This window comes from Aegilops tauschii, chromosome 3 (genome assembly GCF_002575655.3).
Source record: "Aegilops tauschii subsp. strangulata cultivar AL8/78 chromosome 3, Aet v6.0, whole genome shotgun sequence".
Taxonomy (NCBI): Eukaryota; Viridiplantae; Streptophyta; class Magnoliopsida; order Poales; family Poaceae; genus Aegilops; species Aegilops tauschii.
Genome location: NC_053037.3, coordinates 532700558 through 532844736, shown reverse-complemented (window position 1 = coordinate 532844736; position 144179 = coordinate 532700558). Strand labels below are relative to the sequence as shown.

The 144179-nt window shown below is 45.7% G+C and overlaps 6 protein-coding genes, 2 long non-coding RNA genes and 1 pseudogene across 22 annotated transcripts; 3 read left to right on the top strand and 6 right to left on the bottom strand.

The window, feature by feature from the left end:
- Positions 1-27294: 27294 nt before the first annotated feature.
- On the bottom strand, positions 27295-34794 carry LOC109758316 (pentatricopeptide repeat-containing protein At2g36240-like). 4 transcript variants are annotated; one of them, XM_073510992.1, is made up of 3 exons: positions 33236-34794; positions 32555-32820; positions 27295-27686 (listed from the first exon to the last, which is right to left on the bottom strand). In XM_073510992.1, exon 1 carries the CDS (start codon positions 34738-34740, stop codon positions 33835-33837), a length of 906 nt encoding a protein of 301 aa, XP_073367093.1. In that variant the 5' UTR covers positions 34741-34794; the 3' UTR covers positions 27295-27686; positions 32555-32820; positions 33236-33834. The 4 variants fall into 4 exon arrangements, with proteins under 4 accessions (XP_073367093.1, XP_073367094.1, XP_073367095.1 ...); XM_073510993.1 differs by lacking the exon at positions 32555-32820; XM_073510994.1 differs by lacking the exons at positions 27295-27686; positions 32555-32820 and adding an exon at positions 27939-28628.
- LOC141042494 (uncharacterized) lies at positions 27939-28821 on the bottom strand. Its single transcript, XM_073510995.1, has one exon. The coding sequence runs from the start codon at positions 28750-28752 to the stop codon at positions 28147-28149; it is 606 nt and encodes a 201-aa protein (XP_073367096.1). The 5' UTR covers positions 28753-28821; the 3' UTR covers positions 27939-28146.
- On the bottom strand, positions 29153-30234 carry LOC109758305 (uncharacterized). The gene is made up of 2 exons (XM_073512006.1): positions 29314-30234; positions 29153-29218 (listed from the first exon to the last, which is right to left on the bottom strand). Exons 1-2 carry the CDS (start codon positions 30232-30234, stop codon positions 29153-29155), a joined length of 987 nt encoding a protein of 328 aa, XP_073368107.1.
- A 2786-nt stretch (positions 34795-37580) lies between the features above and the next one.
- LOC109758321 (uncharacterized) lies at positions 37581-43003 on the bottom strand. 4 transcript variants are annotated; one of them, XM_020317170.4, is made up of 11 exons: positions 42453-43003; positions 41552-41766; positions 40732-40880; positions 40554-40635; positions 40241-40451; positions 39719-39811; positions 39545-39642; positions 38988-39105; positions 38815-38900; positions 38662-38713; positions 37581-38569 (listed from the first exon to the last, which is right to left on the bottom strand). In XM_020317170.4, the coding sequence occupies exons 1-11, from the start codon at positions 42771-42773 to the stop codon at positions 38057-38059; spliced, it is 1938 nt and encodes a 645-aa protein (XP_020172759.1). In that variant the 5' UTR covers positions 42774-43003; the 3' UTR covers positions 37581-38056. The 4 variants fall into 4 exon arrangements, with proteins under 4 accessions (XP_020172759.1, XP_045091030.1, XP_020172758.1 ...); XM_045235095.2 differs by having other exon boundaries at positions 40554-40880; positions 42453-42741; positions 42858-42958; XM_020317169.4 differs by having other exon boundaries at positions 40554-40880; positions 42453-43002.
- Positions 43004-46024: 3021 nt separating this feature from the next.
- Positions 46025-48344, top strand: LOC109758317 (uncharacterized). Its single transcript, XM_020317166.4, has 2 exons — positions 46025-46634; positions 47891-48344. The coding sequence occupies exons 1-2, from the start codon at positions 46091-46093 to the stop codon at positions 47965-47967; spliced, it is 621 nt and encodes a 206-aa protein (XP_020172755.1). The 5' UTR covers positions 46025-46090; the 3' UTR covers positions 47968-48344.
- A 7230-nt stretch (positions 48345-55574) lies between these two features.
- Positions 55575-98587, top strand: LOC109758306 (uncharacterized; annotated as a pseudogene).
- LOC141042195 (uncharacterized) lies at positions 57742-59328 on the top strand. The gene is made up of 2 exons (XM_073509717.1): positions 57742-57899; positions 58101-59328. The coding sequence occupies exons 1-2, from the start codon at positions 57742-57744 to the stop codon at positions 59326-59328; spliced, it is 1386 nt and encodes a 461-aa protein (XP_073365818.1).
- Positions 98588-99107: 520 nt separating the features above from the next.
- On the bottom strand, positions 99108-103004 carry LOC109758318 (uncharacterized). Of its 8 annotated transcripts, XR_012205541.1 has the most exons (6): positions 102527-103004; positions 102107-102316; positions 101732-101938; positions 100999-101069; positions 99740-100835; positions 99108-99350 (listed from the first exon to the last, which is right to left on the bottom strand). It is a non-coding gene; the product is annotated as an uncharacterized lncRNA (long non-coding RNA). The 8 variants fall into 8 exon arrangements; XR_006672475.2 differs by having other exon boundaries at positions 99740-101069; XR_012205540.1 differs by lacking the exon at positions 100999-101069 and having other exon boundaries at positions 102527-103003.
- Positions 103005-105524: 2520 nt separating this feature from the next.
- Positions 105525-117940, bottom strand: LOC109758320 (uncharacterized). 2 transcript variants are annotated; one of them, XR_012205539.1, is made up of 5 exons: positions 117637-117940; positions 114090-116894; positions 113732-113823; positions 112276-113634; positions 105525-112185 (listed from the first exon to the last, which is right to left on the bottom strand). It is a non-coding gene; the product is annotated as an uncharacterized lncRNA (long non-coding RNA). The 2 variants fall into 2 exon arrangements; XR_012205538.1 differs by having other exon boundaries at positions 105671-112420.
- Between the last annotated feature and the right edge of the window lie 26239 nt (positions 117941-144179).

Here is a 144179-nt window from a genome sequence, read left to right as displayed (position 1 = left end):
ACCCGGAGCGGTCTGATGACTGGATTACACGTGAACAAACGAGGAGTTTCGCCGGCTGGTTGCAGACACGTACCATGCATGACGCCTCTATTGAAGATGACCTGTACTCGCTGTCCCAGTTACCATCTTCGAATATAATTACTTTCAAAGGGTACGAGATAAATGGTAATACATTTTACACGATCACCCAAGATAAGAAGAGCACCAACCAAAATAGTGGTGTCTGCTTTGATGCAACAACCAAGACGGGAAAAGAAACATATTATGGTTACATATAGTACATATGGGAACTTGACTATGGATGTGGTTTGAAGGTCCCTTTGTTTCGGTGCAAATGGGTCAATATGACACGAGGCGGGGTAACGGAAGACCCGCAGTACGGAATGACAACAGTGGATCTCAACAATCTTGCGTATGCACACGAACCTTTCGTCCTAGCCAATGATGTGGCACATGTTTTCTATGTGAAGGACATGTCTACCAAGCCGAGAAAAAGAAAAGATAAGGAAGGGAATACATCATACGATGAGCCAAAGCGCCACATAGTTCTTTCTGGGAAAAGAAACATCATGGGAGTGGATGACAAGACAGACATGTCAGAAGATTATGAAAAGTTTGATGAAATTGCTCCATTCACAGTGAATATTGACCCGAGCATCTAGTTAAATTATGAAGATTTTCCATGGCTACGGCGCAAAGGGACACACGCGAAGAAAAAGTTTCACACCCAAAGATCTGGGATGTGATCGGCTTCACTATCATCACTTTCTTCTGTGTTTCACACCCAGGAGGGAATCTCTGTAGTAGTTAGGGTAGTTATGTGTTTTGGCATTTGAAACGCGAAGAAATTTTATGTGCAAACAAATTCTATCATGCATTACTGATTTTTTCAGCTAAATGACCCTGAAATTGAAAAGCACTTCAAATGAACTCCGAAAAAGTTGAAAGTTGGCATGGTGTCATAATTTCACCCACATAGCATGTGCAAAAAAGTAGAGAGGGTTACGACAAAAACTGGATGCACTTCGTGTACAAAATAAACAATCTCTTTCGAAGTATCAGGGTTTCGGACGAAAACTCATCTGTTACAAAGGCATTTCATTTTTTAAATAACCTAAGCATTACCAAATTGAATATAATGATAAAACACACTAATATTAAACATAAGAAAAAAGAATCACTGAAAAATGTATTTTTAAAGTTAAGTTATTCACAAACTAGTGATTCACACAAATTTCAAATAATTCAAAATTTAAACTATTCAAATTTGAAAAGTTTAAGCACTAACATAAAGTTTGTAATTTTTTGTACCTAAAAAAAATATTCACAAAGAAACTCTAAATACAGCAAAAAACAACTCAGAAATAAATGAAAGAAAATAAATAGAGCAAAAAAATAAAAAATAAAAAGCCCGCCTACTGGGCCACAGCAGCGTGCATACGACTAGAAACCCAAGCTGTTGTTGGACCAGGATGCAGGCCCGCAAGAACCAGTAGGCCCACAGGGTAGCACAGAACAGGTAGGCCCAGAAGGCATGCTTTGGAGAGGAGCTCGAAGTGTTGGGGAACGTAGTAATTTCAAAAATTTCCTACGCACACGCAAGATCATGGTGATGCATAGCAACGAGAGGGGAGAGTGTTGTCCACGTACCCTCGTAGACCGAAAGTGGAAGCGTTAGCACAACGCGGTTGATGTAGTCATACGTCTTCACGATCCGACCGATCAAGTACCGAACGCACGGCACCTCCGAGTTCAGCACACGTTCAGCCCGATGACGTCCCTCAAACTCTGATCCAGCCGAGTGTTGAGGGAGAGTTTCGTCAGAACGACGGCGTGGTGACGATGATGATGTTCTACCGATGCAGGGCTTCACCTAAGCACCGCCACGATATTATCGAGGTGGACTATGGTGGAGGGGGGCACCGCACACGGCTAAAAGATCAATGATCAATTGTTGTGTCTTTGGGGTGCCCCCTGCCCCCGTATATAAAGGAGCAAGGGGGGAGAGGCGGCCGGCCAGGAGGAGACGCGCCAGGAGGAGTCCTACTCCCACCGGGAGTAGGACTCCCTCCCTTCCATGTTGGATTAGGAGAAGGGGGGAAGGAGGAGGAGGAGAAGAAGGAAGGGGGCGCCGCCCCCCCTCCTTGTCCAATTCGGACTAGAGGGGGAGGGGGGGCGCGGCCTGCCCTGGCCGCCCCTCCTCTTCTCCACTAAGGCCCATGTAGGCCCATTAAACCCCCGGGGGGTTCCGGTAACCCCGGGTACTCCGGTATATATCCGATAACCCCCAGAACCATTCCGGTGTCCGAATATAGTCGTCCAATATATCAATCTTCATGTCTCGACCATTTCGAGACTCCTCGTCATGTCCGAGATCACATCCGGGACTCCGAACTACCTTTGGTACATCAAAACATATAAACTCATAACATAACTGTCATCGAAAGTTTAAGCGTGTGGACCCTACGGGTTCGAGAACTATGTAGACATGACTGAGACACGTCTCCGGTCAATAACCAATAGCGGAACCTGGAAGCTCATATTGGCTCCCACATATTCTACGAAGATCTTTATCGGTCAAACCGCATAACAACATACATTGGTCCCTTTGTCATCGGTATGTTACTTGCCCGAGATTCGATCGTCGGTACAATACCTAGTTCAATCTCGTTACTGGCAAGTCTCTTTACTCGTTCCGTAATACATCATCTCGCAACTAACTCATTAGTTGCAATGCTTGCAAGGCTTAAGTGATGTGTATTACCGAGTGGGCCCCGAGATACCTCTCTGACAATCGGAGTGACAAATCCTAATCTCGAAATACGCCAACCCAACAAGTACCTTTGGAGACACCTGTAGAGCACCTTTATAATCACCCAGTTACGTTGTGATGTTTGGTAGCACACAAAGTGTTCCTCCGGTAAACGGGAGTTGCATAATCTCATAGTCATAGGAACATGTATAAGTCATGAAGAAAGCAATAGCAGAATACTAAACGATCGTGTGCTAAGCTAACGGAATGGGTCAAGTCAATCACATCATTCCCCTAATGATGTGATCCCATTAATCCAATGACAACTCATGTCTATGGCTAGGAAACATAACCATCTTTGATCAAAAAGCTAGTCAAGTAGAGGCATACTAGTGACACTTTGTTTGTCTATGTATTCACACATGTATCATGTTTCCGGTTAATACAATTCTAGCATGGATAATAAACATTTATCATGATATAAGGAAATAAATAATAACTTTATTATTGCCTCTAGGGCATATTTCCTTCAGTCTCCCACTTGCACTAGAGTCAATAATCTAGATTACACAGTAATGATTCTAACACCCATGGAGCCTTGGTGCTGATCATGTTTTGCTCGTGGAAGAGGCTTAGTCAACGGGTCTCCAACATTCAGATCCGTATGTATCTTGCAAATTTCTATGTCTCCCACCTGGACTAGATCCCAGATGGAATTGAAGCGTCTCTTGATGTGCTTGGTTCTCTTGTGAAATCTGGATTCCTTCGCCAAGGCAATTGCACCAGTATTGTCACCAAAGATTTTCATTGGACCCGATGCACTAGGTATGACACCTAGATCGGATATGAACTCCTTCATCCAGACTCCTTCATTTGCTGCTTCCGGAGCAGCTATGTACTCTGCTTCACATGTAGATCCCGCCACAACGCTTTGTTTAGAACTGCACCAACTGACAGCTCCACCGTTCAATGTAAACACGTATCCGGTTTGCGATTTAGAATCGTCCGGATGAGTGTCAAAGCTTGCATCGACGTAACCATTTACGACTAGCTCTTTGTCACCTCCATATACGAGAAACATATCCTAAGTCCTTTTCAGGTATTTCAGGATGTTCTTGACCGTTGTCCAGTGATCCACTCGTGGATTACTTTGGTACCTCCCTGCTAAACTTATAGCAAGGCACGCATCAGGTCTGGTACACAGCATTTCATACATGATAGAGCCTATGGCTGAAGCATAGGGAACATCTTTCATCTTCTCTCTATCTTCTGCAGTGGTCGGGCATTGAGTCTTACTCAACTTCACACCTTGTAACACAAGCAAGAACCCTTTCTTTGCTTGATCCATTTTGAACTTCTTCAAAACTTTGTCAAGGTATGTGCTTTGTGAAAGTCCAATTAAGCGTCTTGATCTATCTCTATAGATCTCGATGCCCAATATATAAGTAGCTTCACCGAGGTCCTTCATCGAAAAACTCTTATTCAAGTATCCTTTTATGCTATCCAGAAATTCTATATCATTTCCAATCAGTAATATGTCATCCACATATAATATCAGAAATGCTACAGAGCTCCCACTCACTTTCTTGTAAATACAGGCTTCTCCAAAAGTCTGTATAAAACCAAATGCTTTGATCACACTATCAAAGCGTTTATTCCAACTCCGAGAGGCTTGCACCAGTCCATAAATGGATCGCTGGAGCTTGCATACTTTGTTAGCTCCTTTTGGATCGACAAAACCTTCCGGTTGCATCATATACAACTCTTCTTCCAGAAATCAATTCAGGAATGCAGTTTTGACATCCATTCGCCAAATTTCATAATCATGAAATGCGGCAATTGCTAACATGATTCGGACAGACTTAAGCATCGCTACTGGTGAGAAAGTCTCATCGTAGTCAATCCCTTGAACTTGTCGAAAACCTTTTGCAACAAGTCGAGCTTTATAGACAGTAACATTACCGTCTGCGTCAGTCTTCTTCTTGAAGATCCATTTATTCTCAATGGCTTGCCGATCATCGGGCAAGTCAACCAAAGTCCACACTTTGTTCTCATACATGGATCCCATCTCAGATTTCATGGCCTCAAGCCATTTTGCGGAATCTGGGCTCAACATCGCTTCTTCATAGTTCGTAGGTTCATCATGGTCTAGTAACATGACTTCCAGAACATGATTACCATACCACTCTAGTGCGGATCTTACTCTGGTTGATCTACGAGGTTCAGTAACAACTTGATCTGAAGTTTCATGATCATCATCATTAACTTCCTCACTAATTGGTGTAGGTGTCACAGAAACCGGTTTCTGTGATGAACTACTTTCCAATAAGGGAGCAGGTACAGTTACCTCATCAAGTTCTACTTTCCTCCCACTCACTTCTTTCTAGAGAAACTCCTTCTCTAGAAATATTCCAAATTTAGCAACAAAAGTAATCTGTGATAGAAGGTGTACCCAACAGTCTCTTTTGGGTATCCTATGAAGACACATTTTTCCGATTTGGATTCGAGCTTATCAGGTTGAAGATTTTTCACATAAGCATCGCAGCCCCAAACTTTAAGAAACGACAACTTTGGTTTCTTGCCAAACCATAGTTCATAAGGCGTCGTCTCAACGGATTTCGATGGTGTCCTATTTAACGTGAATGCAGCCGTCTCTAAAGCATAACCCCAAAACGATAGCGGTAAATCAGTAAGAGACATCATAGATCGCACCATATCTAGTAAAGTACGATTACGATGTTCGGACACACCATTTCGCTGTGGTGTTCCGGGTGGCGTGAGTTGCGAAACTATTCCGCATTGTTTCAATTTAGACCAAACTCGTAACTCAAATACTCTCCTCCACGATCAGATCGTAGAAACTTTATTTTCTTGTTACGATGATTTTCAACTTCACTCTGAAATTCTTTGAACTTTCCAAATGTTTCAGACTTATGTTTCATTAAGTAGATATACCCATATCTGCTTAAATCATCTGTGAAGGTGAGAAAATAACGATACCCGCCGCGAGCCTCAACGTTCATCGGACCACATACATCTGTATGTATGATTTCCAACAAATCTGTTGCTCGCTCCATAGTTCCGGAGAACGGCGTTTTAGTCATTTTGCCCATGAGGCACGGTTCGCAAGTACCAAGTGATTCATAATCAAGTGGTTCCAAAAGTCCATCAGTATGGAGTTTCTTCATGCGCTTTACACCGATATGACCTAAACGGCAGTGCCACAAATAAGTTGCACTATCATTATCAACTCTGCATCTTTTGGCTTCAATATTATGAATATGTGTATCACTACTATCGAGATTCAACAAAAATAGACCACTCTTCAAGGGTGCATGACCATAAAAGATATTACTCATATAAATAGAACAAATATTATTCTCTGATTTAAACGAATAACCGTCTCGCATCAAATAAGATCCAGATATAATGTTCATGCTCAACGCTGGCACCAAATAACAATTATTTAGGTCTAAAACTAATCCCGAAGGTAGATGTAGAGGTAGCGTGCCGACCGCGATCACATCGACTTTGGAACCATTTCCCACGCGCATCGTCACCTCGTCCTTAGCCAATCTTCGCTTAATCCGTAGTCCCTGTTTCGAGTTGCAAATATTAGCAACAGAACCAGTATCAAATACCCAGGTGCTACTGCGAGCATTAGTAAGGTACACATCAATAACATGTATATCACATATACCTTTGTTCACTTTGCCATCCTTCTTATTCGCCAAATACTTGGGGCAGTTCCGCTTCCAGTGACCAGTCTGTTTGCAGTAGAAGCACTCAGTCTCATGCTTAGGTCCAGACTTGGGTTTCTTCTCCTAAGCAGCAACTTGTTTGCTGTTCTTCTTGAAGTTCCCCTTCTTATTCCCTTTGCCCTTTTTCTTGAAACTGGTGGTCTTGTTGACCATCAACACTTGATGCTCCTTCTTGATTTCTACCTCCGCAGCCTTTAGCATTGCGAAGAGCTCGGGAATTGTCTTATCCATCCCTTGCATGTTATAGTTCATCACGAAGCTCTTGTAGCTTGGTGGCAGTGATTGAAGAATTCTGTCAATGACGCTATCATCCGGAAGATTAACTCCCAGTTGAATCAAGTGATTGTTATACCCCAGACATTTTGAGTATATGCTCACTGACAGAACTATTCTCCTCCATCTTACAGCTGTAGAACTTATTGGAGACTTCATATCTCTCAATACGGGCATTTGCTTGAAATATTAACTTCAACTCCTGGAACATCTCATATGCTCCATGACGTTCAAAACGTCGTTGAAGTCCCGGTTCTAGGCCGTAAAGCATGGCACACTGAACTATCGAGTAGTCATCAACTTTGCTCTGCCAGACGTTCATAACATCTGGTGTTGCTCCTGCAGCAGGTTTGGCACCTAGCGGTGCTTCTAGGACGTAATTCTTCTGTGCAACAATGAGGATAATCCTCAAGTTACGGACCCAGTCCGTGTAATTGCTACCTTCATCTTTCAACTTTGCTTTCTCAAGGAACGCATTAAAATTCAACGGAACAACAGCACGGGCCATCTATCTACAATCAACATAGACAAGCAAAATACTATCAGGTACTAAGTTCATGATAAATTTAAGTTCAATTAATCATATTACTTAAGAACTCCCACTTAGATAGACATCCCTCTAATCCTCTAAGTGATCACGTGATCCATATCAACTAAACCATGTCCGATCATCACGTGAGATGGAGTAGTTTCAATGGTGAACATCACTATGTTGATCATATCTACTATATGATTCATGCTCGACCTTTCGGTCTCCGTGTTCCGAGGCCATATCTATTATATGCTAGGCTCGTCAAGTTAACCGAAGTATTCTGCGTGTGCAACTGTTTTGCACCCGTTGTATTTGAACGTAGAGCCTATCACACCCAATCATCATGTGGTGTCTCAGCACGAAGAACTTTCGCAACGGTGCATACTCAGGGAGAACACTTATACTTTGATAATTTAGTGAGAGATCATCTTATAATGCTACCGTCAATCAAAGCAAGATAAGATGCATAAAAGATAAACATCACATGCAATCAATATAAGTGATATGATATGGCCATCATCATCTTGTGCTTGTGATCTCCATCTCCGAAGCACCGTCATAATCACCATTGTCACCGGCGCGACACCTTGATCTCCATCGTAGCATCGTTGTCGTCTCGCCAATCTTATGCTTCTACGACTACCGCGGCCGCTTAGTGATAAAGTAAAGCATTACAGGGCGATTGCATTGCATACAATAAAGCGACAACCATATGGCTCCTGCCAGTTGCCGATAACTCGGTTACAAAACATGTTCATCTCATACAATAAAATTTAGCATCATGCCTTGACCATATCACATCACAACATGCCCTGCAAAAACAAGTTAGACGTCCTCTACTTTGTTGTTGCAAATTTTATGTGGCTGCTATGGGCTGAGCAAGAACCGTTCTTACCTACGCATCAAAACCACAACGATAGTTTGTCAAATTGGTGCTGTTTTAACCTTCGCAAGGACCGGCGTAGCCACACTCGGTTCAACTAAAGTTAGAGAAACTGACACCCGCCAGCCACCTGTGTGCTAAGCACGTCGGTAGAACCAGTCTCCTGTAAGCGTACGCGTAATGTCGGTCTGGGCCGCTTCATCCAACAATACCGCCGAACCAAAGTATGACATGCTGGTAAGCAGTATGACTTATATCGCCCACAACTCACTTGTGTTCTACTCGTGCATATGACATCTACGCATAAAACCAGGCTCGGATGCCACTGTTGGGGAACATAGTAATTTCAAAAAAATTCCTACGCACACGCAAGATCATGGTGATGCAAGCAACGAGAGGGGAGAGTGTTTTCCACGTACCCTCGTAGACCGAAAGCGGAAGCGTTAGCACAACGCGGTTGATGTAGTCGTACATCTTCACGATCCGACCGATCAAGTACTAAACGCATGGCACCTCCGAGTTCAGCACACGTTCAGCCCGATGACGTCCCTCGAACTCCGATCCAGCCGAGTGTTGAGGGAGAGTTTCGTCAGCATGACGGCGTGGTGACGATGATGATGTTCTACCGACGCAGGGCTTCACCTAAGCACCGCTACGATATTATCGAGGTGGACTATGGTGGAGGGGGGCACCGCACACGGCTAAAAGATCAATGATCAATTGTTGTGTCTTTGGTGTGCCCCCCTACCCCTGTATATAAAGGAGCAAGGGGGGAGAGGCGGCCGGCCAGGAGGAGACGCGCCGGGAGGAGTCCTACTCCCACCGGGAGTAGGACTCCCTCCCTTCCTTGTTGGATTAGGAGAAGGGGGGAAGGAGGAGGAGGAGAAGAAGGAAAGGGGGGCGCCGCCCCCCCTCCTTGTCCAATTCGGACTAGAGGGGGAGGGGGGCGCGGCCTGCCCTGGCCGCCCCTCCTCTTCTCCACTAAGGCCCTTGTAGGCCCATTAAACCCCCGGGGGGTTCCGGTAATCCCCGGTACTCCGGTAGATATCTGATAACCCCCGGAACCATTCCGGTGTCCGAATATAGTCGTCCAATATATCAATCTTCATGTCTCGACCATTTCGAGACTCCTCGTCATGTACGAGATCACATCCGGGACTCTGAACTACCTTCGGTACATCAAAACATATAAACTCATAACATAACTGTCATCGAAACTTTAAGCGTGTGGACCCTACGGGTTCGAGAACTACGTAGACATGACCGAGATACGTCTCCAGTCAATAACCAATAGCGGAACCTGGATGCTCATATTGGCTCCCACATATTCTACGAAGATCTTTATCGGTCGAACCACATAACAACATACGTTGTTCCCTTTGTCATCGGTATGTTACTTGCCCAAGATTCGATCGTTAGTATCTCAATACCTAGTTCAATCTTGTTACCGGCAAGTCTCTTTACTTGTTCCGTAATACATCATCTCGCAACTAACTCATTAGTTGCAATGCTTGCAAGGCTTAAGTGATGTGTATTACCGAGTGGGCCCCGAGATACCTCTCCGACAATCGGAGTGACAAATCCTAATCTCGAAATACGCCAACCCAACAAGTACCTTTGGAGACACCTGTAGAGCACCTTTATAATCACCCAGTTACGTTGTGACGTTTGGTAGCACACAAAGTGTTCCTCCGGTAAACGGGAGTTGCATAATCTCATAGTCATAGGAACATGTATAAGTCATGAAGAAAGCAATAGCAGAATACTAAACGATCGTGTGCTAAGCTAACGGAATGGGTCAAGTCAATCACATCATACTCCTAATGATGTGATCCTGTTAATCAAATGACAACTCATGTCTATGGCTAGGAAACATAACCATGTTTGATCAACAAGCTAGTCAAGTAGAGGCATACTAGTGACACTCTGTTTGTCTATGTATTCACACATGTATCATGTTTCCGGTTAATACAATTCTAGCATGAATAATAAACATTTATCATGATATAAGGAAATAAATAATAACTTTATTATTGCCTCTAGGGCATATTTCCTTCACGAAGGAGCAGCCGCGCCTGGGTTTATTACCAGTGCGGCTGCCCTTCGCTAGGCGAGGTGGGACTAAACTTTGCGCCCCTCGCCTGGCAACGCACCCCCGTTTAGTACCAGGTGGTGGCTCCAACCGGTACTAAAGGGGGGGGTCTTTAGTACCGGTTGGAGCCACCACCCGGTACTAAAGGGGGTCACTTCCCGCCGCTTGGCCTGGCCAAATTTGACCTTTAGTACCGGTTGGTGGCTCCAACCGGTACTAAAGGCCCATCCTATATAAGCAGCACTTACAAATTTCATCAGCTTTCATCTGCTTCTTCTCCTCTGCCCCACCCGCCGCCCCCCGTCGACGCCCCGTCGCCACCCCTCGTCGACGCCCCCGTCGCCGCCCCGTCCCCGTCGTCGCCGCCCCGGCCATCCGGCCCCGTCCCCGTCGTTGCCGCCCGTCGCCGTCCCCGTCGCCCCCCCCCCCCCCCCGTCGCCTCGCCTCGCCGGTGAGCTCCTGCCCCGGCCGCCAAGTCCACACACACACACACACATTGTTAATTAGTTGTAAAATTGTTAGTATTTTTATGTTTTTTAGTTATAGAAATATTTATAGAAATGTTAGAAAATTTTCTGTTTTTTAGTTATAGAAATATTTATAGAAATGTTAGAAATTTTTCTGGTTTTTAGTTATAGATAGAAATGTTAGAAATTTTTCTGTTTTTTAGTTATATAAATATTAGAAATGTTAGTTATATAGAAATGTTAGAAATTTTAGAAATGTTAGTTTTAGCTAGATGAATTAGATTAATGTCAAATTGTTAGATGATGATCGATGTTTTTTTAGTTTCTTATAATTTTAGTTATAGAAAAATTTAGAATTTTCATATAGAATTTTAGTTATCACAATCCAATAATTTAAAATATGTTACTTTTTGCGGGCATATATCATTTGTTTTCGACGATGCCCGGCCCGCATCCTCGCCGTCGACCCGTTCGCGACGACATCCTGCTTCAGAGGACCCATGTCCGGGACTGGGCTCCGCCGGGCTGGCACTGGGAGGTGCTACCTTCAGGGGCGCGCCGCTTGGTGAGGAACCCGGCCCCGAGTCCCGTCGTCGTCCTTGATCTCCTTTGGTGGCGTTCGCGTGGGCCACATTCGGTGTAGAGGGAGCCGGCCCCGCCGGAGGTGGTGCGTCGCCGTGTCAGGGAGGAGGACGAGCACGTCCGTCGCTACATGGCTGCTATGGACGTCAGGTTCTCCAATACCTGGCAGGTTCTTTGGGCAGATGACCGGAGATATGATCTTGTGATGGTTCCTTCTCTTTGGGTGTCCACCGCCCGCGCCTCAGGAACCGCGAGTGGCCTAGATTCTTCTGTAGTATTCGATCTTTATTAGCTAGCTAGCTAGTGATGTATTTGATATATAATATTCGAGACGATGCATATTATGTACTATGATTCAGTTTTTCTTATTGATTGCATCCATGCATTGTAATTTGAATACTAAATTGTTTTATATTTCTTCTAGATTAGTTAAATAAAAGTTATGGCGGACAATACCGGCAGAGAGGGAGAAGAGACCCTGTTCGAGATCATACGCAGCCCTCGCGGGCCAGATGATCAGAATGAATACTATGACGGCTCCGAATATCTGAACAATACCGGGGAGGGTGATGATATGATATTCGATCGCGACGACCGAACTGATGAAGTCATGAACTATGATTATGATTATGATGACGCTGACAATGTTGATCTTGAAATAACAGAGACCGGCGAGGTATATTTATATAAGCAGGCATCTGGTGATCATCACATTTTTTTTATTTGAAGATATATTAAAGAATCAATCTTTCTTCTTTCAGCCCTCTGGATCGAGCAAATCTGCTTCTACAGACAACAGGACAAAGCGAGGCCCGGGCAAAAAGTTGATGGAGGATGTAAAGTACAACATCGATGCCATCAAAGCTAATGGCGATCCAAGCATGCCTAAGAACATTGCGAACAAGTTCATTCGTCAGTGCGGAGTTCTTGTGAGGGACCAACTCCCGATCTCCATTCAAGAATGGAAAGAGCCAAAAAAATAAACGTCCAGATGTTACTTGGGTCGACGACAGAGCAAAAAAAACGCTTTGGGAATCTCTCATGGAACATTTCACCCTACCAGATCATTTCACTGATGCAGACGTGCAGAAAGTCAAGGACGCTGCTCTTAGGAAGATGACAATTGCATTCAACACCCACAAGAAAACTGTATGGGCCAACTACGTCGAAGGAGGAAAGAAGACTCCAGAATTCAAGGGAACACTGGAGAAGCAAAGAGAACACTGGCCAGCTTTCGTGAAATTCAAGGAATCAGAATTATCTAAGGAACGGTCGAGAAAAAACAAGGCCAATGCCGCAAAAAAGACGTAGTTCCATAGGCTGGGGCTAGGTGGCTACTCGGTGGCAATGCCTAAGTGGGATAAGTCTGAGCAAGAGATGGTGGATGCAAGGGTCACTCCAGTTACTAGGAGCTGGCCCCCAGGTGCAGAACTTGGCTCTATGCGCATGGGGGGGCGTTGGACCCAAAGACAGTCCTAGTTTCGAAGAAGGCAAGTCTAAAAGGAGCCGAAGAAAAGTTACTTGAAGCAATAGAAGATGCTCGAAAGGGGGTGTTCACGCCCAACAGAGAGAACGACGAGCTTACGCGCGCCCTTGGAAATCCTGAACACCCAGGAAGAACACGAGGCAAGGGCGTTGTTCCGTGGTATGAGGGCTTTTCGGACTGGAACGCCGACTACATAAGCCGTGCAAGAAGGAAGATGGAGGAGGAGAAGAAGAGGAAGATGGAGGAGGAGCAGAGGAAGCAGGAAGCAGAACACCTTCTAGGCCTAGAATCAGCGCACGCGGACTTGGCACTCAAATTCCAGCGGCAGCAACGGCAGATCAACTCACTTAGCCAGGAAAGGGGGTCTCAGCAGCGGCAGTAGCTAGCGGATGATCCAGCATTGGATAGCACAGTCCCATCCATGCCGAGAAGTAGCGTTGGTTCCGCCCCGAGCGGCGCACTGCTGGATAGATACCCTGTGGATGACATCATGGAGAGCACTAACTGTGAGCTACACTTCAAAATGAAGAACATATCCATGAAGGTGGTGGACGCCATTGCTTATACAAATCCCCCCGATGCAACCTTCCATTGCAACCCGATTCCAGCGGGCTATGCTCGTGTCGTGGTTGATGAGGTGGTGGACCAATATTTGGGGCTAGAGCTTGACATTCCTGGAGGTGACGAGGAGCACACACTGGGAGAGGCCATACATCGCATCATCCTATGGAGAAAGGATTGCATCATCTTTCGAAGGCCACCGACACCGCGTCATCATCCGACTCCTCCTTGATGTAAGGCCACTCCTCCTCCTCCAAGTCTGGCCCAACAACAGGCCACTCCTCCTGCTTCAAGTCCGGCACAGCGTGAGGCCACTCCTCCCGCTTCAAGTCTGACACCACGTCAGGCCAGTCCTCCTGCTTCAAGTCCGGCACAGCATGAGGCCACTCCTCCTGCTTCAAGTCCGACACCGCGTGAGGCCACTCCTCCTGCTTCAAGTCCGGCATAGCGTCAGACCACTCCTCCTGCTCCAACTAAGCCACGTCAGCCGTCTCCGCCGCCTCAGCAATCGCGGAAGAGAGCCGACGCAGCTATGGTGTGTAGCGGTACGAGTCAAGGTAGTATAGAAGGTACAGGCGGAGGCAAGCGATATAAATATGGTCCAAGCCTCGAGATCGACCCCATGTCTCCCCTCATGAAGGCACATCGAGCACGAGTATAGAAGGAGTCGAGCTCGAGCCAAGCAGCTGGCAAAAAATGTAGGAAAACCGTTCCCCAGTTGGGAGAACAGGCGGCGCAATCGATCCCCCCTTGCTTGTTGTGCCAACAACACATAAGAGTATTGGCGCCCTATATATATGTGGGCAAACCGTTAACGTTCCCCAGCTGGGCAATCTGGTAATAACCGAGGAGCATATAATGCAGGCTGAAATGCTCAAGATCACTATTGGACAACTCCTCGAGATCGAGCACATGTGTCCCCTTAGAGAGGAGGAAATAAAACAGAAATATGTCTGCGGCAAACCTTGTTGGGAATCGTAGCATAATTTTAAAATTTTCCTACGTTCACCAAGATGCATCTATGGAGTATACTAGCAACGAGGGGAAGGGAGTGCATCTACATACCCTTGTAGATCGCGAGCGGAAGCGTTCCAATGAACGTGGATGACGGAGTCGTACTCGCCGTGATCCAAATCACCGATGACCGAGTGCCGAACGGACGGCACCTCCGCGTTCAACACACGTATGGTGCAGCGACGTCTCCTCCTTCTTGATCCAGCAAGGGGGAAGGAGAGGTTGATGGAGATCCAGCAGCACGACGGCGTGGTGGTGGGTGTAGCGGGTCTCCGGCAGGGCTTCGCCGAGCTTCTGCGAGAGAGAGAGAGGTGTTGCAGGGGAGGAGGGAGGCGCCCAAGGCTGAGATGTTGCTGCCCTCCCTCCCCCCCCACTATTTATAGGACCCCTGGGGGGGCGCCAGCCCTTGGGAGATCAGATCTCCAAGGGGGGCGGCGGCCAAGGGGGGGGAAGGGGTGCCTTGCCCCCCAAGGCAAGGGGGAAGCTCCCCCCCTAGGGTTCCCAACCCTAGGCGCATGGGGAAGGCCCAAGGGGGGCGCCCCAGCCCACTATGGGCTGGTTCCCTTCCACTTTCAGCCCACGGGGCCCTCCGGGATAGGTGGCCCCACCCGGTGGATCCCCGGGACCCTTCCGGTGGTCCCGGTACAATACCGGTAACCCCCGAAACTTTCCCGGTAGCCGAAACTTGACTTCCTATATATAATTCTTCACCTCCAGACCATTCCGGAACCTCTCGTGACGTCCGGGATCTCATCCGGGACTCCGAACAACTTTCGGGTTTCCGCATACATATATCTCTACAACCCTAGCGTCACCGAACCTTAAGTGTGTAGACCCTACGGGTTCGGGAGGCATGCAGACATGACCGAGACGCCTCTCCGGTCAATAACCAATAGCGGGATCTGGATACCCATGTTGGCTCCCACATGTTCCACGATGATCTCATCGGATGAACCACGGTGTCGAGGATTCAATCAATCCCGTATACAATTCCCTTTGTCAATCGGTATGTTACTTGCCCGAGATTCGATCGTCGGTATCCCAATACCTTGTTCAATCTCGTTACCGGCAAGTCTCTTTACTCGTACCGCAATGCATGATCCCATGACTAACGCCTTAGTCACATTGAGCTCATTATGATGATGCATTACCGAGTGGGCCCAGAGATACCTCTCCGTCACACGGAGTGACAAATCCCAGTCTCGATTCGTGCCAACCCAACAGACACTTTCGGAGATACCCGTAGTGCACCTTTATAGTCACCCAGTTACGTTGTGACGTTTGGCACACCCAAAGCACTCCTACGGTATCCGGTAGTTGCACGATCTCATGGTCTAAGGAAAAGATACTTGACATTGGAAAAGCTCTAGCAAACGAAACTACACGATCTTTTATGCTATGCTTAGGATTGGGTCTTGTCCATCACATCATTCTCCTAATGATGTGATCCCGTTATCAATGACATCCAATGTCCATAGTCAGGAAACCATGACTATCTGTTGATCAACGAGCTAGTCAACTAGAGGCTTACTAGGGACACGTTGTGGTCTATGTATTCACACATGTATTACGATTTCCGGACAATACAATTATAGCATGAATAATAGACAATTACCATGAACAAAGAAATATAATAATAACAATTTATTATTGCCTCTAGGGCATATTTCCAACAGTCTCCCACTTGCACTAGAGTCAATAATCTAGTTACATTGTGATGAATCGAACACCCATTGCGTCCTGGTGTTGATCATGTTTTGCCCTAGGGAGAGGTTTAGTCAACGGATCTGCTACATTCAGGTCCGTATGTACTTTACAAATATCTATGTCTCCATTTTGAACACTTTCACGAATGGAGTTGAAGCGACGCTTGATATGCCTGGTCTTCCTGTGAAACCTAGGCTCCTTCGCAAGGGCAATAGCTCCAGTGTTGTCACAGAAGAGAGTCATCGGGCCCGACGCATTGGGAATCACCCCTAGGTCGGTAATGAACTCCTTCATCCAGACTGCTTCCTGTGCTGCCTCCGAGGCTGCCATGTACTCCGCTTCACATGTAGATCCCGCCACGACGCTTTGCTTGCAACTGCACCAGCTTACTGCTCCTCCATTCAATATATACACGTATCCGGTTTGTGACTTCGAGTCATCCAGATCTGTGTCGAAGCTAGCGTCGACGTAACCCTTTACGACGAGCTCTTCGTCACCTCCATAAACGAGAAACATATCCTTAGTCCTCTTCAGGTACTTCAAGATATTCTTGACCGCTGTCCAGTGTTCCATGCCGGGATTACTTTGGTATCTTCCTACCAAACTTACGGCAAGGTTTACATCAGGTCTGGTACACAGCATGGCATACATAATAGACCCTATGGCCGAGGCATAGGGGATGACACTCATCTTTTCTATATCTTCTGCCGTGGTCGGGCATTGAGCCGTGCTCAATTGCACACCTTGCAATACAGGCAAGAACCCCTTCTTGGACTGATCCATATTGAACTTCTTCAATATCTTGTCAAGGTATGTACTTTGTGAAAGACCAATGAGGCGTCTTGATATATCTCTATAGATCTTGATGCCTAATATATAAGCAGCTTCTCCAAGGTCCTTCATTGAAAAACACTTATTCAAATAGGCCTTTATACTTTCCAAGAATTCTATATCATTTCCCATCAATAGTATGTCATCCACATATAATATGAGAAATGCTACAGAGCTCCCACTCACTTTCTTGTAAACACAAGCTTCTCCATAAGTCTGTGTAAACCCAAACGCTTTGATCATCTCATCAAAGCGAATGTTCCAACTCCGAGATGCTTGCACCAGCCCATAAATTGAGCGCTGGAGCTTGCATACTTTGTTAGCATTCTTAGGATCGACAAAACCTTCCGGCTGCATCATATACAACTCTTCCTTAAGGAATGCCGTTTTGACGTCCATCTGCCATATCTCATAATCATAGTATGCGGCAATTGCTAACATGATTCGGACGGACTTCAGCTTCGCTACGGGTGAGAAAGTCTCATCGTAGTCAACCCCTTGAACTTGTCGATAACCCTTAGCGACAAGTCGAGCTTTGTAGATGGTCACATTACCATCTGCGTCCGTCTTCTTCTTAAAGATCCATTTGTTTTCTATGGCTCGCCGATCATCGGGCAAGTCAGTCAAAGTCCATACTTTGTTTTCATACATGGATTCTATCTCGGATTTCATGGCTTCTAGCCATTTGTCGAAATCCGTGCCCGCCATCGCTTCTTCATAGTTCGAAGGTTCACCGTTGTCTAACAACATGATTTCCAGGACAGGGTTGTTGTACCACTCTGGTGCGGAACGTGTCCTTGTGGACCTACGAAGTTCAGTAACTTGATCCGAAGCTTCATGATCATCATCATTAACTTCCTCCCAGTCGGTGTAGGCACCACAGGAACATTTTCCCGCGCTGTGCTACTTTCCGGTTCGGAAGGGGTGACTATCACCTCATCAAGTTCCACTTTCCTCCCACTCAATTCTTTCGAGAGAAACTCCTTCTCTAGAAAGGACCCGTTCTTGGCAACGAAGATCTTGCCTTCGGATCTGAGGTAGAAGGTATACCCAATAGTTTCCTTAGGGTATCCTATGAAGACGCATTTTTCCGACTTGGGTTCGAGCTTTTCAGGTTGAAGTTTCTTGACATAAGCATCGCATCCCCAAACTTTTAGAAACGACAGCTTAGGTTTCTTCCCAAACCATAATTCATACGGTGTCGTCTCAACGGATTTCGACGGAGCCCTATTTAAAGTGAATGCGGCAGTCTCTAAAGCATAGCCCCAAAATGAGAGCGGTAAATCGGTAAGAGACGTCATAGATCGCACCATATCCAATAGAGTGCGATTACGACGTTCAGACACACCATTTCTCTGAGGTGTTCCAGGCGGCGTGAGTTGTGAAACTATTCCATATTTCCTTAAGTGTGTACCAAATTCGTGACTTAAATATTCTCCACCACGATCTGATCGTAAGAATTTTATTTTCCTGTCACGTTGATTCTCAACTTCACTCTGAAATTCCTTGAACTTTTCAAAGGTTTCAGACTTGTGTTTCATTAGGTAGACATACCCATATCTACTTAAATCATCAGTGAGAGTGAGAACATAACGATATCCTCCGCGAGCCTCAACACTCATTGGACCGCACACATCGGTATGTATGATTTCCAATAAGTTGGTTGCTCGCTCCATTGTTCCGGAGAACGGAGTCTTGGTCATCTTACCCATGAGGCATGGTTCGCACGTGTCAAATGATTCGTAATCAAGAGACTCCAAAAGTCCATCTGCATGGAGCTTCTTCATGCGCTTGACACCAATGTGACCAAGGCGGCAGTGCCACAAGTATGTGGGACTATCGTTATCAACTTTACATCTTTTGGTATTCACACTATGAACATGTGTAACATCACGTTCGAGATTCATCAAAAATAAACCATTGACCAGCGGGGCATGACCATAAAACATATCTCTCAAATAAACAGAACAACCATTATTCTCGGATTTAAATGAGTAGCCATCTCGAATTAAACGAGATCCAGATACAATGTTCATGCTTAAAGCTGGCACTAAATAACAATTATTGAGGTTTAAAACTAATCCCGTGGGTAGATGCAGAGGTAGCGTGCCGACGGCGATCACATCGACCTTGGAACCATTCCCGACACGCATCGTCACCTCGTCCTTCGCCAGTCTCCGTTTATTCCGTAGTTCCTGCTTTGAGTTACAAATATGAGCAACCGCACCGGTATCAAATACCCAGGAGCTACTACGAGTACTGGTAAGGTACACATCAATTACATGTATATCACATATACCTTTGGTGTTGCCGGCCTTCTTCTTGTCCGCTAAGTATTTGGGGCAGTTCCGCTTCCAGACACGCAGGTCATGCAAAATAATAAAGACAACTCCTATGGCTCCTGCCGGTTGTCATACTCATCGACATGCAAGTCGTGATTCCTATTACAAGAATATGATCAATCTCATACATCACATATATCATTCATCACATCTTCTGGCCATATCACATCACATAGCACTTGTTGCAAAAACAAGTTAGACGTCCTCTAATTGTTGTTGCAAGTTTTTACGTGGTTTGTAGGTTTCTAGCAAGAACGTTTTCTTACCTACGTATGACCACAACGTGATTTGCCAATTTCTATTTACCCTTCATAAGGACCCTTTTCATCGAATCCGTTCCGACTAAAGTAGGAGAGACAGACACCCGCTAGCCACCTTATGCAACTAGTGCATGTCAGTCGGTGGAACCAGTCTCACGTAAGCGTACGTGTAAGGTCGGTCCGGGCCGCTTCATCCTACAATGCCGCCGAAACAAGGAACGACTAGTAGCGGCAAGAAGAATTGGCAAACTCAACGCCCACAACTGCTTTGTGTTCTACTCGTGCATAGTAACTACGCATAGGCCTGGCTCATGATGCCACTGTTGGGAATCATAGCATAATTTTAAAATTTTCCTACGTTCACCAAGATGCATCTATGGAGTATACTAGCAACGAGGGGAAGGGAGTGCATCTACATACCCTTGTAGATCGCGAGCGGAAGCGTTCCAATGAACGTGGATGACGGAGTCGTACTCGCCGTGATCCAAATCACCGATGACCGAGTGCCGAACGGACGGCACCTCCGCGTTCAACACACGTACGATGCAGCGACGTCTCCTCCTTCTTGATCCAGCAAGGGGGAAGGAGAGGTTGATGGAGATCCAGCAGCATGACGGCGTGGTGGTGGATGTAGCGGGTCTCCGGCAGGGCTTCGCCGAGCTTCTGCGAGAGAGAGAGAGGTGTTGCAGGGGAGGAGGGAGGCGCCCAAGGCTGAGATGTTGCTGCCCTCCCTCCCCCCACTATTTATAGGACCCCTGGGGGGGCCAGCCCTTGGGAGATCAGATCTCCAAGGGGGGCGGCGGCCAAGGGGGGGGGGAAGGGGTGCCTTGCCCCCCAAGGCAAGGGGGAAGCTCCCCCCCAGGGTTCCCAACCCTAGGCGCATGGGGAAGGCCCAAGGGGGCCGCCCCAGCCCACTATGGGCTGGTTCCCTTCCACTTTCAGCCCACGGGGCCCTCCGGGATAGGTGGCCCCAACCGGTGGACCCCCGGGACCCTTCCAGTGGTCCCGGTACAATACCGGTAACCCCCGAAACTTTCCCGGTAGCCGAAACTTGACTTCCTATATATAATTCTTCACCTCTGGACCATTCCAGAACCTCTCGTGACGTCCGGGATCTCATCCGGGACTCCGAACAACTTTCGGGTTTCCGCATACATATATCTCTACAACCCTAGCGTCACCGAACCTTAAGTGTGTAGACCCTACGGGTTTGGGAGGCATGCAGACATGACCGAGACACCTCTCTGGTCAATAACCAACAGCGGGATCTGGATACCCATGTTGGCTCCCACATGTTCCACGATGATCTCATCGGATGAACCACGGTGTCGAGGATTCAATCAATCCCGTATACAATTCCCTTTGTCAATCGGTATGTTACTTGCCCGAGATTCGATCGTCGGTATCCCAGTACCTTGTTCAATCTCGTTACCGGCAAGTCTCTTTACTCGTAACGCAATGCATGATCCCGTGACTAACGCCTTAGTCACATTGAGCTCATTATGATGATGCATTACCGAGTGGGCCCAGAGATACCTCTCCGTCACACGGAGTGACGTCCCAGTCTCGATCCGTGCCAACCCAACAGACACTTTCGGAGATACCCGTAGTGCACCTTTATAGTCACCCAGTTATGTTGTGACGTTTGGCACACCCAAAGCACTCCTACGGTATCCAGGAGTTGCACGATCTCATGTTCTAAGGAAAAGATACTTGACATTGGAAAAGCTCTAGCAAACAAAACTACACGATCTTTTATGATATGCTTAGGATTGGGTCTTGTCCATCACATCATTCTCCTAATGATGTGATCCCGTTATCAATGACATCCAATGTCCATAGTTAGGAAACCATGACTATCTGTTGATCAACGAGCTAGTCAACTAGAGGCTTACTAGGGACACGTTGTGGTCTATGTATTCACACATGTATTACGATTTCCGGACAATACAATTATAGCATGAATAATAGACAATTACCATGAACAAAGAAATATAATAATAACCATTTATTATTGCCTCTAGGGCATATTTCCAACAAACCTTTGGTCGAGCCCGAGGAGGTCAAGAACCTCCCAACGAGAATGTATGAATTGCATGATTGGTACATGAAAATTACCAAGAGTTCCAATCGAGAGTCCCTCATGGTGCCAGTCAAGGAAGAGCATTACTTCCATAAGAAAGCTCTGTCCGTTAAGTATTCAGAACTATTTCAGTTATTCAATCAAGATGCACTCGACAAATCTATCGTTAGTTGCTATTGTCTGTAAGTGATTTTTTTCTGTAATTTAAGTCTCAAGCTAGCTGTAGTGCTCATTGATTGATCATTAATTACCTGTAATTATATATCCTCACTATATATTCTTTTCTGTGGTATTATGCAGGATGAAGATGTATGAAATGAAAAAAGCTGGACGCTATGGCATTGGGTTCATTGACCCAAATACCATTAATGAACACACATGTAAATTGGAATGGTGTAAAGCAGATGTAGAGAAAAACATGCTAGAATTCTTAAAGCGCCTCAATACCAATGAAGATATACTACTTCCTTACAACTTCCTGTGAGTCACACTGTCTTGTACTACAAATTCTGTTTTTGCTTATACTAGCTAGCTAGATGTTGATTAGTGTTATGCACATGCCCGCTTAATTAAGACATGCAAACGTGTGCGCATGCAGTTAACACTGGATCTTGTTAGTCATTAAAGTTGAAGAAGGAACAGTTGAAGTACTGGACTCACTACTTAAAAAAGAAAGTGACTTCACCATCTTGAAGGGGATAGTCAACAGGTAATTTCAATCATTATTAACTATATCTCGGCCTATTTAGTTCGTCATTTTCCTGATATCAACTATTTAATAACCCTTATTCATTTTCTTTGCCGGCGGGCAGGGCTTGGGCAAAGTTCATCAAGGTGACTCCAGGCAAATGGCGACAAAAGTTGTTTTGGTATCGACCCAAGGTAAGTAATTAAGTAGTACTAGCTAGCTACCATCTTTTTAATTCTTGTTTCAATGCCATTAATTAACATGCTTGATTAATTATTACCTGATTAAATTCAATTCTCGTAAAGGCCCTGAAGCAGGCGCCGGGGACTGATGTGTGTGCATTCTACGTTTGCGAGAACATTCGCATGATGGCGTCCGAAATGGGCAAATCTGATAGACAGCAATGGGTACGTTTGACAGAACACTATTCATAATTTTTACATGATTATCGATATCTAGTCACACAACTAATATACACATGCATGCATATTGATCTCCTTCTTAACAGTTCAAAGACGTGTGGAGAAGCTCCTACCAACGGAGCGCATACGAGCACTTCAAGAGGAAATAGCGGGATTTTTGCTCGACCAGGTCATAGATCCCAAAGGAGAATACTATTACCCGCTACCGCCCCCATGAACCACTCTCAATTGTCATCGTGCTCCGAAGGCACTAAGGCAACATGTAGGAGAAATTGTATATATACCTAATTTTATATATATATATATATATATATATATATATATATATATATATATATATATGTAGTATCGTAAAATACCAGCAAACGAAAAAGAATTAAACGGAAAACACAAAATTAAAGAAAAAGAATTCATGAATCCAAAACCCTCCCCCAACATTTTAGTACCGGTTGGTGTTACCAACCGGTACTAAAGTGCTCCCCGCCCCCGGCGCTGGCTCGTGCCACGTGGTGGCCCTTTAGTGACGGTTCGTGCAGAATCGGTACTAAAGGGGGGGACCTTTAGTCCCCACTCTTTAGTGCCGGTTACAGAACCGGCACAAAGGCCCTTACGAACCGGTGCTATAGCCCGGTTTTGCACTAGTATTCCCCTCGCGATTCCCCGGCTCGGGCGGTGGTCTCCGGCGATGGTGCGCCTAGGCGGGCGGTGCCCCGGTGTTGATCGGGCGCAGGCGTGGTGGCAGTGGCGGCTGGCGGTGGGGGTTGGCCGGCGGAGCCCTGCAGGCCTAGATCTGGGCCCGATCCGTGTCAGGGCGGGTTGGTCTGGTCTCCGGCGGGTCGCCTCCGGCTGGGCTAGCGACCTACGGACGTTGGGAACGGCGGCTACTGTGCTCCGTCGGCTGCAGCGCGGCAGCGGGAGCTTAGCGGGCCCGATCTGGGCCTGGCTGGGCAGGGGGTCCGGTGTGCTCCTGCTCCTGCGTGGTCAGCTATTGCTTGTGCCAGTGGAGGTTGTCCCCTCCCACGTGGCTGCGGTACTGCCGGTCCCTTTCGTCGGTGGCCTCGGTTGGTTCGGCCGGCCTCGCAGCGTCTGCGGTGGAGAGATGACGGTGGTGTCCTCGTGACTATGGTGGCGCATGTTGGTGGGCGGTTGGCATGGTGGAGCTGTCGGTTGGTCCTGTGATATGGGTATGAGGGGTAGGGCGAAATCCCTCTCGGGTCTGCCCGGCACTGACGCGGTGACGCCTGCGGGCGCCACCAACCTTCTTGAAGGGCGTCGGAAGTACCTCTCCTTCGCTTCCCTCCGTGTACCGGGAGAAATCCTAGGATTCGTCCGGGCAGCAGCGTCGTCGTCGTCGCAGTCCTTCTTGAAGGTGTTGCTTGGTACGCGGCGACTCAGTGGCATTGGAGCGTGGTGGATGTATCCAGTGGGCGCAGCGGTTGCGGGATACTACAACTTTCGTTGATCCAGTGCTGCTGGCATTTCTTTCTCTTGTTTTTCTTTTGGTCGTGATTGTGCTATTTGGCCCAGCGTTGCACTTCTTGTTGTATCGGGTGGTTGCTATATTAATATAGCGGGGCGAAAGCCTATTTTAGCAAAAAAAAAATAGCGTTTGTTTATTTTCATTTTCGGTTTTTGTGGTTTTGTAATGGTCAAACAACAGACATATGGAGGGACAACTGGATTCCAAGGGATTATATATGAGGCCAATCACTCATCTCACCCTACACCGCAATTTCTAAGTGACCTTATCTAGCAAAACACGACAGATTGGAACAGGGAATTAGTCCGCAACACCTTCATCCACATCGACGCCGAGGCCATTCTGTTTGTTTCACTTTGCATCAGGACAGCTCAAGATTTTTGGGCTTGGAACTTTGAAAGGGCATTTTTTTCGATGAGATCTGCTTACTGAATGATTATCTCAATAAAGCACCGCGCGTGAAGCGTGGCTAGAGGACCGAGCTAATTCATCAAGAGCGAGCGTGGTGGAAACTATGGAAAGTGCAGGTGCCGTCAAAGAATAGAGTTTTCCCTCGGCGTCTTGCACAACAGCCTATCCCATCTACAGACTTGCTCCACCACCACTGCATGGCGGTTTCCAGCAACTGCACTCTTCGTGGGGCGGAGGATTCATGGAGACATTTGATCCTAGAATGTACAATGTCACGCTGCGTGTGGGCTCTTGCCGTTCATGACCTAGTGGAAACTATGAAACAAACAAGGGACATGATGCCAAAGCATTGGATAGTTTCTCTGCTAGAATCACTTCCGCATTCAGACTTCATCCTACTGCTCGTTACCCTCTGGGGCTCTGGGCTATATGACATGCTCGCCGGGAAGCAATTCCAAAGCCCCAACAACACACACGAGTTTATGGAGCGTTTCCTTGGAGAGATCAAAGGACCGTCCGCCCCCGCATCAGGCGAACATTCGCCAGGGCGCTGCTCCTCGATGGATACCCCCTCCCGTGGGTAATGAGAAACTAAAGGTGGATGGAGTTGTATCCCAAACGTCAAACGTGGGCTGGATCAGTGCTATGCGTAGAGACATCAATGAAGCATGCCTGGTAGTTTCAGTCCTGGTGTTGGCAAGAGTCGTCAACCCTGCTTCCTTCGAGGCTTTGGCATGTCAAGAAGCCATGACCTTGCTCTCATGCAAACTCATATCTTCATCGCCTCGGATTGCAAAGAAATGATTAAGAACATCAAAGAGGGAACTGGTGGGATGCATGGACACATCATCCCATAAATCAAGTTATATGTCTTTTGACTTTCAAGCTTGCTCTTTTCTTTCTTAAGGAAGAGCTTCAAATATTGTGGCGCACAACATTTCTAAACACACGTTAGGTTTTTCTGAAGGATGCCGAACTAAATTGCACTCCTCTAGACATTATTGAGCAATACAGTGGAGCGTGAGTTTAGCCTAAAAAGGTAATGGTTCTTTAGTATTGTCTTTTCCTTTTTATTTTTCAACCGATTTAAATAAAATATTAAAAAAATGTTCACACAAATAAAAAACTATTTAAGAATTTTTTAAGAAACTAAAAATATTGGGAATTTATAGAATGTTTGCAAATTTTTAAAAAGATTCATGTACTTTAGAAACAAATCTAGAAAATGTTCATGCATTTACAAAATGTTCACGGAGTTTGAAAAATGATATTGAATTTAAAAAATGATCGTACATTTTAAAAGTTTTTTGAATTTTTAGAAAAAAATTGCATTTTAAAAATCGTCCATATTTGTAAAATGTTCATGAATCTTTTTAGGATAATGTTCATGAATTATCAATAGGCATAAAGTAGTAGAAGAAAAAAAGGAATTTCAAAATATAAAAGTAGAGGAAACTATAAAACAAAAACCCAAAGAAGACCGGAGGAAAATAAATATAAGAAAGCAAAAAAGTCAGATGAAACACGTGTGAAAAAAAACAAGAAATCCATTCGTTTTATGGCTGAACTTGGGCTGGCTCATCGCCACGCTTACTCTGTGAGTGTGTGTGCTCGCTAGATCGCCACAGCGAGCGGCGAATAGGATCCACCCTATACACTACAACATCTGCCCAAAGCTACTCGATTTCTATTAAAAAAAACTACTCAATTTTCACCTCAAAAACAAAAACAAAACTATTCATTTTTCATTTTATTTTATTGATAAAAAAACAGTAGGAAAGGGTTCTACCGTGATTTCTTTAATTGGAATAAAATATAATGAAACGATGTACTCCCTCCATTCCACAATGTAGTACGTATAAATATTTTGAGAAGCCAAACTTTTCTAACTTTGACTTATAGAGAAAAACATATACATCTAGAATATCAAATACATTTCATTAGATACATCACAAGACGTACTTTCATATTGTATACATTTTGGTGTTGTAGATATAAATAGTTTTCTATATAAATTTGGTCAAAGTTTGCAAATTTTGACTTTTCAAAAAATCTATATGCACTACATTATGAAACGGAGGGAGTAGGTGTTTCATCTTTATTCTATCAGCAGCTACAGTCAAATCTTCTTTGATATTCCTTAGCCACCTTCCTATGATATGATGGGATCTTCATAATTGAAAATTATTCCATTTCTTCTAGTAGCATCCAAGGATGATGGTATCCATGATAAAAGGCTTTTTGATCACTTGCCTTACCAGCTCCACGTATGTAAAAAAGGAAATCCATTTGAACTTGTTGGGAGCAATGCTACTCGGTTTTTCTCTTCCAAAAAAATATATTTTTTCAAACACCGAACGCAAAAGCATACATGCACTCGCACCACCACCACATGGGCACATACACAAATTGCCTACTGAAGACTAGAGTCATTGAGCTTCAAGCCCCTCGTACTAATGACATAGAACTACTTAATGACATAGAACCACTCACCTTACCATCCACCCAGGTTGATTCTCTTTCTAAAATACATTTTAACTATCGGAATTAGATGTTTATTTATTATTCAACTTTAGGTGGTTTTGCATTTTCAAATACCGCTGTAGAAGTCTATCAACTTGGAACCTTCCGCAGCAATTTTTTTTTAAATAACAGAAAACAAAGGCGGACAATTCAACATACGTGCTCTCTATTTTCTTTTCTTTCAGATTCGTTCACAATTTTCTCTAGCAACATAAATGTGCCTGGTTGCTTTAATGCTTTTGCATCATCACAGCAGATCACTGTAACCACCCTGCTGCCTATGGATGATATTCATTCAGAAACAGAAGAGGAAACAGATTCTGACAGAGTTGTAATCTGAATATGGAGACGCTTCTTGAGACATAGAAAAAATAACTGAAGAAAAGTTCCATCTCACTTTTATTACTCCTGTATTTTCTTCATCTGTGTATCTTCTCTCACGCCATGGAAGCCAACAGGGTTATTACAATCATAGTATTTTCAGATGCCATCTTCACCGGTGCTTCTACCGGACCAGTGCTTCATCTGCAGGAACGCTGACAGCAGATGGTTGATCAGATTGATGAGCAGCCAGCAAATTTGACATATTACTCTTCAGTTTTTTTAACCAAATTCATAATTGATGACCGTCTGCTTGGTATTGATCCGTGCGTTGGGAGCTAAAAACAATAGCATTCATATGTTTCCAGAAACTCAACAAAATGGTTGCACAAGAAGTGCTCAAAACAGCATGCCTAGTGTTACTAACCAAAAAACAAGCTACAGATTCAGAATTATGACTACGTAACTGATTTCAAAGAACTCATTCACTTCACTCCAAATAGCCTTAGGTACCAAACAATCGAATCTGGAACCAGTAGGTTTCAGCGCCACAAAACTCGAATAACATCAAATTACAACAAACCGTCCAACTAACAGAGGAAGGGAAATATTACAGACATGCTCGATATAGGACGCGATACACCATTACTTCAGCACACCACGTGACACTCTTCATCATTCAGCGCCGTTGACCTGAAAGTGCGACATGCAGCTATATATCTTCTTGGTTACCATGGCTTGCATGTTGTCCACATACTGATAGAACGCAAATCTCCATGTCTCGCTGCGAAACATGAACATGCCCCAGTACAGCCAGAACCCAAAGCTGAACCCAGCAGCCACAAAGCAACACAACCACAATGTCTCTCTATCTTCAGCCTGCCTCTCTTCGATTTGCGTAGGTGTCGACGAGTTTACACAGTCTTCCAACGGAAACCCGCACAGCCCAGGATTATTGCTGTATATTGAAGGATCTACGAGTGTCTGCAACTGATTGCCCGTAGGTATCCTCCCTGATAAACTGTTGCTCGAGAGGTTCAGGACGCTTATGGTCTTCAAATCTGCAAAGCTTGGAGGAATTTCCCCTGATAGTTGGTTCCGAGAAAGGTCCAAGGATTCCAGCAGTACCAGATTGCCAATGTCTTTGGGAATACGACCTGACAAATGATTTCCTGATAAGTTCAGGTACCTGATTCCAAGAAGCGTTGTGAGCCCATGTGGGATCTCTTGTGAAAGAAAGTTGCCAGATAAGTCGATACCCGCCATGCCTGCTATCACCATAACGTAAACATGATCTACATTCTTCCAAACTATTTGGATTTGCTGTGCATGCACGCCGTAGCAGTATATACATAGTCAATTTGTTCCTGTTCATGTGCCATGCCAGTAAAATTTGAAAAATCATCTGGAACGGGTCCTGTGAGCTTGTTTTTTGACAAGTCCAACAATTGGAGCTTGTGAAAGTGTAATACCTGAAGAGGTATGACACCTTCGAATGTGTTTGATGACAGACGAAGAAACTTTGAGTCCAGGTAAGCTCTTGCTTATCCAAGATGGTATCGTACCTGAGAAATTATTGCCTCCAAGATCTAGAGTGATCAGGTTTTTACATTTCTTAAGACCCAACGGGAAGGCTCCTATGAAATGGTTATTGGCTAGGTGTAGATAGTTCAGATCATCACTACATGTCCTCGAGAATGGAACCAGGCCACTGAAGGAGTTGCTCGATAGATCCATGAACATCAAGCTTGCCATGTCCCAGAAACACTGGGAGAGACCTCCATGTAAGGAATTATTTGATAGGTCTAGGAAGTCTAAAAGGGTATAATTACAAAGGAATACCTCGCCCCAATCTGTCAGAACCGTGCCATAGAACTGGTTTTCACTGAAATCCATTGCCTGAAGCTGTCCAAGATGCTCATGAAAACAGTCCCTTAACTCTGCAACAATGTTGTTTGCCGTGAAGTCAACATTGTGCAAGGATGTGCAGTTTTTAAAGGTCTGATGGTGAATGCCAGTAAATCCATTATATCCAGCAATGAGAAATTTCAGTGCACCTCCTGCGCAAATGGATGGCGGGAACACCCCAAAGAAGTTATTCTTTGCAATCTCGACCTCATCCAGGAGACTGCTATTCCCAAGCTCTGGGAAGATGTGGCCTCCAAGTTGGTTTTCTGACAGATACAAATACCTGAGTTTTCTCAGATGAGTGATGGTACCTGGCAGCTGCCCTTCCAAATGGTTACCATCCAGCTCTATGGACTGCAGTTCTGTCATGTTTCCAATCTCCAGCGGGATTCTCCCTGTCAGCTTATTGTTTCGCAGGATAAGCTTCCGGAGCTTCACGAGCAACCCAATTGTTGGTGGGATTGACCCGGTCAAAGTAACCAACAGATCGAGCTCGTCCAAGCTCGTCAGGTTACCAATCTCTTCAGGTAGCGTGCTATCAAGTTTCAAATATCTCAATCGCAGTAAACCAAGGTGCATCAGCTGGCCAATGCTGCGAGGAATGGCGCCTCTCAAATATGGGTTTCTGCTGAGGTCCAACACAACCAAACTCGTGAGGTTGCCAATCCCCGCTGGAATTGTGCCATATAGACCAACGTCGTACAGGATGAGTTTCTCCATGTGGGGAAAGGCGGGGAAGTCGAAGTCATCAAGTGTGCCATTCAGACTTGTCTCGATAAGCATGAGCTGTCTGATGTGCCCAGCCAAGTCGCAAGTGACGTGCCACCAGTTGCAAAGGCTTGTGGAGTTGGCCATCGACCATGTACTAAGGGACCCATCGGCATCGACCAAGCTAGCCTTCCACTTCACAAGTGCTTCAGCTTCACCCCGGATGTTGGCACTCGCCGGCGCGGCGACGTATAATAGGAGACAAGTGTAAGAGAGTAAGAGAAAGCATACAGAATGGAGATGCTTCATGATGGCTTGGTAGGAGCTTCACTTGCTGCGGAGGATATGTCTCTGGATGAGCCAGCCGGCCAGCCGGCCGTTCCTAACAGGGTGGTCTGGTGGAGTATTGTAGTTTACATTAAGGGCAAGCGCTACATGCTAGTCTTATTAGTAGTCTATACTACAGAGGGCTGCCCATAATAAGAATAATAAATATGTCGTTATCAGGATGATACTTGGAAGTCATGGCACAATATGCTTAATCAACTCTGATACTGGACCATATCAACCAATATATTGTTGATATCCAACATGCTGGAGACAAAAGGACAATACGCTACCAATGCTGAAGACATAGAACCTTGGTCCTGCCTCCTAGAGCAGCAGTTCAGGCTTCAATGGCAAAGGCTTGCGCCCACAAAAAAAAAGGCACACAAAAAGAAGAGAAACATAGGCAAATAAAACAGAAGCACATTTGACAAACATAATTATCAGGGTGTCCACTCTAATAGTGAAATGTATCACTATCACCCTGGTTGATATCTAATATGCTCTTTGCCACAAAAAACCTAATATGTTGAAGAACATAAGCTACCAACCCGATATTCATGATTTAGATGCTGAAGACTTTGGGTACTGTAGTTACCAAAACCAACTGATATGTTGATTAGCACTGTTAGTACTTTCACTATATATATTTTGTAGATTACAAATGGCAAGATGTATGCATGTGTCGTTATCCAAAAAACATTTCAACTCTGATACAGGAATGTATCACCTGAAATATTTAATCGATATCTAATATGCTGAAGATAATAAGCTACCAAGCCAACATTCATGGTTTAGAAGCATGCTCCCAGAGGAGCAATTCAGGCCTCAATGGCAGGTATCTAAGCCCGGAAGAAAGCATAAAGAGAGAAAATTAGCTAAAAATACATTTTAGAATATATATTTCTAGTTCGTGCTTCATTTAGTGTTCAGACCAAAAATGCATGCATCCGGCACTAAGTCATAAAATTCTCTAAAAAATATAGAGAAAGTTACAAAAACAAAGAAAAAAGTGAATCAATTTAGTAAGAAAGTATCCTATCAGATTCAAACCAGTGATTTACGTCTTAGCACGAGATTACTCTACTATGAATTTAATGTGCGGAAAATAATGGGTGTGGCTAGCTCTCATCTAGATGAGAGTTCATCTAAGTGACATTAGCATGGAAAAATAAAAAGAAAAAAAAAACTGCATGAATCTCCGCATAAAATCAAATGGCATAGGAGTTAGATGAGACTATTCTCATGAGAATTAGCAAATCCGAAAAATAATTTACTATTGCAAAATGATGTCAAAGAAACTAGTAATGATTCTGTATCCCAACTTACTCGCCTCCTTTTACCTACAAAATTCACAAGCTCCCTTCCAATACATTTGGCCACCCTAACGGATGGAGCCTGCAGTATACTTACTAGTACACTTTTGCAATGAGTTCACTTGTTTCAGTTTCGAAATCCTTGATTATCTGGTTTTTTTCGTTTTTATTAGAATGGGAATATATGTTGTGCAGGGTGACATGAATAAGCACTATATCATGGCAGCAAATGAGTAGCAACTGGTAAATGGGTGTTGTATATGGCAGATTTTATTCAGTATTGTTACCAAGAAAACTTTTATCATGGTTCATATATTTTCTAGATAACTCTTATGGGTTTCACTTCTAGCCAACCCAACTTGTTTGGGACTAAAGGCTTGCAGCATGTTGCTGTTGCTATTGCTGTTGTTGTTGTAATGTAGGACGTTTTTTGACACTAAAAAAACGTCTTACATTATGAGACGGAGGGAGTATTTCTCTAGATAGTCTATTTCAGTCAGCCAATCTGGAAGGGTAATTCAATAACAATGTGGGACTGTGGGTATTGTCACTACTGAAATCAACTGATATGTTTGAGAAACACTGCGAGTACTGCCACTTTACATATTCATAAGATGAAGTTTATAAAAAAGGTACTTAGCTCATATTACTACAAATTCTCCTGGTCAGCGTCCATGAAATATAATGAAGTAGATGGCCAATAGTAACTGATTATTGGGGAACAAGATCAGCAGAAGCACAAATTGATGGTGAGTGCAATTTTAGCTTGTTAGGTCCCCGGGGTGTCAGCCATTTCTCATAGTATTTAAACCAGGATGACTAACCTTGTCAACATTCCAAATCCAAACATAAATCTGTTGATGGAAGGGAAATATCCAATCACGTTCTGCAACCAGCTGAGAGGCTTATCTTCTAGCATTCTGGTCAGGCCCGGCAAATTATCTTGGTGTTTCTCGAACATATCACAAATGCCTCAAGCAGAATAGCAGATGCAGGGGTGATATGCTAGATGCACAGTGTTGGCTTCCAGTTCTTGCTTGGGTGCGTGCAGTCAATACCCATGTGTGCTGTTCATTGGATTTCCCAAACGCTGTTTCGTAGAAGCATTTTTAGTCCAAACAAAGAATTGCACAAACTGGTTCTAATAAAAAACTAACTAAAATGCATTTTCCTAAAATCTCTCCTAAAACTTGTTTTCTGATAACCCAGTTTAATTTCTTCCAATCCAAACAACCACTAAGTTGACTTTAAATATAGTTATATATCTATTCCAAAAAATGGTATAGCTATATGCAGGCTTGGCGGGTTGGCTGTTTGCATCGTTGACGAACAAAGTAAATATAGATCCCGTAGGAGGACGAACAAATCAGTGAATCACATAACTATTTACAGATACCATGAGTCCAAGACAATGGCCAATGGTGCTTTAACTAAGAAGCAACAATGTGTGCAGACAACAAAATCAAGACTAATGTTCAAACTAAAGGGCATAATCAAAACAATACCTCATTCGAATCATTGGAATTTCGCAACTTCTGTCAGTGCAATTATGACCACCGCTCGTCTCAACTGCCATCTATCTGACTATCCCTTGTTTTGTTTTATGTTCCTCCAAAAGTCTTTGCACATGAATTCTAAGCTCCAACTCTCTGACATCTTGCAGTTTGATGCTTCCATGTGGCCAACAAATGTTTGGAGCATACACATGCCTAGAGGAGTTCACTTGTTATTGCAAAGATCTCCGCACGTGTAAGCTATCAAGAAGCCTATTGTAAGCCACAATGTTAGGTATAAACCCTAAATCAAGCATTTCATCCAACACAGCCTCGCCTTCCGTCACCCTTCCCTGCCTACCAAACCCCTGCACCAGCATGCTATAAGTCACACCATCAGCCTGAAAACCCTTCTCCTTAGCCAGAATCCTCAGCTTGTTTGCATCAGAAGTCCGCCCAGCTTCACAAAGTGCCTCCAAGATAGAGTTACAAGATATGGTATCTGGTACAATCCCCTCCTCAACCATCCTTCCCATCAACCGGCACACATCATCCAGCTTCCCTGCCTTCATCAAGCAATCCAGAACCGTTATGCCAGCAGGGACACTCAATCAAGCAACCGACAGGCCGACCCCAAGCTGCAACATCTCATGAGCAACCTTAAGCCCTTCCTTGTGCCTTCCTTCTCTGAAGAACCCGCGCATAAGAGTATTGAAGCTCACACCAGTCGGTGCACAGCTCCGGCGTTGCATCTCCTCGAACCACCCCATGGCGGCATCAACGCCTTCCACGCGGCAGGAGCTGTTGATGAGTATGTTGAAGGTGTAGGCATCCGGTGCGACGCGGTGGACACTGGTCATCTCGCCGTAGAAGCGGATGGCGTCGTCGTGGCGGTGGAGACGGGCGAGAGCGTGGAGAATGATGTTGTAGAACTCGGCGGGGAGGGGCGAGTCCGCGGCGCGCCGGAGGGACGCGAGGGCTTCGGACGCCGCGGGGATGTCGCCGGAGGTGGCGAAGGCGAGGATGGCCTTGCGGAAGGTCGGGAGGAGATCGGGGCAGGCGAAGATGGAGTCGTCGGCGCAGGGGCAGGGGCGGGAGAGGACGAGCTGGAGGAGGCGCCGCAGCGAGGGGAGGCGGCGGGAGGCTGCGAGGCGCGCGGCGAGGAGGCTCGTGAGGCGGTGGTCGGGGCGGAAGGCCGAGGAGGCGTCGGCGGCCGCGAGGAGGAGATGGAGGTCGAGCGCCGCGAGGCGCGGGTGGTGCCGCGCGCGGTGCAGGAGGCGGAGGAGCGCCTCCGGGGAGGAGGCGTGCGCGGAGGGGAGAGCCGGGACGGGGCTCGGCGGCGAGAGGTGGGAGACGGCGAGCGGGAGGAGCGGCAGGGAGGGGTCGAGGGGGATGGAGGCGGGGGAGGTGGAGATTTCGGGGGTCTCCTCTAGGGTTTCGATCTCCGGCGAGATGAGGCGCTGGTGCTTGGAGATTATGGAGGGGAGCTTCCGCGCCAGGCGGCGGGAGGCGGCCATCGCCGGCCGCGGGAGGGAAGGGGGGTCGGAGGAGAGGTGTGTGTGGCTGGGGCAGTCGGATGGGCTTGGCCCACACGCAGAAATGTATTCGACGAATCCATGGGACATGGGCTACATGATACTAGATCCACTGGCGAAGCCCAGAATATAGTACGAGCACTATTCAATATTTCCCTCTATTTCTAAAAAAAATATTTCTCTCTTTTTCTCAAAAAAAACAATTTTTCCCTCTGGAAAATATATTTTCACTTAAAAAATTCCATTGTGAGCTGTTCCAAAAAATATTCAAAATATATATTAATTGAGAAAAATATTAAAAATTTCCCTGTGTCCTAAAGAAGTTACATTATTTACATTCATATTTCTACTTTGGATGATCTCTCATTTCACAAAGACCATCCCAAATTTCAAGGTGGATACTAAATGCAGAACTCTAGCAGATTGGAACCTTCCTGGGCAGAAACACTACTACTGTGAACATTAGACTTGTTTATGTGTAAATTTCCAACTCCTAAGAGCATCTTCAACCGGGGGCCTCAAATCCTCCCCATTATGTTGGACGGACAATCTGAATAGGAGAAGACTATCAACCAAACCGCTCATACATCGGGCTGTCGGGGAACCTCCAAATTCAGTCCATATGTGGGGGAGGGCGTCCAGACGTGTCCGGATAGCCCGCCACTTCAGATCCCGGACCACATTGGACCATCTTTTTTCTTCTCTCTCTCTCTCTCTCTCTCTCTCTCTCCACACCAATCATACACATGTGTTCGGATAATTTGAGGGGCGCAACTACGTGCATGGACTGTTCGAATGCATCCGCGCACATATAGGAGGTCAGGTTAGGCATCTGGTTGGAGGTGCTCTCATGCCTTGAGAACCATCACGCAACCAAGAACCTAGAGGCTATGACACCAATTGACAGACCCGACTAATATTCAAACCAAATCGACACTTATTCTATGGAAGAACACTTTAGCAAGGGTTTAACCCTAGATAGTAATTCTTGTCCATATTGATGGGAGTGGATGGCTTTATAGCCATTATACGACAAAGTGGAGATGGAGATGAACAGTAAAAGGGGTGAACCGTTGGCTATCGCTGCGGGGTTAACAAGGTGTATATAAATTTTGTTTCCCCGCAAAAAAAAAATATAAGTTTTGTTGATAAAATTTTCATTTCATCAACCAACAAGCTATCATACAACCACTCCAATGAATTATCTGATATTCATTAGGTGAGCAATAAATGTGATTGCTCCTATTTCACATTGGAGCTTGTGTAAGGGTTGTTGATTAATCTACATACTTTGCTCTCTTTCATTTATTACATGCCAGGTGATCACTATGTCCTACTCCCTCCGTCCGGGTTTATTAGGCCTAAAGACAATTTCTATTAGACCAAGACACATAGTAATTTGCTCACATTAATTCTTCCATTCCACTCCCAATGCACTCTCTCACATGCATGCACCCAATAAAAAAGCACGCATGAAGTGTATTAATTTTCCAGCCATGGCATCAACAACAATGGGCTTTCAATGCAACCAATGAAATGGTTGCATGCATGCACCTTTCCAAAACGAGGCCTTATAAAAAGGGACATGTTTGTGATATTAAGAGGCCTAATAAACCCGGACGGAGGGAGTAGGTGACAAGTTTACTACTCTCTTTGAAATCCAAATTAATTGATGCAACCTCTATAAAATGTCATTTTGGACATCGCATGAGGTTACGTCAATTATCCGGATTGGAGGAGTAACACTTATCTTATAACTGTTGGAGATGCCGATGCCCTAACAATGACATTTTTTAAGCTTGTGGACCATGACCATCCAGTCACCAATCAACGATAACAAGTGTTAGTAATCGACACAAGCCGGCATCAAGCATTGCGGGGCGTTCGATCTGTGATGAGGGTCCATTTTCGGGCGTTCGATCTGTGATGAGCGTCGACACGGCCGTTGGCGAAACGGTAACTAAGAGGGATGAACTGTGAAACTGCCTCGTTTCTGAAGCTTGACACAGAAGCCCCCTCCCGGTCGCCGGCAGAGCGGGAGGACAGGACGCGGTGATGGAGCTCGCTGAGGGAGGCCGCGAGAGAGGAAGGTGGAACATGGAGCACTAGAAAAGGAAGGGAGCTTTCGGTTCGGCTGATGCACGACCCTTTCATTGTACTACACCACAAGTCGTGCACATGCATTTTCTTTGCTCCCTCCAATAACTGATATACTCCCTCCAATCCTAAATATAAGTTGTTGGGAAAGTGTAAACTAAACTTCCCCACCGACTTATACTATTTCGGAACAGAGGTAATACTTGTACTCTTTTGTTGTGCAGTGTCGCATTGTGCCGACAGAAAGGCACATCATATACAGGATATTAACACGTTCAGTGAAGTAATTTTGCAATGGATGGGATAAACTCCAAATAAGAGCTGGCGGGTGACGATTGCTCCTAGTAATCGGTCGCACCTGCACATGGAGACGACAACGAGTGCAGCAATCAACGCAAATAAAGCTGCAAGTGGAAGGTTCTGCTTCTGCATCACAAGGGGTGGCCGCAGGCTGCAGTACAATCTGTACTGCCGTGCCGTGCCGGGGGAGGAACGCTGGCTCTGGCTGCAGTACAACGAGCTGTACTCGCTCCCTCCCTCCCTCCCTCCGGCTATCTCGGACATGGACGCACCGAGAATAGTAGTACTACTAGTACGTACTACTTCACCTGTGCCTGCCAGGAAAATGCAGTGCAGTAGTACAACACCAATCTCCGTCCGTCACAACCCTTTCTCCCCGAGTGGCATCAAAAAGCTATAAGTAGAATTGATCGACACAACTTAACTGAAGAAGAGGAGATACAGCCATAGATTTCCGTCAGCGTAGCAGGAGTGACGTTATGCTGAACAAGGACAGGACACGCGAGGAAATTCCTGTGGGGTCGAGCTGGGAACACATGAGATATGAACCGCTTGATTGACGAGCGTCTCTTATCAACTCATGTGTTCTCAGGTCGCCCCCGCTGGAGCCTCCTCGCCACAGATGGACTGCTTGATGCATGCTCAGTCATCGGCGAGGCGTGTTCAGAGGGTAAACTGTGTTTCACTTCTTCATTTTCGTCCTCTTGGTTTCGTCAGAGATCAAACTGGTAAATGTGCAACTAATTCTCTTCTCTTGATACCAATGTGGCTCCTAAACCCACCTACTCCAACATTCCACGGCGAAAACCAAGTTGTGCAATTCCACATTCATCATCTGACACTCTTTCCTTTCAGATTACGTCCCCATGAACCCTACCATTAACTGTGCAGTAGCATGTAACTAGATCCCATTACAAACACTGCTGAGAGCATCATAGATCTGCTTGGTTGTACTCTCATCGTCGCAGTAGATAACGGTCCTGTCAGGCGCCATCTTCACCAGAGCTTCTCCCGGACTGGTAATCAAAATCGAGCGCTCACAACCCGCCGAGCCATCATCGTTGTCTGCAGGAAAAGCGCATTCGATCCCCTTCTCTTGCAAGGCTGACAACAGGCGGCCTGCATCGACAGCTCCCCAGTGTAGCAACTGCCGGTTCGATTCATCGGACTGATCCTTCGGAGCAACCAGCACGTACTGCCCCTTGCTGAGATGGAGCTTTGCCCTCAGCCTCGCGATGGCGATGGCCTTGTCCAACTGCCTAGGCTGCAACCCAAAGGCGACATCGGTTGGAAGCCCCACCACGAAGTCTTCTCGTATGTTTGGGATCTCGATAGTTTTTCCCTTGGAGTAGTACAGGTATGACCATGGAGCGTCCTCCTTCGATGGACACCACGACTTCAGTTCTTCAGGGAACTGCAGGGTAAAGTAGAGTGTGAGGAGATGATCGCTTGCTTCAAGAAAATCAGCTCCACCGGAAGGATGTGGGAAAATAAGTAATGGCATACCAGAACGAGCTTCGGTTTAAGAACTGCCAGTAATGGATTGACTTTCCGCACCCTGTCAATATTCAAGAAACTCAGAGCCTTTAGTCGACATATTCTGCTTTGTTACTATGAAGTAGTGAAACATAAACATGAGCTTTTGAAGTTTCAACATACTTTATTCCAGAAAGAAAAGAACATTCAAGAACTTGGATTGCCGCAGGCGTGAAAGGCTTAAGAGTCAGCTCAGTATCAACTCCTTGCTGCACGTGAAATAATCATGTATTTAGCATCACCAACAGCAGTTAAGATTATGCCACGTCCAGTGAAAAGATTTGAAACCTGTTTACCTCCAAAACAAGAAGATTCCGTTTATCTGCATGCCACCGACGAAGCAAATGGACTGCTGTGCTGTGCCTAAGGCTCCAGTCTAGACAAAATACAATGCAGGGCTCCTTCCACGCTGCCCTGGCAGGATTCTAGCGTTATTACACAGCAGAAAATGCAGGAAACAACATTAAAGAAGTAACTGAAATCCAACTGTTCAAGTGAGCTCACATGAATAAAAAGCAGGATAAGTCATAGTATAAATTATGCTAAAGGTAGCAACCAGATATTGTTGGACCTCCGTAAATTAACAAACAACCAAAACCAAAATAAGAAACAACCAGTACCGAGCTTTCTACTCCCTCCGTTCGGAATTACTTGTCACCAAAATGGATGTATCTAGAACTAAAATACATCTAGATACATCCATTTCAATGACAAGTATTTCCGAACAGAGGGAGTATAAGGAGAGTAAAAGAGATCGAAGTTAGTGATCCTAAACTAAACAATATTAAGGTTACCTATCATGTATTGTCGTAAAAAGTAATAACTAGCAACAAAATTTTGATAAACTTCTTACAGCAGGCCCTTTGAGTATAGATGAGGAAACAGAAATAGTCTGCCTTCCTTCAGAAGCTCCACATGGCCAAATAATGCCTCCTCCTCCCTCGAGAATAGCTGCAGGATAAATAGTGTTGCAGTAAGACCATGATAAGTTCATATGTCAAAACAACCATAGTGAGAAGGGAATGACCTTTTCTTGGCGTGGCTTGCATAGCCATTCTGGCACGGCATTCGTAAAGGATATTATTTTTTCTGCTGCATCAGAAATCATAAATATGGGTACCTGGCTCAAAACAGGGGGAAAATGTCAGCCCAAAACAACAGATGCAAAACATGTGAGAAGACAAATGAGTAATTCAGAGAAAATATAGTGATTTGGAATGGGCATAATATTTCATATAATAGAACTAAAGGAGCTTGATATTTTAAATGACTACAGTGTAGAACTAAAACACCCTTTGTACCACATGCATCTTTAAACACTCTTTAAAGCTAATCATCTTACAGCCTGTTGACTGCAAGTCAGGCATTGTCAACTTCACATTTCACCATTAGCAAAACCATGCATATCCTAAGTAAAAGTATGCTGGTATTATTAACAACGTTACTACAAAGCCTGACTTACACAAAGCACAATGAAAATATATTTTAACATTAATATTAACAAGAGTCCACTATACAATAACAAGGGGTCAAGAACTACTACAATTACCTTCATGTTGGAAGAAAGTAACGTTTCTGATATGTGTTCCAAAATTAAAAGAATAACCCCAAGTCGTCCTATTGGTATTAAAACAGAACCTCCAGATTTGATTGCATCTGATATACATGAGCATATGAAACTGATTCTCTCTATCTCCTCTGCAATATCATCATTCTTAGACAGGCATTGGACATATTCATCCTCATCAACACCATCAGCCCTTGGAGATTTTAAGTAACATTCCATGCAACAAGAAATGCAGAAGGTTATTTTTAACACATAAGCAAGTCATACAAAACTGAACTGCGACACACTAGCATACCTCAACAGTGAGTCATCACAAACCATTGCATTCTCACCCAGATTCTCATTATTCTCATCCATGACATTCAAGGACGAGAAATCTGAAAACAAAATGATATCATTTTCCTTCAGAGAGTTATAGTCGCAATCTAAGGCATGGGCTGACACAAACAAGGTGCTTGGCAAGTAGGTAATACTTGCTCTTGGACCCTTTATTGACCAGACACAATTGCCAAGCTCCAGGCCAGAGCTAGAGGCTTTCAGCATCAACATGCCATTGAAGCAAACCTCCTCCCCGTATTTCACAGTCTGGGTTTTTCGCATGCATTCTTCTAAGTTTGGGGCACTGCAATAGGTGTAATCCAATTAAGAAAAGAAAGCAGGATGATAGAGCAGCGTTGATATCATTATTAAGTAGTGAATCTCCTATGCAGTCATAAAATTGAATGGCAACCATATGGTCCAATCTCACATATTTCCTTGCAAGACTAAAATCTAGTCAGCTCTATTTGCATGTAACTGAGATACTAAGCATATGGAAACATTTAGATCTTTTACTCAAATGGCCTTTTCAGTTGTCACCAACAACACTGGCCTAACACCAAGCCAGGTTACTAGGGATGTAAACAGGTGCCGTATCAGATGTGTACATGAAATTACAGAGTCAAGTATGTATTTCAAGTAACTCAAGGTTAAAAAAAACTATCATAGATTACAAACTTACCATATATTCATGAATGAAAAGTTGGTATCTATTAAACTTCGTAATTTGCTACTTGACTAGTAAAATATTAGAATTTGGCTGTTGTCAATTTATGGATTTGGTTGGATACTGTTTGCTCCTAGCACACCCCCTAAGATTATCAAATTTAAATGAACCAGCGGAAACCATTTCTAAAGGTCAAGGATAAATATGGGAAACTGGTATATTTGTAAGCTTTCAGATGTAAATTTCTCTATAGTAAATGGGTAACACATGCAATTTAGCAAGTAAATGGGCTATTAAATAATGTGTACCTGTAGAGAGGCATCAAAGGAGCTAAATCCATTCCCTCATCTTCAATCACTATATTCTGCAATGACGACAGGAGTTTATGGAGTTTCTCCCCTTGCATCCACTTGGGTGACCCATCCGTATCTAGCCCATAGTATCTTACAAACTCAGAGTGCATCTCCATGAGCTCCCCCATCATTAGCTTTCCAATCCTTGCAGCTAACTCTGTAACATAAACCTATTCAAAGTTTCATACAGTCAACAATCGCGCTATATATTTCATTGTATGCACTAGCACCTACCTATGGAGGTGAAGTTTTGTTTAACAGAAGATTTTACAGCCAATATAATATAATATATTTCAATCCCTTGGTAATTGTATATGACCTTTAAGAAAAAACATGCCCAGACGTTTCAGCCCCTAAGTTCCACTTTGTAGTAAAGCGACCTAAGGATGTTAATTGTCTGTCATCGAGAACAAAAAGCCAATGAGCTTGCCTTGGGATTCATACAGGAGCGGACCTGTTTTCATCATTTTCTTAAAATAGAACATCAACTCCAATTGTTCTGCCCCTGCTTCCCCCCATTTTTGTACACCTCAGTGCTAACCTACAGAAGTTAATTATCCGCAAACTAAAGAAAAGACAATTAGCTAACTCATCTGTCCTTCAGACTATTGGATCTCACATTCAGCAAGCTTGTTCTTTTAGATAATCTGAATAGTGCAAAATCATGCGCTAACATGTTAACTACATTCCCCTAAAAAAAAAACATGTTAACTACAGTTTCAAACATGTAACCCAACTCTTCACTAGGACAAAAAACAACAAATCGTTCAAATTCCCAACAGAAGTTCCAGCCTAAACAAGCACAGTTCGAAATTTAGGGTGCTATGCACCAAAGAGTGGCAGGGATGGGAGTCACCTTGGTGTTTGCGAAGCTTGGGAGCCGCGTGAGGAAGGGGAGCCCAAGCATCCCCGTTGCGGACGAAACGAGCACGGCATCCACGCCACCTGCTTTCGCGGCTGCGGCCGCCGCCGGCGACCAGTAATAGGGAACCGCGCGGATGAGGTCCCCCGCGTCACCGCAGTCCGCGCCGAGTGGCACCGGGGCGAATGCTGCGAGGGCCGAGAGGTCGACGGGGCAGTCTAGGAGGAGGCGGACGCCCTCCACCTCCAGTAAGTGGCTCGCCGGCGTGTGGTAGTCGCCGCCGCTGCCGGGGGTGGCCACGCAGGTCAGTTTCATGGCGGCAGTGGCGGATCTAGCACTGGGCGAGCTCGGGCGGTCGCCCGAGTCCCCGACGGCGGAGCAAGCGCCCCTCCTCCTTACCTATTCTTCCTCCTCCAGGTTCGAGCAGGCAGCAACGCGAGCGGTTGATACCGGCGGCGGCGGCGCTGCGTTTCTTTCTGGGTCGAAGGGGTGGGCACGAGATTTTCTTTTCTTTTTTCTTTTTTGAGGGAGAAGAAAGAGTTGGTGGATTGGGCCGCTCCGTACCAAATGTATAGGCCCAATTATTTTACTACTCGTCCCGCTACAAATCGAAGTATATTTCGTTCCTCTCGCTTCTCATTTCTCGATCATTCATTTCCAATCCTAGCTTCTCAGGCGCAACAGGAGCAGTTTTGCGTGATGATAGGGGACGCTTCATAGCTGCACAGTGCTAATATATTCAGAATGCATCATTCATTTCCAATCCTAGCTTCTCAAGGCGCAACAGGAGCAGTTTTGCGTGATGATAGGGGATGCTTCATAGCTGCACAGTGCTAATATATTCAGAACGCAGCGGATGTGATGACTGTTGAAGCGATGGCCATGAGGGATGGTTTATCTTTTTGCAAACTCCATGGGTTTCAACAGAATTGAGGCTGAATCGGATTTGATAAATGTGGTGAATTATTGTCAAGGGCAAAACCAATGGTGGGATGCAGCAGCAGCAATTTTTGCGGATTGCATTTTTTTGCCCCTTCTCAGCTGCTGTCCTTACTCCGGATAAATTAATTGAGAAGGTCATCTTCAATCACTGTCTTCGTGATGAGAATTACGTAGCACATGAGCTAGCTTAATTTAGCTTTTGTAATAAACGTAATGATAGTTGGACTAATGAACCTCCTGGATTCTTAATTAGCCAACTGGTGAACGATGTAATTATTCTTTGATTTTCAATAAAGCTAGCCATAATGCCCCCCCCCCCCCCTAAAAAAAATCCTAGCTTCTCTCCAAAAAAAATCCAATCCTAGCACCGGTAGCCCCGCCGGTCCGTATAGTGCCACCCGCCGCCCTCACCCACCCCCCCGGTCTGTGTGGCCGTGCCGCTTCTACCTGCTCCACCGTACACAAGAACGTAGGGATATGTACCACGTCCCATTAAGTTTTCATGAAGAAATACTTTGTGGTTCAAGCTAAAAAATCATATATTTCTAGCACAGGTACTATTCGATGTAAAAGTCTATGATTTTTTTTTATACAGCTCACACCACAACATACTTAATCATGAAACTTTAAGGAAATATAGTTTACATCTCATTGTTCAGATGTATATTTCAGATTCTTTTAAAATTTTAAAATATGATTTTTGATTTTTCAAAAACAAAAGCTGGGGAGCAAGAAATCTACTCTCGGTAGCACCTACCATAGATATGTACTACTTTCTCCGTGCCATAATATAAGACGTTTCTGCAAGTTAACATAGCTTAAAAATCATCTTACATTATAGAACAGAGAGAGTACACTTATTTTTTAAGAAAAAGCCGTCATAGATAACTTTATTGATTTAAACAGGAATTATCATCCACCAGTTTGAAGGCAAGACAGCTGGGAGGCTGGTCCGTCCAACTACAAGTAATCTTATATTACAATACAAGAGTAGTTAGCTAGCACATACGCCGCTTCATTACATGAAAGATAGCAATGTCTAAATTCAACATTCCCAGTTGAAGAAGAAATATCCACACATTTTGCGAAAATTATTGAATTTGCATCCCACCCTGTTGTCTGTCCCATACACTCATCAATGACAGTCAGAGTGCGATTCCGCTTCCACCCGAGGCATACCTAAGGAGTTAGCAAACGCCAGTCCATCACGCATTGCCATTGCCTCCGCGTTAATCACATCAGCTACATAGGGAATGAATTTGCATTGTGCGGCTAGAAACTTTCCTTCAGCATCCCATATCACCGCTGAAAAAAACAAATGTACCCCGCCAACCATTGGTATGTTAGGGCATCTCCAATGCCGGCCCTCAAACCATCCATATACGTTCGGACCGCGCTGTACAGATGTGTTGTGTCATCCAACGTGGCCCTGTATCGGTTCGCTCGGTAGTCCGGACGTGTTTTTCCCCGCAAACCGGAGACAAAGTGAGGGGGAGGGAGGCTTTGCGGGCGTCCGCACCACTGCCACGACCACTCCTGACTACCCTAGCCCACCAAAAACCCTCCTCCCTCGCCCGCATGTGTTCCCGCCCGACGCCAGCTGTCCGCATTCATACCGCTGTAGAGCGGCCTCTCTGCATTGACGCCGGCCCAAAGCAGACACAACCTCTTATTGACACCAGCATTGAAGCGGCGCTTCAACCCAGCTCGAATAGGAGTGGCCAGTTGCTCCACGCCGGCACGCGGGGGAGCATGGTGGCACGGGCATCGTGGCTGCAGTGGACGCTGCTGTGTCGTCACACTTCTCCCACGCCTGCGGCCGTGCTAGCCGTCGCAGATGTTGGCGTAACCGCGCCCTGCCGGCGAGACACGGTCTACACGTCCGCGACCGCCGCTGACACCGAGAAAAAGTGGACCATGGGAGGCAGCCACCGCTTGGGTCCCACGATGGCCACCACCACCACGTCGCCGGCATACACAACCGGTGTCTTGCCCAGTTCAGCGCAGGTCATCGTCGACCCCAGCCTCGGCTTCACGAAAGCGGACGAGCCACTCTTCTCCTCCGGCTGAAGCATGGCCACTCCGATGAGCGGCGCAGCTGGACATGAGGAAGATATGGTGGAAGCGGAGGCCACAGAGGCGAAATTATACCTCCAGAGTTGGACCGGCTTCGGTTTTAGTTGAAGTATGTCCGAAGTGTGATGAATCTTGTCTGGTTTATATGAATACGTCGTTTTTGCATGAATTTTATCCGGTTAGTTCAAACAGTGGTTGAAATGTATGCGGCCATGTTGGATGGCCTACTCACGCATGAGTGTCTGCTGACTAGTCGCGTTGAAGATGCCCTTAAGAGTTCGGTAGTGCAAACCATTGGTAGTGCCACTGGTCAGAAGTCAAAGATTAGCGCCGGGTCATGTGTGCCAACGTATCTTCAGATTCCGTATAAAACTACTTTACGTAGTGATGAATAGTGGGCAACTCAGAACATGTTACTTGAGAGCCAATCTACCAATAATTTTCAGCTGGTAGATGTTGACTCCTCGACAGACGGTAGCTCGAAGTCAACGGTCGACAACCAATCTTAGTTAAGAGTTTAGCTAATCCACAATATATACACTGACTAACCTCACAGATCAGAGCGCCAACCTCCCGTTAATCGAACCCAAATACTTACTTGTCTTTCTCCGGCCATGGCCACCGCCGCGGTCCTCATCCTGCTCGCATCGCTCTTCCCGGCGCTAGCCGCCGGAACCGATTGCTGCTCGCCCGCCGCTGACTACGGCTTGGCCCTCACGCCCAGTCACAAGTGCGGCGTCGTCCTGCCCGTCGCCGTGGGCACGTACGACATGGGCACGTACGCTCCGGGGAGCGCGTACGAGGCCTCCCTGCGCCATCTCGTCGCCACCATTCCCGCCATGGCGAATGCCGAATCCAGCGGCTCCTCTTATTACAGGGAGGCCTGCCGCGACGGTGCCGGCGCGTGCGGGCGCTCATACGTCGACGACGCCGGCGAGAGCCCCAATCGGATTGTGGCCTCCGGCTACTGCTCCTGGCACAGGGACGTCAAGTCGCCGGACTGCGGCGCTTGCATCGCGCTGGCCTTCGAGGAGGCGCAGAGACTGTGCCCGTTCCAGAGGATGGCTGAGGCCGCGGTTGACGGCGGCGCGTGCAAGTGCAGCGCACACTTCCACGACTACGACATCATGGAGCAGTTCCAGCACGGCGACCCCAGTAGTAAGCTCCTCTCTCTCTCTCTCGCACACAGTAGATCTAGAGCAAAGAACAAAACTATTTAAAAAATCGTACATCACTCTGAGAGCCAGATTTGCTACATTACAACTGGCAAAAGAACATTGATTAGGTAGCTATACTATATATATATATATACAGTAATAGAGAGTAGTAGAAAGCATGGACATGTGATGCAAAAAATATTTTCTTCACTATTTGATATACATCACAGTCACTATAGTGCAATCACTATTTTTGTTTTAATATGTATCATTATTAATCTTTAGTTCTCATATAGAACCAGCTATATTACTGAACACCCATCTAAGATCCTTCCTCTGCCACTGCTCTAACCGTCCCTTTTCACCCGGCCGCGCCCCCTCTAGATCAGGGGTGGACACAGACCAAAATTGTAAGGGATCTTAACATTTTCTACGCTAAGAAGTTCAAGTGTCTCATGCATAAAATTGGCAAGTTAAATCTACACAAAAAGGAATTTGTTAGTTGGTTCTATATGAAGAGTTGAACACAAATAGAGAATGGAGCATATCCCGAAATGAAACTCCCTGAGCTTTTCGGGTTGACGTGTGCCCTCATTAGTGTGTGGAGTATACTAAGTATTGCTTATTCTTGAAAAATCTGTCACTATTCTTTTGGACATGTTGCAGATCCAGAGGATTGTGATAAAATTAGAGAGCAGTTTTTCTTTTCTTTTGGTGAGGGAGTAGTTTTAACATGATCCCTTTTACCTCCTCTTTTCACACAAGAGATAAAAATATATAATGGATCTGGGCCGTTGATCTCATTAAGTAGTGGGTCCGAGTAACTCTTACCTTCAATATGAAAAGAGGAGGTAAGAGGACTCATGTTAAAGTTGAAAAAGAGAAGGTGAGAGCGACCATTTTAAAACCGCTCATGCAAAATACCTTTGAGGATTAAGATCTTTTATTAGGTATGGTGGTTATTTTGACAAAATATAATCTAGTAAAGTGTACTAAATGGTAAGGGAGCACTCTTTGTTGTACTTATGACAATAATGAACTAGCCAACATTTATTTGTAGATTGCTAGTTTGGACAACCGTACATGTAGCTTTTGGTCTTGTCCTCCCTTTAATTTACCTCACATATGTAAAGGTAGATTCACTAATGTTAACCCACGAATGAGAACCCAAGTTCTGGTTGGGGCACCTGCCTTATATTGGGCTATTTGGCTAACTAAAATGATATTGTTTCTAAATGGACAAATTCATATATGTAGGTGATCCTCGGTGGAACACACCGGACCAGGTCATGGGCGTTGTTGCAGAAAATGAGGAGAACATGAGAAGGAGATGAGCATACCGCATCTTGGATACAACAATCATGGAGATCTTAGCAAACCTTGGATGGATGTCTAATAGAAGAATTTGTGCCTAGTTTTCTTTCCATGCTCATGAACAATGTGTGTTCTATTTGGGCCATTTATTGGTTCTTTTAAATCAGCCACAGGCTGGACTGTGTAATAACGGAAGGTTGAGCATATGCATTATGGAGAATACATTCCCATTTCTTAAAAAAGCTTGAAGGTGCAAAAATTGGGAATGGGGGAGAACGTCGAACTCTAGGATTCAACGTTTGCTAAGCTGGGCTATATATGGAGGCACGTTGCTTGGGTGGTTCATTGTGTATACGCGTAAATTGGCTAATTAGCCCGCCAAATGGCCTAGTTGTGACCTCCCTCCTTCCAGTTGCGGCCCATCTATTTGTTAGCACATTTCATGGATACTTCGTCTGCTACCTCGATACATGGCAGCAGTGCCATCTTATTTCTTCCCTGGCCTAAAAATGGACGGGCCCGAAGAGGGATCCATGGTGCGTCGCGTAGTTGAGAGCGGGGAGTCCTGGAGCAGCCTGCTGCCCTGTTAAATCCGCCGTTGCTCAAGATAGGTCATTTTTGTTGGAGAATGTCCATCTTGATGTCTTTGTCGTGATCTTGTTTCATAAAACTGGGCTCGATTGTGTCATGTTCCTTTTCATCTAGGAATGGTGCGCCAGGGGTATAGGCCCAGCCATCACTAGGTATCTGTTGGGCAACGTAGCATGCAATTTCAAAAAAAATCATACGCTCACGCAAGATCGAGATGCATAGCAACGAGAGGGGAAGAGTGTGTCCAGCGTTAGGTTAACGCGGTTGATGTAGTCAAATGTCTTCGCGATCCAACCGATCAAGTACCTAACGTACGGCACCTCCGAGTTCTGCACACGTTCAGCTCGATGATGTCCCTCGAACTCTTGATCCAGCAAAGTGTCGAGGGAGAGTTCCGTCAGCACAACGGCGTGGTGACGGTGATGGTGATGTGATCCGCGCAGGGCTTCGCCTAAGCACTACGTGAATATGACCGGAGGAGTAAACCGTGGAGGGAGACGCCGCATACGGCTTGGAACAATTGGTGTGTCTCCAATGGGTGCCCTGCCCACGTATATAAAGGAGGGAGAGGGAGGAGGCCGGCCCTAGAGGGCGCGCCATAAGGGGGGAGTCCTACTAGGACTCCTAGTACAAGTAGGATTCTCCCCCCTTCTTTTCCTTCTCATGGAGGGGGAAAGGAGAGGGAGTAGGAGAAGGAAAGGGGGGTGGCGCCCCCTTCCCTAATCCAATTCGGCCTCCTCCCTTGTGGGTGGCGCACCAGCCCTTGTGGGCTGGTTAGCCTCCCTCCTATGGCCCATTTGGCCCTTATCTTTCCCCGGGGGGTTCCGGTAACCCCTCCGGTACTCTGGTATGTACCCGATACACTCTGGAACCTTTCCGGTGTCCGAATACTACTTTCCAATATATCAATCTTTACCTCTCGACCATTTCGAGACTCCTCGTCATGTCCGTGATCTCATCCGGGACTCCGAACAAACTTCGGTCACCAAAACACATAACTCATAATACAAATCGTCATCGAACGTTAAGCGTGCGGACCCTACGGGTTCGAGAACTAGGTAGACATGACCGAGACATATCTCCGGTCAATAACTAATAGCGGAACTTGGATGCTCATATTGGTTCCTACATACTCTACGAAGATCTTTATCGGTCAAACCGCAATAAAAACATAAGTTATTCCCTTTGTCATCGGTATGTTACTTGCCCGAGATTCGATCGTTGGTATCATCATACCTAGTTCAATCTCGTTATCGGAAAGTCTCTTTACTAGTTCTGTAATGCATCATCCTGCAACTAACTCATTAGTCACATTGCTTGCAAGGCTTATAGTGATGTGCATTACCGAGAGGGCCCAGAGATACCTCTCCGATACTCGGAGTGACAAATCCTAATCTCGATCTATGCTAACCCAACAAACACCTTCGGAGACACCTGTATAGCATCTTTATAATCACCCAGTTACGTTGTGACGTTTGATAGCACACAAGGTGTTACTCCGGTATTCGGGATTTGCATAATCTCATAGTCAGAGGAATATGTATAAGTCATGAAGAAAGCAATAGCAATAAAACTTAACGATCATTATGCTAAGCTAACGGATGGGTCTTGTCCATCACATCATTCTCTAATGATGTGATCCCGTTCATCAAATGACAACACATGTCTATGGTTAGGAAACTTAACCATCTTTGATTAACGAGCTAGTCAAGTAGAGTCATATTAGGGACACTCTGTTTTGTCTATGTATTCACACATGTATTAAGTTTCCGGTTAATACAATTCTAGCATGAATAATAAGCATTTATCGTGATATAAGAAAATATAAATAACAACTTTATTATTGCCTCTAGGGCATATTTCCTTCAGTATCAATGTTAGCTTACTCAAACATGTAATGTTAAAACAAACAGATTGTTGACACAATTTGAGTTTTATCTCAAGCACATCGTGTTATTGCACAGACATAATGTTGTGGAGGCCACATCTTGTGTACTTAATGAGCAATTGTGGTCTTACTTCATTGTGCCACTTGTGAGGGAGGACGCTCATTCCACTGCCGACTATAGACTTACTTATTGTTTTTAATATAATCAGCAACTCTCCTGACTAGTTTGTTAAAATAATCCAAATACCCACGGATCAATGTACGTAATACCAGCTGCGTTTGAGAAACCCGACTGCGTAATTGACTGAATGGTAAATAAGCGGTCTCCTGCCATTTGTGTCCACTATATTTCCATTGACTACAAGTCGTAGATTTTGTAAGTCGAGTCACTTGTTAGATTATTCCACTACGAAGGACTGGGCTACAATTGTTTTCTATAAGAAAAATAAGATAATAAGCAGTTTGCCATTCTTTAATCAAGAATGTAAAATTGTGATTCTTTACTCCCCAACTTATTTAAATTGGGCCGGTTCACCTCTTGTATTTTGTATATCTCCTAGTAATGTCCATAGCCACATCATACCCTATGTGCCATTCTTCAATCAACAATGCAGAATTTGACTCATTTATTCCCCACTATTTGACTTTTGAGGGTTCATAGCTGACATCATACTCTATGTGACAATATTATATCATGTTCATTATTGTTTTCACAAGGTCAACTAGTTTATAACATAGAATACGATGGTCTTGTTCCTAAGGTCCACTTTGCAGTAAAGGGACTTAAGGATGTTAATTCCTGCAATCCAGATAAGGAAGACCAATGAGCACGCTTTTGGGATTCATATAGGAGTGGAATAGTTTTCAATGTTTTCTTAAAATAAAACATAAAGTCCAAAAGTTATGCCCCTGTTTTCCCATTTTATACATCTTAGTGCTATCCCGAGGAGTTTAATTATCCCCAAAGAAAAAGAAAAAGAGAGGACCGCATATTCCCTAGTCTAATTTACAACCCTGAACATCAATGCCATCTACATTACGACCCCAAACTCTTAAAACCGGTGATTCAACCCTCGCCTCCCCGTTGACCGGTTTTGACCCATTCACCATCCAATCAACAAGCCATGTAAAAAAATCAATTTTCCAAAAAAATAAAAATCTGTAAAATGTCCATCCAGAAAAATAAGCAATAATTTTTTTGAAAAAAATTCAAAAACTCTAGAAATTGAAATTTGACGATAATTTTCATTATTTTAAGAAAACATTTTGAAATTTGACAATAATTTAATGCTTGACAAAATTGAAAAAAGGCCGAATATGAAATTTGAAAAAAAATTCCATTATTTTAAGCAAAAAATTTGAAACTTCCCCAAAACATTTAGTATTATTTTCTTGATTTGATAGAAATTTTTCATTTTTCTGGATTTTTTGAAAAAATTTGGCAATAAATTCGGCAGAAAGTGAAATTTGATGCTAATTTTTTTATTATTTTACACAAAAAATTGAAACTTTTCGAGAATGATAAGTATAGTTTTCCCGGTTTTACAATATTTCTATTTTTCTAGAATTTTTCATTTTTTGGAAATTTTAGTTTTTTAAGAAGTACAGTATTTTTCCTGGTTTTTTTATTTTACAATTTTTTAGTTTTTTCCTCACGTGGCCTGCTGACTGGATGGTCAACTGGGTCAGAACGAGTCAACGGGGGAGGTAGGGTTGAATCCTGGCTGATTTTAAGAGTTCACGGTTCTAATGTAGAGGGTATTGGAGTTCAGGGTTGTAAATTAGACTACAACATGAGTTCGGAGTTGAAATGCACACTTCTCTCAAAGAAAAACATTGATCTAGCTCATCTACCTTTCAGACTATCAGATTTTTCATGCAATAGGCTTCTTATTCCAGATGATTTGGATAGCTATCGACTATTGAATAGCCCAAAATCATGCACTAACATGTCAAACATGTAAAAGCCCTCTTCACTAGGAAAAAAACCAAATAATCGTTCAAATTCCTAACACAAGTTGCAGCCTAAACGATACTTTTGCAATCTAGGGTGCTATGCATCAAAGGGTAGCAAGGATGTGAGAGTCGGCTTGGTGTTTGCGAAGCTTGGGAGCCAGATGAGGACGAGGATCCAGGCATCCCCGTGGTGGACGATACGAGCATGACATCCACACCTTCTTTGGCAATGGCGACAATAGTAGAACACCACGCAAATGAGCTCCCCTGCGTCACCGGAATCCGTGTCGAGTGGCACAGGGGCGAATGTTGTGAGGTCCGAGAGTTTGACGGAGCAGTCGAGGAGGAGGCAGACCCCCTCCAACTCCAGTAAGTAGGTCGCCGACGAGTGGTAGGCACTACCGCTGCCGGGGGTGGTCATACTTGTCAGTTTCATGGCTGATCGGGGCGTAGGAAAGAAGGCCGAGAAACAGTAACCCCTCCTCCTAAGGCAACCGCCTATTCCATACCACGGGAGACCGGCTCGGCAGTGGCTGCTCATCGCACAAGACCTTATATGGTGGCTGGATTCATCATCAGATGTAGGATTTGAAAATAGGGTGGTCCTCCTCAAAAAGTTTGCAACTAATATGGCATGTGAATGTTTGTAACTAATTAATATGGTCAATATGGTCTTACTAATATACTGCCTCTATTCACAATTATAAGTTTTGTTCTAACTTTTTCTGAATCGGATGTATATAGACGCGCTTTGGTGTGTTTGTTCACTCCTTTCAGTTTGTACGTAGTCCATATTCATATATCCAAAACATATTATAATTTTGAACAGAGGAGTACTAAAAATCTAAAATACACATATATGATTTTTTTGCCATCTCCATTAACAGTAGCATTCCCATGGCATCATGTAGCAGAGACTAGGGAAGATGCAAAGAGAGCTCACCTCAGCATTTGACATGGGGGATCACAAGATGAGGCGGACTCCGGCGAGGTGAGCACGGATGTCAATGGCGTCGGGGCTGGGGCCATGTCCTGCCGGTGCGGATGGTGCATCGGTCCTGATCTTGGGGATGCATCCTTCGGGCTGCGTCACCGGATCCGGCGGGGATGGGCCTGGAACAACTTAATCTGCCATGGGTTAGAGCTGTGTCCGGGGGCGAAGTGGTGGCGTGCATGGCAGCGAGGGTCGCGATGGTGTGTAGGGTTAGCTACTCGGGAGGAGTAGGGGAGATGTCGAGAGGGAGGCCTGGTCCCAATCCAAGGGCTGGGATCGTGTAGCAATAGGATTTTTTAGGGAGAGGGGAACAAATCGTTATGTTTGGCGTTGGCACCTCTGTTGTAATTCGGGCAAACTCTAGATTTTTGTTCCGGTGGAGCTGGGCTGACCTCGCTCCAAGTTTTTGCACTGCTCTCGAGCTCAGCTTCGAGAATCCAGCTTCTTGGAGCCCAATTGTTCGGGACAATTTGTACGGCGGATTTGGTCGAGTTAGAAGCTAGATAACAGGGCTTGAATCATCAAACAAATAGGATGAGGAATAGAATTGGAGGCGGCTTTGGAATGTTAATGTTCCAACAAATCTGAGGGTGCTTGCATGGAGACTTGCGTGCTCATCCTACTTTTGGTAAGTAGTTTATATCTCAATTGCGGCTCAAAGGAGGAATGTATTCAAAAAAGAATGTGGCCGAAAGTCTAGGTGTGTGGGGGCAGATGAGGGAGGAGACTAGGGCCCAGGGGCAAATGTGGGTAAATTCGCTTGTTTTCTAAAGAATATTTTGGTGTTTTGGGCGACGAAAAATAAAAATAAAGCTAGGCTAAACCACATTCCGGGTTCTTAAAAAACTAGCAATCGTGTACATGCAATGCATTTTATTATTAAGCAAGATATTGTATACAATGTTGTCAGAATCGCGATTATGAATTGGGTCGGAGTTTCGATGGTAGGATCGCATATCGTAGAATGTTAACTATAACAGTTATAGAAATGTGGGTTCTACTAACTAAAACTGTAGAACTAGGGGGTTAGTTTGGATCGTAAAATTGTAGAATCCTACAATAAAATCGCGATTCTGACAACCTTGATTGTATTACACATTAATACATTAGGGATATGTAATTTGCTTGTTATTATGAGGTAGGATATAGTTACTTGGTTAATGCTAATTAACATTGATATTAGACACGATATTAATTAGTGGAGAGTGCTAAACATCTTTAATGGTAAACACTGGAGCGACTTAGACCGCTGGATAGATCCGGCTAAACGAGTGAGATTTGTTGAATCTCCATAACTAGCTCTTTTTATATCTTAAATAAAATAAAATAAAATATGGGGTATTTGACCATTGGAATCTTACATAAAAACTTGTCGGTTTGGATTCAATCAGTTTCCAAAGCCAATTTTGAAAAACTGGAGGGAGCCAAACAGCGCCTTAAGCTAGCACCGCCTATTGGTTGCGTCATGTTTCAGACAGTGTCTCTAGTTTTGTATTAGCAGACTGTAACACTATTTCAGATTTGCCGCAAAAGAAAACACTATTTCAGATGAATAAATTCAATATTCTCTCAAAAAAACTTCAAACTCTCAGTTCCGTGCAATCTTCACATGGACAAGGCAAATCAGTGGTCTGAAGTCAAAGATTCGTGTCGGGCCATGTGTGCCAACGTATATTCAGTTCCGTATTATAAACTTTTTTTTTACATGATAATATGTGGCTCATTTATAAAATAAAGATCTGGTTACAAGGCACGTAAGCACTAACATTACAAGACTGAAAAGATAGGATAATTCTATATAAAATACCAGCGCATGTTCCTCCTCCGGCACCACCGAAGCGGCCACCAAAGGGAAAGAAAACATATCACCTCTTCATCAAAGCTCGACGCGGCTCCATCACTGATCAACAGCTTTACAGACCTTGAAAGTAGTTTGTCAAAAGCAAAACCATTGCCGTTAAAAGAATTAGACCGGCGGCTAGGGTAGGGAAGACGTGCTGAATAGTGGGCAACAAAGAACATGTTACTTGGGAGCCAATTTACCAATATTTTGTAGCTGGCAGACGTTGACTCCTCAATAGACGGTAGCTCGTAGTCAACGGTCGACAAGAGCTCCGCTCAGCTAATCCACAAAATACAGTACAGTACTGTTTAACCTCACCAGATTAGAGAACCATCCTTCCGTTAATCAAACCCAAATACCTGTCTTTCTCCGGCCATGGCCACCGCCGCGGTCCTCATCCTGCTCGCAAAGCTCCTCCCGGCGCTAGCCGCCGCAACCGATAGCCGCTGGCCCGCCGCTGACACAGCTTGGCCCTCACGCCCAATCACTCGTGCGGCGACATGGGCAGTACCCTCCGGGCAGGGCGTACGAGGCCAACCTACGGCATCTCGTTGCCACTATTCCTGCCAAGGCGAATGCGGAATCCTCCAGGTATGGGGAATCCTGCAAGGGCTCTTTCGGCAACTTCGCCGGCGAGAGCCCCAACCTGGTTGCGGCGGACGCCTACTGCTGCTGGCCTTCCGGGAGGCGCAGAGGCTGTGCCCGTACCAGAGGAGGGCTGAGGCCGCGGTTGACGTCGACGGCGGCACTTGCAAGGCTTACTTCCACGACTACGACATCATGGAGCAGTTCGTTCACGGCGGCCCCCGCAGTAAATTCTCTATCTATCTCTCCCAATAGTTGTCTTGCTCCGGCCATGGCATGGCCCCTGCCGCGGTTCTCATGATCTCATCCTGCTGGCAGCGCCGGAGCTCCTTCCGGCGCTAGTTGCTGCTGTTGGAACCGCCACTCCCTTGCCCTAGCTCTTCTCTCCCTTTCACTCTGCTCACCCTCAGCAGCCGTGGTTCACACTGAAGAAAGAGGAAGAAGAAGATAGAGGGAGCAGTGGACACAGGTGTTTTGCTGGCGCACGAACGCCCCTTGTTTACCTCGAGCAAGAACTCGACTGTGTCTCTCTGTTACAACGCCACCGGATGGCTTTATACCCCGAGCCAGCGCACCGGGCACTCACCCACACCTCCATTTGCCCCTGATCTTCCTCATGCTCTACGCGCTCTGACCGCGCCCATGCTGTGCCCCGACGCCCGCGTCACACGGCCAACGGCTCGCGCCCGATCAGGCCACCTACTACGCCAACAGACACACACGCACACTACCCTGGTGCACGGACACGCCCATGCACCCAACGCACGCACACACGCACGCCCTAGTCCTCGGACCCGACGCGCCCAGCAAGTCCAGCGCGCGCCCATACCCGCACTCGACGTGCCCGGCTTCGTCACCGTGGCTTATTCGCCCATCAGCTGCGGCCGACGGCTGGCCCGCCTCCGACGACAGCATGGCCCTGACGCCCAGTCACATGTGCGGCGACATGGGCACGTACGCTCCGGGCAGCGCGTACGAGGCCACCCTGCGCCATCTCACCGCCACCATTGCCGCCAAGCTGAATGCGAAATCCAGCGACAGCGCGGGCGAGAGCCCCAACCGGATCGTGGTGTCGGCCTACTGCTCCTGGCACCCGGACGCTGAGTCGGCGGACTGCAGCGCTTGCATCGCGCTGGCCTTCCGGGAGGCGCAGAGGCTGTGCCCGTACCAGAGGCAGGCTGAGGCCGTGGTTGACGGTGGCGCGTGCGAATTCTACTTCCACGACTACGACATCATGGAGCAGTACCAGCACGGCGACCCCAGTAGTAAACTCTCTCTCTCTCTCTCACACACACACACAGCCCATTGCTCGCGCGCGCGCACACACACAAGATCTCAAAGAACAAAAACTGTATAAAAATCGTACATCACTCTGAGAGCCAGATTTGCTACGTTACAACCGAGTGCTGCGACCGAATTTCGAGTAACATTACGGTTGTCAGTCCCAAATTCAGTTCAACACCCATGATCTTTGGCAAAAGAACATTGATTAGGGGAAATACCCAATGGTTCCCGGGGACATCTATCCCCGGAATCTCACCATTCATTGTGTTACGGCTCAGCCTACAGCCCCTACCGCACTAGCCCACACCAGCGGTCAGGCCCAAGAGAAGAACGGACGAGCCCGCAAGCCCAGCAAGCGGTACGGAGGTCCAGAATGGACGACCTAGCTACTTAAGCCAGCGGGGGGACCGGACAGAGGCAGGCAGAAACGAGACACTGGCGGCGGCGGCTCTCACTCCCGATCCCTTTCTTCCTTGTATCCCATGAACCCTAGATCGAAAAACCTCCAATTCCTCTGTACTCCGCCTGTGATTGAGTTAAATTACCTAGTGGGAGCGTAACATTTGGTATCAGCAGCCTTTCCACCCACCACCTCAACCCTGGCCGGTCGATTTCCTTCGATCATCCAAACCCGTCGCGGCAAGACCATCGCCATGGAGGAGACCAACAAGGCCCTGGCCGATCTGACGGCGGCGATCAGCGGCATATCGTCCCAGATCGGCGAGATCCACCCCATCGTCCTCGAGCTCCAGGGGTGGCGACCAGCCGTCGAGCGCTCGGTAGAGGACCTGCGTTCGGAGGTGGGCGAACTGTGACAGCTGCTCAAGGAGGTACGGCCGGAAACCGCGCCGGTGCTTGATCCGGCACCAGCGGCGGCTACGGAGCTGGCGCATCCGATTCGTCTCACGGATCTGCCTCCACTCCTTCCGTCGACAACCGCACCGCCGCTCAAGCTTTCCCCGATCGCGGACGCGCGTCTTCCTCACACCAGCGAGCGCCTCTTGCCTCGCAGTGGTGACGTCCACGGGCCCGTTGGCCATAGCAGGACTCAAGATCACCGGGGGTTGTCGCCGGGGGAACGGACCCCGCGGGCACCTCCGGTCACGGGTATGGCCAATTTCCACCCTTTTGCTGCAGAGAGTTCGTTTATGGGAGAGCGTCAGTTCGGATTCAGCCGATTTCCACCTCCCCCACGTTTTGAATTTCCTCTGTTCGATGGCGATGGTACACGAGCATGGCGTCTGAAGTGTGAGGCGTATTTCAGAGTCTGTACGCTTAGTCCTAACACTTGGGTGAGTTGTGCCGCGATGTATTTCATTGATGGGGCATTGTCTTGGTTGCAGTCCACCAGGGCGCACCTGATCTATACAGATTGGGGTGCATTTGCAGAGGCAGTGTGTGCACAGTTTGGGAGAGAGGAATTCCAGTCTCTGTTGCGACAATTCAATCGTCTGCAGCAGAGTGGTTCCGTGACTGAATATGCAGAGAAGTTCACCCAGCTCATGCACAATTTAGTGGCCCATCATGAATCGTGGGAGCCATCTTATTTCATTACGCATTTTATTGATGGGTTACAGAAAGATATACATGCTGCTGTAGTTTTACATCGTCCCAAGACTCTCGATACTGCCGTCGATCTTGCTTGTTTACAGGAGGAAGTGCTGGAAGCTATGCGCAAAGAAGATAGGAGGGAGGATCGTCGGCACTTGGCACCGGCTACGTTCCGAGGAGTGCCACGCACAGCCCTTCCTCTGCCACCGCCACCAGCAGCTGCGCCGACCAAGTCAGCGCTACCAATGGAGGGGCGCAGCGCGGATCGTCGCGCACCGGAAGCGGCGCACCCTCAACCAACAGAAGACAAGATTGCAGCCCTCCGTGCGTACCGACGCGCCCGCGGGCTCTGTTTCACCTGTGGCGAGCGTTGGGGGCGCGATCATCGCTGTGGGCCGACCGTCCAACTGCACGTGGTTGAGGAGCTTCTCGCCATGATGCACAGCGAATCGGTGGACATCAGTGAACCAAGCGCGCGTGACGACGCAGTCAGCGATCGGAGCGCGGACTGCTGCGTCATCTTCAAGGAGGCACTCGACGGAGGGGAATCCCCCCCCACCATGCGTCTCCATGGCTGGGTGCAAGGGCGCGAGGTTTTGATGCTCGTCGACTCTGGCTCGTCCCACAGTTTCATCTGTGAGTCGCTCGCCACACACTGCAAGGCGTGGTCAAGGCCAAGCATCCTCTGACGGTGCGCGTGGCCAACGGAGGCGTCATGCGATGCGACCAGGAGCTGCCGGCGTGCCCATGGCAAACCCACGGGGTTACCTTCGACACCAACCTTAAGGTGCTCCCGTTGGGTTGCTACGACGTCATCCTTGGCATCGACTGGCTTGCACAGCATAGCCCAATGAAGGTGCATTGGCTCGAGAAGATGATGGACTTTGACTACAAGGGTGACACGGTCCACCTCCAAGGTGCTCGAGCGAATATCAGCCAGTGCCACCAGCTATCAAGCGACGAGCTCACTGAGTTGTTGCAGCGCTCGGGTGTCGCGCGCATGGTTCAGTTGTACGCTGCAGAGCAAGGGGAGCCAATCATCACCGAAGTGCCGGTGCCTGCTGAAGTTGAGGCCCTGATCAGCGAGTTTGGACACCTGTTCGAGGAACCTAAAGGACTACCACCACAGCGCTCTTTCGATCACACAATTCCTCTCCTGCCCGGGGCGAAACCTATCAACGTGCGCCCATATCGATACAGCCGGGCCCAGAAAGATGAGATTGAGAAACAGGTTGCAGACATGCTTGCCCAAGGTATCATCACGCCCAGCTCTAGCCCCTTTGCTTCACCAGTGCTGCTCGTTTAGAAGAAGGATTTGTCTTGGCGTTTCTGCGTGGACTACCGACAACTCAATGCGGTGACAGTTAAGAACCGCTACCCTCTGCCTGTCATCGACGAGCTACTGGACGAGCTGGCTGGTTCCACGCTGTTCACCAGTCTAGATCTCCGGGCCGGATATCATCAGGTTCGTATGAAGCCTGAGGATGAACACAAGACCGCTTTCAAGACCCACCATGGCCACTTTGAGTTCAAGGTTTTGGCGTACGGCCTCACGGGGGGACCGGCGACTTTCCAAGGAGGAATGAACATAGTGTTGGCTCCAGTGAACCGCAAGGGGGTACTGGTCTTTATTGACGACATCCTAGTGCATAGCGCCACATTGAAGCAACACTGTGAGCGGCTGAGAGAAGTGTTCCAGCTACTCGACAAGCACCAGCTGAAGATCAAGATGAGCAAGTGCACCTTTGCCAGGCCCAGTCTGCTGTACTTGGGGCATGAAATCAGTGGAGATGGAGTCCGCACTGACCATAAAAACGTTGCTGCAGTAGCAAAATGGCCAACACCAACCACCGTCAAGGAGGTACGCGGTTTCCTCGGTCTCGCGGGGTATTATCGCAAGTTCGTGAGGAACTTTGGCATCACCAGCCGCCCACTAACAGACCTGCTCAAGAAGAACACAGTATTTCGATGGACTGAGTTGGAGGAAACAGCTTTCCAGGAACTTAAAAGAGCACTGATAACTGCTCCAGTGTTAGCACTGCCAAATTTCAAGGTCCAATTCGAACTGGAAACAGATGCGTCGGACAAAGGCATCGGTGCCGTCCTGAAACAAGGCAAACACCCGGTGGCTTTCTTGAGCAAGGCTTTGGGTCCACGTAACAGCGCCTTGTCCACATATGAGAAGGAAGGGCTGGCGATCCTCTTGGCGGTCGAGCATTGGCGGCAGTACTTGCAGAACGACGAGTTCCTGATCCATACTGACCAGCGAAGCTTAGTGCACCTTGAAGACCAACGGTTGGCGACACCTTGGCAGCAAAAGATCATGTCCAAGCTCCTCGGCATGCGCTACCGCATCGTCTACAAAAGAGGTGTGGACAATCGCGTGGCAGATGCTTTATCCCGACGCCCGGGACCCCCACAAGGAGATCTTGCATCGATCACGGTAACGGTGCCTGCTTGGTTAGACTCAGTTCAGCAGGGTTACAATGAAGACCCTATGGCACAAAGGTGGCTGGCTCGTCTAGCTACAGGGGCAACCAACAAGGACGGCTTTACTTTGGACTCAGGTATCATCAAGCAGCATGGACGGGTATGGTTAGGTAACAATGTGACTGTTCAGAAACAAGTGTTGTCAGCCTTGCATGCGAGTGCGATTGGAGGGCACTCTGGGTTCAACGTCACATACAAGCGAGTGCGGCGGCTGTTCACTTGGCCAGGGATGAAACAACACGTCAGACTGTTTGTTGAAGACTGCCAGATTTGCAAGCAAGCCAAGCCGGAACGAGTCAGGTACCCGGGGCTCCTAGAACCCTTACCCGTGCCTACACAAGCCTGGGAGGTCATCACTATGGATTTTGTTGAAGGTTTGCCGCAATCAGCCAGATACAACAGCATATTAGTGGTGGTAGACAAGTTCTCGCGACTAGCCCATTTCATTCCATTGTCGCACCCGTTCACTGCATTCCAAGTGGCTCAGGCTTTCGTCAACAACATCTACAAGCTCCACGAATTGCCAGCAGCGATTGTATCCGACCGAGACCCTATCTTCACAAGCATCATGTGGAAGGAGCTCTTCCGTCTGACGCACACTGAACTACGCATGAGCACGGCTCGCCACCCGCAGACGGATGGGCAGTCAGAGCGAGTAAACCAGTGTCTGGAGACTTACTTGAGGTGTTTTGTCCATGCATGCCCAACCAAGTGGTCCCAATGGCTGCCTCTAGCTGAGTTCTGGTACAATACCTCACCACACTCTGCCTTGGGGACGTCCCCTTTCGAGGCTCTGTACGGGCACGCGCCAAGGTTCTTTGGCATCGATGACCCACTGTCCTGCGCTGCACCGGATCTAGAGGATTGGCTGCAAGACCGAGCGCAGATGGAGGCCTTGCTTCGTCAGCACCTGCTTCGAGCGCGGCAACAGATGAAAGACTCTGCAGACAAGAAAAGATCAGTGCGCGTGTTCGCGGTGGATGATTGGGCTGGCCACGAGAGCTAACCAAAAACTTTCCTTCAAATATTTTGGTCCGTTTCAGGTGGTGCAACGGGTCGGCCAAGTCGCCTACAAGCTTCAACTTCCCGCCTCGTGCAGCATTCATCCAGTTTTCCATGTATCTCAACTGCGGCGAGCACTTCCTCCGTCAGAACAGGCGCTGGAGGAGCTACCAGCTGAAGCAGCATCCAGTCCCGAGCCAGTGGAAGTTCTGGGCACTCGTCTCCACCGCCGTGGCAAGAACCAAGTCCCGCAAGTTCTCATCCGCTGGACTGATCAACCAGCGTCCCTGGCGACATGGGAGGACCGTGACAAGTTGCAACACCATTATCCAGAAGCTCCAGCTTGGGGACAAGCTGGTTCTCAAGAAGGGGAGACTGTTACGGCCCAACCTACAGCCCCTACCGCACCAGCCCACACCAGCGGTCAGGCCCAAGAGAAGAACGGACGAGCCCGCAAGCCCAGCAAGCGGTACGGAGGCCCAGAATGGACGACCTAGCTACTTAAGCCAGCGGGGGGGACCGGACAGAGGCAGGCAGAAGCGAGACACTGGCGGCGGCGGCTCTCACTCCCGATCCCTTTCTTCCTTGTATCCCATGAACCCTAGATCGAAAAACCTCCAATTCCTCTGTACTCCGCCTGTGATTGAGTTAAATTACCTAGTGGGAGCGTAACACATTGTGACGTGATCTGCCCCCCTGCTATATGTATTTTGACATTTTCCTCTGTATAGCTTCCTACGTTTAATGGGCCTCTCCATCGCACTGAACGCGTCTGCTAGTTGCTAACTGCCCAAGCGTCTTACACACTCCACCTGCGCCGTACCCTTTCGGCCTCTGCTCGTTCTAGCTCCAGGTTTACGGTCCTGTCCTCTACTTACTGAACATGGTTTATCCAGTCCATCAATGCCAATTACCCATTAGGGACTGCGCGTATTACATGTCTCGATTAGTGGCTTAACTACAACATGCACGCTCACTCAACTCGCTAAGCAGCCAAGTCTTATTACCACTCCTGTTTTGTAGACATTATTGCCCGACTTAATTCATGGATGTGTTACATGACTGGATTAGTGGCATAACATAATTTAAGAACTCGATCATGCCTGGCGATGCTCTTTGTTCTTCCCCTCCCAAGCAAAACTTGATGGGGACACCACGAAAGGGACGGCACTGTTAAAAAACGCCTTATTTTAAATATTTTTATTCGGATATTTGAATATTTATTCTTCAGAATATATATATTAAAAATATTTTGGGATAACAAAATATTTTTGGTGGAATAACTTTCATGATATTCTTGGTGGAACAAAATTCGATGGGAGATTTTCCTTCGCGAAACTTTTTATACGAGTACAAAAGAAGGTCAAGTTTATTTCAAAAAAAGTTTCAGATTTTTTTGACTTTTTCCGTAGTTACTAAAAAAAAATTCCCATATCAGGTGTATATACAATTTTAATATATATATATCAAAAAAATTGGGATAACAAAATAATGTTTGCGGAATAACTTTCATGATATTTTTGGCAGAACGAAACAAAATCAACTCTATACAAGTTACTACTCACACTTTTTGTCCTTTTTTTGCACTGAAGTCAACGGTAGTTTTTTCCTTCATGAGACTATTTATATGAGCACGAAAGAAGGTCAAGTTTATTTCAAAAAAAGTTTCAGTTTTTTTACGTTTTTCATAATTACTACTTTCTCTGTCCCATAATATAAGATGCTTTCACAAGCTAGCATAGCTTGCAAAAACGTCTTACATTAAGGAACGGAGGGAGTACAAACGTGTCCCATATAAGATGTATATATACTTTTGAATATTTATTTTTCCTTTTTGTGAAGGGAATATTTATTTTTCAGAATATATATATTCAAAAACTTTAGGATAAAAAATAATTTTGGTGAAATAACTTCTATAATATTTTTGGTGGAACAAAATAAAACCAAGTGTAGCTGCGTCAATTAATTTTGATCGGAGGGAGTACTTGTGCTTAACCAAGCCAAGAATACCATGCGTGCGACTAAGATCGTTTCATAAAAAAACAGCATAATCTAGCCACCGAAACACAGCATAATCTAGTCCAGTCATCCACATTGCAACGACAGGTTCTGACACGAGCTACCTTTGAACAGAATAAGGCGTGTTTCAGTAGAGTGACATTTATCCGGTGTCAGAATGGACCGCGTCAATAACTCAATACACCGCTGAAGATCCTGTTCCAGCCTGTACCGATGTCTGTATCGCACTGTTGTAGCAGCATATAACTGCTTTACCATCCCAGCTAGCTCACCATATATCCATATTCGTTACTTTAGCTACTGATCACGAGGCACCTGCGCACGCTGTGGATACCGGGGACATATGTCCCCATAGACCAAACGTCCGCCTCCATTGATTAGGATGCTATACTGTGTACTCCCTCCGACTTTATGGAGGAAGGGGTGGCTTGGACCAAGGCGGGACTGCTCGGCAAGCTTGCGTAGGAGGAAGCGGTAGACAGGTGGACTTCCCGTGAGTAGTAGTTATAGTCTCTTGTCGGTAGTGTCAGAAAATCCGGCATGTAAATAACCTCTGTACATACAAAAAGTCCATTCTGCACCCGAGCTCATATGCTCCTGCATGAACAGTAAAATCGAAAAAAAATCGAAAAAAATTCAAAAAATTCCAAATTTTGTGAGAGAAACATTGACAAAAGTTCTAAGTGCCTGCAAAAATTCATCATGAAATCACATTCCTGTAAGGCGTGGCAAAAAAAAACAAATTCTGTGCTTCAAAATGCGTTTGAAAGTAGCTTTTTCAGAGTACTGTTTTTGTTTTTTTTTGCCACGCCTTCTAGGAATGTGATTTCATGACGAATTTTTGCAGGCACTTAGAACTTTTGTCAATTTCTCTCAAAAATTTTTTGAATTTTTTACGATTTTTTTACGATTTTACTGTTCACCCGAGCTCATTTGAGCTCGGGTGCAGATTAGCCGCGTCCCTGTACATATGACTTTTGAGAGTCTTTCCTTTCTTCTTCAATGAATGATACGCGTACTTGTGTGTATTCAAGAAAAAATGTACTTCCTCCAACTTTAGTAATCTAAACACTCTTATATTAGTTTACAGAGGGAGTATATACAGTAATAAAGAGTATAAAGTATGCATATGTGATGCAAAATTTATTTTCTAGCTCCTATAGTGTAATTATTACTACTTTTGTTTTAATGTTTATCATTACGGGATTGCTAAATCTCAGTCGACTGAGATTTAACCAAGTTTCAGTCGATGCTATATTCGCGGGATCTTACGTGGAGATCCGTGTAAAATTTTCTTTTTGTTTAGTTACATGTTATGTCACTTGACTTAGACATGGTTAAGTCTCAGTTGACTGAGACGTAGCCACACCCTTATCATTATTAATCTTTAGCTCTCATATAGAACCAGCTATATGTTGATTACTGTAAACACCCATCTTTAAGATCTTGTCTTCACTACTCTCTTTTTTTGCGTGGAAAACTTTCAATCTATCCATCTTCAATCATGGTTGTACAAATAACACCTACTATTAACAGTCCCTTTTCACCCGGCCGGCTCTAGTTCAGCGGCGAACACAAACCAAAATTATAAGGGGCCTGAACATTTTCTACACGAAGAAGTTCACATGTTTCATGCTTAGGTTTGCTAGTTCGATCTATACAAAAAGGAATTAGTTAGCTCTAGTTCTATATGAACAGTTGAAGACAAATAGAGAATGTAGCATTAGGCTAACATTAAACGACGAATGAGAACCCAAGTTCCTGGTTGGGGCACGTACCTTATACTATTGGGCTATTTGGCTAACTTTTTTTTTGCGAAATAAATTCTTGCATTACTCAAGAAACAGAAATTACATCTCATCCCACAAGTGCCAAAACATCTTCCGGACCAGAGCCTAGCCAAACCATAGTTCGGCGTTGTAACCTACCAAAATTTGCCAAGGCATGACTAACTTTATTACAGTTCCGGCGAGCATGAGCAATGCAAGAATTCCTCTCCCCAAACTACTAATGGTCTCTCTAATAATGAAAGCATATTTAGATTTGTTGCTGATACCTCCCTTAATCATATTGACCGCCTCCAAGCAATCAGACTCCACATCTATTGGTAAATTACTCCATTGTAGGGCCAAAGAAATTCCTTCCCTTATTGCTAGCAGCTCCGCCTCCAAAACATCATCACATGCATATAGAAATCTGCAAGCACTGGAAACTATGCCTCCCACCTGGTCCCTTAAGATCATTTCGGCTCCTGCAGTAGAACCCAGGACCGAAGCATCCGAGTTAAGTTTGACTCTGCCTTCAGCTGGAACAGACCAAGAGCAGGCCTCTTCTTCAATTCTGCATGTGACCTGAGCCGTTCTCTGAAAACTTACAGCTGCTATTTTCCCTTTCACAAGAGCATCATTTGAGCACACGTGAAGGAAGATTAAGGAGGACAAATAGCTGTCGTTGCAGATTACCGGCGTTCACGAAGGAGAGTCAGAGAGAGAGATGGAAGACAGAGACTTGCGCTGCGAACTGCCACTGCAGCTTTTCGGGATTTCTGTTATTAAGCAAACTCTGATGCGAGCTGCTGGAAAAGAGGAGGAAATGGTCACCCACGAACGAGCCTACAGATCGCGCCATCCCACGATGCTCGTCGTGCTTGAACCCTACAAGCTCGCCACGACCTGCGTGATCCATGCCATCCCATGGTGTTGCATCGGGCGAGCTACAAAGTCGCTAACTACTTAACTGAAAAACTACCGCATCTGTACGTGCACACACACGCTGACAGACTGAACTTTATTCAGCTAACTAACTGAACTAACTGAAACTTTCTGAACTTGTTGGTGCAGCTGATTATCTGACAAATCACCCCCTAATCTGCTGCACCTGCATGATCCCAAGCCTGCTTCGTAGCTCACTGAACTGAGTCCTGCCCAGTGACTTGGTGAGAATATCAGCGATCTGATCACCTGTTCTCACATGCTCAACATCCACTCTGCCCAGCTCAACACACTCTTCAATATAGTGATACCTGAGATCAATGTGTTTGCTTCGCTCATGATGGACTGGGTTTTTGCTGAGCTTAATAGCTGACTTGTTGTCGATCTTCAGCTTAACTTTCTGAACTCCTTTGCCGAGCATCTCCGCAAGCAGTCTGCTCAACCACACAGCCTGTGTAGCTGCTGTTGCTCCTGCTATGTATTCTGCCTCACAAGATGACAGTGCCACAATCTTTTGTTTCTGAGATGTCCAAGTGATCACTCCCGATCCAAGGAAGAAAACAACTCCAGTGGTGCTCTTGCGATCGTTGAGATCACCAGCATGGTCACTGTCACTGTAACCTGTCAACACATCCTTCTCCCCTTTCCTGAAGAAACAACCGAAGCCGGGTGTACCTTTTATGTAACGCGGAAGTTGCTTCACAGCAATCCAGTGTTCCTTCCCAGGTGATTCCATGAACCTGCTGAGAATCCCTACCGCATATGATATGTCAGGCCTAGTATTTACCAGATATCTCAGGCTCCCAATCAAGCTGCGATACTCTGTTGAGTCTACTGTCTGACCAGTGTTTTTCTTCAGTTTCAGACGGTTTTCCATCGGCGTGCAGCTCGAGTTGCAGTCGCTCATACCTGCATCCTCCAGAATCTTTGCCGCATAGCTTGACTGGCACACCGTGATCCCATCATTCTCTTGCTTCACCTCAATTCCTAGGTAATAGCTGAGGAGACCCAGATCAGTCATCTGAAAGAGCTCTTGCATCTGTTTCTTGAAGTGTTCAATAGCTTCTGTCTCTGTTCCAGTGATTATCAGATCATCCACATACACTCCAACCAGCAAAAATCCATCTTTGTCCTCCCACCTGTACAGCGCATGATCGAGCTGGCAGCGCTTGAAACCAAGTGCATGAAGTGTGGTGTCCAGCTTTGCATTCCATGCACGAGGGGCCTGACGAAGACCATACAGAGCTTTCTGAAGCTTGAGCACGCAGTGTGTGTTGTTGCTGTCGACAAAACCTGCGGGCTGGTGAACATACACCTCTTCCTGGAGATCTCCATTGAGAAACGCGGAGCGCACATCCATGTGATGTACACCCCAGCTCCGGTGAGCCGCCACGGCCAGCAGTAGCCGCACCGTCTCCAGACGAGCGACAGGCGCAAAGACCTCATCAAAATCCACTCCCTGCCGCTGTGCATATCCCTTCGCGACCAAACGGGCCTTGTGCTTTATGATCTTGCCGTCCGGATCACGTTTGACCTTGAAAACCCACTTCAGTCCAATGGCGCGGTGGCCGGCGGGCAGCATGGCCGGGACCCAGGTGTCGTTGGAGCGAATCGACTCCATCTCAGCCTCCATTGCGCTCCGCCAGGCAGGTTCATCTAGTGCCTCCTGGACAGACGCGGGCTCCTCTGCTACTGAGAGACAGAGCCAGCTGTACTCCAGAGTGCTTGCCGGCGCGTGGTCGATGACGTATTCCATCGACTTGAAGCGGACGGGCACCCCCTCGCTGTCGAAATCCTCGCAGGTGGGCGGCGTCACCCACCCGTCGTCTGAGTCGTAGAGAGTAGCTGGTGTGGACGGGCTTGAGCCCGCTGAGGCTGAAGTGTTTGACGCGCTCTGCGTGTCCGCAGCGGATCCACCAGACGAGGGCGTCCGCGGCGTGCCTGGAGTAAACGGTAATCCTGGCGCAGCTGGTGTGGTCGGGGTGCTAGGAGGCGTCGCCGGGTCCGGCGATACGGAGTAGGTCGTGGTTGAGGGCACGCCCGCGTCGGAGTACACGACCGTGAACTCGTGGGCGCGCTCCGAGTCGCCACCGTCCTTGCTCCAGTCCCAGCGCCGATCTTCTTAGAAGCGCACATCGCGCGTGATGTACAGGCGCTTGCCGATCGGGTCGTACACCCGATAGCCCTTGGTGCCCGCCTCGTAGCCCAGGAATATGCCCGGCCGTGATCTGTCCGCCAGCTTGGTCACGCCGGGGCCGACGAGCTTGACGTGCGCCACGCACCCGAAAGTGCGGAAGTAGTCGACGGTCGGCTTCTTCTTGCGCCAGGCCTCATAGGGTGTCATGCCCTGCAGACTCCTTGTCGGCGAGCGGTTGAGGATGTGCACCGCCGTGCGCACCGCCTCGCCCCAGAACGTGCTCGGCACGCCCATGCTTTTCATTAGGCTGCGAGCCATCTCGACCACGGATTGGTTGCGGCGCTCGACGACTCCATTCTGTTGTGGAGAATACGGAGTCGTCGTGTTCCTTAGAATGCCGAGCTCCTCGCAGTACACGGTGAACTCATTCGAGTTGAACTCCCCGCCGCGGTCGGTGCGGAACGCTCGGAGCTTTGCGCCACACTGCGTCTCCGCGGCCGCCTTGATCTTTCTGAAGAATTTGAACGCCTCGTCCTTGCTCCTGAGTACTTCCAACCACATGTATCTACTGTGATCATCAACGATGAGCAGAAAGTACTTGTTACCGGACGTGGTCGCCGGCGTGATGGGCCCGCAGAGATCGCCGTGGACGAGCTCGAGCCCCTGCTCCGCGCGGTACGCTGACGCGCGCGGGAACGGCGTGCGGTGCATTTTCCCGAGTGTGCAGCCCTCGCAGAACTGTTCGACATGCTGGATCGCCGGCATGCCTCGCACCATCCCCTTCGCGCCAAGATCGTGCAGCGCCCTGAAGTGGAGGTGGCCGAAACGTCCATGCCAGCGCCATGCTTTGTCGCCACCGTGCGCCAGAAGGCACACGGGCGCAGCCAAGTTCAGAGCCACGGCGTAGAGCCGGTTGCTCGTCCGCTGCACCCGTGCCAAAAGCACACGCTGCCTGTCATAGAGACAGAGCACGCCGTCCTCGATCACGGACTTGCACCCGTGCTCGTCGAGCTGCCCGAGGCTCACGATGCTCGTCCGCAGTTGGGGGATGTAGTAGACATCCGATAGCGCGCGATGCTCGCCGTTCTTACAGGAGAACGTCACCACGCCGCGTCCGCAGATCTGCACGACGGAGCCGTCGCCGAACCGCACCGAGCCGCGAACGGACTCGTCCACCTGCGACAACATGTCACGCCGCCCTGTCATGTGATTGCTAGCACCAGTATCCAAATACCAGCGGTCGTCGTTTGTGGCGACTGGCACCACGCGAGCTTCGTTGAGGAAGATGTCCGTGGTATGCTCTCGTATGCCGCCCACCATGCTCGCCGCGTTCACCCCCGCGCAGGTGGCGAGGAGCAAGCCAGGCTGCTCAACCTCGACCTGGGCGACGTTCGCCTGCTGATCTTGCTGCTCGCGCTGCTCCCGCTCCTTCTTGCGGCACTCTTTCGCCCAGTGTCCTGGGATGCCACAGTAGCGGCAGTTTCCCTTCCGCTTGGGTGTCGCCGGCCCGCCGTTTCCACGCCCAGTACTCTGGCCACGACCGCCCCCGCCGTGGAGGTTCTTTGGCTTCCCGTTTCCGCGCCCGCGCCCCGCTCCAGAGCCCGAGGGCGCGTTGCTCTGATCGAACAGCTTCTCATGCGCACGCCACTGATCGATCGTGTACAGCAACTGTGCGCCGGGCGCCGGTGTCTCCTCGCGCTCACGCTCCTTGACGACAAGGAGCCGGCCGCAGAGTTCCTCGAGGGAGAGCTGCTTGGTGTCGACGAGCGACTCGATCGCCACGGCCATCTCGCGGTATGGGCGTGGTACCGTCCGGAGCACCTTGAGGACAGCCTTGTGTTCGTCCACTGGGTCGCCGAGCGCCTGCAGCTCGTCGATGATCGTCCTGAGCCGCATCACATATGACTCGATCCCCTCGCCGTCCTTGTACCGGAGTGACTCATACTCCGAGCGGCGGGTCTGTGCCTTGGCTTCGCGCACGCGCTCGACACCAACGCGCATGGTCTTCAGGGTGTCCCACGCCTGCTTGGCCGTGGCCTTGGCGCCCAGGATCCGCATGAGCTCCGGCGGCACCCCCTTGAGGAGGGCGATCATGGCGCGCCGGTCGTCGCGATCCGAACCTTGTCCCGTGTCCACCATGCGCCAGAGCTCGTCCGCCTGCAACTGCAGTTTCATGATCATAGCCCAGTCGGAGTAGTTGGTGCGCGTGAGCATCATCAGGGGCCCGCCGCCGCCGCCGCTGTGCACGACGCGCTCAACGACGCGCACCCCCGAGCCCTCCTCGATGGAGAGACGAGCCAGGGACTTCCCAAGCTCCGAGGCCTCCGCCTTGGCCTTATCCTCCTCTAGCTTCTTCTGCGCCTTCTCCTCGTCGCTTCCGGCCATCTCTCCGACGGATCAAACACCGTCGGCGCCCAGGATGGATCGAACACCACCGAGGCTCTGATGCCACTTGTCGTTGCAGATTACCGGCGTTCACGAAGGAAAGTCAGAGAGAGAGAGATGGAAGACAGAGACTTGCGCTGCGAACTGCAAACTCTGATGCGAGCTGCTGGAAAAGAGGAGGAAATGGTCGCCCACGAACGAGCCTACAGATCGCGCCATCCCACGATGCTCGTCGTGCTTGAACCCTACAAGCTCGCCACGACCTGCGTGATCCATGCCATCCCATGGTGCTGCATCGGGCGAGCTACAAAGTCGCTAACTACTTAACTGAAAAACTACTGCATCTGTACGTGCACACACACACGCTGACAGACTGAACTTTATTCAGCTAACTAACTGAACTAACTGAAACTTTCTGAACTTGTTGGTGCAGCTGATTATCTGACAATAGCTGGCTAGGAAGCGCACAGAAACATGTATGGGCGGTGGCTGTTTTGCATGCACTATTTCGTTACGCACATAGCAGATTCGCCAGAAGAGCATCATGATCCTAACTCGCTCTTCTTCATGCAAGTTTGACAGGAGATGAAGGAACCATTCTCGACCAACATGCACAATGATGGATCGGTTAGGCAATTCCCATTCCTTCGCTATAGCCTTCCATAAGATGACGGCATGATTGCATGTGCAAAAAGCATGAAATGAGTCCTCCGCCTCCATCCCGCACACAGGGCATGTTCCAACAACTTCCAAGCTCTTTTCACTTTGTTAGTCCAATTTGCTAGTGAATCAGTAGCTAATCTCCACGCAGAGGACTGAACCTTTGGTGGTGCTGCGCTGCGCCATATGAAGTTCCATGCTTCTCTTGTTCCATCAGGTCGAGCACTAGTAGAAGTCTCTCTGAAATTGGAGCATTCATCACTAGCCAATTTGTACGCACTACGTACAGTAAAAACACCATTTTTCTCATGTGCCAAGCAACGAAATCATCATCTAGAAGAGTTGATGGTTTGATTTTCTGGATTTCAACAATATCAGCCGGGAGAAAATACTGATTTATTTTGTCAAGGTCCCAATTACCATGGATATTCATTAGCTCCGAGACCCACTTCAGGCGGCACCTTCCACGGGGTGTAATTAGACCTCCAGTTGGCTCGCGTGCGATCCATCTGTCTCTCCATCACTAGTAGAAAAAGGGCCATTTGTCCCGGTTCATAAGGCCCATCTGTTCTGGTTGGGGAACCGGGACTAAAGGGTCGTTACTAATGCCCTAGGCCTTCAGTCCCGGTTCTTATACCAACCGGGACAGATGGGCCTCCACGTGGACGCTCCGGCGAGCCCAGGCAGGAGGGCCTTTGGTCCCGGTTGGTAGCACCAACCGGGACCAATAAGCTTCCACGCGTCAGCATTTCAGGGGCTGGTTTTTTTGAAAGGAGGTGGTTTAGGGGTTTTGGGGGTTAATTTAGGTTGTTATAGGTAGCTAATAGAGAGATGTGTCCTCTCTTATCTCCGTGCTACAGCTACTGCTATGCCTAAACATGACTTAGATTGAAATGAGGCAACATGTGGTGCATGTCGAAAGTAATACTAATCCTAACTTGATCAAGTTTGGATTGTACTACTCTCGACATGCACCACGTGCATGTTGCCTTCACTTCAATCCAATCCATATTCATTTCACCCACAGATATATAATAACTCTTCATGCTCGCATCATGCATCATCATAATAACAAGTCCTACCAATCATCATCATACAACTTCTACTCATTATTAATAACAAGTCATACGATCATCATCCTGATAGTCATCGAACCAACCCTACTTAATTGTTCTTAGCACATGATCATCAGTATTATGCAGGACCTAAATACCCTATTTAAGGTAAAGTAGCATAAAACAATATAGACCCTGACTCTTCATTATGGAGAATGGAGATCACCTTGTCTCCAATTCTTGCGCGACGCTTCCTTTTGCTTCCAAGAACCTCCTTACGACTATCCATACATTTTTTCCATTCTCTGATTAGCATGTCTCCACTTCTTTTAGAAATCCGGTATGGACAGTTGAGATTCGCAGGATGACCTGGATATATGTTCAAAACACGAAGGCTACAATTCTAATACATCAAATGAGGCACACAATCCTCTGGGATTCTCTCTTGAAAAACATAGTAATAACTTCATAGTTAGCAATGATGTACTAGTTTTAGAAGTATGCAAAAGATGCACGGATGTCGTAATAGTAAAAAATCTTACCAGGGTATCTCCATGGTAGTTACCGTAGTTCAACACGTGCACTAGTGGCACATATTGACCATAATGTTGGGGAGTTTGATTGTAGATATTGTAATTCTCAAGATCAGTACAAAATCCGACCAGATGATTTTTCTCCTGATAAGTTAACTTGGAGCCATCGGTGTAGTGGGTTTTGTCTACCATGTTTCGCACATTGTTTGAACAATCAAAATAAGCTGTCAATGGAAATAAGCTGTCAACTATTTTGAAATAAATAATATAAATTGGTTAATAATTAACTATGTTTGAGAAACTCACATAGCGGTAGAACTGGAGGCGTATCAACAAGGACCCAAATGTCCAGATTGTCTTGGTCGATGTCAGGATCACCAAGATCCATGGTGACAAGCATACCCTCATCAAAACCATACATCTTGCAAAATGCTTCTCAATTTTTGCAACCAAAATGGGTTACACTCTCAACATTATACAGATTTACTTCAAAATCCACATCATGATGGGTCCTTAGGTGAATTTTTCTTCGTTTCAAAATTTTCATGGTCTCCAAAATCCATCCTCTTCAAGACATAGCGTCTTGCATGGCATGGGATACGCTATACTCGAATTGTAAAAGATGAAAATTACACGTTGAAATAGTTGAAGTCATGCTTAATTACGAAAAAAAAACACTTGTCGCCGTTGCGTACCGTTTCAACATCGAAGGTCTCCTCGAGCTTAATGCTGAAGCGCCGATCATCGTCCAGGTGAGGCCTGTCACACAAACCTCGATCGTCGTGGCACCAGCCGCACTCCCCCGGGAGACTTTCGTCGTTCGATGACGACATTTCCTACGTTCATAATTCAAAGATTAAACTTGTACAATTAAATATATGTACTACAAAAACTAAATTAGATCATTATTATTCATCACGGGTTGACTATCGGTTTGTCGAGTCTTCTCTTGAAAACTCTCAGCTCACGTGGTGTATACATTCGACCGTTGGTGATGGTCGCTCCTCCATTTATCCCCGAGTGCATTACACCAAAATGTCTAGCACACGGGAACGAAGGAGAAGCGACCCCCACGACAACAGTCGGGATTCTTCGTCCTCTCATATATATATGGTGGAACTCTCCCTCACTGATTCCTCTCTGATATTTGTGACCGTCGGTGATGGTAACTCCTCCTTTCGTTCCCGAGTGCATTACACCAAATTGTCTAGCACACGGGAACGAAGGAGAAGCTACCCCATGACAACAGTCGGGATTCTTCATCATCTCATATATGGTGGAGACTCGACAGACTTAAAGTCAACCCGAAATATCGTTTAATTATCTTTCTAAAAAAGGATTTGACTGGTCTCACCTTGAGGTCGGAGGCGGTCGGTGACGGGGACGACAGCGGGGATGATGGAGGGGGCTCCTAGATTTCTGCGACAACAAAAACCCTATAAGCTATCAACTAATCATATGCATACGCCTTGCATAGTGCTCTCCAATTTTAGCATTCAAAGTAGGAGTAGTTTTCCAATCTGAGCATTCAATAAGCAAAACCAAATCATAAAATAAAGTAGTATTCAAATTAGCATGCATTTAATTATAAGCAAAACTACATCATCTCTTCCGTCCGTACATCATCGAATATTATCACTAATACACCTCGAATACTATCATACATATATATAGCATCGCTAGTACAGCTAGAACCGTAGCGCCCGACGGGTATCGGCACGGGCGGTGGACACCCAAAGGGAAGGAACCATCACAGGATCATAGCTCCAGTGAGATCCCTGAAGAACCTGCCAGGTATTGTCGAACCTGCCCTCCAACGTAACCATGTAGCGACGGACGTGCTCGTCCTCCTCGCTGACACGGTGACGTACCACCTCCGTGGTGTCCGGAAGTCTAGGCACCGTCACTGGCCCACGCGACCGCCACCAAACAAGGATCGGGTCAACGACGGGCTGGCTCCTCACCAACCTAGGCCCCCCGGAAGGTAGCACCTCCCAATACCAGCTCGGCGGAGCCCAGTCCCGGACATGGCCCCTCTGATCAAGCCGGCCTCCTCCGCCGAGTCGACGACGAGGATGCGGGATAGGCATCGTCGACGTCGATGCGGGAATAATTGCTTGAACTAAAAAAATAAACTAGTTCTATTAATTTTCTTGCTAAAAATAAACTACTTCTATAGTAAAATAAAGTAGTTTTATTAAATCAACTAGTTCAACTACTAATTAAGCACTTACTATAAATAAAATAAAGTAGTACTTACTAAAAATAAACTACTTCTATATATAGTAAAATAAAGTAGTTTTATTAAATCAACTAGTTCAACTACTAAGCACTTACTATAAATAAAATAAAGTAGTACTTACTAAAAATAAACTACTTTTATAGTAAAATAAAGTAGTTTTATTAAATCAACTAGTTCAACTACTAAGCACTTACTATAAATAAAATAAAGTAGTACTTACTAAAATAAACTACTTCTATAGTAAAATAAAGTAGTTTTATTAAATCAACTAGTTGAACTACTAAGCACTTACTATAAATAAAATAAAGTAGTACTTACTAAAAATAAACTTGTTTAACTAGTTCTATTATTTATCGACCCCCCCCCCCCTCATTTCAAAGTTATCGGGGAGGGGGTATATCGACAACGACATACCCGTAAAAAATAAGAAGAGGAAGAAGAAGAAAAAAAGAGGAGAAGAAGAAAGGAATAGAGAAGAAGATCGAAGAAAAAAGGAAGAAAAAAAGAGGAGAAGAAGAAAGGAATAGAGGCTCTCCTCTATTACTTTCTTCTTCTCCTCTTTTTCTTCTTCTTTTTTCCTCTTCTTATTTATTTCTCCACTTCTTCCTCACCTCTTCTTCTCCTTCTTCTTCTCCTTAATTTCTTTCCTAGACGACCCTAACCCTAAACAGTACAACTAACTACAACGACTTCGCTTGCATACATATGAACAAATATGATCGATCATCTATGAACAATATAAAAACATCATATGATATATGAAAAAAAAGAATCACATCTATGAACAAAAAAATCATCTAATCATATATTTTTTACGACGGCCACGAGGGGGGGGCAGGGCAAGGGCGCGGGGGCCGGGGCTCACTGGGGGCGGCGCGGCGACGGCGTCGGGGCAGGGCGGCGCGCGGCGACGGCGTTGGGGCAGGGGCGGCGGTGCGACGACGGCGTCGGGGCAGGGGCGCGCGCGGCGACGGCATCGGGGCAGGGGAGCACACACGGCGACGGCGTCGGGGCAGTGGGAAGAAGAACTGAACCGAAAATTTCACAAGTGTAGCTTATATAGACAGACCTTTGGTCCCGGTTCGTGGCAGCAACCGGGACCAAAGCACCCTTTTAGTCCCGGTTGGAGCCACCAACCGGGACCAAAGGTCGCTTTTCAGCAGCCCAAAGGGTGGGAAGCAGAGGCCTTTGGTCCCGGTTGGTGGCACAAAACGGGACTAAAGGGTGCGCATTGGTACCGGTTATTGGCATGAACCGGTACCAGTGTACGCCTTTAGTACCGGTTGGTGGCACCAACCGGGACTAAAGGCCTTGTGCTGCCCGCATCACGGCACGAAAGTTTAGTCCCACCTCGCTAGTTGAGGGAGCTTGAGAGTGGTTTATAAGCCCCACTCCCGCTGCCCTCTCGAGCTCCTCTCAAATGCAGGCTTTCGGGCCTAAACACATTGTATCTATATTTGGGCCTTCTACGGGCCTGAATCCTGGCCCATGGGTGGGTTTCTAGTCGTATTCAGGCCATGGTGGCCCAGTAGGTTGCTTTTTTCCCACTTTATTTCTTTTCTTTTTTGCTTTATTTATTTTATTTTGTTTCTACTTACAACAAAATACTTATTTATTTTATTTTATTTTGTTTCTAATTACTTATTTATTCTATTTGTGATAATTCTTTTTGCTATTAATGTTTCTAACATAAAAAGTTCTTTATGAAAATTCTTTTTGCTTTAAATGATTTTGAACAGAAAAAACTTTGATAATTTTAGTTGCATCAATTTTATATAATTTTAGTTTCAATAATACTAGAGGTTGCTTATAATGTTTTGAACAGAAAATGCGTTGATAATTTTAGTTTCATAAATTTTATTTATGTTATTAAATTTTATTTTATTTTGTTACTACTTATATATTTTATTAAAGTTTATTTTATTCTGTTTCTAATTACTTATTTATTTTATTTTATGATATTTCTTATTTTCCATGCATTTACTGATTATTTTGAGCTATAAGACCCTGAAATTGAAAAGCACTACAAATGAACTCTGAAAAGGTTGAAAGTTGGCATGGTATCATCATTTCACCCACATAGCATGTGCAAGAAAGTAGAGAGGGTTACAGCAAAAACTAGATGCACTTCGTGTACAACGGACAATCTGTTTCGAAGTATCAGGATTTCATACGAAAACTCGTCTGTTACAAAGGAATTTCATTCTTTAGAACTTATTTGAACTCCATAGTTTTTCTGTGTTCAAAATGCACCATTCAAAGCCACATCATCAATTTTCAACCCTTTCTGACTTCATTTGTTCTTTTCTATGCATTTACTGATTATTTTGAGCTACAAACGAACTACAAACGAACTCTGAAAAGGTTGAAAGTTGGCATGGTATCATCATTTCACCCACGTAGCATGTGCAAGAAAGTAGAGAGGGTTACGGCAAAAACTAGATGCACTTCGTGTACAAAACAGACAATCTCTTTCGAAGTATCAGGGTTTCGGACGAAAGCTCATCTGTTACAAAGGGATTTTATTTTTTGAACTTATTTGAACTCCATAGTTTTTCTGTGTTCAAAATGCACCATTCAAAGCCACATCATCAATTTTCAACCCTTTTTGACTTCATTTGTTATTTTCCATGCATTTACTTATTATTTTGAGCTATAAGACCATGAAATTGAAAAGCACTACAAATGAACTCTGAAAAGGTTGAAAGTTGGCATGGTATCATCATTTCACCCACATAGCATGTGCAAGAAAGTAGAGAGGGTTACGGTAAAAACTGGATGCACATCGTGTACAAAACGGACAATCTGTTTCGAAGTATCAGGATTTCACACGGAAACTCGTCTGTTACAACAGGCATTTTAAATGAACTACGAAAAGGTTGAAAGTTGGCATGGTATCATCATAATAGTTGTGGAGAGAAAGTCTTCACTTTTTTTCGCTTGTGTGAATTGCTTATTGCGCCGTAACCATGGATAATCTTCATCGTTTATCAGGATGCTTGGGTTGAAGGAAATATGCCCTAGAGGCAATAATAAAGTATTATATATTTCCTTATATCATGATAAATGTTTATTATTCATGCTAGAATTGTATTAACCGGAAACATAATACATGTGTGAATACATAGACAAACAGAGTGTCACTAGTATGCCTCTACTTGACTAGCTCGTTAATCAAAGATGGTTATGTTTCCTAGCCATAGACATGAGTTGTCATTTGATTAACAGGATCACCTCATTAGGAGAATGATGTGATTGACATGACCCATTACGTTAGCTTAGCACCCGATCGTTTAGTATGTTGCTATTGCTTTCTTCATGACTTATACATGTTCCTATGACTATGAGATTATGCAACTCCCGTTTACCGGAGGAACACTTTGTGTGCTACCAAACGTCACAACGTAACTGGGTGATTATAAAGGTGTTCTGCAGGTGTCTCCAAAGGTACTTGTTGGGTTGGCGTATTTCGAGATTAGGATTTGTCACTCCGATTGTCGGAGAGGTATCTCTGGGCCCACTCGGTAATGCACATCACTATAAGCCTTGCAAGCATTGTGACTAATGAGTTAGTTGCGGGATAATGTATTACGGAACGAGTAAAGAGACTTGCCGGTAACGAGATTGAACTAGGTATCGAGATACCGACGATCGAATCTCGGGCAAGTAACATACCGATGACAAACGGAACAACGTATGTTGTTATGCGGTCTGACCGATAAAGATCTTCGTAGAATATGTGGGAGCCAATATGGGCATTCAGGTCCCGCTATTGGTTATTGACCGGAGAGGTGTCTCGGTCATGTCTACATAGTTCTCGAACCCGAAGGGTCCGCACGCTTAACGTTACGATGACAGTTTTATTGAGTTTTGATGTATCGAAGGAGTTCGGAGTCCCGGATGAGATCGGGGACATGACGAGGAGTCTCGAAATGGCCGAGACGTAAAGATCGATATATTGGACGACTATATTCGGACTTCGGAAAGGTTCCGAGTGATTCGGGTATTTTTTGGAGTACCGGAGAGTTACGGGAATTCGTATTGGGCCTTAATGGGCCATACGGGAAAGTAGAGAAAGGTCTGAAAAGGTGGCCGCGCCCCTCCCCATGATCTGGTCCGAATTGGACTAGGGAAGGGGGGCGCCCCCTTCCTTCTTTCTCCTCCCCCCTTCCCTTCTCCTACTCCCACAAGGAAAGGAGGAGTCCTACTCCCGGTGGGAGTAGGACTCCCCCCTTTGGCGCGCCTATACCCTTGGCCGGCTGCCTCCCCCTTGCTCCTTTATATACAGGGGCAGGGGGGCACCCCAGAGGCACAACAATTGATCCTTGAGATCTCTTAGCCGTGTGCGGTGCCCCCCTCCACCAAATTACACCTCGATAATACCGTTGCAGAGCTTAGGCGAAGCCCTGCGTCGGTGGAACATCATCATCGTCACCACGCCGTCGTGCTGACGAAACTCTCCCTCAACACTCGGCTGGATCGGAGTTCGAGGGACGTCATCGAGCTGAACGTGTGTAGAACTCGGAGGTGCCGTGCGTTCGGTACTTGATCGGTCGGATCGTGAAGACGTACGACTACATCAACCGCGTTGTGATAACGCTTCCGCTGTCGGTCTACGAGGGTACGTGGACAACACTCTCCCCTCTCGTTGCTATGCATCACCATGATCTTGCGTGTGCGTAGGAAATTTTTGAAATTACTACGTTCCCCAACAGTGGCATCCGAGCCAGGTTTTATGCGTTGATGCTATGCACGAGTAGAACACAAGTGAGTTGTGGGCGATATAAGTCATACTGCTTACCAGCATGTCATACTTTGGTTCAGCGGTATTGTGAGGTGAAGCGGCCCGGACCGACATTACGCGTACGCTTATGCGAGACTGGTTTCACCGTTCGGAGCACTCGTTGCTTAAAGGTGACTGGTGGGTGTCTGTCTCTCTCACTTTAGTTGAACCGAGTGTGGCTACGCCCGGTCCTTGCGAAGGTTAAAACAGCACCAACTTGACAAACTATCGTTGTGGTTTTGATGCGTAGGTAAGAACGGTTCTTGCTAAGCCCGTAGCAGCCACGTAAAACATGCAACAACAAAGTAGAGGACGTCTAACTTGTTTTTGCAGGGCATGTTGTGATGTGATATGGTCAAGACATGATGTGATATAATGTGTTGTATGAGATGATCATGTTTTGTAACCGAGTTATCGGCAACTGGCAGGAGCCATATGGTTGTCGCTTTATTGTATGAGATGCAATCGCCATGTAATAGTTTTACTTTATCACTAAGCGGTAGCGATAGTCGTAAAAGCAATAAGTTGGCAAGATGACAATGATACTACGATGGAGATCAAGGTGTCGAGCCGGTGACGATGTGATCATGACGGTGCTTCGGAGATGGAGATCACGAGCACGGTGCTTCGGAGATGGAGATCACAAGCACAAGATGATGATGGCCATATCATATCACTTATATTGATTGCATGTGATGTTAATCCTTTATGCATCTTATCTTGCTTTGATTGACGGTAGCATTATAAGATGATCTCTCACTAAAATTTCAAGATAAAAGTGTTCTCCCTGAGTATGCACCGTTGCAAAAGTTCTTCGTGGTGAGACACCACGTGTTAATCGGGTGTGATAGGCTCTACGTTCAAATACAACAGGTGCAAAATAGTTGCACACGCGGAATACTCAGGTTAAACTTGACGAGCCTAGCATATGTACAGATATGGCCTCGGAACACAGAGATCGAAAGGTCGAGCGTGAATCATATAGTAGATATGATCAACATAGTGATGTTCACCATTGAAACTACTCCATCTCACGTGTTAATCGGACATGGTTTAGTTGCTTTAGATCACGTAATCACTTAGATGATTAGAGAGATGTCTATCTAAATGGGAGTTCTTAAGTAATATGATTAATTGAACTTAAATTTATCATGAACTTAGTCCTGATAGTATTTTGTAAATTATGTTGTAGATCAATAGCTCGCGTTGTTGCTTCCCTGTTTTTATTTTTGATATGTTCCTAGAGAAAAATTATGTTGAAAGATGTTAGTAGCAAAGATGCGGATTGGATCCGTGATCTGAGGATTATCCTCATTGCTGCACATAAAAATTATGTCCTTGATGCACCGCTAGGTGACAGACCTATTGCAGGAGCAGATGCAGACGTTATGAACGTTTGGCTAGCTCAATAAGATGACTACTTGATAGTTTAGTGCACCATGCTTAACGGCTTAGAATCGGGACTTCAAAGACGTTTTGAACGTCATGGACCATATGAGATGTTCCAGGAGTTGAAGTTAATATTTCAAGCAAATACCCGAGTTGAGAGATATGAAATCTCCAATAAGTTCTATAGCTAAAAGATGGAGGAGAATCGCTCAACTAGTGAGCATGTGCTCAGATTGTCTGGGTACTACAATCGCTTGAATCAAGTGGGAGTTTATCTTCCAGATAAAATAGTGATTGACAGAATTCTCTAGTCACCATCACCAAGTTAGTAGAACTTCGTGATGAACTATAGTATGCAAGGGATGACGAAAGTAATTCCCGAGCTCTTCGTGATGTTGAAATCGACGAAGGTAGAAATCAAGAAAAACATCAAGTGTTGATGGTTGAAGAGACCACTTCAAGTGTTGATGGTTGACGAGACCACTAGTTTCAAGAAAAGGGCAAAGGGAAGAAGGGGAACTTCAAAAAGAACGGCAAGCAAGTTGCTACTCAAGTGAAGAAGCCCAAGTCTGTACCTAAGCCTGAGACTAAGTGCTTCTACTGCAAAGGGACTGGTCACTGGAAGCGGCACTACCCCAACTATTTGGTGGATAAGAAGGATGGCAAAGTGAATAAAGGTATATTGGATATACATGTTATTGATGTGTACTTTACTAGTGTTTATAGCAACCCCTCGGTATTTGATACTGGTTCAGTTGCTAAAGAGTAGTAACTCGAAACGGGAGTTGCAGAATAAATAGAGACTAGTAAAAAGGCGAGGTGACGATGTGTGTTGGAAGTAGTTCCAAGATTGATATGATCATCATCGCACACTCCCTATACTTTCGGGATTAGTGTTGAAACTAAATAAGTGTTATTTTGTGTTTGCGTTGAGCATGAATATGATTTGATCATGTTTATTGCAATACGGTTATTCATTTAAGTTAGAGAACAATTGTTGTTCTGTTTACATGAATAAAAACCTTTTATGGTCATACACACCAACGAAAATGGTTTGTTGGATCTCGATCGTAGTGATACACATATTCATAATATTGAAGCCAAAAGGTGCAAAGTTAATAATGATAGTGCAACTTATTTGTGGCACTGCCGTTTAGGTCATATTGGTGTAAAGCGCATGAAGAAACTCCATACTGATGGGATTTTGGAATCACTTGATGCTTGCGAACCGTGCCTCATGGGCAAGATGACTAAAACGCCGTTCTCCAGAACTATGGAGAGAGCAACAGATTTGTTGGAAATCATACATACAGATGTATGTGGTCCGATGAATATTGAGGCTCGTAGCAGGTATCATTATTTTCTGACCTTCACAGATGATTTGAGAAGATATGGGTATATCTACTTAATGAAACAGAAGTCTGAAACATTTGAAAAGTTCATATAATTTCAGAGTGAAGCGGAAACTCATCGTAACAAGAAAATAAAGTTTCTACGATCTGATCGTGGAGAAGAGTATTTGAGTTACGAGTTTGGCCTTCAGTTAAAACAATGTGAAATTGTTTCACTACTCACGCCACCTGGAACACCACAGTGTAATGGTGTGTTCGAACATCGTAACCGTACTTTATTAGATATGGTGCAATATATGATGTCTCTTACCGATCTATCACTATCGTTTTGGGGTTATGCATTAGAGACAGCTACATTCACGTTAAATAGGGCACCATCAAAATCCGTTGAGACGACGCCTTATGAACTGTGGTTTGGCAAGAAACCAAAGTTGTCGTTTCTTAAAGTTTGGGGTTGCGATGCTTATGTGAAAAATTTCATCCTGATAAGCTCAAACCCAAATTGGAGAAATATGTCTTCATAGGATACCCAAAGGAGACAGTTGGGTACACCTTCTATCACAGATCCGAAGGCAAGACATTCGTTGCTTAGTATGGATCCTTTCTAGAGAAGGAGTTTCTCTCGAAAGAAGTGAGTGGGAGGAAAGTAGAACTTGATAAGGTAACTGTACCTGCTCCCTTATTGGAAAGTAGTTCATCACAAGAAACGGTTCCTGTGACGTCTATACCAATGAGTGAGGAAGTTAATGATGATGATCATGAAACTTCAGATCAAGTTGTTACTAAACCTTGTAGGTCAACCAGAGTAAGATCCGCACCAGAGTGGTACGGTAATCCTGTTCTGGAGGTTATGTTACTAGACCATGACAAACCTACGAACTATGAAGAAGCGATGGTGAGCCCAGATTCCGCCAAATGGCTTGAGGCCATGAAATCTGAGATGAGATCCATGTATGAGAACAAAGTGTGGACTTTGGTTGACTTGCCCGATGATCGGCAAGCAATTGAGAATAAATGGATCGTCAAGAGGAAGACGGACGCTGATAGTAGTGTTACTATCTACAAAGCTAGACTTGTCGGAAAAAGGTTTTTTTGACAAAGTTCAAGGTGTTGACTACGATGAGATTTTCTCACTACCAGCGATGCTTAAGTCTGTCCGAATCATGTTAGCAATTGCCGCATTTTATGAAATCTGGCAAATGGATAAACAAAACTACATTCCTTAATGGATTTATTAAAGAAGAGTTGTATATGATGCAACCAGAAAGGTTTTGTCAATCCTAAAGGTGCTAACAAAATATGCAAGCTCCAGCGATCCATCTATGGACTGGTGCAAGCATCTCGGAGTTGGAATATACACTTTGATAAGTTGATCAAAGGATATAGTTTTATACAGACTTGCGGTGAAGCCTGTATCTACAAGAAAGTGAGTGGGAGCACTACAGCATTTCTGATAAGTATATGTGAATGACATATTGTTGATCGGAAATAATGTAGAATTATTCTGCAAAGCATAAAGGAGTGTTTGAAAGGAGTTTTTTCAAAGATAGACCTCGGTGAAGCTGCTTACATATTGAGCATCAAGATCTATAGAGATAGATCAAAACGCTTGATAAGTTTTTTCAATGAGTACATACCTTAACAAGATTTTGAAGTAGTTCAAAATAGAACAGTCAAAGAAAGAGTTCTTGCCTGTGTTACAAGGTGTGAAATTGAGTAAGACTCAAAGCCCGACCACGGCAGAAGATAGAAAGAGAATGAAAGTCATTCCCTATGCCTTGGCCATAGGTTCTATAAAGTATGCCATGCTGTATACCAGATCTATTGTATACCCTACACTGATTTTGGCAAGGGAGTACAATAGTGATCTAGGAGTAGATCACTGGACAGCGGTCAAAATTATCCTTAGTGGAATAAGGATATGTTTCTCGATTATGGAAGTGACAAAAGGTTCGTCGTAAAGGGTTACGTCGATGCAACTTTTGACACTAATCTAGATGACTCTAAGTCTCGGTCTAGATACATATTGAAAGTGGGAGCAATTAGCTAAGAGTAGCTCCGTGCAGAGCATTATAAACATAGAAATTTGCAAAATACTTACGGATCTGAATGTGACAGACCCGTTGACTAAAATTATCTCACAATCAAAACATGATCACACCTTAGTACTCTTTGGGTGTTAATCACATAGCGATGTGAACTAGATTATTGACTCTAGTAAACCCTTTGAGTGTTGGTCACATAGAGATGTGAACTATGGGTGTTAATCACATGGTGATGTGAATTATTGATGTTAAATCACATGGCGATGTGAACTAGATTATTGACTCTAGTGCAAGTGGGAGACTGAAGGAAATATGCCCTAGAGGCAATAATAAAGTATTATATATTTCCTTATATCATGATAAATGTTTATTATTCATGCTAGAATTGTATTAACCGGAAACATAATACATGTGTGAATACATAGACAAACAGAGTGTCACTAGTATGCCTCTACTTGACTAGCTCGTTAATCAAAGATGGTTATGTTTCCTAGCCATAGACATGAGTTGTCATTTGATTAACAGGATCACCTCATTAGGAGAATGACGTGATTGACATGACCCATTACGTTAGCTTAGCACCCGATCATTTAGTATGTTGCTATTGCTTTCTTCATGACTTATACATGTTCCTATGACTATGAGATTATGCAACTCTCGTTTACCGGAGGAACACTTTGTGTGCTACCAAACGTCACAACGTAACTGGGTGATTATAAAGGTGTTGGAAATATGCCCTAGAGGCAATAATAAATTGGTTCTTATTATATTTCCTTGTTCACGATAATCGTTTATTATCCATGCTAGAATTGTATTGATAGGAAACTCAGATACATGTGTGGATACATAGACAACACCATGTCCCTAGTAAGCCTCTAGTTGACTAGCTCGTTGATCAATGGATGGTTACGGTTTCCTGACCATGGACATTGGATGTCGTTGATAACGGGATCAGGAGAATGATGTGATGGACAAGACCCAATCCTAAGCCTAGCACAAGATCGTGTAGTTCGTTTGCTCAGAGCTTTTCTAATGTCAAGTATCATTTCCTTAGACCATGAGATTGTGCAACTCCCGGATACCGTAGGAATGCTTTGGGTGTACCAAACGTCACAACGTAACTGGGTGGCTATAAAGGTGCACTACAGGTATCTCCGAAAGTGTCTGTTGGGTTGGCACGAATCGAGACTGGGATTTGTCACTCCGTGTAAACGGAGAGGTATCTCTGGGCCCACTCGGTAGGACATCATCATAATGTGCACAATGTGACCAAGGAGTTGATCACGGGATGATGTGAGTTACGGAACGAGTAAAGAGACTTGCCGGTAACGAGATTGAACAAGGTATAGGGATACCGACGATCGAATCTCGGGCAAGTAACATACCGATAGACAAAGGGAATTGTATACAGGATTGATTGAATCCCCGACATCGTGGTTCATCCGATGAGATCATCGTGGAACATGTGGGAGCCAACATGGGTATCCAGATCCCGCTGTTGGTTATTGACCGGAGAACGTCTCGGTCATGTCTGCATGGTTCCCGAACCCGTAGGGTCTACACACTTAAGGTTCGATGACGCTAGGGTTATAGGGAAAGTATGTACGTGGTTACCGAATGTTGTTCGGAGTCCCGGATGAGATCCCGGACGTCACGAGGAGTTCCGGAATGGTCCGGAGGTAAAGATTTATATATGGGAAGTCCTGTTTTGGTCACCAGAGAAGTTTCGGGTGTTATCGGTAATATACCGGGACCACCGGGAGGGTCCCGGGGGTCCACCAAGTGGGGCCACCAGCCCCAGAAGGCTGCGTGGGCCAAGTGTGGGAGGGGACCAGCCCCAGGTGGGCTGGTGCGCCCCCCACCAAGGCCCAAGGCGCATGGGAGAGTGGGAGGGGGCAAACCCTAGGTCCAGATGGGCCTTAGGGCCCATCTAGTGGGGCGCCCCCCCTCTCCTCCCCTTGGCCGCCCCCCTTGATGGGATCTAGGGCTGGCCGCCAGCCCTTGGGGGTGGAAACCCTAGAGGGGGCGCAGCCCCTCCCCCCCTATATATAGTTGAGGTTTGGGCTGCCCAAGACACATGAGCACGTCTCTCTTTCGGCGCAGCCCTACCCCTCTCCCTCCTCCTCCTCTCCCGCGGTGCCTGGCAAAGCCCTGTGGGATTGCCACGCTCCTCCATCACCACCACGCCGTCGTGCTGCTGCTGGATGGAGTCTTCCCCAACCTCTCCCTCTCTCCTTGCTGGATCAAGGCGTGGGAGACGTCACCGGGCTGCATGTGTGTTGAACGCGGAGGCACCGTTCTTCGGTGCTTAGATCGGAATCAACCGCGATCTGAATCGCTACGAGTATGACTCCTTCATCCGCGTTCTTGCAACGCTTCCGCATCGCGATCTACAAGGGTATGTAGATGCACTCCCCTTCCCCTCGTTTCTAGATTACTCCATAGATTGATCTTGGTGATGCGTAGAAAATTTTGAATTTCTGCTACGTTCCCCAACAGTGGCATCATGAGCTAGGTCTATGCGTAGTTTCTATGCACGAGTAGAACACAAAGTAGTTGTGGGCGTCGATGTTGCCAATTCTTCTTGCCGCTACTAGTCTTATCTTGTTTCTGCGGCATTGTGGGATGAAGCGGCCCGGACCGACCTTACACGTACGCTTACGTGAGACAGGTTCCACCGACTGACATGCACTAGTTGCATAAGGTGGCTAGCGGGTGTCTGTCTCTCCCACTTTAGTCGGAACGGATTCGATGAAAAGGGTCCTTATGAAGGGTAAATAGAAATTGGCATATCACGTTGTGGTTTTACGTAGGTAAGAAACGTTCTTGCTAGAAACCTATACAAGCCACGTAAAAATTTGCAACAACAATTAGAGGACGTCTAACTTGTTTTTGCAGCATGTGCTATGTGATGTGATATGGCCAGAAGATGTGATGAATGATATATGTGATGTATGAGATTGATCATATTCTTGTAATAGGAATCACGACTTGCATGTCGATGAGTATGACAACCGGCAGGAGCCATAGGAGTTGTCTTTATTTTTTGTATGACCTGCATGTCATTGTATAACGCCATGTAAATTACTTTACTTTATTGCTAAGCGTGTTAGCCATAGAAGTAGAAGTAATCGTTGGCGTGACAACTTCATGAAGACACAATGATGGAGATCATGATGATGGAGATCATGGTGTCATGCCGGTGACAAAGATGATCATGGTGCCCCGAAGATGGAGATCAAAGGAGCAAAATGATATTGGCCATATCATGTCACTATTTGATTGCATGTGATGTTTATCATGTTATGCATCTTATTTGCTTAGAACGACGGTAGTAAGTAAGATGATCCCTCACTAAAATTTCAAGAGACGTGTTCCCCCTAACTGTGCACCTTTGCGAAGGTTCGTTGTTTCGAATCACCACGTGATGATCGGGTGTGATAGATTCTAACGTTCGAATACAACGGGTGTTGACGAGCCTAGCATGTACAGACATGGCCTCGGAACACATGCAAAACACTTAGGTTGACTTGACGAGCCTAGCATGTACAGACATGGCCTCGGAACACATGCAAAACACTTAGGTTGACTTGACGAGCCTAGCATGTACAGACATGGCCTCGGAACACAAGAGACCGAAAGGTCGAGCATGAGTCGTATAGAAGATACGATCAACATGGAGATGTTCACCGATGATGACTAGTCCGTCTCACGTGATGATCGGACACGGCCTAGTTTGACTCGGATCATGTATCACTTAGATGACTAGAGGGATGTCTATCTGAGTGGGAGTTCAAAATCAGATGAACTTCATTATCATGAACATAGTCAAAAAGGTCTTTGCAAATTATGTCATAGCTTGCGCTTTAGTTCTACTGTTTAAGATATGTTCCTAGAGAAAATTTAGTTGAAAGTTGGTAGTAGCAATTATGCGGACTGGGTCCGTAAACTGAGGATTGTCCTCATTGCTGCACAGAAGGCTTATGTCCTTAATGCACCGCTCGGTGTGCTGAACCTCAGCGTCGTCTGTAGATGTTACGAAACATCTGACATACACGTTTTGATGACTACGTGATAGTTCAGTGCGTAATGCTAATGGTTTAGAATTGTGGCACAAGAGACGTTTTTTGAAACGTCGCAGAACATATGAGATGTTCCGAAGACTGAAATTGGGATTTCAGACTAGTGCCCACGTCAAGAGGTATGAGACCTCTGGCAAGTTTCTTAACCCTGCAAACTAAGGGAGAAAAGCTCAATCGTTGAGCATGTGCTGAGATTGTCTGAGTACCACAATCGCTTGAATCGAGTGGGAGTTAGTCTCCCAGATGAGATAGTGATGGTTCTCCATAGTCACTGCCACCAAGCTAGTAGAGCTTCGTGATGAACTATAACATATCAGGGATAGTTATGATGATCTTTGAGCTATTCGCGATGTTTGACACCGCGAAAGTAGAAATCAAGAAGGAGCATCAATTGTTGATGGTTAGTAAAACCACTAGTTTCTAGAAGGGCAAGGGCAAAAGGGATACTTCATGAAACAGTAAGTCGTTTGCTGCTCTAGTGAAGAATCCCAAGGTTGAACCCAAACCCGAGACTAAGTGCTTCTGTAATGAGGGGAACGGTCACTGAAGCGGAACTACCCTGGATACTTGGTAGATGAGAAGGCAGGCAAGGTCGACAGAAGTATATTGGATATACATTAAATGAATGTGTACTTTACTAGTACTCCTAGCAGCACCAGGGTACTAGATACCGGTTCAGTTGCTAAGTGTTAGTAACTCGAATTAAAAGCTGCGGAATAAACGGAGACTAGCTAAAGGTGAGATGACGATGTGCGTTGGAAGTGTTTCCAAGGTTGATGTGATCAAGCATCGCATGCTCCCTCTACTATCGATATTTGGTATTTGCGTTGAACATGATTGGATTATGTTTATCGCAATACGGTTATTCATTTAAGGAGAATAATGGTTACTCTGTTTATTTGAATGATACCTTCAATGGTCTTGCACCTAAAATGAATCTCGATCGTAGTGATACACATGTTCATGCCAAAATAGTAATGATAGTACCACATACTTGTGGCACTGCTATTTGAGTCATATTAGTATAGAACGCATGAAGAAGCTCCATGTAGATGGATCTTTGGACTCACTCGTTTTTGAAAAGATTGAGACATGCGAACCATGTCTATTGGTATATATGCATGAAGAAACTCCATGCAGATGGATCGTTTGGACTCACTTGATTTCGAATCACTTGAGACATGCAAATCATACCACATGGGAAAGATGACTGAAAGTCCTCGTTTTCAGTAAGATGGAACAAGAGAGCAACTTATTGGAAGTAATACATTTTTGATGTATGCAGTCCAATGAGTGCTGAGGCATGCAGTGGATATCGTTATGTTCTTACTTCACAGATGATTTGAGTAGATGCTGAGTGTATTTACTTGATGGAACACAAGTCTGAATTATTGAAAGGTTCAAGTAATTTCAGAGTGAAGTTGAAGATCGTCGTGACAAGAGGATAAAATGTCTGTGATATGATCATAGAGATGAGTATCTGAGTTACGAGTTTGGCACACAATTGAGACATTGTCACAATTAATACCGCCTGGAACACCATAGTGTGATGGTGTGTCCGGACATCATAGCTGCACCCTATTGGATATGGTGCATACCATGATGTTTCTTATCGAATTACCACTATCGTTTATGGGTTAGGCATTAGGGACAACCGCATTCACTTTAAAAGGGGCACCACGCAATTCCGTTGAGACGACACCATTTAGAGAAACCTAAGTTGTCGTTTCTTAAAAGTTTGGGGCTGCGAAGCTTATGTGAAAAAGTTTCAGGCTGATAAGCTCGAACCCAAAGCGGATAAATACATCTTCATAAGAATACCCAAAACAGTTGGGTATACCTCCTATTTCAGATCTGGAAGCAATTGCTTCTAGAAACGGTTCCTTTCTCGAGGAAAAGTTTCTCTCGAAAGAATTGAGTGGGAGGATGGTGGAGACTTGATAAGGTTATTGAACCGTCACTTCAACTAGTGTGTAGCAGGGCACAGGAAGTTGTTCCTGTGGCACCTACACCAATTGAAGTGGAAGCTTATGATATTGATCATGAAACTTCGGATCAAGTCACTACCAAACCTCGTAGGTCGACAAGGATGCGTACTACTTCAGAGTGGTACGTAATCCTGTCTTGGAAGTCATGTTGCTAGACAAATATGAACCTACGAGCTATGGAGAAGCGATGGTGGGCCCATATTCCGACAAATGGTTAGAAGCCATGAAATCCGAGATAGGATCCATGTATCAGAACAAAGCATGGACTTTGGTGAACTTGCCCGATGATCGGCAAGCCATTGAGATAAATGGATCTTTAAGAAGAAGACGGACATGGACGGTAATGTTGCCGTCCATGAAGCTCGACTTGTGGCAAAGAGTATTTTCACAAGTTCAAGGAGTTGACTATGATGAAATTTTCTCATCCGTAGCGATGCTTAAGTCCGTCGGAATCATGTTATCATTAGCTGCATTTATGAAATCTAGCAGATGGATGTCAAAACAAGTTTCCTTACCAGTTTTCGTAAGGAAAGGTTGTATGTGATACAATCAGAAAGGTTTTGTCGATCCTAAGGATGCTAAAAGGTATGCTAGCTCCAGCGATCCTTCCATGGATTAGAGCAAGCATCTCGGAGTCAGAATATACGCTTTGATGGAGTGATCAAAGTTTTTGGGTTTATACAAAGTTTGTTAGAAACTTGTATTTACAATAAAGTGAGTGGGAGCGCTACAACATTTCTGAGTATATGTGAATGACATATTGTTGATCCGAAATAATGTAAAATTTCTGGAAAGCATAAAGGGTTGTTTGATAGGAGTTTTTCAAAGGAAGACCTGGATAAAGCTGCTTACATAATGGGCATCAAGATCTATAGAGATAGATCAAGACCCTTGATGATACTTTCAAAGAACGCACACCTTGACATGATTTTGAAAGAGTTCAAAATAGATCAACAAAGAAGGAGTTCTTGGCTGTGTTACAAGGTGTGAGTATTGAGTAAGACTCAAGACATGACCAGAGCAGAAGAGAGAGAAAGGACGAAGGTCGTCCCCTATGCTTTAGACGTAGGCTCTACAGTATGCTATGCTGTGTACCGCACATGAAGTGTGCCTTGCCATGAGTTGGTCAAGGGGTACAATAGTGATCCGGGAATGGATCACATGACAGCGGTCGAACTTATCCTTAGTATCTAGTGGACTAAGGAATTTTCTCGATTATGGAGGTGAAAAGGAGTTCGTCGTAAAGGGTTACGTCGATGCGAACTTTGACACTAATCCGGATGACTCTGAGTAGTAAACCGGATTCGTGATAAATGTTTATTATTCATGCTGAATAATAAAGTATTATATATTTCCTTATATCATGATAAATGTTTATTATTCATGCTAGAATTGTATTAACCGGAAACATAATACATGTGTGAATACATAGACAAACAGAGTGTCACTAGTATGCCTCTACTTGACTAGCTCGTTAATCAAAGATGGTTATGTTTCCTAGCCATAGACATGAGTTGTCATTTGATTAACGGGATCACCTCATTAGGAGAATGACGTGATTGACATGACCCATTACGTTAGCTTAGCACCCGATCATTTAGTATGTTGCTATTGCTTTCTTCATGACTTATACATGTTCCTATGACTATGAGATTATGCAACTCCCGTTTACCGGAGGAACACTTTGTGTGCTACCAAACGTCACAACGTAACTGGGTGATTATAAAGGTGTTGGAAATATGCCCTAGAGGCAATAATAAATTGGTTATTATTATATTTCCTTGTTCACGATAATCGTTTATTATCCATGCTAGAATTGTATTGATAGGAAACTCAGATACATGTGTGGATACATAGACAACACCATGTCCCTAGTAAGCCTCTAGTTGACTAGCTCGTTGATCAATGGATGGTTACGGTTTCCTGACCATGGACATTGGATGTCGTTGATAACGGGATCAGGAGAATGATGTGATGGACAAGACCCAATCCTAAGCCTAGCACAAGATCGTGTAGTTCGTTTGCTCAGAGCTTTTCTAATGTCAAGTATCATTTCCTTAGACCATGAGATTGTGCAACTCCCGGATACCGTAGGAATGCTTTGGGTGTACCAAACGTCACAACGTAACTGGGTGGCTATAAAGGTGCACTACAGGTATCTCCGAAAGTGTCTGTTGGGTTGGCACGAATCGAGACTGGGATTTGTCACTCCGTGTAAACGGAGAGGTATCTCTGGGCCCACTCGGTAGGACATCATCATAATGTGCACAATGTGACCAAGGAGTTGATCACGGGATGATGTGAGTTACGGAACGAGTAAAGAGACTTGCCGGTAACGAGATTGAACAAGGTATAGGGATACCGACGATCGAATCTCGGGCAAGTAACATACCGATAGACAAAGGGAATTGTATACGGGATTGATTGAATCCCCGACATCGTGGTTCATCCGATGAGATCATCGTGGAACATGTGGGAGCCAACATGGGTATCCAGATCCCGCTGTTGGTTATTGACCGGAGAACGTCTCGGTCATGTCTGCATGGTTCCCGAACCCGTAGGGTCTACACACTTAAGGTTCGATGACGCTAGGGTTATAGGGAAAGTATGTACGTGGTTACCGAATGTTGTTCGGAGTCCCGGATGAGATCCCGGACGTCACGAGGAGTTCCGGAATGGTCGGTAAAGATTTATATATGGGAAGTCCTGTTTTGGTCACCAGAAAAGTTTCGGGTGTTATCGGTAATGTACCGGGACCACCGGGAGGGTCCCGGGGGTCCACCAAGTGGGGCCACCAGCCCCAGAAGGCTGCGTGGGCCAAGTGTGGGAGGGGACCAGCCCCAGGTGGGCTGGTGCGCCCCCCCACCAAGGCCCAAGGCGCATGGGAGAGTGGGAGGGGGCAAACCCTAGGTCCAGATGGGCCTTAGGGCCCATCTAGTGGGGCGCCCCCCTCTCCTCCCCTTGGCCGCCCCCCTTGATGGGATCTAGGGCTGGCCGCCAGCCCTTGGGGGTGGAAACCCTAGAGGGGGCGCAGCCCCTCCCCCCCCCCCCTATATATAGTTGAGGTTTGGGCTGCCCAAGACACATGAGCACGTCTCTCTTTCGGCGCAGCCCTACCCCTCTCCCTCCTCCTCCTCTCCCGCGGTGCCTGGCGAAGCCCTGCGGGATTGCCACGCTCCTCCATCACCACCACGCCGTCGTGCTGCTGCTGGATGGAGTCTTCCCCAACCTCTCCCTCTCTCCTTGCTTGATCAAGGCGTGGGAGACGTCACCGGGCTGCACGTGTGTTGAACGCGGAGGCACCGTTCTTCGGTGCTTAGATCGGAATCAACCGCGATCTGAATCGCTACGAGTACGACTCCTTCATCCGCGTTCTTGCAACGCTTCCGCATCGCGATCTACAAGGGTATGTAGATGCACTCCCCTTCCCCTCGTTACTAGATTACTCCATAGATTGATCTTGGTGATGCGTAGAAAATTTTGAATTTCTGCTACGTTCCCCAACAAAAGGTGCTCTACAGGTGTCTCCAAAGGTACTTGTTGGGTTGGCGTATTTCGAGATTAGGATTTGTCACTCCGATTGTCGGAGAGGTATCTCTGGGCCCACTCGGTAATGCACATCACTATAAGCCTTGCAAGCATTGTGACTAATGAGTTAGTTGCAGGATGATGTATTACGGAACGAGTAAAGAGACTTGCCGGTAACGAGATTGAACTAGGTATCGAGATACCGACGATCGAATCTCGGGCAAGTAACATACCGATGACAAACGGAACAACGTATGTTGTTATGCGGTCTGACCGATAAAGATCTTCGTAGAATATGTGGGAGCCAATATGGGCATTCAGGTCCCGCTATTGGTTATTGACCGGAGAGGTGTCTCGGTCATGTCTACATAGTTCTCGAACCCGAAGGGTCCGCACGCTTAACGTTACGATGACAGCTTTATTGAGTTTTGTTGTACCGAAGGAGTTCGGAGTCCCGGATGAGATCGGGGACATGACGAGGAGTCTCGAAATGGCCGAGACGTAAAGATAGATATATTGGACGACTATATTCGGACTTCGGAAAGGTTCCGAGTGATTCGGGTATTTTTCGGAGTACCGGAGGGTTACGGGAATTCGTATTGGGCCTTAATGGGCCATACGGGAAAGGAGAGAAAGGTCTGAAAAGGTGGCCGCGCCCCTCCCCATGATCTGGTCCGAATTGGACTAGGGAAGGGGGGCGCCCCCTTCCTTCTTTCTCCTCCCCCCTTCCCTTCTCCTACTCCCACAAGGAAAGGAGGAGTCCTACTCCCGGTGGGAGTAGGACTCCCCCCTTTGGCGCGCCTATACCCTTGGCCGGTGGGAGTAGGGTAGGTCCCAAAATATAAATTTCTTCTTCCACATGGGTGCGCGTCCCTCAGCGTCATTCGGAACAGCTAGTCCGCCGGGATCCTTTCCAAATATTACATGTAAATTAGAGACCATAGCAAGTACGTGATCACCGGTACGCATGGCGGGCTTCTTCCGGTGATCTGCCTCGCCTTTGAAATGCGTGCCTTTCTTTCGACATTGATGGTTGGTCAGGAGAAATCGATGATGGCCCAGGTATACATTCTTCCTGCATCTGTCCAGGTATGTACTTTCGGTATCAGCTAAACAGTGCGTGCATGCGTGGTATCCCTTGTTTGTCTGTTCTGAAAGGTTACTGAGAGCAGGCCAATCATTGATGGTCACGAACAGCAACGCTTTTAGGTCAAATTCTTCCCCCATGTGCTCATCCCACGCACGTACACCTGTTCCATTCCACAGCTGTAAGAGTTCTTCAACTAATGGCCTTAGGTACACATCAATGTCGTTGCCGGGTTGCTTAGGGCCTTGGATGAGAATTGACATCATAATGAACTTCCGCTTCATGCACATCCAAGGAGGAAGGTTATACATACATAGAGTCACGGGCCAGGTGCTGTGATTGCTGCTCTGCTCCCCGAAAGGATTAATGCCATCCGCACTTAAAGCAAACCATACGTTCCTTGGGTCACTTGCAAACTCAGCCCAGAACTCTCTTTTGATTTTTTTCCACTGCGACCCGTCAGCGGGTGCTCTCAACTTCCCGTCTTTCTTACGGTCCTCACTGTGCCATCGCATCAACTTGGCATGCTCTTTGTTTTTGAACAGTCGTTTCAACCGTGGTATTATAGGAGCATACCACATCACCTTCGCAGGAACCCTTTTCCTGCGGGGCTCGCCCTCAACATCACCAGGGTCATCTCGTCTGATCTTATACCGCAATGCACCGCATACAGGGCATGCGTTCAAATCCTTGTACGCACCGCGTTAGAGGATGCAGTCATTAGGGCATGCATGTATCTTCTCCACCTCCAATCCTAGAGGGCATACAACCTTCTTTGCTGCGTATGTACTGTCGGGCAATTCGTTATCCTTTGGAAGCTTCTTCTTCAATATTTTCAGTAGCTTCTCAAATTCTTTGTCAGGCACAGCATTCTCTGCCTTCCACTGCAGCAATTCCGGTACGGTACCGAGCTTTGTGTTGCCATCTTCGCAATTGGGGTACAACCCTTTTTTGTGATCCTCTAACATGCGATCGAACTTCAGCTTCTCCTTTTCACTTTCGCACTTTTCCTTGCAACAACAATGACCCGGCGGAGATCATCATCGGGCACATCGTCTGGTTCCTCTGGATCTTCAGCTTCCCCCGTTGCAGCATCACCATATTCAGGGGGCACATAGTTGTCATCATCCTCTTCTTCTTCTCTGTCTTCCAACATAACCCCTATTTCTCCGTGCTTCATCCAAACATTATAGTGTGGCATGAAACCCTTATAAAGCAGGTGGGTGTGAAGGATTTTCTTGTCAGAGTAAGACCTCATATTCCCACAATTAGGGCATGGACAACACGTAAAACCATTCTGCTTGTTTGCCTCAGCCACTTCGAGAAAATTATGCACGCCCTTAATGTACTCAGAGGTGTGTCTGTCACCGTACATCCATTGCCGGTTCATCTGCGTGCATTATATATAATTATGTGTGTCAAAAGTAAGAAAATTAGACAAGAATCTATCTAAAGTAAGATTTTTTTCTTTCAGAAAGAAGATAAGAACAAGAGGCTCACCACGGTGGTGCCGGCGACGAGATCGGCGCAGGCGATAAACGGCGGTGAAGACGAGGACGGGGCGTGATGGACGCTAAACCTAGACAAATCTCGGAAAAAATGGAGCTCGGAGGTCGAGCTTCGAGAGGAGAAAGCTTAACTAGTGTGGCTCGGGCATTTCATCAAACACCTCACATGCATAAGAGGTGAGCTAGAGCACCCAAATGCCCTTCCTCGCCGGCCAGCAAAAAACAGAGCACTATGGAGTGCTCTGCTCGCCGGCGATGGGGTATATATAGGAAACTCATTTGTCCCGGTTCGTGGCTGGAACCGGGACTAAAGGCCATCCTTCTGTCCCGGTTCCTGCCACGAACCGGGACCAATGGTTGTGGGCCAGGAGCGAGGCTCATTGGTCCCGGTTCGTGCCAAGAGCCGGGACAAATGGGCCCAGACGAACCGGGACCAATGCCCACGAGGCCCCGGCCGGCCCCCTGGGCTCACGAACTGGGACAAATGCCTCCATTGGTCCCGGTTTGTGGCAGAACCGGGACTAATGGGCTGGCCAGGCCCGAATGAAAGCCCCTTTTTCTACTAGTGCATATACGTACATTCTGGCCATTTCGGATTCTCCAAACAACGCCTTTTTTCAGAAGCTCGAGGCTATTTGGCTAACTTGAAAAGATATTTTTTTTACCAGAAAATTTGAAAAATCCATGTATGTAGGTGATCTTCACGGGAACACACTGGACCAGGCCATGAGCGTTGTTGCAGAAAACGAGGAGAACAGTACAAGAATGGGATGGGCATGTCATATCTTGGAGACAACAATCATGGAGATCTTCGCAAACCTTGGTTGGGTGTCTAATAGAAGAATTTGTGCTTAGATTTTTCTCAATGCTCATGAACAATGTGTGTTTTATTTGGGCCATTTATTGGTTCCTTTAAATCAGTTGGAGGCTGAAACTATATGTAATAATAGGATGGTTGAGCATATGCATTATGGAGAGACTATTCACATTTGTTAAAAAGAGCTTGAAGGTAAGAAAATTTGAGATGGGGGAGAACGCCGTACTCTAGGATTCAGCTTTTGCTGAGTTGGGCTCTAGATGGAGGCACGTTGTTGCTTGGAAACCGCCTGAAGTGGAGACCAACAGTGGGTGGAGGGACACTGTTCTCTGCTAGGGAACAACCCGAAGAAGCCTCAACCGATGCTAGAAAACGTCCCCAACCACAACCAGGCCCCTCCTCACTCCCAATCATTTTTTACTAGACCTGCAACGCGCCACCTGGCGCGCGGTACCGGGTCCTAACACTTGTTCCAGGTATACTGTAATTGTGGGGCAAACTTAGCATGTTTAGCCAGCACAATTAATAGGACCATCATAAAGCACAAGTATTTAGTTTGTTCAAGAGCAATAGGGAGTTCAGTGCTAAAGAGTAGCAGAAGCAGTCAGTGGCAATGAGATCAGTATTGAGCAAGCAACACAATTAGCAAACCACAAACAGGGCTAACGCAGAATGCTTTATATACTGTATATTTATACAAAGCAGTCAAGGTCTGAGAGAGCATCCAACAATTTTGATGCAACATAATATTCAGAGCAAGACATTCCTACAAAAGGTGAATGGTCGAATAGAAATTCACTGAAACGGCTAGGTAGCTAGTGGTATAATACATAGTTGGGCAATAACAGTGCCGAAGCAAGTGGTTCTTCGAATTGATTGATCATCACTCACGAACTACCTGTGCAAGGAAGGTATCCTTGTTTATTAGAATGACTAATAGGAATACATTGTAAGACCTTTGTGTAAGAAAGGCATCATCTAAGCTTAACACATGACATGACACTGTTTAAGTTCTATTTTTTCTTCATCGAATCATCTTAAATTTGGCTTCAAAATTTATTAAGTAATCCAGTTCAATAAATATAAGTACACATAATCTATACAACATTAAAACTGGTACGGGACTCGCTCACTGTTCAAAGCAATTTTACATGTGCTCGCTCACTCATTCTGATGTTGTGTATCTAATAAACTTGATAATCCTAACTGATAGTAATTTCACGTGTGCTCTCTAACTCAGGTACTGGTTCATCTTAGAAGGTATCGTTTTGTGCGTTCTACATGTACCTGGTGGTTTCCACAGCCGCAGAATCTTCTATCACTTTGGGTCCTGTAAATTAGTATAATCCCTTTCAACCATAGAAACCTTAGCTTTATCAGTAGGCAAAATCCAAGAAAATCTGCATGATCAAGCTCTAGTAAAATGCATCCTATTGACCTTCGTGTTTCCTCAAGCTTCTCCATAAGCTCATATCAAGTAACTATTGTGCAAGTTGTGTCATTTATCCGATTGCACTTATTGTGCAAGTTGTAGTTGCAGACCAAAGCCAACAAACTTTGCAAATAGCAGGCAATGCATATATATATATAAGTGATGGTCAAACATAACAGCTGCTATCTCCATACAAACCCTAACCAACATCATATAAAGTAACTATTCATTCAACAAAATGAGACCTAATAAAGAGAGTATTTTCACCTGGGATTTTCACCACTGATCTGGTCATGCTGATGTCGTCCATAGTGCCGCCACGCCGCCTTGACATGCCTCGTCCACAAAAATAAAAAGAACCAGTTAGACAAATTAGGGTAGAAACATGAGTTGAAGCAGAGTACAACTTCATAATGTGATCATAAGCATGAATCAAAACCTTGTTGCGTCAGAATCATAGTAATCTGACATTGAAAGAAATGCTTATGAAACAACACCAAACTTCAGATAATACAATATACAATTAGAAGGTTGGTGACATATAGCCCACTCTTATAGTAACTATTCCATCCAAAATAGTTGCAGCATACAATGCTTCTTGTAAAAAAAACATAAAACATACTATTAACAACTTATGCTTGTGCTAACTTGAATTAAATTATCAAACAGGTTAATGGGCAAAGATCAATCACGTTTCATTCATACACCCAGCAGGAAATAGCACCGAGGCACAATCATCCAAAGACACCACCCCGATCATTTATAAACCTCCGAACCTAAGAACCAACACCAGATAACCTTGTCTCATGTTGAGTGTCAAAGGAGGCAAGGCACCCCACTGCAACAGGGCGAGTCAGATGCGGCCCGTCTTAGCTCGACGTCCTGGTCCTCCTTCAGCCAATCGCCGAGGAGGAGAGCTCAACTAATCAAACATGAGTTGTATCCAGCTCACTACAATACACAAGAGAACTCTGACATGTAACTTAATGCAACATGCAAGTGACAAATTGAGATTTAACATGTCCTGATGTTCCAAGTTAGAAGGCCTCAAAATTTTCATCAGTAGCTTAGCTTTGTTAGAGTGAGTAGAAAGTAAGAAGTAAAATGTACAGACCAATAAATGTCCCTTTGATGAAAATGCCCTTCTCCTTTCAGTTCAATTGTACCATGCATCTGGTCAGTCCACTAAAAATGAAAGCGAACATTTAAAAGGAAAAGGTTGAGAAAAGTTAAACTTCTGTTAAATGGATCGGTTGAAGACAATCAAATTAAAACTTATGTTATTATCTGCCAAACTCCAAGTTATTCATACTTTTGACCCTAAATATGCAGTAGTTGTTGTCAAGCTTATTCTATTTAAACTCCAAATCTCTATGTTATCTTCAGTATTTGTAAATCAACCCATCACTGAATCTCTAAATAGAGTTTACATAGAGCATATACTCCAGTGAGCTTGATAATTTGTACTGTCAAATTGAGAACTGTCAAATTCAGTGATCCTGTCAATATGACAATACTGCTAACACTAATATGACAACAGTAAATAATTTCTTTGACAGTAATTCAGCTAACACTAATTTAATGTTAACAAATGTGCTCACCAAATGGAGTATAAAATCTTTGACTTCAGCCATTTACTGAACATTTATATGCACATTTATAAATGCTGAAATCTTTGACAACAGCCATTTACTGAAGATTTGTCAGTTAACACTGATTTCTACTCCCTGCAAATGTGCTCACAGCAAAGATTTTCTTTGACAGTAACAAAGAACATCAATGAACATGTAGACATTCAGGATTTCTGTGAGCATTCATGCCTCTTTGTAACAGGAAGGTAGGCTTACTCTGACGAGCTGATGAACAACGCCTAAGCTCGTGCAGTATGCCACAACCCTTGGGTAGAATCCTCTCTCGGCGCCGGTGATCTGGATCAAGCATACCATGGAACCGCCGGACTGCGTATCCCAGAACCACTTCGCCATCGCCTTTATTAGCAGCCAAGGTGTGTGAGTACTCATCTTCAGTTACACTGAGGCAGTCTTGCACTTCCCCTGCTCATAAGGCCAAGCAAACATTTCATGGTTGAAATCAGTGGATGGTAAGATGACTGAAATTAGTGGAGTAGGTTGGTGATTAATTGGGCTTGCCCATGTGTATACTTATGCCAGACAGAAAATTGGGCATGTGTATCACAGTATCTGTCAGTAGTGTATGCATACCTTCATAGGAGCAGCAGTTAACCAGGGTATTGAGCCTGTCGTGGCCAAAGCAGCACCACGCCGCCTCCACCGCGGCATCGACGGCCGCCTCGTTGCAGGCCGCAAAGTCTAGCCCCACCACCGCGACGGCCTCCCCCATCTCCCGCACAGTGTCGCGCCTCCTCCTCCGTCGCGGCCACGACACCACCAAGGAGCATCAATGGCCTGTATCTGAATCACCAACAATGAGCAGAGTGGAGGACACAATGTTCTTGAAGGGGAGAGGGGCGACGCGAGACCACACCGCCTCAAACCTGGACGGATTAGCCGTCCGTGTGCTCCTCGTGTGGATGGCGACGGCGACGGCGGAGAGAGATATGCGAGGAAGAGAAAGAGTGAGAGGAAGGACAGGAATCCTAGCTGAGACGGGAGGAAGAGCACCTGAAGGTTGATGACACCGGCGACATGGACGGTCGTCTCGGCGGCCATTGCTCCTCCCGGTGATGGCGACGCGCGGCCTTCGCCTTTGGCCTTCTCGCTCGTCCTGATGATGGCGACGCGCGGCCGTCGCCTTTGAACCTGCGCCGGTGGTGACAGCAGCGGCACCTAGGTCGTCACACGTGCAGAGGTGCCCATTGGACGAGAAGCGGAAGCAGAGGCCGCCGTGCTCCGGGGCATGCTCGGCATGGCCCTCGTACAACAGTGCCCAAATGTCAGCCTTGCTCGTCGAGCTCGCCGTGTACAGGGGAGGAATCGAGGTTGGTGGTGCGAGAAGGACAGGGGAGAGCAGCGGCGGAGGCGAGCTCGACGACGTGAGAGGAGAACCGGACGGGAGGGTGGCGGCGGCTGCGAAGGAGGGGGCGCGCTAGGATGGGGATGGCGGCTAGGGTTATCACCCAATCAGGTGCCCTCCTCTCCTCTACACTGAAATGTCCACCCACAGCACGCCACGGAAAGGCAAGAAAGTGAAATCCCTCTAATGCCCTTAGCGGGATCTGAGATTTACAGGCGGTGGCACGATTTTTTGACTGTGAGCCACCCGCACCGGGTGTCTACGCACCCAAGCCACTTACAGGCACGGCCCATGAGCGCGGGACCCCACATGTCAGCGACACCTGCCTAATATACCGAGGTGAGAAAACAAAATTACTGTTCATTGATCCAACTCTGAATTTTATCCAACGGCACAGCTCATCCCAGGGGCAGATCCGACGACCCAAATCGCATCAGGGGAGAGATCCAACGGTCAGAAATTTGAAATCGCTAAGAGAGCCCATGTTCAGACGTGAATCTAACTATGGGATTTCTCCTACTAATGTTCATAGCCAACATCATACCCTGTGTTCCATTCTTCGATCAACAATGCAATTTTTTACTCATTTGCTCCCCAAACTATTTAAATTTTGAGGGTTCATAGCTGACATCATACCCCATGTGAGACAATATATCATGTTTATTATTGTTTTCACAAGATCGGATAATTTAATGTTGGTTTATAATTCAAATATATATAAATACATAAACTAATAATGGGGATTCCTCACATATTTGCCTAACCTAGAGTATGATGGTCTTCAACAAATGATGTTAATTGTCCCTAAGTTCCAGTTTGTAGTAAAGGTACCTAAGGATGTTAATTGCCTGTAATTGAGATAAAAAAAGACAATGAGCATGCCCTTGGGATTCATAAAGGAGTGGACTAGTTTTCATTATTTTCATAAAATAAAACATAAAGTCCAATTGTTCTGCCCCTGTTTTCCCATTTTATACATCTCATGTGAGGCTAGTGGGCTGGTCCAGTACTGTAGTTACCTCTGGCGTGAGTGTTTTTTTTTTCTCTATATATTTTCTCTTATCGGGTTTCACTATTTTAACTGGTTTTTTTCTAGGTATTCTTTGTTTCTTTCTCATGTTTTCTTTGATTTTCTATTTTAAACATGTGCCTACTTTTCTCAATACACATTGTGCATTTTTCTTTTTTTTTCGGGCAAATCAGAAAGCTTTATTCAGACACAAGGATTCCTAGGACAATCAGCTAGGAGGTTGGTCGCTAGAAAGGTGGAAGTTTCACCAAGCCAGCTTTCGGTGTCATTCAATGTGCAAGCATGCTTAGCACAAAGATGAGTCGGTAGGTTCGTTGACATGTTTACATGCTGAATATCAAAAAAATACTGAGCTCTCCTCTATTTTCTAACCTTTTTTCTTTGCAGGAAAACATCTGATCTATTCATTTCAATCATGGCAGTACAACGAACATCAGAAATAATAAAAATTACATCCATATAATTGTGGCGAGTGTTCGAGAGTGTCATCGACCACAGGCAGTCTACCTCCATTATCACATGCGAGAATCCTCGAAGCATTGTGAAACAAGCACCATTGCGCAATGAAAAGGCTTCAGCTATCGGTGTGTCAGAAATACCCAGGTACGGTTTGCACCATGCACCAAGCATGGCCGAAGACGAGTGTGCAACACCTCCCTCGCCATCCTGACCAACAGTATAAAATGCCCCGTCGGTCGTGATCTTGATAATACCCTGATTGGGAGTACACCAGCCGAAGCCTGGCAAGATAGCGGGGTGTTTTCCGAGGAAGATGAAGGAGAGCAAGCGCCTCCTTTGTTAATCTGATTGTAGTGGTAGGACCCCTCCCATCTTAGCCATGCTTCACACGATTACGAGAATGCCAAATAGCCCACATAATAGTAGTGATTATCTTCACACATTTTTCTAATTCACTCATAACATTTTATTGATGCAAGTTGAACATTTTTAAATACATGTCTTTGAATATATTGTAAATACATGCTACATATTTTTCAAATACACACTGATTTTTTAATGGCATGAAACATTTCCTTAAACTATGCGAGCATTTTTTCCATTGTGTAAATATTTTTATAAAATGTCACGAACATAACTTTGAAATGCGTGAACATTTTCTAAAAATGTCACATACATTTTGAATTTATAAAACATTTTTTGAATTATTTGAACTTTTTATATTGGATAAATATTTTTTTAAATGTCACAATAATTTTTTAAAAGCGTGATTTTTTTAAATCTCACAAACATTTTTCTGAAACACGTGAACACTTTAAAAATGACGCATACATTTTATTAGTGCTATCAGTAATTTTGACCAACACAAACATTTTCTCTACATTATATAAAAAGTTAAATGGGCATTATTTATAAAATTTATCAAGGAAAATAGTTTCCCATTTTAGAAAGGTAAATAAAGTAATAAAAACACTTGTGTTAAAGAGCCAGCGGTCCTCCAACTTGGTGGGGAGGGGGGGGGGGGGGGGGGGGGGGGAGGCTGAGGTGAGCACATCATTCACCTCGCTACAAGCAAGGTATAGCCCCTCACATATTTCAAAATCGGCGGATCCTGTTCTACGCATACTCACATGGAAGTCGACCAATCTCTATACCTGGATGTCCGGCACACTACATAGGTCAGCCCTTTTCAAATTCAGAATCTTTTTGAAAATCTATAAACATTTCAAAATGTTTTTGGAATATTATAAATTCATGGATATTTTTAAACTTTTGGGAATTTTAAAATCCAGAACGTATATATTTAAAACAACAGGAGCTCTCTTGATTGATGTACTACCTATGTCCTGGTTTATTGGTCCCTATTGTACTCCGTGCTAAATTTTGATCATAAATTTAACTAACAAAATGTTCACGCATGTCATCAAAATTATATCATTGAAAATTATGTTCAAATACGAATCCAACGGTATAATTTTTGTTGACATGCATTAACAGTTTGTTAGTTAACTCTTTGATCAAAATTTGACACAAATTACAAAGAAGATCAATAAACCAGGATGAAGGTGGTATAGAAAAAAGGAGCTCCCTTGAGAACACACCGTTGACAAAATTCAGAACATTCTGCATGTCTTCCGATATGATTAGAAAAGACGAATATTTTTGCAAATTCTAAGATGTAATAAGAGGAAGAAAAATATTGCTGATAGTGCTGACACATACAGATTAATCCAAGAATATTCGAATTATTCATGTCGTCTCCTTGGGACGGCGAGGTTAGAGTGTTTCTCAACATGCGTGTGTGCCGACAATATTTGGTGTCATGTGCTTCAGGGGCTCTAGAGTATTGATCTTTAGGGGCATGTGATACGTCTTCAACATATCTATAATTTTTAATTGTTCTATGATATTATATTATCTGTTTTGAATGTTTTATATACATTAATATGTTATTTTATATTATTTTTGGGATTAACCTATTAACCGAGAGCCCAGTGTCAGTTTCTATTTTTTCCTTGTTTTGAGTTTCGCAGAAAAGGAATACCAAACGGAGTCCAAACGGAATGAAACATTCGCGATGATTTTTCTTGAACCAGAAGACAACCAAGAGACTTGAAGATGAAGTCGAAGGAGCCACGAGGCGGCCACTAGGACGGAGGGCGCGCCCCCACCCTTGTGGGCCCCCCGTGAGCCTCCTGACCTAATTCTTTGACCTATATATTTCCAAATATCCCCAAACCACCAGAGGCATCCACGAAAACACTTTTCCACCGCCGCAACCTTCTGTACCCGTGAGATCCCATCTAGCGACCTTTTCCGGCACCTTGCCGGAGGGGGATTCGGTCACGGAGGGCTTCTACATCAACTCTGTTGCCCTTTCGATGAAGCGTGAGTAGTTTATCACACACGTACGGGTCCATAGCTAGTAGCTAGATGGCTTCTTATCTCTCTTTGATTCTCAATACCATGTTCTCCTCGATGTTCTTGGAGATCTATTCGATGTAATATTTTTTTGCGATGTGTTTACCGAGATCCGGTGAATTGTGCATTTATGATCAGCTTATCTATGGATATTATTTGAATCTTCTATGAATTCTTTTATGCATGATTTGATATCCTTGTAATTCTCTTCAAACTATCGGTTTGGTTTGGCCAACTAGATTGGTTTTTCTTGCAATGGGAGAAATGCTTAGCTTTGGGTTCAATCTTGCGGTGTCCTTTCCCAGTGACAGTAGGGGCAGCAAGGCACGTATTGTATTGTTGCCATCGAGGATAAAAAGATGAGGTTTTCATCATATTGCTTGAGTTAATTCCTCTACATAATGCCATCTTACTTAATGCATTAATCCGTTCTTTATGAACTTAATACTCTGGATGCATGCTGGATAGCGGTCGATGTGTGGAGTAATAGTAGTAGATGCAGAATTGTTTCGGTCTACTTGAAACGGACGTGATGCCTATATTCATGATCATTGCCTTAGATATCGTCATAACTTTGCGTTTTTCTATCAATTGCTCGGCAGTAATTTGTTCACCCACCATATTATTTGCTTTTTTGAGAGAAGCCTCTAGTGAAACCTATGGTCCTCGGGTCTATTTTCCATCATATAAGTTTTCGATCTACTATTTTGCAATTTTTTATTTTCCGATCTATAAACCAAAAATACCAAAAATATTAACTTTATCGTTTATCTATCTCTATCAGATCTCACTTTTGTAAGTAATCGTGAAGGGATTGACAACCCCTTTATCGCGTTGGGTGTAAGTTGTTTGATTGTTTGTGCAGGTATTCGGTGATTTGTGCGTTATCTCCTACTGGATTGATATCTTGATTCTCAAACTGAGAGAAATACTTATCTCTGCTTTGATGCATTACCCTTTCCTCTTTAAGGAAAAAAATCAACGCAAACTCAAGAAGTAGCAGCATGTGCACGAAGACTTCTCAATTTTCATCGATAAGGTCAGGCTAACTCCGATAGGATAGCAGCGACAACAAGGCGTCGGCAGCTCACTGAGGTTAGGGTTTCTCGTCATGTGACGATATTTGGTGTGAGGTGCTTTAGATCTATGAAAGGGTTCAATGACGACGACCGCGACTCCAGGGCGCTGGTCCCGAGGAACACGTGCATGAAGACTTCCCAGTTGTCATTGACAAGGTCAAGCCGGCTCCGGTAGGGGAGCGGTGATAGCGGCTCCATGGCGCCGGTGCTTATAGGCACGTGCACGAAGACTTCTCAGTTGTCATTGATAAGGTCAAACCGGCTCCGGTAGAGGAGTGGCGACAGCGGCACGTCGACGACTCGTTCTGGCGGTAGTAATGGTCAATCATTGGTCTCGGAAGATTGAAAGATCGTGGATGTCGCCTAGAGGGGGGGTGAATAGGCGCTTTAAAATAATTACGGTTTAGGCTTGAACAAATGCGGAATAAACCTAGCGGTTAATTTGACAAGCACAAAACCTACAACAACTAGGCTCACCTATGTGCACCAACAACTTATGCTAAGCAAGATAAACAACTAAGTGATAGCAAGATATATGACAAGAAACAATATGACTATCACAAAGTAAAGTGCGTAAGTAAAGGGTTCGGTTAAGAGATAACCGAGGCACGTGGAGACGACGATGTATCCCGAAGTTCACACCCTTGCGGATGCTAATCTCCGTTTGGAGCGGTGTGGAGGCACAATGCTCCCCAAAAAGCCACTAGGGCCACCGTAATCTCCTCACGCCCTCGCACAATGCAAGATGCCGTGATTCCACTAAGGGACCCTTGAGGGCGGTCACCGAACCCGTACAAATGGCAACCCTTGGGGGCGGTCACCGAACCCGTACACTTTGGCAACCCTTGGGGGCGGTCACCGGTACCCGTCAAATTGCTCGGGGCGATCTCCACAACCTAATTGGAGACCCCGACGCTTGCCCGGAGCTTTACACCACAATGATTGAGCTCTGAACACCACCAACCGTCTAGGGCGCCCAAGCACCCAAGAGGAACAAGCTCAAGGGCACCAAGCACCCAAGAGTAATAAGCTTCTCAACTTGTAACTTCCACGTATCACCGTGGAGAACTCAAACCGATGCACCAAATGCAATGGCAAGGGCACACGGAGTGCCCAAGTCCTTCTCTCTCAAATCCCACCGAAGCAACTAATGCTAGGAAAGAGAATGAGAGGAAGAACAAGAAGGAGAACACCAAGAACTCCAAGATCTAGATCCAAGGGGTTCCCCTCACATAGAGGAGAAAGTGATTGGTGGAAATGTGGATCTAGATCTCCTCTCTCTTTTCCCTCAAAAACTAGCAAGAATCCATGGAGGGATTGAGAGTTAGCAAGCTCGAAGAAGGTCAACAATGGGGGAAGAACACGAGCTCAAGAGAGATAAGGTTCAATGGGGAAGAAGACCCCCTTTTATAGAAGGGGAAAAATCCAACCGTTATGTGCTCAGCCCGCACACGAGCGGTACTACCGCTCCACGAGCGGTACTACCGCTCTGGCGGAAGAAGTAGGGAAAAGGAGCAACCAAACATGAACCTTGGGGCGGTAGCACCGCTTATAAGCGGTACTACCGCGCACCCCAGCGGTACTGCCGCTGGAGGAGCAGAACACGGGACCAAAAAACAGTAGCGGTACTACCGCCCGACCGGAGCGGTACTACCGCTTATAGGCGGTACTACCGCTTATAGGTGGAACTGCCGTGCCTTACTGCCGTGCAACTACTGCAAAACTCGACACGAAAAATGCAAGACCCAAAATCGAGGCGGTACCAGCGCGGAACCGTAGCCGTACTACCGCTTATGGCCATAGGCGGTACTACCGCTTTGGACAGCGGTACTACCGCTTGGGGTGATAAGCGGTACTGCCGCTCTGGCCGCGGTACTACCGCTAGGAAACCAAAACTGCCATAACTTCTGCATATGAGCTCCGAATTGAGCAAACTCAAGCTTGTTGGATTGAGAAAGGCGAGTAGCATCAAAACAGCGACTGGTTATAGTAAGAAGAGGCAGGGGAGGTATGCCAAAAATAGAGGAGTGAAACCTCCAACCGAGAAGAACCGGCATAACCTCCAACATCGAAAACATCATAGAAGATGCGAGTGAACTCCGTTTTCGATGAACTCGAGCTTGTCATCAAGATGACCATAAGCTCCAAAACTCACAAAGAGAAGAACCAAACAAGAACCAACAAAGATGATGCAAGGATGCAATGGTTTGAGCTCTCTATGAACGATACGATCAAGCTACTCATCGAGAGCCCCCCTTGATAGTACGGCAATCGATCCTATAACCCGGTCTCCCAACTACCATCATGAGACCGGTAAAATAGAAAACCTATCAAGAGCAAACCTTTGCCTTGCACATGGTCCACTTGAGCTAGATGATGACGACCTTGACTCCCTCAAGTTGGACCACCTTTCTTGGTTGTGTTGGCTCGATGAAGACTAGTTGATTGCTCCCCCATACTCCACTATGGGTGAGCCACTCTTCCGCACATCTTCACCAGTCCATTGTCACCACAATGGACGGCAAGCTTCAAGCATTTGATCTCGTCATGATGCTTCACTTGAACTTGCGCACCGCAACATCTTCACAAGTCCATTGTCGCCACAATGGACGGCAAGCTTCAAGCATTTGATCTCTTCATGATGCTTCACTTGAACTTGCACACCGCGAACTAACCCCACAAAGAACTCTCACGAAGATCATGGGTTAGTACACAAAGCGTAATCGACAATGCTTACCACACCATGGGATCGCTTGACCCCTCTCGGTACATCTTGTGCGCTTTGTGTGTTGATCAACTTGATTCACTCTTGACTTAGTCTTGATCAACCTTGACTCTTTCCAACTCTCTTCATTTGGATGATGTCTTGAAGGTAAACATGAATGATCACACAATCTTCTTCTTCAAGACATGCTTGCAATAAGCTCTACTCTCACATGACCAATCTTTGGATAATTCCTTAATAACACCTTGGTCATCACATAAACTCCTTGAAACCAACACATGGACTTCAAGAAATGCCTATGGACAAATCCTTCAAATATAACTCAAGGCAACCATTAGTCCATAGAGATTGTCATCAATTACCAAAACCAAACATGGGGGCACCGCATCTTCTTTCAAAGAGCTTTGCTACATCTACATAAAATCTCTTACGGATCTTACGCTCACATGGTCTGATTTGATTGGAACAAGATAAGACCTGAGCCTGCCCGGCAAAATCAATGGGATATGATTGGAGTTAGGAAGGAATGTTACGTAGCTTTACGTAACCTGCTACGTAGGTGTAGCATTTTTTGTCTTGGAATGTCATTGTAATTTTTATTATATCTAAGATGTTTTGTACTTCCTCCGTTTCTAAATATTTGTCTTTATATAGATTTCAATAAGTGACTACATACAGAGCAAAATAAGTAAATCCACACTCTAAAATATGTCTATATACATCCGTATGTGATAGTTCATTTGAAATCTCTAAAAGAACAAATATTTAGAAACGGAGGGAGTACTTGCGACGAACCTTTATTATAGATCTCGTCATTTCTGTAAAAAAAAATTGGATAACTTTTTAGAGGGAAAAAAACGCGCAAACGTGTGACGGAATTCATGTGAGGCAACCCGCTCGTCAGAAGCTCCAGAAGAATGGAAAACAGCAAGTCTAGTCAGACAGACAGACAGACAGAAGCGTGTTTTCGAAAACAAAAAAGTCAAACAGCAGCTGATAGTGATAGCCTGATTTCCACCCGCAAAAAAAAAATAGTGGTAGCCTGATAGGTAACACTCCCAGGCTCCCAGCAGAGCCATGGCATCGATCTCCAGCAAACCCATCGCCAAGCAGTGTGCGCCGCGGCGCCGTGTCTTCCTTGCGTCAACGGTGATACATACATACGCACGCAGTGACTTCGTAGGGAATGCAGGGGAGCGTGCGCCGGAGTAGGGCGCACGGCGCACACAGTCCGGAGCCAGACGACGTGCCAATGCCATCCGTTCGCGCGGTAACCTCACGGTGGCTTGCCTTCGTTGCCAACCTCGTCCTTCTTCTAGTAGTGGCCAATGACAAAAGCCTTTTCTTTTCTCCAAGCGTGTACATCGCCGCTGATCTCTTCGTAGGAAAAGGCATTCTGATCTGATTTCCTTTTCGGTTTTTTCTTCTCTTTTTGGCGGCCGGCTTCAGCGTTGCTAGCGTTTGTTCTTCGTGTTTCACAAGGTACCACTGCCCTAAGCTTCCTAGAAGGGAGCATTAGCGGGATGCAGTGCAGGTTATAGTCTGATTAAAGAAAGAAGGCGCTGGAAGATGCCAACTAGTAGATGTCTTAAGCTGCGTTGAGCACGTATAAGAACATAAGGTTCGACGTCAGCCAAAAAAAATGACGGAGCAACAATAGATATACGCGACGGCTGCGCCAACCTGGCTAATCATGGTGGACGAACGGTGCGGATGACGATGAAAAAGCGTAGTCTCATCGGTCATCTCATCTCCCCGGCTGCTGCAATGGCATACGGAACCGGTAAATTGCACCCCTTGCCCTTGGTTCCTTCTGCGCTAAGTATTTCTATATGTATAGCAAAAGAGCCCGTGCGTTACAATGGGAGTGAAAACAAAACACACGCTTTTAACCCAACAACCATCACTCAAGACCACAATAGGTCCATCTCCACAATATGACCGTGCGTTGTTACGGTTTAAAAAAATATCGTTTCAGAATTTTCTTAACATTTTAAAAATGTTCCTTTTGTTTTTAAGAAAATTGTGTTTTTCAAAATTGCTTGAGATTTTTTATGAAAATTAAATTTTGTAAAATGTTCCACATTCAAAGAACATTCTTATTTTAGCGAAATATTCACAAATAAAAATATTGTTTTCGTCAAAGAATTTATTTTCTAAAATTGTTGTAAATGTGTTAGAATGTGTTTAATCCTAAGACGTCTCTCCCTCCCTCTCCCTCTCTCTCTCTCGCTTTCTCACACTCGCGATGAGAAATCTGTTGTTTTCCCCTGCGACGTATTCAGAGGTATGCATGTGTAGTTCTCGATGTTTTCTTTTTCCTATATGATTATAGTGGGTATTTATTTGCAATCCGGATCGCCGCCTGTATGAAAGAAAAATGGATCGTGCGCTATTGTTATAAGTTTGCTTCCAAAAAATATTTAACAGGTAAAATTAACATCATATACATATTTCACACATTTTTCTAATCAAATTTCATATATAACATATTAAAATCAGAGTTACGGTTTAAAAGATACATATAATTTAGAAAACCATTTGTTTGAATTAAATATCTTCCAAAATAATATTTATAAATACTTAACAGGTTAAAATAATCTTATATTCATATTCTAAATATTTTTTTAAGCAAATTTCATATATAACATGTTTAAATCGGAGTTACGGTTTAAAAGATATGGATGGTTTAGAAAAGCATTTGTTGACTTAAATATGATCCGCGGATGGAATACCTAAAAAGTCAGGGTTTTTAAAAAAAACTGTAAAATAGCGGTTCGGTGTGACTTAAATCTGGACTGCGGGTTGATTTCATGAAAATGTAGGGGCTTTTTTGCAAATTGGCATGATGGACGGGCAGAAATCCTATGTGCTTTATTATTAGGTAGAGACTAGCGAAAAATGTCCGTGCGTTGCAATGGGAGAAAAAAATTAGCTCCCCTTAGTCTAATGGCTTAAGACCACATCGTGCTCCATCACTCACATACTCTCTATCTCTATCTATCTATCTATCTCGTTCAGACATTTCGCAAAGCATCGCCCCTGTTATCAACATGAAATAAAAAGTGCATGGCGGTGCTTAGAAATGACATGTTCACTGTCATTGTAGAAAAATGATTAATTTAAATATATAAATTACCTTGCAAGTTGTGAATTAACATGCAGAGTGAATCGGACAACATAAGATTCAGATGCTTGCAAGTTGAATCCTTGGTGAAAAACATGGCTGAACTGCAATAAAAAAAGATTTAACAATTTTGTAAGCATTGACACTGGAAATGATAAAAGTAAGTGCATGGATAACAACATATGTGAGAATTGCAAAATGCCCCAAAAATCTGTTTAAACAAAACTGTCATGCAAGCTATACATCTAAAATAAATGGGGACTGAATATACGTATACTAATCTAGGGGATAAAATGAAGTTAAGGTATCCTTTCAGTATTGTTTTCAAGAAAAATCCCTTCATAGCTTCACACCAGATTCGTTGAGCTACCTCAAGAGGTCTAAAAATTGCCACGACCAGAAGACTAACAGTGATAATCTGAACCACCGAGCTAAGCTTACATGCCAGATCGCTCAATCCTGCTGAAGGCAAATTAAGGAGTTAATTGCATTTTAGATTCAGATACAATAGACAGAAACGTAAGATGCATCACTATTATGTGGATAAATAAGTTAATGAATACATGTTAGAATTGCAAGATGATGATGTTGTTCATACCAAATAGTATCCATCGCTACTCATGTGTCTATGAGTTACGGATCATACAGGAAGATACAATATCTTGGTAGTTCGTGCAATGCATAAAGGTAAGTTCAGGTATGATTCTTTCTTGGTGATTGTATCCCCATCAAGTCAAGTTGGTCCTTGTTGCAGCTAGCTGCACCAAGCGTTGCTCTATTACAAGTACACATAAAGTAGAAGGATTTAGATTCTATACTTTATTGTCTAAAACCAAGAAGGAATAATAAAAATAATATTTGATCAAAGCTGTTGGAACTTCTCTAGCAAATTTCGATGAAGATTATCTACTGTTATTGTCTCAAACCAAGAAGGAATAATGAAAATAATATTTGATCAAGGCTGTTGCAACACCTCTAGCAAATTTCCGTGAAGTTCTGCTAAGCTGGTATAACATGAAATCTTACATATATGTATTATAACAGCCAACCATTAATGCACATCTTCCGGAGGCGTAGAGTATAGTACCTGTGACCGCGACAACAATCTTTTTTTGTTGGAACTAATTTTCTTATGGGACCGGCCAAAACTTTTGCTGCGACCTGGCGACAGCGAGCCATTGTTTTTGCTGGAAATAACGAGTTTTTTTGCTGTAAACATACATTTGTTTTGTTGGAAGAAAATATAAATAGAGCATTAACTAATAGCAAGGCTATTGGATCTTGACACCACAATAGTCAATTAAATAAGTAGAAATTCAGCTATTTAAAAACAGACGCATGTTCTCTTGATCAAATCAGTAGGATTTTTTAACTGAAAAGGCCTTTCCATTAAGCAAAAAACTTAGATAAATCATTATTCATGCACCTTGCCAATTAGCACAAATATAGATGCAAATTACCGCAGAGAATTAGAAGACCCAAAAAAATTAACCCACACATGGTGCACTCATACATAAGAGAAGACTCAAACAGACGATCAAGCCATGCAATTTAAGTTATTAAAATACTAATTAGTTATTGTATCTAGACGGACAATGTTATGTAAAAACGTTTAAATGATGAGTAGTTTGCAAGGAGTATATACATATTTATTTTTTCAAATGGGATATATACAACTATTCTCAGAGTATATACCTATGATACTCGCAATAACGATCAGTGTATACTCATTGTCCGAAAGGAGTATATGGTGTGTTTTCAATTGATAGTATACTACTTTTCGCAATGGGGTATAGAAGAGAGGGCTATCTTCCATATGATATTTCAGTATCGATCAACAGTATATGTTTCTTTCTGTCTTGTTGTACGTATACTCTGACGAGGAGAAAGTATACACCAAAAAAATTAAGTACTGAACTAAGGGAAACCTATGAGGAGAAGCATGCATGAATCCGCTGAGAAAAAGTAAAAGTGGTAAAAAGAAGTATATACCTGAACAAAAGTAGCATATACTGTATTATCTGAAGAAGTAAGAAGAATGAATTTGAAATACTCATGAAATTAAATTGATAGACACGAACAAGTATATACTTGTATATTTAGCTTTCATTTCTCTGTCACAACAGCTGTTCTTCCTAGATAAAAAATTTGCTACCTTTATCACCTTTGATTGCTACTTACAAAATAGTCAATTAATGCCATCACCATGATATTAGTTTATCTTTTCTTAAATTTTTCCTGTCATACAGCAGCTGTTCTTCCTAGATAAAAATTTAGCTAGCTTTATCTCCTTTGATCGCTACTTGTAATTATTGTCTTTCCCGAAGATCATCTTGCAATGACTACATGTGGTATTTCAGGCATTGACTTGTTCAGAGCTTAAAGAGCATATACTAAAGAACATACAAAATTAATAAGTAGTCTTTGATGACAGATGCAATTGATGACACCGTAGTATGTACCTCAGGTCAGACAAAGTTGCAGCGAACGGTCGAGTACGAGCAGACGGATTAGAATCCAAAGGGTTCAGTGATGTGTGCCTCTCTCTCTGTGCTCTCTATCTCTCTGCTCTCTCTGTTCCTCTCCTATTTCTCATTTTTTGCTCACCAAAACCAGATCAGTAAGCATTGGAACCCTGTCTCTCCCTCTCTGTTCTCTCTCTCTTTCTAGCAGCAGCTCAATCAAGCCCTAAATGGCAGCAATCAACGCCTATCTCTCGAGCAGCAGCGCCCAGCCATTCCTAGAGCAGAAACTCATCACAAACCATCTCGAGGTGTTCTGGCTGGTACCAGTAGCCTGTACCGAAGAGGTACACAGCCTCTTGTGACGTGTGGGGAAATTTGTGTAGCTCGATCAGTTGGTGTATTGCTTGGGGCATTTGTTTTCAACCTGCTTGGTGGGAATGGCGGGGTGAGCTTCTTCAAACACCTCCTCATACTTCGCAGCGGTGATTGTTAGGTTCCGGCTTCTACTGTTACCCTCTTCATCTTCTTCTTTGTTGTCTGTATCATAGAGCAGTTTCCTTCCCGGAGAGTTTGTTATGTTCCTCCTCACCCTGCATTCCGGGGGTTATATCGGTCTTGCTCGGGTCTACTTTCCTACCATCAGTTTCGTTGGTGATTTCAGCAACCTGATTTTCCGAGGCAGATATCCCCTTGACACTCACAAAAAATTCCTGCAGGTTGTGAATCAAATGGCGTGATGAGAATGAACGGAAAAAAATGATTATAACTTCATATGGTGACCATTTGAAATAGAAATCATTCGAAACAAAAAACATCACATGCCGAAGTTAATAAGATCCCAGTTGGTTCATCAATTTAACAGTGTCAGACCTAATTCACACTACAATGTAACTGGCCTAACACAGTAACATAGAAGTAGCCTTGGTTTGCAGACACACTGCATTATTAAAACGTCCATGCTACACGCTAGCCATAGACCAAATCCAAGATGCTTCCAACACATGGCTTGATTGACCTGCTGCTGGCCGCTGATTGCGTCCAGCAGGAACGTCCCTAAAGCAATTTGGTGACCTGATACATGTTACGCATACGCAGAAAGACGGAACTGACCGGGGTATGGAAGGCAAACCCCGGGTCAGAAGAATACAAAATCGATGGTTTGGCTCATCTGCTCCTCCCACAACATAAGTGAGATAGTTAATCAATGAACCAACACTTAAAGGCATCAAAACATGAAACTGTTTCTTCATCTTCTGTTCTAAACATGAAACAGGTAGTAAGATGCATCAGTTTAAGGATTGAATTCAACACATACAGAAGAAAAAAAATAGAAATTGTACCTAACACAAGACACATACAGAGAGTTGCAGGCCAGCAGCGACCTCGATCAGCAGCCAAAATGCATCAGTTATAGAGAGTTGAAGGGAGGCCAAGAAGGAGGGACGCACGAACCTGGGTCCGTCGGAGACGCGCCGGCGAAGCCCTGCCCGAAACCCTAGCCACGGGGGGGGGGGGGGGGGGGGGGGGGGGGGGGTTGCGAGCGGGCGGTAGAGGACCGGAGCGGAGAATCTGGACGGAGGGGAGGGAGGCGCGGACCGTGGGGAGCTCGGGGGCGTGCTGCGCGGCGTCGGAGGTCGCCGGAAGCAGCCGGCGTGGGTGGTGGTGGCGGCGGCGTGGGTGAGAGGGGGAGGAGGCGAGCCCGTGGTCCTCCTGTGGTCGTTTTTTTTTCTTTACAAATCTACGCGAACCGCGGGCTGAATACTCCATACGACAGGGTGTTTTGTGCAAAAACGAATCGTTCTTTTTAGATATTCACTTAAACAGGGACTGCGGGTTGTTTTCTGAACAATAGAAGGGCTTTTTTGCAAAACTTGCTAACGACGTACGATCAGAAACAATAGTTGGTTTATGGAAAACGTTTGTTACCAACCGGATGAAAACAGCCTCGCTTAAACCGCTCGCTACGAGCGACACGTGTCCCGGTTAGGCCCGCCCACGAAACCTTATCTTCTCGTCTCTTCCATCGCCCGCTCGGTCGATCCCCTTTCTCTCCTCGTCCCCACCGCCCGCTCCCTGCTTATCTTCTCGTCTCTTCCACCGCCCGCTCGGTTGATCCCCTTTCTCTCCTCGTCCCCACCGCCCGCTCCCTGCTCTGGCCGCCGCCACCACCGCACGGTCTCTACTCCCGCGGCCATGGATGCGCTCCAAGCAACGGCACCCAAACTCCAAATCGATGCGCCTCCCAAGCTGCCAATGCGCCGCTACCCCTGGCTGCAACGCGAGCTGCCCAAGCCCACTTCCCGGCGCTGCGTTTGCAGCACTCGTCAATGATGCGCGATGGGGGGTCGCCGATGACTACCGGCGATGCAGCACTGACGCCGCTGCAGAGAGGCACAGGGGCGCGGTGATGCAGCTCTTCTTCGGTGCTACAACAGCTGCGTTGTGTCGCTCGCCGGGGCTGCAATGGAGCACCGCCGCGGTCATCAGGTTGCAATGGAGCTCCGCCGTTGATGCATTGGATCGCCGCCGTGGTCATTAGGCTACAGCGGAGCTCCGCCGTTCGCCGTTGATGCATTGGAGCGCTGGCACGGTCATCGGGCTGCAATGGAGCTTCGTCGGTGTTGCGTCGGCGACCGCGACGGGCCAGCCATGGCGGTTGCAATTCCGGCACTGCAATGGAGCTCCGTCGGTGCTGCGTCGGCGACTGCGACGGGCCGGCCATGGCGGTTGCAACTCCGGCGCTGCAATGGAGCTCCGCCGGTGCTGCTACGACGACCGCGACGGACCGGCCATGGCGGTTGCAACTCCGGCGATGCAATGGAGCTCTGTCGGTGCTGCAACGGGCCGGCCATGGCGGTTGCAACTCCGGCGCTGCAATGGAGCTCCGCCGGTGCTGCTACGACGACCGCGACGGACCGGCCATGGCGTTGCAATGGAGCTTCGCCGGCCTCCCTTGGAGCTTTTGCTGCACCCCTGCGCTGCATTGGAGCTTCGCCGGGCTGCGTCGCAACATCCGTCGCCGGCCACCTGTGCTGCGATGTAACATCCGTCGTGGGCTGCCTTGCGTTTGCTGCCGTCGGCGACGTAGCAGCGAACTGCTGCGTGTGCTCGGGAGGAAGAAAGCGACGGACCGACGAACTCGGGGGAGGAAGGAAGCGACGAAGCGTTGACCCATCGAACGGCTTGGGCGGGATAGATCGGACGGCCACCTACCCGACGGATTTCCTGAAGAAATCAGCCGGATGACGCCTAGCACCGCCCTTGGTTTATTTATTAGGGAAAGATGTACACGTCCCTGTCATACATATCCCCTCCGCACTATACTGGCGTATACATATGTCGCACCGCTCCACCTTATCCATGCCAGAATGCAAAAATGTGTACCTAGACTAGCTAGACAGGCGTATACAGTAGTTTTGAGACAAAAATGTGGTTCGCACGTCGCTGAGGACTAACACCGTGTGATTACTAAGTCATCGTTCGTGTACATCTCTACTTAATCATATTGCTCTTTCTGTTTGAAATATATATACGGTATTGACGTATTGTGCGTTATTTGTCATTCGTTGCTTACGGAGTCACAGTGATGCACACACGCGTAGAAGCTCCATGACGTCCGTTGGACCATTGAGCGGGCAAGTTCAACGGCATACAATATCACGACAGGCTAGCTGTTCCATATTTCCTCGGCAAAATACAGCAACTTGTGGAGCGAGATCAACCCTCTAGGCACTAGCCACACAAGTTGAAATTGAAAATGACATTATTTTGGTTGAATTTGCGCGCTGCTACGTCCAAGTCACGCCGAATGGCAACAGTATATATTAGTTCAAGTTTAAAACCATGAACAACAGGACGGATCAACGGTCACAACTTGCAGGCGCACGCCGGTCTGGGAGCGTGCCGTTAGAATTAGAGCCCAGGAAATTTCAGGGGACGTGATAAAATGAGAAGACTAATCCAACTGGATGTGGTTGTTCCTCGGATTGCTAACTTACGCGAAGAAATAATATGTACAGTAGGAAAGTGGGTAGCACCCACCGTAGATACATACTACCATGTCAACAAAAACAAACGAACCCAGCCAACCATTTGCTTAGAGTTAGGTAAGGTCGTGAGTAATAAGAGAATGGATGAAATTGCTCGGAATGTGAAGGCTTCAATTGAGCGTAGTTGAACAAACAAACCGCCGTTCAACAATGCACGGCACGTGAGACCAATAAATAACCCCGGAAAGCAAATCTACTACCCACCCAATATTAAACGTATACTTTTGGATGATTTGATGTAATATCACCATCACATGTAGGCATGTAGTACAACCGTGCAAACAAATTGTGCGCACGCAAAAGGCACGAACGCACACATGCTCCGCAAAGCTCCCTCCCCTTTTCCATGCTCTCTTTTGTGGAGAGAATGAGAATCACAATGGCTGCCAAACAAGAAAAATGAGAGATACCATTCCAAGGGGCCACCAGTTGAGATTTATATACTAGGCTAGACATGTGGATCTCGGTGAGAAGGAAAAAACTGTATGCAGGGCAACTCCAACGGGCTGACCCAAATAAACGGAAAATATGTTCATATTTTGTCTGTTTTGGTGGTCAAATGCGCATGCGTCCGCCCCATATCCGTTATTCCATGGGCAGTGCACCCAACGGGGGGACCATTTAGTCCTCCCTGGCCAGGTTTTTTCTAGTTTACAACCAAATGAAACTAAAATTGTAGCAAATAAATTGAAAGAAAATGAGAAGATAGAACTAGTGGTTTCCTATGTGAGTCCACAATACCCAATCAAATCATCTTGAAGTTGAAAGTGAATTGTCTGATCACGCATTTCATGGTGAAAAATGGATGAATTGTGCAAACATTGCCGCTCCACCCTTGGGCAGAATCACTCCCTTATGCGCAAACCACATATTTTTTTATTATTTTTAAAGGCACCTTAATTTTTCATAGATGAATAGACTAGGGATTCGTCCATTATTAATCAAGTCCACATACATAGATTTAACTGAGAACACGCTTTGGAAACTGAAAGTCTTCATCAGAATGCATCTGGCTAATTAGACAGATTGACCTCCATCAACCTACGCACTAAATGCAGCCATCTATCCTATCGTTCCCCAACTAGTGCATGCCTGAACTGGATATTTAGGGAACCGAACCTAGTGTGTGTCTTTACGTTGTATAATATTATAAAGCTTTAAGTGTCCTCCTGGAATCTAGTTGTGCGCCCATTCCCAATGATAAATTTACTCTTGTTAAACGGTCTTAGTTCTCATCAAACCCTTCATAAAGGGGAAATAATTTAGCTGTGTCGTAACTTGTGCTAAAGTTTTGGAGTGTTGATATTTGTGACGAAATAACTGTATCCACACGCCTCCTCTGAGGCTAACCGATATAGGCATTCGCTAAATAGACAGATTTGTTCTCTTTGGTCTTCGTTTTTAGTGAATATTTCTGTGTCGTGCACCTCGTGTTATTGCAGGGAGATAGTGGTATGGAGTCCAGCTCTTTGTCATGACACTTGTGAGGGAGGGCGCTCATTCCACTGCTGACTCTAGATTTACTTCTTGCTTTTAATATAATCAGCAACTCTCATGTTGTTTTGTTAGAAAAAATTCCAAATACCCACAGATCAATGTAAAACCAGCTAAGTTTGAGAAACCCAACATCATAAATGATGCTAACAGTTTAGCTCTGAATGGCAAATAGATAGTGTCTTGCCACTTACATCCACCGTATTTCTATTGACTAAAAGTCGTAGAGTTTGTAAGTCAAGTCACGTACTAGATTATTCCACTGCGAAGGACTGGATTACAATTGTTTTCTGCAAGAAAAATAAGATAATAAGCAGTTTGTCATTCTTCAATCAACAATGTAAAATTTTGACTCATTTACTCCTCCAACTATTTGGGCCGGTTCACCTCTTGTATTTTCTTCTCCTAGTAATGTTCATAGCTGCATCATAACTTATGTGCCATTCTTTAAACAACAATGCAAAATTTTGACTCATTTATTCCTCCAACTACTTAACTTTTGAGGGTTTATGGCCGATACCATACCCTATGTGACAATAATATATCATCTTCATTATTGTTTCATAAGTTCAACTAAACTGTTATATAATTCAGAAATATATAAATGCATAAATTAATAATGAAAATTCTTGAAATATTTGCCTATCATAGAGTATGATGGTGTTCAACAAATGATGTTAATTGTTCCTAAGTTCCACTTTGTAGTAAAGGGACTTAAGGATGTTAATTGCCAGGAGTCCAGATAAGAAAGACCTATGAGCACGCCTTTGTGATTCATACAGGAGTGGACTTGTTTTCATCATTTTCTTAAAATAAAACATCAAGTCCAATTTGTTATGCCTCTCTTTTCCCTTTTATACATCTTAGTGCTATCCTCAGGAGGCTAATTATCCGAAAAGTAAAAGAAAAATAATGAGATTGCTCATCTGTCTTTCAGACTATTGGATTTTGCTTTCAATAGGCTTCTTTTCCAGGTGATTTGAATAGCCATCGTCTATTGAATAGCCCAAAATCATGCACTAACATGTTACCGACAGTTTCAAACGGGTAAACCCCCTCGTCACTAGGGGAAAACCGATAATCATTCAAATTCCTAACACAACCTGCAGTCTAAACAATACTAATTTGCAATCTAGGGGCTATGCATCAAAGGGTAGCAGGGATGGGAGTCACCTTGGTGTTTGTGGGATTTGGGAGCAGGATGAGGAAGGGGAGCCAAAGCATCTTTGTGGCAGACGACATGAGCACGACATCCACGCCGCCTACTTTGGCAGTGGAGACCTATAGCACCGTGCGTATGAGCTCCCTCGCGTCACTAGAGTCTGTGTCGAGTAGCACCGGGGTGAATGTCTGATACGTCTCCAACGTATCTATAATTTTTTATTGTTCCATGCTATTATATATTCTGTTTTGGATGTTTAATGGGCTTTATTATACACTTCTATATTATTTTTGGGACTAACCTATTAACCAGAGGCCCAGCCCGAATTGCTGTTTTTTTGCCTATTTCAGTGTTTCGAAGGAAAAGGATATCAAACGGAGTCCAAACGGAATGAAACCATCAGGAACGTGATTTTCGGAACAAACGTGATCCAGAGGACTTGGAGTGGACGTCAAGCAATCAACAAGGAGGCCACGAGGCAGGGGGGCGCCTACCCCCCTGGGCGCACCCTCCAACCTCGTGGGCCCCTCGTAGCTCTCCTGACCGACCTCTTTCGCCTATATATACTCATATACCCTGGAAACATCATATACGGAGCCAAAACCCTATTTCCACCGCCGCAACCTTCTATACCCGTGAGATCCCATCTTGGGGCCTTTTCCAGCGCTCCGCCGGAGGGGGCATTGATCACGGAGGGCTTCTACATCAACACCATAGCCTCTCCGATGATGTGTGAGTATTTTACCTCAGACCTTCGGGTCCATAGTTATTAGCTAGATGGCTTCTTCTCTCTCTTTGGATCTCAATACAAAGTTCTCCTCGATTCTCTTGGAGATCTATTTGATGTAACTCTTCTTTTTGCGGTGTGTTTGTCGAGATCCGATGAATTGTGGGTTTATGATCAAGATTATCTATGAACAATATTTGAATCTCCTCTGAATTCTTTTATGTATGATTGGTTATCTTTGCAAGTCTCTTCAAATTATCAGTTTGGTTTGGCCTACTAGATTGATCTTTCTTGCAATGGGAGAAGTGCTTAGCTTTGGGTTCAATCTTGCGGTGCTCGATCCCAGTGACAGTAGGGGAAATGACACGTATTGTATTGTTGCCATCGAGGATAAAAGGATGGGGTTTATATCATATTGCATGAGTTTATCCCTCTACATCATGTCATCTTGCTTAAAGCGTTACTCCGTTCTTATGAACTTAATACTCTAGATGCATGTTGGATAGCGGTCGATGTGTGGAGTAATAGTAGTAGATGCAGGCAGGAGTCGGTCTACTTGTCACGGACATGATGCCTATATACATGATCATACCTAGATATTCTCATAACTATGCTCAATTCTATCAATTGCTCGACAGTAATTCGTTTACCCACCGTAATACTTATGCTATCTTGAGAGAAGCCACTAGTGAAACCTATGCCCCCCGGGTCTATTCTCCATCATATTAATCTTCCGTCAACTAGCTATTTCTATCGCCGTGTATTTTGCTTTCTTTACTTTTACTCTTTATCATAAAAATACCAAAAATATTATCTTATCATCTCTATCAGATCTCACTTTTGCAAGTGGCCGTGAAGGGATTGACAACCCCTTTATCGCGTTGGTTGCAAGGTTCTTATTTGTTTGTGTAGGTGCGTGGGACTTGAGCGTGGTCTCCTACTGGATTGATACCTTGGTTCTCAAAAACTGAGGGAAATACTTACGCTACTTTGCTGCATCACCCTTTCCTCTTCAAGGAAAAACCAACGCAGTGCTCAAGAGGTAGCAATGTCGTGAGGGTCGAGAGTACGATAGGGCATTCGAGGAGGAGGCAGGCCCCTTCCAAGCCGAGTAAGTGCCTCACTGGCAAGTAGTAGCAGCCGCCACTGAGAGCTATTGTCGTGCACTAGACGTGAATCATCATAAGGATTGATGATGGACCTACCACCCGAATTTGGCAAGATATAATATTGGCTTCATCACAACACAAGGCTCCTCCCCATGCTCATCATATCCCCAACCCCTATAGTTGGTTTTTTAGCTCATCGATCAAAATATAAGGACCTCGGATGAAGAATCACTCCATCGACATTTCTTGCCATTGAATATATACATTATTAAAACCATATCGACTTGTACTTCAACACAAGAAGACTTCTCGACTTAGCATTTTGAAAAAGCCTGGAGTTCCCACTGTTAGGTCAGCATACAAGTTACTGGTCACCATAAATAAAGTCTGTGAGGACTACCTGGAGAGCAGAGAGTCTGAGTTCCTCGTCATTGTACAACCATAATCAATGGAGCTGTATGTGGAAGACCAATGTCCGATGCAAGAGTAGGGTGTTTCTCTAGATGGTAACACGCCATTCTATCCTTATAGAGTTGTCCGACAGCATCGTAATATGGCCATTTCTGCTGCGTGTTGCTTTTGTCATGTCGATGAAGATGATTAGTGTCATTCCTGGCTCGACTGCGCAATGGATCGTAGTGTTTGGGCCCCCTTAGATGACGATCTTGTCGAGCACATCTCCATCAATCAATGCATGGGAGCAAAAAAGTGTTTTTTTCTACTTGAGTCAGTATCCCGGGCTCGGTTTATCAAAACAGTTGTATCTAAGTGTGCAATTTGGGCAGCACACCAAAATAGTGATTGAGAATATCTTTCAGAACCATTTGCTATGCAAACTTCATTGGCAACTTTCTTGGCTGATTTGTCTATTATTCAAACATCGTCACAACCCTCGAGATCCCCGATAACCCAACCCATGTGTGCCCAGTTGGATTCTTCCACCAAAAAATATGATGAAAATAAATGTTGATGTTTCTCTCTTAGCGTATGAGAACCGGGGTGTGGTTGATGCTATCTGTCGGAGTGCAATAGGTACAGGGGATCATTTGTACTCGCATGCCTAGGCATCTCAGGTCTGATTCGCCCATTTTGCATCATGTTTACCTATTGTTATTTATAATGTTTTATGCATAATAATGCGTTTTGGAGTAATTCTAATGCCTTTTCTCTCATAATATGCAAGGTTCACACAAAGAGGGAGAAGTCCGGCAGCTGGAAATCTGGACCTGAAAAAGCTACGTCAGGCTACCTATTCTGCACAACTCCAAATGAGCTGAAACTTCATGGAGAATTTTTATGAAATAAATAAAAAATACTGGAGCAAATAACTACCGGAGGGGGGCCATCTGGTGAGCACAAGACACGAGGGCGCGCCCGGCCCCCCAGGCGCGCCCTGGTGGGTTGTGCTCAGCCCAGCCCACCTCCGGTGCGCATCTTCTGGTATATAAGTCATTTTGACCTAGAAAAATAGGAGGAGGAATTTCAGGACGAAGTGCTGCCGTCTCGAGGCAGAACTTGGGCAGGAGCACTTTTGCCCTCCGGCGGAGCGATTCCGTCAGGGGAACTTCCCTCCCGGAGGGGGAAATCTGAAGGAAATATGCCCTAGAGGCAATAATAAAGTTATTATTTATTTCCTTATATCATGATAAATGTTTATTATTCATGCTAGAATTGTATTAACCAGAAACATGATACATGTGTGAATACATAGACAAACAGAGTGTCACTAGTATGCCTCTACTAGACTAGCTTGTTAATCAAAGATGGTTATGTTTCCTAGCCATAGACATGAGTTGTCATTTGACTAACAGGATCACATCATTAGGAGAATGATGTGATTGACTTGACCCATTCCGTTAGCTTAGCACTTGATCGTTTAGTATGTTGCTATTGCTTTCTTCATGACTTATACATGTTCCTATGACTATGAGATTATGCAACTCCCGTTTACCGGAGGAACACTTTGTGTGCAACCAAACGTCACAACGTAACTGGGTGATTATAAAGGTGCTCTACAGGTGTCTCCGAAGGTACTTGTTGGGTTGGCGTATTTCGAGATTAGGATTTGTCACTCCGATTGTCGGAGAGGTGTCTCTGGGCCCACTCGGTAATACACATCACTATAAGCCTTGCAAGCATTGTAACTAATGAGTTAGTTGCGAGATGATGTATTACGGAACGAGTAAAGAGACTTGCCAGTAACGAGATTGAACTAGGTATTGAGATACCGACGATCGAATCTCGGGCAAGTAACACACCGATGACAAAGGGAACAACGTATGTTGTTATGCGGTTTGACCGATAAAGATCTTCGTAGAATATGTAGGAGCCAATATGAGCATCCAGGTTCCGCTATTGGTTATTGACCGGAGACATGTCTCGGTCATGTCTACATAGTTCTCGAACCCCGTAGGGTCCGCATGCTTAAAGTTTCGGTGACAATTGTATTATTAGTTTTTGTGTTTTGATGTACCGAAGGTAGTTCGGAGTCCCGGATGTGATCACGGACATGACGAGGAGTCTCGAAATGGTCGAGATGTAAAGATCGATATATTGGACTACTATGTTTGGACACTGGAATAGTTTCGGGGGGTTTCGGACATATACCGAAGTACCGAGGGGTTACCGGAACCCCCCGGGGAGACTAATGGGCCTATTGGGCCCTAGTGGAGAAGAGGAGGGGCGGCCAAGGGCAGCCGCGCGCCCCCTTCCCCCCAGTCCGAATTGGACAAGGGGCGGCGCCCCCCTTTCCTTTCCCCCTCTCTCTCCTTCCCTCTCCTCTCCTAGGGAGGCCGGCCCCTCCCCCTCCTCCACTCCTTTATATACGGGGAGGGGGCACCCCTTGGAGACACAACAATTGATCTCTTGATCTCTTAGCCGTGTGCGGTGCCCCCCTCCACCATATTCCACCTCGGTCATATCGTAGCGGTGCTTAGGCGAAGCCCTGCGTCGGTAAAAACATCATCACCGTCATCACGCTGTCGTGCTGACGGAACTCTCCCGTGAAGCTCTGCTGGATCGGAGTTCGCGGGATGTCATCGAGCTGAACGTGTGCTGAACTCGGAGGTGCCGTGCGTTCGGTACTTGGATCGGTCGGATCCTGAAGACGTACGACTACATCAACCGCGTTGTGCTAACGCTTCCGCTTTCGGTCTACGAGGGTACATGGACACACTCTCCGCTCTCGTTGCTATGCATCACCATGATCCTGTGTGTGCGTAGGAATTTTTTTTGAAATTACTACGTTCCCCAACAGTGGCATCCGAGCCAGGTTTTATGCGTAGATGTTATATGCACGAGTAGAACACAAGTGAGTTGTGGGCGATACAAGTCATATCTGCTTACCAGCATGTCATACTTTGGTTCGGCGGTATTGTTGGATAAAGCGGCCCGGACCGACATTACGCGTACGCTTACGCGAGACTGGTTCTACCGACGTGCTTTGCACACAGGTGGCTGACGGGTGTCAGTTTCTCCAACTTTAGTTGAACCGAGTGTGGCTACGGCCGGTCCTTGAGAAGGTTAAAACAGCACTAACTTGACGAACTATCGTTGTGGTTTTGATGCGTAGGTAAGAACGGTTCTTGCTCAGCCCATAGCAGCCACGTAAAACTTGCAACAACAAAGTAGAGGACGTCTAACTTTTTTTTGCAGGGCATGTTGTGATGTGATATGGTCAAGACATGATGCTATATTTTATTGTATGAGATGATCATGTTTTGTAACCGAGTTATCGGCAACTGGCAGGAGCCATATGGTTGTCGCTTTATTGTATGCAATGCAATCGCCCTGTAATGCTTTACTTTATCACTAAGCGATAGCGATAGTCGTAGAAGCAATAGTTGGCGAGACGACAACGATGCTACGATGGAGATCAAGGTGTCGCGCCGGTGATGATGGTGATCATGATGGTGCTTCAAGATGGAGATCACAAGCACAAGATGATGATGGCCATATCATATCACTTATATTGATTGCATGTGATGTTTATCTTTTATGCATCTTATTTTGCTTAGATCGACGGCAGCATTATAAGATGATCTCTCACTAAATTTCAAGGTATAAGTCTTCTCCCTGAGTATGCACCGTTGAGAAAGTTCTTCGTGCTGAGACACCACGTGATGATCGGGTGTGATAGGCTCTACGTTCAAATACAACGGGTGCAAAACAGTTGCACAAGCGGAATACTCAGGTTAAACTTGACGAGCCTAGCATATGCAGATATGGCCTCGAAACACTGAGACCGAACGGTCGAGCGTGAATCATATAGTAGATATGATCAACATAGTGATGTTCACCATTGAAACTACTCCATCTCACGTGATGATCGGACATGGTTTAGTTGATATGGATCACGTGATCACTTAGAGGATTAGAGGGATGTCTATCTAAGTGGGAGTTCTTTAATAATTTGATTAACTGAACTTTAATTTATCATGAACTTAGTACCTGATAGTATTTTGCATGTCTATGTTGTTGTAGATAGATGACCCGTGTTGTTGTTCCGTTAAATTTTAATGCGTTTCTTGAGAAAGCAAAGTTGAAAGATGATGGTAGCAATTACACGGACTGGGTCCGTAACTTGAGGATTACGTCCTGGAAGCACCACTAGGTACCAAACCTGCTGCAGGAGCAACACCAGATGTTATGAATGTCTGGCAGAGCAAAGCTGATGACTACTTGATAGTTCAGTGTGCCATGCTTTACGGCTTAGAACCGGGACTTCAACGACATTTTGAACGTCATGGTGCATATGAGATGTTCCAGGAGTTGAAGTTAATATTTCAAGCAAATGCCCCGATTGAGAGATATGAAGTCTCCAATAAGTTCTACAGCTGCAAGATGGAGGAGAGTAGTTCTGTCAGTGAGCATATACTCAGAATGTCTGGGTATAACAATCACTTGATTCAACTGGGAGTTAATCTTCCGGATGATAGTGTCATTGACAGAATTCTTCAATCACTGCCACCAAGCTACAAGAGCTTCGTGATGAACTATAACATGCAAGGGATGGATAAGACAATTCCTGAGCTCTTCGCAATGCTAAAGGCTGCGGAGGTAGAAATCAAGAAAAAGCATCAAGTGTTGATGGTCAACAAGACCACCAGTTTCAAGAAAAAGGGGAAAGGGAAGAAGAAGGGGAACTTCAAGAAGAACAGCAAACAAGTTGCTGCTCAAGAGAAGAAATCCAAGTCTGGACCTAAGCTTGAGACTGAGTGCTTTTACTGCAAGCAGACTGGTCACTGGAAGCGGAACTGCCCCAAGTATTTGGCGGATAAGAAGGATGGCAAGGTGAACAAAGGTATATGTGATATACATGTTATTTATATGTACCTTACTAATGCTCGCAGTAGCACCTGGGTATTTGATACTGGTTCTGTTGCTAATATTTGCAACTCGAAACAGGGACTACAGATTAAGCGTAGATTGGCTAAGGACGTGTTGGGAATCGTAGCATAATTTTAAAATTTTCCTACGCTCACCAAGATGCATCTATAGAGTATACTAGCAACGAGGGGAAAGGAGTGCATCTACATACCCTTGTAGATCGCGAGCGGAAGCGTTCCAATGAACGTGGATGACGGAGTCGTACTCGCCGTGATCCAAATCACCGATGACCGAGTGCCGAACGGACGGCACCTCCGCGTTCAACACACGTACGGTGCAGCGACGTCTCCTCCTTCTTGATCCAGCAAGGGGGAAGGAGAGGTTGATGGAGATCCAGCAGCACGACGGCGTGGTGGTGGATGCAGCGGGATGCCGGCAAGGCTTCGCCGAGCTTATACGAGAGAGAGAGGTGTTGCAGGGGAGGAGGGAGGCGCCCAAGGCTGTGTTGTTGCTGCCCTCCCCCCTTTATATAGGCCCCTGGGAAGGGGGGGCGCCGGCCACAACCCATCTAGGGCAAGGGGCGGCGGCCAAGGGGGGTGCCTTGCTCCCTAAGGCAAGTGGGAACCCCCCCCACCCTAGGGTTCCCAACCCTAGGCGCATGGGGGGAGGCCCATGGGGGGCGCCCAGCCCACTAGGGGCTGGTTCCCTTCCCACTTCAGCCCACGGGGCCCTCCGGGAGAGGTGGCCCCACCCGGTGGACCCCCGGGACCCTTCCGATGGTCCCGGTACAATACCGGTAACCCCCGAAACTTTCCCAGTGGCCGAAACTTGACTTCCTATATATAATTGTTCACCTCCGGACCATTCCGGAACCTCTCGTGATGTTCGAGATCTCATCCGGGACTCCGAACAACTTTCGGGTTTCCGCATACACATATCTCTACAACCCTAGCGTCACCGAACCTTAAGTGTGTAGACCCTACGGGTTCGGGAGACATGCAGACATGACCGAGACGCCTCTCCGGTCAATAACTAACAGCGGGATCTGGATACCCATGTTGGCTCCCACATGTTCCACGATGATCTCATCGGATGAACCACGATGTCGAGGATTCAATCAATCCCGTATACAATTCCCTTTGTCAATCGGTATGTTACTTGCCCGAGATTCGATCGTCGGTATCCCAATACCTTGTTCAATCTCGTTACCGGCAAGTCTCTTTACTCGTACCGCAATGCATGATCCCGTGACCAACGCCTTAGTCACATTGACCTCATTATGATGATGCATTACCGAGTGGGCCCAGAGATACCTCTCCGTCACACGGAGTGACAAATCCCAGTCTCGATCCGTGCCAACCCAACAGACACTTTCGGAGATACCCGTAGTGCACCTTTATAGTCACCCAGTTACGTTGTGACGTTTGGCACACCCAAAGCACTCCTACGGTATCCGGGAGTTGCACGTTCTCATGGTCTAAGGAAAAGATACTTGACATTGGAAAAGCTCTAGCAAACGAAACTACACGATCTTTTATGCTATGCTTAGGATTGGGTCTTGTCCATCACATCATTCTCCTAATGATGTGATCCCGTTATCAATGACATCCAATGTCCATAGTCAGGAAACCATGACTATCTGTTGATCAACGAGCTAGTCAACTAGAGGCTTACTAGGGACATGTTGTGGTCTATGTATTCACACATGTATTACGATTTCCGGACAATACAATTATAGCATGAACAATAGACAATTACCATGAACAAAGAAATATAATAATAACCATTTATTATTGCCTCTAGGGCATATTTCCAACAGTCTCCCACTTGCACTAGAGTCAATAATCTAGTTACATTGTGATGAATCGAACACCCATTGCGTCCTGGTGTTGATCATGTTTTGCTCTAGGGAGAGGTTTAGTCAACGGATCTGCTACATTCAGGTCCGTATGTACTTTACAAATATCTATGTCTCCATTTTGAACACTTTCACGAATGGAGTTGAAGCGACGCTTGATATGCCTGGTCTTCCTGTGAAACCTGGGCTCCTTCGCAAGGGCAATAGCTCCAGTGTTGTCACAGAAGAGAGTCATCGGGCCCGACGCATTGGGAATCACCCCTAGGTCGGTAATGAACTCCTTCATCCAGACTGCTTCCTGTGCTGCCTCCGAGGCTGCCATGTACTCCGCTTCACATGTAGATCCCGCCACGACGCTTTGCTTGCAACTGCACCAGCTTACTGCTCCTCCATTCAAAATATACACGTATCCGGTTTGTGACTTCGAGTCATCCAGATCTGTGTCGAAGCTAGCGTCGACATAACCCTTTACGATGAGCTCTTCGTCACCTCCATAAACGAGAAACATATCCTTAGTCCTTTTCAGGTACTTCAGGATATTCTTGACCGCTGTCCAGTGTTCCATGCCGGGATTACTTTGGTACCTTCCTACCAAACTTACGGCAAGGTTTACATCAGGTCTGGTACACAGCATGGCATACATAATAGACCCTATGGCCGAGGCATAGGGGATGACACTCATCTTTTCTCTATCTTCTGCCGCGGTCGGGCATTGAGCCGTGCTCAATTGCACACCTTGCAATACAGGCAAGAACCCCTTCTTGGACTGATCCATATTGAACTTCTTCAATATCTTGTCAAGGTATGTACTCTGTGAAAGACCAATGAGGCGTCTCGATCTATCTCTATAGATCTTGATGCCTAATATATAAGCAGCTTCTCCAAGGTCCTTCATTGAAAAACACTTATTCAAATAGGCCTTTATACTTTCCAAGAATTCTATATCATTTCCCATCAATAATATGCCATCCACATATAATATGAGAAATGCTACAGAGCTCCCACTCACTTTCTTGTAAACACAGGCTTCTCCATAAGTCTGTGTAAACCCAAACGCTTTGATCATCTCATCAAAGCGAATGTTCCAACTCCGAGATGCTTGCACCAGCCCATAGATTGAGCGCTGGAGCTTGCATACTTTGTTAGCATTCTTAGGATCGACAAAACCTTCCGGCTGCATCATATACAACTCTTCCTTAAGGAAGCCATTAAGGAATGCCGTTTTGACGTCCATCTGCCATATCTCATAATCATAGTATGCAGCAATTGCTAACATGATTCGGACGGACTTCAGCTTCGCTATGGGTGAGAAAGTCTCATCGTAGTCAACCCCTTGAACTTGTCAATAACCCTTAGCGACAAGTCGAGCTTTGTAGATGGTCACATTACCATCTGCGTCCGTCTTCTTCTTAAAGATCCATTTGTTTTCTATGGCTCGCCGCTCATCGGGCAAGTCAGTCAAAGTCCATACTTTGTTTTCATACATGGATTCTATCTCGGATTTCATGGCTTCTAGCCATTTGTCGGAATCCGGGCCCGCCATCGCTTCTTCATAGTTTGAAGGTTCACCGTTGTCTAACAACATGATTTCCAGGACAGGGTTGCCGTACCACTCTGGTGCGGAACGTGTCCTTGTGGACCTACGAAGTTCAGTAACTTGATCCGAAGCTTCATGATCATGATCATTAACTTCCTCCCCAGTCGGTGTAGGCACCACAGGAACATTTTCCCGTGCTGCGCTACTTTCCGGTTCGGAAGGGGTGACTATCACCTCATCAAGTTCCACTTTCCTCCCACTCAATTCTTTCGAGAGAAACTCCTTCTCTAGAAAGGACCCGTTCTTGGCAACGAAGATCTTGCCTTCGGATCTGAGGTAGAAGGTATACCCAATAGTTTCCTTAGGGTATCCTATGAAGACGCATTTTTCCGACTTGGGTTCGAGCTTTTCAGGTTGAAGTTTCTTGACATAAGCATCGCATCCCCAAACTTTTAGAAACGACAGCTTAGGTTTCTTCCCAAACCATAATTCATACGGTGTCGTCTCAACGGATTTCGACGGAGCCCTATTTAAAGTGAATGCGGCAGTCTCTAAAGCATAGCCCCAAAATGAGAGCGGTAAATCGGTAAGAGACATCATAGATCGCACCATATCCAATAGAGTGCGATTACGATGTTCGGACACACCGTTTCGCTGAGGTGTTCTAGGCGGCGTGAGTTGTGAAACGATTCCACATTTCCTTAAGTGTGTACCAAATTCGTGACTTAAATATTCTCCACCACGATCTGATCGTAAGAATTTTATTTTCCTGTCACGTTGATTCTCAAACTCACTCTGAAATTCCTTGAACTTTTCAAATGTTTCAGACTTGTGTTTCATTAGGTAGACATACCCATATCTACTTAAGTCATCAGTGAGAGTGAGAACATAACGATATCCTCCGCGAGCCTCAACACTCATTGGACCGCACACATCGGTATGTATGATTTCCAATAAGTTGGTTGCTCGCTCCATTGTTCCGGAGAACGGAGTCTTGGTCATCTTACCCATGAGGCATGGTTCGCACGTGTCAAATGATTCGTAATCAAGAGACTCCAAAAGTCCATCTGCATGGAGCTTCTTCATGCGCTTGACACCAATGTGACCAAGGCGGCAGTGCCACAAGTATGTGGGACTATCGTTATCAACTTTACGTCTTTTGGTATTCACACTATGAACATGTGTAACATCACGTTCGAGATTCATCAAAAATAAACCATTGACCAGCGGGGCATGACCATAAAACATATCTCTCAAATAAATAGAACAACCATTATTCTCGGATTTAAATGAGTAGCCATCTCGAATTAAACGAGATCCAGATACAATGTTCATGCTCAAAGCTGGCACTAAATAACAATTATTGAGGTTTAAAACTAATCCCGTAGGTAGATGCAGAGGTAGCGTGCCGACGGCGATCACATCGACCTTGGAACCATTCCCGACGCGCATCGTCACCTCGTCCTTCGCCAGTCTCCGTTTATTCCGTAGTTCCTGTTTTGAGTTACAAATATGAGCAACCGCACCGGTATCAAATACCCAGGAGCTACTACGAGTACTGGTAAGGTACACATCAATTACATGTATATCACATATACCTTTGGCGTTGCCGGCCTTCTTGTCCGCTAAGTATTTGGGGCAGTTCCGCTTCCAGTGACCACTTCCCTTGCAATAAAAGCATTCAGTCTCGGGCTTGGGTCCATTCCTTGGCTTCTTCCCGGCAACTGGCTTACCGGGCGCGGCAACTCCCTTGCCGTCCTTCTTGAAGTTCTTCTTACCCTTGCCCTTCTTGAACTTAGTGGTTTTATTCACCATCAACACTTGATGTTCTTTTCTGATCTCCACCTCCGCTGATTTCAGCATTGAATATACCTCAGGAATGGTCTTTTCCATCCCCTGCATATTGAAGTTCATCACAAAGCTCTTGTAGCTTGGTGGAAGCGACTGGAGGATTCTGTCAATGACCGCGTCATCCGGGAGATTAACTCCCAGCTGAGACAAGCGGTTATGCAACCCAGACATTCTGAGTATGTGCTCACTAACAGAACTATTCTCCTCCATTTTACAGCTGAAGAACTTGTCGGAGACTTCATATCTCTCGACCCGGGCATGAGCTTGGAAAACCATTTTCAGCTCCTCGAACATCTCATATGCTCCATGTTTCTCAAAACACTTTTGGAGACCCGGTTCTAAGCTGTAAAGCATGCCGCACTGAACGAGGGAGTAATCATCAGCACGCTGCTGCCAAGCGTTCATAACGTCTTGGTTCTCTGGGATTGGTGCTTCACCTAGCGGTGCTTCTAAGACATAATCTTTCTTGGCTGCTATGAGGATGATCCTTAGGTTCCGGACCCAGTCCGTATAGTTGCTGCCATCATCTTTCAGCTTGGTTTTCTCTAGGAACGCATTGAAATTGAGGACAACATGGGCCATTTGATCTACAAGACATAGTGTAAAGATTTTAGAATAAGTTCATGATAATTAAGTTCATCTAATCAAATTATTTAATGAACTTCCACTCAGATAGACATCCCTCTAGTCATCTAAGTGTAAAACATGATCCGAGTTTAACTAGGCCGTGTCCGATCATCACGTGAGACGGACTAGTCAAGATCGGTGAACATCTCCATGTTGATCGTATCTTCTGTACGACTCATGCTCGACCTTTCGGTCCTTCGTGTTCCGAGGCCATGTCTGTACATGCTAGGCTCGTCAAGTCAACCTAAGTGTATTGCGTGTGTTCCGAGGCCATGTCTGTACATGCTAGGCTCGTCAACACCCGTTGTATGCGAACGTTAGAATCTATCACACCCGATCATCACGTGGTGCTTCGAAACAACGAACCTTCGCAACGGTGCACAGTTAGGGTGAACACTTTCTTGAAATTATTATAAGGGATCATCTTACTTACTACCGTCGTTCTAAGCAAATAAGATGCAAAAACATGATAAACATCACATGCAATCAAATAGTGACATGATATGGCCAATATCATTATGCTCCTTTGATCTCCATCTTCGGGGCACCATGATCATCTTCGTCACCGGCATGACACCATGATCTCCATCATTGTGTCTTCATGAAGTCGTCACGCCAACGATTACTTCTACTTCTATGGCTAACGCGTTTAGCAACAAAGTAAAGTAATTTACATGGCGTTATTCAATGACACGTAGGTCATACAAAATAATAAAGACAACTCCTATGGATCCTGCCGGTTGTCATACTCATCGACATGCAAGTCGTGATTCCTATTACAAGAATATGATCAATCTTATACATCACATATATCATTCATCACATCTTCTGGCCATATCACATCACATAGCACTTGCTGCAAAAACAAGTTAGACGTCCTCTAATTTTTGTTGCAAGTTTTTACGTGGTTTGTCGGTTTCTAGCAAGAACGTTTTCTTACCTACGTATGACCACAACGTGATTTGCCAATTTCTATTTACCCTTCATAAGGACCCTTTTCATCGAATCCGTTCCGACTAAAGTAGGAGAGACAGACACCCGCTAGCCACCTTATGCAACTAGTGCATGTCAGTCGGTGGAACCTGTCTCACGTAAGCGTACGTGTAAGGTCGGTCCGGGCCGCTTCATCCTACAATGCCGCCGAAACAAGAAACGACTAGTAGCGGCAAGAGGAATTGGCAACATCAACGCCCACAACTTCTTTGTGTTCTACTCGTGCATAGTAACTACGCATAGGCCTGGCTCTGATACCACTGTTGGGAATCGTAGCATAATTTTAAAATTTTCCTACGCTCACCAAGATGCATCTATGGAGTATACTAGCAACAAGGGGAAAGGAGTGCATCTACATACCCTTTTAGATCGCGAGCGGAAGCGTTCCAATGAACGTGGATGACGGAGTCGTACTCGCCGTGATCCAAATCACCGATGACCGAGTGCCGAACGGACGGCACCTCCGCGTTCAACACACGTACGGTGCAGCGACGTCTCCTCCTTCTTGATCCAGCAGGGGGGAAGGAGAGGTTGATGGAGATCCAGCAGCACGACGGCGTGGTGGTGGATGCAGCGGGATGCCGGCAGGGCTTCGCCGAGCTTATACGAGAGAGAGAGGTGTTGTAGGGGAGGAGGGAGGCGCCCAAGGCTGAGTTGTTTCTGCCCTCCCTCCCCCCCCTTTATATAGGCCCCTGGGAAGGGGGGCGCCGGCCACAACCCATCTAGGGCAAGGGGCGGCGGCCAAGGGGGGTGCCTTGCCCCCCAAGGCAAGTGGGAACCCCCCCCCCCCCCACCCTAGGGTTCCCAACCCTAGGCGCATGGGGGGAGGCCCATGGGGGGGCGCCCAGCCCACTAGGGGCTGGTTCCCTTCCCACTTCAGCCCACGGGGCCCTCCGGGATAGGTGGCCCCACCCGGTGGACCCCCGGGACCCTTCCGGTGGTCCCGGTACAATACCGGTAACCCCTGAAACTTTCCCGGTGGCCGAAACTTGACTTCCTATATATAATTCTTCACCTCCAGACCATTCCGGAACCTCTCGTGACGTCCGGGATCTCATCCGGGACTCCGAACAACTTTCGGGTTTCCGCATACACATATCTCTACAACCCTAGCGTCACCGAACCTTAAGTGTGTAGACCCTACGGGTTCGGGATGAAGGGGAATGCGACAGAAAACAAAAATTTTCCGACCTACGCACCTGCCCAGGACCACTATGGAGATTGCATACATGGTTTGATCTTTTTCGTTACCGACTCGTAGCGCAGCGGGAAGTAGAGTCGATGACGATCGGCGGTGCAGATCCCCGCAGCTAGGATTTACAACCTCCCAACCGCGAGGATGTATACCCTCATCTGCTCCTCAGACAGCCCTCCGGGAGGCGGTCGAACAGCCCCCCAGACGGTGTCGCGGACAGCCCTTCGGGAGGACCTTCGAAACTCGAACGGTCACTCGGACAGCCCTTCGGGAGGACCTTCGATACTCGGACGGTCACACGGACAGCCCTTCGGGAGGCACTCACGAACTAAGACCGAAACTACGATCTCTCTACAGAGTTGCACACATACGGTGTCATCTATCCGGCAGGGCTTCGCCGTCCAGAACTAGTTCCTGCCGGAACCCAGACAGCCTTACGGCTCTACGAAACTCTTTTCGTGGGAGGGAGAGAAGAAGCCAGATAATGCATGGCATGTGTATGAGAGCAAGGGATGAGTGTGGAGGGCTGCCCCTCCACCTCTATTTATAGGAAATCCCAAGGGGGTAGGGTAGTTTCACAGAAAACCCAAAATGCACATGAATGAAGTCCTTCCACAAGGACCTAGGAGTGAAACCAAGGAACAAGAGGGTCCCCAAGGGGGATACCCCATGTGGCCGGCCACACCCCCATGAGGGGCCCAAAAAATGGCTCCTATCCATCCATGTCATCGCCAAGATCTTTTGGAGCAAAGCCCCAAAAGGTGGCTTTCCATAAAGTAACCATAAAGCTGATTTTCACTATTCACGACGACATTTTTCAGCGTCTGATCGAACTGAAAATATTTATGTGGGCTAAGAACATTTCCAGTACTCACTAAAATGATTTTCAACGCGTTCCGAAACAATTCCGGTTTTAGTGATTTTCATCTGCGAAACGCATCTGAAGTGGCTCCGGCAGCTCCGGAACATTTCCGGTTTTTATCTCAGAAAATTCCAAAAAGCTTCCAGAATGATTCTGGCATCCTCCAAGAATTATCAGGCATGTGCCGAAACCAATTTGACTTAATGGTGTATCCCGAAACAACTTTTTGGTATCATCGAAACTTATCCGATGACCTCTCTCTGCGGTACGATTCCGCTGTCCGAAACTTTTCGGTGTCCGAAACTTTTTCGGTGATTTTCTCTCAGACTCCCTGTCTAGTATTCAGCAGATAGATGACCCTTAAGCGTGTGACCCTATAGGTTCGGTGAAGTATAGACATGACCCGGAACCCCTTCCGATCAATGATCAACATCGGAGCCGTGGACACCCATATTGACCCCTATACCCACACGAATAAATATTCGAGTGAACCTCCAATTGCCGTGTGCTATTCCTGTTGCTTCGCGATATGTTACAAATACCCGAGGTGAGACATGTTGGCATTCCCGTGGATCAACAACTTGTCCACTATGCTAGTTACCTCGTTACCGGTATTGTTCTCTTTTCTCGTTATCGTGTTCCGGCATCCCCGTGATCAAATCACAAAGTGTCTGGCCAGACGATGATGGATACCGTAACACCAAGAGGGCCCAGAGATATCTCTCCATCGTCGGAGGAGCAAATCCCAATCTTGAGCTATCAAGTTACTTGACACACTTTTCCATGAACCCGTAAGCCGCCGTAATAGCCACCCATTTACGGATGACGTTTAACAAACCCCAAAGTTCATGAAGCAAGCATGAAGAAACTCGATACTCTCATGGTCTAAGGAATCATGCAAACGTTAACCATCTCTGTGTTATGTACCAATAAACTTGTGACGAATGAATCTCATAGCATTACATCAATCCGGGTCGATTCAACACAAATGTTCTCTTAACATTGTGCCCTCAAAGTTGCTGGCATAGACATGCCCATGACCAGGAAAACAGAATCATCATGCAACACTTGAGCTAGTCTTAGAGGCCAGAATAGGAATACTTCTTACCGTTTATTATTCCACACGTGCATTTGAGTCTTCCTCTGAGCCTCGTGGATATTGCAGACTCGAGAATCATTGCAGTTATAGCATGGAACATAAACATAATTTTGAACTTGGAGATAAATAATATCATTTATTATTGCCTCTAGGGCATATCTCCTACACGGGAGACATGCAGACATGACCGAGACGCCTCCCCGGTCAATAACCAACAGCAGGATCTGGATACCCATGTTGGCTCCCACATGTTCCACGATGATCTCATCGGATGAACCACGATGTCGAGGATTCAATCAATCCCGTATACAATTCCCTTTGTCAATCGGTATGTTACTTGCCAGAGATTCGATCGTCGGTATCCCAATACCTTGTTCAATCTCGTTACCGGCAAGTCTCTTTACTCGTACCGCAATGCATGATCCCGTGACTAACGCCTTAGTCACATTGAGCTCATTATGATGATGCATTACCGAGTGGGCCCAGAGATACCTCTCCGTCACATGGAGTGACAAATCCCAGTCTCGATCCGTGCCAACCCAACAGACACTTTCGTAGATACCCGTAGTGCACCTTTATAGTCACCTAGTTACGTTGTGATGTTTGGCACACCCAAAGCACTCCTACGGTATCCGGGAGTTGCACGATCTCATGGTCTAAGGAAAAGATACTTGACATTGGAAAAGCTCTAGCAAACGAAACTACACGATCTTTTATGCTATGCTTAGGATTGGGTCTTGTCCATCACATCATTCTCCTAATGATGTGATCCCGTTATCAATGACATCCAATGTCCATAGTCAGGAAACCATGACTATCTGTTGATCAACGAGCTAGTCAACTAGAGGCTTACTAGGGACACGTTGTGGTCTATGTATTCACACATGTATTACGTGTTGGAAATATGCCCTAGAGGCAATAATAAATGGTTATTATTATATTTCTTTGTTCATGGTAATTGTCTATTGTTCATGCTATAATTGTATTGTCCGGAAATCGTAATACATGTGTGAATACATAGACCACAACGTGTCCCTAGTAAGCCTCCAGTTGACTAGCTCGTTGATCAACAGATAGTCATGGTTTCCTGACTATGGACATTAGATGTCATTGATAACGGGATCACATCATTAGGAGAATGATGTGATGGACAAGACCCAATCCTAAGCATAGCATAAAAGATCGTGTAGTTTTGTTTGCTAGAGCTTTTCCAATGTCAAGTATCTTTTCCTTAGACCATGAGATCGTGCAACTCCCGGATACCGTAGGAGTGCTTTGGGTGTGCCAAACGTCACAACGTAACTGGGTGACTATAAAGGTGCACTACGGGTATCTCCGAAAGTGTCTGTTGGGTTGGCACAGATCGAGACTGGGATTTGTCACTCCGTGTGACGGAGAGGTATCTCTGGGCCCACTCGGTAATGCATCATCATAATGAGCTCTATGTGACTAAGGCGTTGGTCACGGGATCATGCATTGCGGTACGAGTAAAGAGACTTGCCGGTAACGAGATTGAACAAGGTATTGGGATACCGACGATCGAATCTCGGGCAAGTAACATACCGATTGACAAAGGGAATTGCATACGGGATTGATTGAATCCTCGACACCGTGGTTCATCCGATGAGATCATCGTGGAACATGTGGGAGCCAACATGGGTATCCAGATCCCGCTGTTGGTTATTGACCGGAGAGGCGTCTCGGTCATGTCTGCATGTCTCCCGAACCCGTAGGGTCTACACACTTAAGGTTCGGTGACGCTAGGGTTGTAGAGATATGTGTATGCGGAAACCCGAAAGTTGTTCGGAGTCCCAGATGAGATCCCGGACGTCACGAGAGGTTCGGGAATGGCCCGGAGGTGAAGAATTATATATAGGAAGTCCAGTTTCGGCCACCGGGAAAGTTTCGGGGGTTACCGGTATTGTACCGGGACCACCGGAAGGGTCCCGGGGGTCCACCGGGTGGGGCCACCTATCCCGGAGGGCCCCATGGGCTGAAAGTGGATGGGAACCAGCCCCTAGTGGGCTGGGCGCCCCCCCATGGGCCTCCCCCATGCGCCTAGGGTTGGGAACCCTAGGGTGGGGGGCTTCCCCCTTGCCTTGGGGGGCAAGGCAACCCCTTCCCCCCCTTTGGCCGCCGCCCCCCCTTGAGATCCCATCTCTAGGGCCGGCGCCCCCCCAGGGGGACTATATAAAGGGGGGGAGGGAGGGCAGCAACCTACAGCCTTGGGCGCCTCCCTCCTCCCCTGCAACACCTCTCTCTCTCTCTCGCAGAAGCTCGGCGAAGCCCTGCCGGAGACCCGCTACATCCACCACCACGCCGTCATGCTGTTGGATCTCCATCAACCTCTCCTTCCCCCTTGCTGGATCAAGAAGGAGGAGACGTCGCTGCACCGTACGTGTGTTGAACGCGGAGGTGCCGTCCGTTCGGCACTTGGTCATCGGTGATTTGGATCACAGCGAGTACGACTCCATCATCCACGTTCATTGGAACGCTTCCGCTCGCGATCTACAAGGGTATGTAGATGCACTCCTGTCCCCTCGTTGCTAGTATACTCCATAGATGCATCTTGGTGAGCGTAGGAAAATTTTAAATTATGCTACGATTCCCAACAGTGGCATCATGAGCCAGGCCTATGCGTAGTTCCTATGCACGAGTAGAACACAAAGAAGTTGTGGGCGTTGATGTTGCCAATTCCTCTTGCCGCTACTAGTCGTTTCTTGTTTCGGCGGCATTGTAGGATGAAGCGGCCCGGACCGACCTTACACGTACGCTTACGTGAGACAGGTTCCACCGACTGACATGCACTAGTTGCATAAGGTGGCTAGCGGGTGTCTGTCTCTCCTACTTTAGTCGGAACGGACTCGATGAAAAGGGTCCTTATGAAGGGTAAATAGAAATTGGCAAATCACGTTGTGGTCATACGTAGGTAAGAAACGTTCTTGATAGAAACCTACAAACCACGTAAAAACTTGCAACAACAATTAGAGGACGTCTAACTTGTTTTTGCAGCAAGTGCTATGTGATGTGATATGGCGAGAAGATGTGATGCATGATATATGTGATGTATGAGATTGATCATATTCTTGTAATAGGAATCACGACTTGCATGTCGATGAGTATGACAACCGGCAGGAGCCATAGGAGTTGTCTTTATTATTTTGTATGACCTGCGTGTCATTGAATAACGCCATGTAATTTACTTTACTTTGTTGCTAAACGTGTTAGCCATAGAAGTAGAAGTAATCGTTGGCGTGACGACTTCATGAAGACACAATGATGGAGATCATGATGATGGAGATCATGGTGTCATGCCGGTGACGAAGATGATCATGGTGCCCCGAAGATGGAGATCAAAGGAGCATAATGATATTGGCCATATCATGTCACTATTTGATTGCATGTGATGTTTATCATGTTTTTGCATCTTATTTGCTTAGAACGACGGTAGTAAGTAAGATGATCCCTTATAATAATTTCAAGAAAGTGTTCACCCTAACTGTGCACCGTTGCGAAGGTTCGTTGTTTCGAAGCACCACGTGATGATCGGGTGTGATAGATTCTAACGTTCGAATACAACGGGTGTTGACGAGCCTAGCATGTACATACATGGCCTCGGAACACACGCAATACACTTAGGTTGACTTGACGAGCCTAGCATGTACAGACATGGCCTCGGAACACGGAGGACCGAAAGGTCGAGCATGAGTCGTATAGAAGATACGATCAACATGGAGATGTTCACCGATCTTGACTAGTCCGTCTCACGTGATGATCGGACACGGCCTAGTTAAACTCGGATCATGTTTCACTTAGATGACGAGAGGTATGTCTATCTGAGTGGGAGTTCATTAAATAATTTGATTAGATGAACTTAATTATCATGAACTTAGTCTAAAATCTTTACACTATGTATTGTAGATCAAATGGCCAATGTTGTCCTCAATTTCAACGCGTTCCTATAGAAAACCAAGCTGAAAGATGATGGCAGCAACTATACGGACTGGGTCCGGAACCTGAGGATCATCCTCATAGTAGCCAAGAAAGATTATGTCTTAGAAGCACCGCTAGGTGATGCACCAATCCCACAAAACCAAGACGTTA

Excerpts from the sequence above, each read along its gene's own strand:
- LOC109758321 (XM_020317169.4), bottom strand. The coding sequence starts at position 42,773 with ATGAAACTGACCTGCGTGGCCACCCCCGGCAGCGGCGGCGACTACCAC. Across the intron at positions 38,901-38,987 it reads GGAATCTTCTTGTTTTGGAG|CAAGGAGTTGATACTGAGCT; the intron begins GTAAACAGGTTT and ends TTTCACGTGCAG. Across the intron at positions 38,714-38,814 it reads TCTTTTCTTTCTGGAATAAA|GGTGCGGAAAGTCAATCCAT; the intron begins GTATGTTGAAAC and ends GAATATTGACAG.
- LOC109758305 (XM_073512006.1), bottom strand. The coding sequence starts at position 30,234 with ATGGCCAACTCCACAAGCCTTTGCAACTGGTGGCACGTCACTTGCGAC. Across the intron at positions 29,219-29,313 it reads TTCTGACAGATTGGGGCGAG|CTTGATGTTCATGGATCTAT; the intron begins GTATTCCTTTGT and ends GGACATGGCAAG.
- LOC141042494 (XM_073510995.1), bottom strand. The coding sequence starts at position 28,752 with ATGGTGATAGCAGGCATGGCGGGTATCGACTTATCTGGCAACTTTCTT.
- LOC109758317 (XM_020317166.4), top strand. The coding sequence starts at position 46,091 with ATGGCCACCGCCGCGGTCCTCATCCTGCTCGCATCGCTCTTCCCGGCG. Across the intron at positions 46,635-47,890 it reads CCAGCACGGCGACCCCAGTA|GTGATCCTCGGTGGAACACA; the intron begins GTAAGCTCCTCT and ends TCATATATGTAG.
- LOC141042195 (XM_073509717.1), top strand. The coding sequence starts at position 57,742 with ATGGAGGAGACCAACAAGGCCCTGGCCGATCTGACGGCGGCGATCAGC. Across the intron at positions 57,900-58,100 it reads CGTTCGGAGGTGGGCGAACT|TGGTGACGTCCACGGGCCCG; the intron begins GTGACAGCTGCT and ends CTTGCCTCGCAG.
- LOC109758316 (XM_073510992.1), bottom strand. The coding sequence starts at position 34,740 with ATGGCCGCCTCCCGCCGCCTGGCGCGGAAGCTCCCCTCCATAATCTCC.